The 102619-nt window shown below is 37.3% G+C and overlaps 5 protein-coding genes and 5 long non-coding RNA genes across 16 annotated transcripts; 4 read left to right on the top strand and 6 right to left on the bottom strand.

Annotated features, from left to right (window-relative positions):
• The first annotated feature begins 5295 nt into the window (after positions 1-5295).
• LOC135733770 (uncharacterized) lies at positions 5296-9539 on the top strand. Of its 2 annotated transcripts, none has more exons than XR_010527005.2 (4): positions 5296-5420; positions 8371-8493; positions 8645-8699; positions 9349-9539. It is a non-coding gene; the product is annotated as an uncharacterized lncRNA (long non-coding RNA). The 2 variants fall into 2 exon arrangements; XR_012336440.1 differs by having other exon boundaries at positions 5296-5430.
• A 24410-nt stretch (positions 9540-33949) lies between these two features.
• Positions 33950-38061, bottom strand: ndufa4a (NDUFA4 mitochondrial complex associated a). The gene is made up of 4 exons (XM_065252685.1): positions 37902-38061; positions 36573-36661; positions 36238-36298; positions 33950-34263 (listed from the first exon to the last, which is right to left on the bottom strand). Exons 1-4 carry the CDS (start codon positions 37941-37943, stop codon positions 34207-34209), a joined length of 249 nt encoding a protein of 82 aa, XP_065108757.1. The 5' UTR covers positions 37944-38061; the 3' UTR covers positions 33950-34206.
• A 1761-nt stretch (positions 38062-39822) lies between these two features.
• Positions 39823-47112, bottom strand: slc35b1 (solute carrier family 35 member B1). The gene is made up of 9 exons (XM_065252684.1): positions 46518-47112; positions 45474-45577; positions 44263-44393; positions 44158-44188; positions 43508-43668; positions 43285-43411; positions 41608-41714; positions 41295-41448; positions 39823-40687 (listed from the first exon to the last, which is right to left on the bottom strand). Exons 1-9 carry the CDS (start codon positions 46637-46639, stop codon positions 40635-40637), a joined length of 990 nt encoding a protein of 329 aa, XP_065108756.1. The 5' UTR covers positions 46640-47112; the 3' UTR covers positions 39823-40634.
• A 1702-nt stretch (positions 47113-48814) lies between these two features.
• Positions 48815-64273, bottom strand: fam117aa (family with sequence similarity 117 member Aa). Of its 2 annotated transcripts, none has more exons than XM_065252688.2 (8): positions 63451-64273; positions 61421-61569; positions 55772-55867; positions 55155-55274; positions 53008-53136; positions 52658-52784; positions 49600-49750; positions 48815-49422 (listed from the first exon to the last, which is right to left on the bottom strand). In XM_065252688.2, exons 1-8 carry the CDS (start codon positions 63566-63568, stop codon positions 49170-49172), a joined length of 1143 nt encoding a protein of 380 aa, XP_065108760.1. In that variant the 5' UTR covers positions 63569-64273; the 3' UTR covers positions 48815-49169. The 2 variants fall into 2 exon arrangements, with proteins under 2 accessions (XP_065108760.1, XP_065108761.1); XM_065252689.2 differs by having other exon boundaries at positions 53020-53136; positions 63451-64044.
• Positions 64274-66731: 2458 nt separating this feature from the next.
• Positions 66732-70575, top strand: LOC135768503 (uncharacterized). 2 transcript variants are annotated; one of them, XR_012336349.1, is made up of 3 exons: positions 66732-66814; positions 67068-67238; positions 68523-70575. It is a non-coding gene; the product is annotated as an uncharacterized lncRNA (long non-coding RNA). The 2 variants fall into 2 exon arrangements; XR_010542177.2 differs by having other exon boundaries at positions 66985-67238.
• Positions 67064-81323, bottom strand: rundc3aa (RUN domain containing 3Aa). The gene is made up of 11 exons (XM_065252686.2): positions 81161-81323; positions 71998-72113; positions 71477-71610; positions 71318-71403; positions 71133-71222; positions 70593-70673; positions 68465-68630; positions 68102-68259; positions 67895-68014; positions 67716-67816; positions 67064-67206 (listed from the first exon to the last, which is right to left on the bottom strand). The coding sequence occupies exons 1-11, from the start codon at positions 81265-81267 to the stop codon at positions 67064-67066; spliced, it is 1302 nt and encodes a 433-aa protein (XP_065108758.1). The 5' UTR covers positions 81268-81323.
• LOC135733898 (uncharacterized) lies at positions 73986-80109 on the top strand. The gene is made up of 2 exons (XR_010527050.1): positions 73986-74479; positions 78701-80109. It is a non-coding gene; the product is annotated as an uncharacterized lncRNA (long non-coding RNA).
• Positions 81324-83841: 2518 nt separating the features above from the next.
• Positions 83842-100202, bottom strand: tlcd3ba (TLC domain containing 3Ba). Of its 4 annotated transcripts, none has more exons than XM_065252690.1 (8): positions 100044-100202; positions 99176-99322; positions 97327-97486; positions 96780-96863; positions 88974-89196; positions 86554-86649; positions 86112-86221; positions 83842-85913 (listed from the first exon to the last, which is right to left on the bottom strand). In XM_065252690.1, exons 3-8 carry the CDS (start codon positions 97449-97451, stop codon positions 85673-85675), a joined length of 879 nt encoding a protein of 292 aa, XP_065108762.1. In that variant the 5' UTR covers positions 97452-97486; positions 99176-99322; positions 100044-100202; the 3' UTR covers positions 83842-85672. The 4 variants fall into 4 exon arrangements, with proteins under 4 accessions (XP_065108762.1, XP_065108764.1, XP_065108763.1 ...); XM_065252692.1 differs by having other exon boundaries at positions 97327-97482; XM_065252691.2 differs by lacking the exon at positions 100044-100202 and adding an exon at positions 99627-99912.
• Positions 91703-93142, top strand: LOC135733902 (uncharacterized). Its single transcript, XR_010527051.2, has 3 exons — positions 91703-91797; positions 92504-92640; positions 92959-93142. It is a non-coding gene; the product is annotated as an uncharacterized lncRNA (long non-coding RNA).
• LOC135733903 (uncharacterized) lies at positions 93004-95259 on the bottom strand. Its single transcript, XR_010527052.2, has 5 exons — positions 94276-95259; positions 93666-93759; positions 93438-93570; positions 93255-93355; positions 93004-93144 (listed from the first exon to the last, which is right to left on the bottom strand). It is a non-coding gene; the product is annotated as an uncharacterized lncRNA (long non-coding RNA).
• Positions 100203-102619: the final 2417 nt, after the last annotated feature.

Raw genomic sequence — 102619 nt, 5'->3', positions numbered from 1 at the left:
TAAGTAAAATACTAATTTCTTAAAAATTCTTCAATTTTATTTAGGTTTATGATATCCTTCAGTGTCCTGCTATTGTTCAAGTGGAAGGGGAGTTTACCCTAAAATCTTCACATATCAGCTTATATTTTGTACAAAATTTTTAATACTATACTATATATATATATATATATATATATATATATATATATATATATATATATATATATATATATATATATATATATATATATATATATATATATGTTTGTTTGTTTTTTTTAGTTTATTTAGTCTATGCTGGAATAAATTTAATACATTTACTGTTTGTTTAATTTTCTTGCCCTAAAAACAAATTTAAATCCAACAACTATTACATCCATTGTTAAATCGGTGAATTAAACTGACAGTTTTTGCCGCTGTCTTTTTTTAAACAATGTAATGTAAATGCTATTCATAGGCAGTGCTGGACTGGTAATCTGGCATACCGGGCAAATGCCCGGTGGGCCGACGTCCTTGGGGGCCGGTGAATATAATTTGATATTTTTTTTATTGGCCAACGACCGGCCCATAAGGCAGGGACAGCGGCCCATTGGTTCATTTTCCATACTGACACTGGGCTGGCCCAATCATCTCTTAACAAGCTCAACCCCTAGCTGTTTCTTGAGTCAGATGGACAGAGCGATGATCTGACACAAGAAACAGAGGGCGAGTATCATACAGACGTATCATACATCTGACATTTTTGTCTGACCAGCCCATAACACTCGTACATCGCGCAACGCAGCCTGTTGCTTTCTTTCTTTGTTTTAATGTAATTCATTAATGGCGCTAAAAGGCGCGGTGGCAATGTACTGCATTTTTTTTAAAAAGTTAGCGTAAGATGATTTTTTTTTCGGACAGACCGGCCCAGGAGACACCTAATCAGCAGCCCATTGGTTGTTTTTTATTTGACATTTGGCTAGCCCAATCACAACTTTTAGGGCATTTTATGAAGCATGCAGAGTTAGTGTGCGTCTGTCAAAATAAGAGACGACTGAGAACCGAGTGGACGTGTGGTAAGCAGAACTGCATCTAAAACACTGTTGTGAGATATCCTCTTGATAAAACGCAGTCAAAAACACAAGTGATAGACCAATGGCTGTTTGCAAAATGACAGTGATTACACTGCAATAAAATACAGTGTGGGCAAAATTATTAGGTAGCTACATCAAACTTTTTATCACAGTTTTTTTAAACATATTTACCAATTCCAAACCAAATTAATCCTAATAACCACCATTCATTTTGTAAATAAGGCATTTATAAGTAATACATTATTGCGAATGATGTCTGGCTGGAGAAAAAAACACCTTATATTCAAGTGTGCAGAATTATTTGGCACATTTTCTTTTACATTTCAAATGAGCTAAAAAAATGTTTAACACACACACTGGAAATTCATTATTTAATGTCCATAAGAAAGATGCCATGCATGGAAATTGCTAAATTGAAGTTTGACCATTATACAAAAAATCCTGATTCGGGCAGCAAGGGCATAAAATAGGATGAAAAGAAAAGATATAAAAAATTAATGTTGGGTACTAAAATTACTGTGTTTTGGAATTGGTAAAAGGTGTTCAGAAAAAAGTGATCAAAATATTCTGCACACACAATGGGACTCGTGGCTCAGAGAAGACTGCGACTTCATTGTAACATTTATCAGGTGCCAGTGTTATCATAAGGTGCTCAGAATGGTTAGTTTAAACATTGTGCACTACCTGACTAGTATTTTTAAAACCTGCAAAGCCTTTTACAGCGCTTACATTTTTGTAATGTCACGTGTCAGCTCTTATACTTTTCTACTTAATCATTATATGGAGTTGGTAGTCAAGGTTTCACAAAGATTTGTGATCCTATGTAGTGGGCCGGTCTGGGCCAAAATGCCAGGGCCAATTTTTGTCCCAGTCCAGCCCTGTTCATAGGTAATAAAGACAACAGGTTAAAAAACATATCACTGCTTTGTTTCTTTGCAAATTCTTTCACTTCGAACGTTCAAGTAAAAATTTACATCTGTATAAAATTCAAATAAACTGCTTATAAAAGTCTAGTCTCTTCACACTCTTTTAGGCTCTGGCATCAATCTTTCCATCAGGCTGATGCATGGAAATCAAAGGTCAAGTATCTGGACTGATGTTATCACTGTCTCTGATCTTCACAAGCAGAGAATAAATCATAGCGCTCATATGGCAGAGATTAGCATTAGCTGCTAACAGACAGAGTGTAAACCCAAAACTCCAGACTGATGAGCTCAGGCACTTGTGCACGTTGCTGTGGTAACTCTATTACAGAGAAAGTAATAGAGAGCGACGTTTGTTTGCATGCTTGGAATTTGTTTAATTATGAAACTGTGAGCAACGCTGGTTCACATTTGCATATGTAAATTTATGGCAGCTTTACACAAAAACACAGTTTTTTACTATGAATAGAGCCATTTACCTTTAAAGAGAAAAGGACTTTTCTGTTTACATCTAGTAGTAGGCTATCTATGCGTCGCTAAAACATTATTTTTCAGGTTATGTTTACTCAGTAGTTTAATTTATTGATTCAGTTACACATTAATTTAATTTGTTAATTCTGTGTAGCGCAATTAAACTCCGCTCTCTCTTTCCCTGTGAATTGTGGGTAATATCATCCGTTTGAATAACCATGGATTTGCACTTCGAATTTTCACCTAAAATAGTAGACCATTCGAAGACTTAATGGATACTCATTTCAACATACTACGATTTGGGACATATTGGGACAAAGAGAGACAGACAAATAAGACACGCCTAACCCGCCCCTGTTTGGAAGGTACCACCCGAGTTTAAGCCCCATTTTGGAGATCTCAGGTCTGCATCTATTTGCTTGCTTTGAGCCTTCAAGCCAGCCCAACACAGCAATGTTGGCTAGTCATGAGTTCAGGCTGAGACTATCTGTCTGTCCAACTAATGAAAGATGCGGGTGAGTGATAAAACAATAAAATACTGTTGGCACACTTTACCACACCAAACAAAACCAATGATGTTTATGATTTATAAACACCTTATCCACACTTTTGCTGACAGTGGGGAAAACCCCTATCCTTTATTCATTTTCTCATCTTACACATACTCTCTCTCTCTCTCTCTCTCTCTCTCTCTCTCTCTCTCTCTCTCTCTCTCTCTCTCTCTCTCTCTCTCTCTCTCTCTCTCTCTCTTTCACACTCTCTCTCTCTCTCTCTCTCTCACTCTCTCTCTCTCTCTCCCCATCTGTCTCCCTCAGTATGTGGTTTATATGGAGGATTCATCAACAGTAATTAGGCATCTTGAGAGGCTGACACTCAGCACTGTTCCTTGGGGAGATTTTTCCACACTAGGTTGAAAGGCCTGAAACATGTCACAGGTGTGAACAGATGTTCCTGTATGTGTTTTTGCATGTGTGTATTTAAATTAAGTTGAATCAGCAGCGCTACAGTATACGTCACTCAGAGGCGTACAAAGACGTCACTGACTAACAAGGACAGGTAAATTTATCATCAACGGTTTCCCGAAGACAGTAATGAGAGTGGGTTTTAGGGTGGAAGATGGAGCTTGGCTTATACCTTAGCGTTAACCACTTAATAGAAAAAAACATAACAACAAAATAAAGGTGAAATTGATTGAAATTAACTTTTTGATCTGGATTTTGAGACTTTAGCTTGGATTCCCCAGACAGGTCACATATACCAAAAGTAAACAATAATAGTCACGGATTTCCACTGGAAAATGTATTGTATCATCTAATTCTCTGACAGAATCATCTGCGTTATGCTATCCACTTTAGTTTTATAGCTCTGTACTTCTACTGTTTGTCTAATTTTATTCATTTTCAAGTCAAGTCACATCTTTAACCCTTATGTATTGTTGGGGATGTTTTCCTACACTATGGGGTGCTTTTGAGTCTTAATTTGGCCACAACTTTATCTGTTTCAGCAATTGGAATGATTTTTGGGGACAATTATTATATTGATACATATTTTGGGAAAATGCTAAGAAATGTTTCAAAAATCTAACAATACACAGTGCAAATTCATTTCCCTTTAGTGTTGTTCGGGATGAAAATCCCGAAAAAATTTATTAGATATTTTTCTTTTTACATTTGTTTTGCATAAATCTGTAAATCAACCTCAGTCCTGATCAAAACTACTCCAAGAAATTCCAGGATTTTAACTCTTTAATTGCCAAACACACAAAATGACTGATTTTCCATGTAATAATATGCTGTTACAAACACACACAATAATATATACTCCATATAACTCCATGTACAAGCCAGAAACTAAGCTTTGTATTTGCACAGGCCTATCTAAAGGGTTAATCACCAGTAAAAATGACAAATTGTACCTCTTTGCAAAAGAAAAAAACAAATCAAGAATGCATGATTATATGGTGTCATGGCTTTGCAATCAAAAAATGTTGTTATAATGGAAGTCAATGGGGCAAAAACAGCAAAGAACAGTAAATGAGGGAGAAAAAAAATAAAATCTGATCACTTTTTACATTGAAAATCTGTCATTTTGTGTGTTTTTCCCCAAATCAGTGACATCATTTATGAACTTGGCAATTAAAGTTAAAAGATAAAATCCTGAAAGTTTTGTAAACATTTAGTAGTTTTGATCAGGACTGAGCTTGATTAAAAGATTTATTTAAAAAATGTGAAAAAAAATTTTATGTGATACATTTTTACAGCAATTTAATTAGTGGATGTTTTCGAGGTGGAAGTGCTACAAACTAAGTTCTCTTCCGCCATACAATATAGTTCTCTTTTTATCCGCTTAAAAAATCGCCACATTTTATTTTGTGCCACCAAACCTACTCATGTAGCTACTCATGTAACAGCCTTTAAATATGGAAAACATGGAAGTGTTTGCTGGCTTCTAAATTCATCCCTGTTTGGATCCTAAGGAATGAATGGGGCTAGGCTAAATACTAACACATTCACAACGTGCTGTACAAAGATTGTCTGCGAATACAGACAAATCACATGACATTTACAGATCAGGTGATTGGCTCAAAATATTTAGTGGTGCCAAAAGCAAAAAATGGCATATGTGAAATCATATACTACTGACCCAGCCCCAATGAAATAAATAAGAACAAATTGAAATGCAAACAAATGGCCCTTTCCAGATGACCACCTTGCTTGCACACACATAGCAAATTGATTAATGATAATTTTTGGTCCCAGGTCTTTTTCCTCTTGTTTGTACTTTGTCCCTGTGTACCTTATTTTCACCAACAGATGCTCAGATTCATACAGTCACCTCCGAGCGTGCGCTCTCTTTGCCCATCCTTTCCCTCCGCACAGAGCACCAGCGCTGGGTTGAGACTGAAGCTACACATCACCAATTAATCTCCACAGAGGACGTGTTCAAGACCAGATGGCCATGTCTTTGGTTGAGTGTGAGTGTTTGTGAGTCTACATGTTTTATTGCATTATTAACAGCTTTGCTATGACCTTGCTGCACAACGTTATTTTTTCTCACCCCCTTCTTCTTTTCTGTCTGATAGTGACTCTCATATGTCTGTAAATCCTCTTGTGGGTTGACCTGAAATCACCAGGGTCAAAAAACCTCCTTTTACATTTTCTCTCTCTCTCTTTCTCTCTCTCTCTTGCCTTTTTCTCTATATATTTCTCACTCTCTCATTATTTTTAAGTTTTGCAGATTAATGTGGAGATTGTGTATTCAAAACAAGACTTTGGAAAGCAAAGCAATGTGACTAAAATAAAGCAATACCTTAATTTGAAACAAGAAGCTTTAGGTGTAAGTTTAAGTCAGGGTTTCCGCGGGGTTGTAAAAGGTTAGCCTGGGTGCCAGCCGATCTTAGCCCCGCCCACAACATTTTGAGGACTAGAATTGAGTATGACAACGTCAGGCTAGTAAAAGGTAGTAAATTAAATTATGCCAAATTAAGGCCAGTAAAAAGTAGTAAAAAGTAGTAAGCGTCATCTGTCGAGGTAGTAAATTTTCGATTGCTTTTTGTAACGTATGATGCCTGGAAATTAGTTCAAATCACCTGCATATCTGGGCAAATAATCAAAGATCTTTCGTCTCTGGGATGTGATCAAAGCCTGGAGTGGAGCCGAATCACGTTCCTCTCTCCGCTGTAAGCGTTCTGTAATCACTACGGACCGGATCCACTACGGGTTTTCTGACTTTATCACGTTAAGCTGAGGTAAAAGTTTATTTCAGCTAGCATGGTCAAACTTATAATGCAGGAAGGCTCCGATGTTTTGAAGATTGATAAAGGTGTAAAAGACGATTGACTTGGCTTAGCGAAATGATGAAGATTGGCAAGCCTTTCAGTTCTTGGGCTAAGAAAACCAAACAGGTAATTGCGTGTCTTTGCACAGTATGACTAACGTAAAGGGTCCTGTATTTTGGGGGTAAATGATTTCTCACGTTACTGATCATACGCGGCACGCTTTTTAATGCTATGCTTATATAGCCAGTGGCTGGTACAACGGGTTTGTTTAACTCGTGGGTAAACTTCATGTGGCGCCACAACAACCAAAAGGCAGATGACATCCAAATCCCTTGAGAGCGAATGACGAGGAATCATAAGAGGAGACTGCTTCCGAAATTATCTCGCGGGACTTTGATGTCATCCACCTGTCGGTTCTTGCAGTTGCATTTGCGTGTGGTCACAAAAACGTAACATATATTTAAGCACAGCCGTTTAAAAACAAGTGATTTTAAGCCATTCAAACACAAACAACAGTGCGTCCGCTGTTTCTGTGTCAGAGGAGCACGCTAGCCGCGCATTCGTTTCTCATTGAGCTTGTGTTGTACGTATTTTTGCCGCTTTATTGGCCTTAAATAACACATATGCCTCAAAAATCCCGTCTTTGCAAATATCCTCATATAAACACGACCATTTAGGTCTTAGAAGAAAGTAAACAGCAGAAACATTGCGCATAAACTATCACATCAGCGCTGCCTCTATTGTAACATAATAATTTGTTGATAAAGGTACAGTCATTCAATTAACAACTGTCACGATGGTTACAGACATCCTGTGCGAATTCTACACGAGTTTGACTCGAGTAACTCGTTCAGGGTTTATATTCATACATAACGTTACTGTATTAGAGCTGTGACTGTAAACTGTTGTGTGAACAGAACAGACCGTGGATTATTTGTTTATGTTTACTGAATAATATGATATGAAAAAGTTGTATTTGTTCACATTAGTAAGTGCATTATATAACATAAACAAACAATGAAAAATATAGAGTATATAATCATTAATTAATTCTTGTTTATGTCATTACAGTAATTGACGGTGGTTCACGGTGTATTCACTAATGTTAACAGTTTCAACTTTGATTAAAAAATGATTAGTAAATGCTAAAATAAATACATTTTCAATTAATAAAAAATTAATAAAAGATTCATTAAAGGTGGTGATATTCATGTTTTCTTTTAATACAGTATAGTGAGTTATTTAGCAGTTTCGCCTTAATCTGAAATGCCCTGCAAACCACAGCTACCTATATGCCACATGAGACTTCAATATGGAATTTATGGCAAAAAAATCTCCCCTTAAAATGCTATTGGTCTTGCCTACATAAAGTGTTAGGTAAAGGAATATGACTTGGCCTGAAAAATATTTCAGTCAGAAGAATTTTTTTCACTTTAATTCTTTTTTGTATGTTGTATATATCAAAATCTGTGTAAATAATAGAAAGGTCGCTGATTAACTCTTGCAATTCAGTGTCGTGATGGTTTTAAAAAATATTCTGAAGGTAGTAAAAAAGGTAGTAAAAAGTAGTAAATTTAACTTAAGGATTTCTGTATAAACCCTGTAAGTGTAACTTTGTGTAAACAAATCAGTCATCCTTTACTTACTTATGTGATTCTAATTCAAGACTGACCAATCTTGAGTCATCTACATTATATATATATATATATTTCTCACTATAATATAAAAAGGACATAAAAGTATAGAATGATACCTGCTGCTCTGGTGTAGAAGACAGCAGGATGACGGGTTGCGGAAAAGCCCTCTTAAAATCCTATCTTTCACTCCCAACTCATTTTCTGATATATGGCACAGGCTCCACAATTCCTAAAATCAATGACTCAATATGTTCAGTCACAGATAACAAATGAGCATAAGATAGGCGTAATAGTCCCCAAGCAAAGCATGAATGTCCATCACCAGAGCATGAATATTAGACGTCAGCGGGGAAGGTGAGCAGGGTGAGAAGGAATCTTGTGGGAATGTCAATTGCTGTTAAATTAACGACAAAAAGGGAGACAAATGAAGGCAATATCTGGAAACGGAATTAAACTTTGTATAAAACGTGGATATGGGAGAACCATGACATTTGTCACCATTGCACCAGATCCGTCCTGATGTGGGCGTAAAATTCCAGGAAATGGAACCGCCCGGAATAATTCCAAGCATACGTGAGGGGCACCACTTCATCCTTTACTTTTTAGACAAGCAAGATAAAAATCCAGTTCTGGTAAGTTATCTGTAGCCAATTTCAACATCAGTATTGCAGGTCACTTTGTTTTCACCAACCAGGCTATTTAACTACTGTTGCTTAACCGGCAAGACTTCCTAGAAAGGCCATGCTGGTTGACACCAATTTTTTCTTTATTATCTTTTAAAAGTGTGGCAATGACGGTCCAACAGACCAGCATACAATATGGAAATTAATAATTTAAGGTAGGCTAGTCCTATTTATTATTATTATTATAAGATCCAAAACCTGTATTATTCACAATGAAATCTCCTGTTTATCCCTGGGCCGAGATTGAATGATGAGAGTTTCCTTCCAGCCACTATAATGGCTCAAACAACACAAAATGGCTATTGATATTCAGACCACAATGTTTCAGTAGAAACCTTAAGTGGAAAGCGTTACCTGGCTAGGACCATTTCCAGTCTCTGATTGTGAGTTTAGTTCCTGTTCTCACAGGTATCTCCTGTTCCATTACAAGCTGTCGAGGTGGAAAATGAACATTTTTCCCCCAACAATACTTTTTTCTCCTGGAAGGCTTTCCTCACCTATATGGCAGGAAAAAAATCCTTACCTCAAATAATACAACAGCCTAAACCATTTTTGTCTTGATTCCATTTCTGTGTATTACACTTTAGTGAAGAAATCTTCAAGTAGCTTAAAACAAGACTAGCAAGCACTGTCCACTTATACTGAATGTAAATCTTTTCAAAACATTTTGGTCTGTTTTGTGTATTTTTATGCTTTTTAACTCTTCTAAAAGTAGATTTGTTTAGTACAGACCACACAAATTAAAACCCCCATTACATGAAATCTCAATGGGAATTTTGTTATTTCTTGAATTGTTTTTTTCAGACATTTATTTTCTCACTATACAAAAGGAGCACATGATTGTTTATATTGCGGAGGAGGACACAGACACGCAAAAGGCGCGCATCCAAACTCTGCGTTCCCCTGGCACCTACCCAGCATGCACCTGGACTCAAAGACCTGCCTTCTGTCTCGATAAATGTAATACATAAACACAGCAAATCTGTTATTCCAATAAAAATGCATGTATAATTTGCCAAGTCTAATATTTATTTTAACACGTAGGCCTATCCTTGTCTCAGTAACACGGAAAACTGAATTGATACGTATGTTTGGAGGGATTTATTTTTGCAGCATCAGAACCTAATATTTCATCTTTTCCAATCCCAAAGTTACACATAATTGTTTTTTTTAAATACATAAACGTGGACAGTCGTCTCATCCGTCTAGAGATCTTGAGTTTCCGAACCGTATGAATTACACATTGCCCCTTGATATGACCGCATGCACACCCTTGGCTGATTCAAAATGAAAGTATATATTTCTACAAAGGAATGAAGCAGTCAGGCTTATGATGACGGTTTGCAACACAGAAGCAAGATTGTAAGGCGTAATTGGCAACACAAAGAATAATCAAGTACGGGTGATTGCCTGTTTTTTAAAATTCTCTTGCAGTGTTGTATCAATTTGCAACTAAATGGAAAAGGCCTGTGCATTGGAATCGGTAATGTGTGCTCTTTCTCTCTCTCTTTCTATGGGTCAGTGGCAATCGCAAGTTCAGGGCTGGTTTCAGAGTTGGGACTGAGGGAGTGGTAGTGTATAAAAATATAAAGGCCTTGTGCTTTGATTCCTAAGAGGACCGGTCAAGAATAATAATGCATTACACCAACCCCACAACAAATGCTGAAATTGGATGTACGCCGCAAAATCCCACTGGAGGTGCTTGGAGACTTGGTGTAATGGCGCCCTCTATGGATGTTATTTTGAAGTGCAATCCAATAAGAAATGCAGGAGAATGTAAATTTACACTGTTTTCAATAAAAACATCAACAATATAATGATATATAAATGGCATATATTGATTTTAAAGAAAGGCTAGGTAAACCTGGTGGAAGAAGGTAAAAGAAGAAAGTTTGTCCACTGCATTGGCACAGGTGTTTCGATGTCACAGCAGCTGGTGAGGTGGGTCCACCTGTCTTCCACACTCCTGCATCCCTCATGCCCCCCATCCTCTCTGCTGTCTCCATAGTGACAGATGGAGTCCATAGGTTCTGATGTATTCTCAGCGCTCCTCCTTACGATCTGTGCAGCGGCCCATTTCAGCCTGCTCATTTGGAAGCAGAGGTTAACTGCTTACAGGGAGGGTCAAGATTGAATGAATGACAACAGAGATTCACACTTGGGCAATTAAGGAGCAGAAATTGATTTGTGGTCACGTCTAGAATAAGGAGCAAAAGCTTGCTAGTGTGACAGTCTTTTAAACGATTGTTTATCTGTTTAATATATCTTAATTGTTTATCCTATATACACACAGTCAAAAATTTCAAAAACTGGGCCCAGCTGCCAATGGGGTGGCACCCTTTCAAAAAGTACACCTTTACAAGTTTATATTATTACCTCAGAGGTACATTTTGCTACCAAAGGTATACATATCTGTACATAAATTGGTAGACATTAGGACCTTCCTAAAGGTGCAGTGTGTAGATTTAAGCGGCATCTAGCTGTGAGATTGTGAATTGCAACCAACAGTCCACCACTCACCAAAATGTAAAGAGAAGCTACGGTAGCTGCCACAGGAAAAACATGTTGTTGTTGTTTAAGACAAAGTACAGTTGTGACAAAACGCACTCTAAAGAGCAGTTTGTCTGTTTAGGGCTACTGTAGAAACATGGCGGCACAAAATGGCGACTTCCATGTAAAGGGACCCACGGTGTATTTAGATAAAAACGTCCCATTCTTAACAGTAAGGTCTTTGTACACCACTGATAATATAGTTATGTATATTATATTGCATTTCTGTCAAGAAATCCTTTTAAATTTTACACACTGTCAGACAAAAAAGTACAAAACTGTACCTTTTTTGCTGCTGGGGTGGTACCCCAAGGTACCGTTTTGTACCTTTACAGGTATATAAACATAATACAATGTTGTAACTTTTGGGGTACATTACTGTTCCTTAAGGATCTATTTTGTACCTTTAAAGGTACAGTTAACTGTTTTGTACCCCTAAAATTTAACTGGTACAAAATTGTTCCTTAAGGTATACAATTGGTCCTTAGAGTATAATATTGTACCCCATAAGGTACAACATTTCAATGTATTTTATACCCATAAAGGTACAAAAAGTTCTTAAAATGCTAAAAAAGTTGTGACTGCTGAGTTAGCGCTACTTGCTAATTAATGCTATATGCTAACATTTAGGCTAAAATTCTACTATGTACTTTACAGTTTTGCAGGTCCTTACTGAAAAAATCCACAAACTTATAACTCAGAAACGTATATTACAATCTTCAAACAATTAGTTGATCCTCAAAATCTGTATTTTCATCTGATACAGACTCAAACTGTTTACTAATGTGAGCTACTCGCGTGAGCCTCAGAGCAGAGCCAATCAGAGCAGAGCTCAATATGATTGTTCATGACCCTTCCAAATAGGGCAAAAATAAACCATTTCACTCAAAGGACAAATCCTACACTGTCAACAGTCAACTTAACTCAAACCATTTAAGGAAACCGGTTGCCTTAAACCATTTAAGCTTTAAAACACATACATTTAAGTACTGTGAACTTGAGTCATGTGCAATTATGCACTTATATTTACGGTAAGTAGTATGAACTGCATATGACTCAATTTGTTTAAGGTCACAGACAGTACTCAAATGTATGTGTTTTAAAACTTAAATGGTTTAATGCAACCGGTTTCCTTAAATCAGTGGTTTTCAAACCCTGGAGGGTCGCGGAAATTAAAAACTGGGTCGCCACTCGCCAGAAAGATTTCAAAAAAATGTTACTAAAATAATTTATTTAATTTTATTATAAAAACTATAATAATTACAACACACTTGAATAAAAGCACAGTAAAGTATCTTTTAAATACACTAAATAAAAAAATACTCCACCACTGTGTCACATGACCCATGTGCGTGCGCAGCTTACTGTATTAAATTCATAGACAGCAGATTAAATTGCGCATGGGGTCACAGCCATTTTTTAAATGATGCAAGGGGAAATAAAAACTCCTAAATAAAAATAAAAATGTGTTTGGTCTGATTTAACAAAATATATATTTTTAATGTATTTGATTGGTTTGTCGAAAGTGAGCGCGGAAATGTTTAGTTGTTTGCTAATAATGCCTGGCTCACACCACAGGATAATCGGGCCGAATTTACCCCGATTTTCCCCTCCCGAGAATCCGAGGGAAAATCGGGCAATGGACCTTGATCGGCTCCGAAGTTCGGCCCAGATTATCCTGTAATGTGAGACGTTTAAAAGTCTAAACTTACACCTTGCGATATGCTCTCAAGCAAATCGGGGCCGCCCCGATCTTATCAAACATGTTTGATATTTAGGATTTTAAATCCGCATAATTACGTCAGTACTTTCACAATAATCAATGAGAGACGGAGATGATTGACAGCTTTCGGGACCGCGAAACAAGCTGCAGTACGGGTAGACAGCGCAGCCGGAGAAATAGTTTGTGGAAGTTAATGTTTCATTCTACTTTCATTCCGCCACAACTGCAGCTCGTTGGGGCAGACAGGCGATTTAAAATATCGAAATGAATTCCTCGCTTGATTCACGTTGTTCACTCTTTTATAAACATTATCTAAAATATCTTAAAAACAACAGAACATGATGATGGTCAGTCACATCACGCACCTGCAGCTATTCTGTGTATAGAGGAAATTTAATAAAATAAATAGGCATACACGAAATATGTTGCACTTAAATAATTAGCATATTAACAAAACGAATTTAAATTGATATGACGATTTTCAGTTCTTTTTTGTGACGTGCTCCACAAACGCACAGAAACTGATTGCTGAAACACCGCACACTTGTGAATCTGATGCGCCTCATTTCCAGACTTACAACGTTTCACATCAAATTACATATTTGTCCAGAACCATTGGTAATGTAAATACTGAATTTAACACTAGACATTACACTGCAAGATAGAATAGATTAGAATAAAATAGAAACTTTACTGTCATAATAAAACTATAATGAAATTTGTTTAGAAGCTCTCAAAGACCAGTAGCCTCAGAAGAATAAACAAGAAAAATAGAATTTACATAGTATATAGCTAAAAATAATATCACTGCAGAGCAGTATGTATACAGTGGAATTAAATAATGCAAACAACAGTGCAAAATAGAGTTTAACCAAGCATAAGTCATTTAGCAGCAATGCTTATAAACCTACAATAATATTCCTGTTAGGAAGAAACAAGAAAACAGAGCATTGATAGAAATAGCATACATCACTTAATAGTAACTCCTAAATGTGCAAAAAAAAAAAAAAAGTGATATATAGGCTAGCCAATTATATTTAAAATATGTTTTTAAATAGATGTTTAAATTTAAGTAAATCTTGAATAAGGATTAGACCTTAGTTGGTGCTAGATTGTGCATACATCTACAGTATGCATTCAAACACTGCCTGCATAACACATCCTTAAAACATATCATGATCATTGCCATAAACAAGAGCTGAGGAGGAGAAATCGCCTAGGTTTCAAAATGAAAGCTGCTACTTTGTAAATATTTAAAAAGAAATCATAATAAATGTATCATAATCTTCATTCCTTTATATACTCTTCTCCTGAGGTGACGTGAAGTGCTTGCTCTGGCAAGATAATCCTTATAATATCCTTTAGTGTGTGATGCACTAGGATTTTAAATTCCTGTAGTGTGAGCATGTTTAAGATTTGAGAGAAGAATATCTGACAAGATTCTCCTTATGTGTGTGCTGCAACCAGATTTCATAATCTGCCAGGATTTTAAAAATCCTGTAGTGTGAGCCAGGCATAAGCAAAGCGCCACCGTTACGACACGGTTGAGTTTTGCTGTAAGACTGACACGTTATGGTTCTGCTGTTATCTTTGAAGTATTTTCGCTGCTGAAACCACAAAAACAGTCAACATTGCGTCTAAAATGTAAGTGGCGGGCTTAATATTAATTACTTGTTTAGTGAACTGTCATGAAATCTGTCACATTTTCAACCGTGATGTGATGCTGCTTAACTGTATCATGTTATTAAAAACTTCACATTTTTACCGCAGTATGTTTAACCCACTTTGTCAGTGTTAACTCACTTTGTGTTTGCTGCACTTATTTGTTCAACTTAGCGTTATTACATTATGCACTTTCGGTTGTCATTGAGACTAAAGGATGCAGAATCATTAGCGTGTTTTGGTGATTGTTATTGGCGTTTTAATCTAACGTTACTTGTCCCTTATAAGCGGACAAGCATTGATGTCGAGCCCTGCGACGTGTTTTTAGACTGCTTCAGTATAAGCTAGGTCCAATCTTCGACTCCAAGACTCCTTTGTTGTGTTGTGTCAGTTCTTCCTCGTTTTTTGCCCATTTTCATAATTAATGATATTATGAATTGCAGTGAGGTTGATCTCATTTGTGCCCCCTGAAAAAATGAAATGCCCATCCGTGAATTTGTGTCTGGCGTCGGGTCTGCTCATTAGGTAAGTTATATATACATACAGATGCGCGCGTGCACGTTTCACCAGGCTCACTCCACTATGACGGCTTTCGGCCCCGCCCTGCTTCATGCTACTGGGGGGGGGGGGTTGGGTAGAGTGTGGGTCGCATAATTTTTATTTTTTTAAATTAGGGTCGTTCCTAAAAAAGTTTGAAAACCACTGCCTTAAATGGTTTGAGTTAACTTTTAGGTTTTACAGGGTTGTAAATAGACATGTAAAAACGTTTCTGGATAATTTTTAAACTTAATAAAGTTACATACCTTCTATGTAAATATCAAAGAACAGTTTTACATTTTATTTCAGTATTACATAATTAATTTATATTCTTTGACACCTTTAATAGTTCCTGTCGACTGTGTGGTTCCTATAAAAAAAGAGGTGCTCAGATGCAAAAGCACTTAAACCCTACCTACGTTAAAACGGAAATAATGATATCGACCTTATGCTCTCGTCACATATTATACGTTCATCAAATACTATAGCTTCAAATCCGCTTAATCCCAGCATCAGACCATTGAGAAATACTGGTTTGTTGGTAGAATCCATAACAACCTGATAAAAAATGTGTGTGTGCTAACTTATCATTGTTTAAGTCACATCTCAGATGTTAATACACTGCAAAAAACTATTTTTACGACCCAAGAAAATAAGTCTAGTTTTTAGACCAAAAATATCAAATTTAAGTGATTTTGTGCATAAAACAAGCAAAAAATCTGACAATGGGGTAAGTAAATTTTTCTTGAATTTTTCTTAAATTTAGTGTTTAAGAAAAATGTTCTTACCCCATTGGCAGATTTTTTTGCTTGTTTTATGAACAAAATCACTTAAATTAGATATTTTGGGTCTAAAACTATTTTCTTGGGTCGTTTTGCTCATCTTAATTTAAGAATTTTTTGATAGTTTTACTAAAAAGGCAAAAATACTAAGACATTTTTTCTTGATTTTTTTTGCATTGTATGAACTCAAATAATTTTATTCACGTTCATTTTATATTTCAATACTAATTTTCAATTGTAGTCATTTTAACTGTATTGACTAGTGATGAATTAAAGGCAATTAAACTTTGAAGTTATTCTTCCTTTTTCTGAGTGTCAAAAGATCCAAAAGGCAAACAGCATGTAGCATTCAATATATCTAAGGTCTGTACTCTCCTGAGGCGAATCTGTGTATATGTGTGTGTCACAGCGCAGTATAGACATTACATCCTCTAAGTTCATTGAATTTATCCAGTATTGCTCATCTTGGGGGCGATCAGTCACATCCTGTAAATGACTCTAATCCATGTGTCCTACAGGATTTAATCCAGTTAATTTGATACAAACAACAAACGTACAGCATGTTAATTTTACCCCCACCATATTCGGGTCGACTAATATCTACCAGCTAGACATGTAAAGGAAAGCACTCAACAGCAGCCAGATGAGCATCGATCTCTGTTGTCTCTTTGGGGAGAAAACAAGTGCCTACACGAGGCAATAGAAACCCTCTAATAAACAAGAAAATAAATAAATAAATAAATAGGCAACCCTAAAGGGTCTGTGAGACCTACATCTGTCTCATTTTCTGTCAGTGAGTATCTCAGTTCACCCCTGTTCCAGTTTCTCTAGCACGTTTGGTAGAGTCTTCTTTACCGATACGTTTGAGTTACAACTGAGCGGCCATCTTCTGCAACGGCCACGCAACCGTTTCCTCAGCGTCCATCAACCCAAATCCCCCCGGATCTACAATGGCACATTAACCAATCCTCACCCGTCCTATAAAATAGACATACTGCAGTCCTGGTTGAAATAGTCGACACTTTTTTCATAAGCGCTCTGGGTTTGCAGGACGCCCTTAACCCCTTTACGACGATAAAACCCGATAGTCAGCCATTTTGGAATAAAGCTAGTTTCCCGAGCATCAACTGATTTAGCCGGGCCGAAGATTCCCGTTGCGTGGAATGTCAGGAGTGTGAGATTCGGATTGATCACTCGCTTCGGCGGTCGGGCCACATCACCATGACAACAGTGAGAGCCACTGCAAGGCATGATGGGAGGTCAGCATATGACTTCTTCCCAGGGGTCCATAGAGACAGTTGGAGACCAGGATTACACATACCTAAAACCTCATTGAAACATCTATTATCTAATTTTAAAATACATTTCTGTGGGTATTCTTTTTGCTACATGCTAATTTAAACACTGCTATGAACAGACACACAAACACACAACACAATTTAATAAATATTTAAAATATTTATCTAAGGAGACTACATGGTTTTATAAACCTTTCAGTAAAGGGTGTGGCTTACATTTTTACATAAAGAAATTTAAATGCTCAGATGTTGTTTTTTCATAGCTACAATAGAGTTCTTGTGTTTCCTTTTAATAGCACCTCTTTTATGGCTAAAAAACAACGTTATTTTGTGTATTTGGTATAATACAATGTGTTTACGTGGTTTATGGTTCATAAAACACATTATTTCCCACATACCGTACATTTTTGTAGCTCCAGCTTTAATCGATCAACCTCTTGACTGACAGTAGACTGTTAAAGAATGAAAATCTGACTTTTTCCATGTTTAAGTGCTATAATTGTGTCCCCAGTGCTTCTATAAACCTAGAAATGTGAAAAAGATCAACCCAGTAACTTAGTTTTGGTAAACAATTCTCTACAAGCACATAAAAAAATAGGTAGGTAGTTGAAATTTGGCTCTCCTTATGATGTCATAAGGAGATCTTTTTATAATAATACCGCCCTTTAATCTGCACTATCCAATGGCACAGCCATTTAGTGCAGAGAGAAAGAGAGAGAGAAAATAATTTCAATTGCAACAAACCACCATCATTGTGATCAGTGTTTGCACTTCATCCGCTCATTTGCATTTTAAAGGACACACCCAAAACGGCACATTTTTGCACACACATATACAAAGTGGCAATTTTAACATGCTATAATAAAATATCTATATGGTATTTTGAGCTAAAACTTCACATATGTGCTCTAGGGACACCAAAGATTTATTTGACGTCTTAAAAAAGTCTTGTAGATCAGCCCCTTTAAACACTAATTTTGGTATTAACAGCTCTATTTTCTGCCGGGATCTGGTGTCTGGGGCTGGATCCTAAATATTGTCTGTCGTTTTTGCACTTAATAAAGTCACACAGATTCTATGTAGATATCAGAGAACAATGTAACATATTGTATCAATGCATTATTTGGCACCTTTAAAGGAATAGTCCATTTTCTTAAAAAAAATCCAGATAATTTACTTCCCCCCATGTCATTCAAAACGTTGATGTCTTTCTTTGTTCAGTTGAGAAGAAATTATATATTTTTTGGAAAACATTGCAGGATTTTTCTAATTTTAATGGACTTTAATAGAGCCCAACACTTAATACTTAACTCAACACTTAACAGTTTTTTTCAACTGAGTTTCAAAGGACTATAAACGATCGCAAACGAGGCATAAGGGTTTTATCTAGAGAAACGATTGTCATTTTTGACAAGAAAAATAAAAAATATGCACTTTTAAACCACAAATTCTCGTCTAGATCCGGTCGTGATGCAACAGCGCGACTTCACGCAATACGTCATGACGTCAAGAGTTCACGGATGATGTATGCGAAACTTCGCCCCAGTGTTTTCAAGTGTGGGGAAAGAGGACCGTTCCGACGTTGTTGTATGTGGAATGATACTAATTAATGTCTTTGTGTCAGTTTATTGTTTAAAATGGTCCGCAAATGTGCGTTTCATATATGTAACACGTGACCTCTCTACGTCACTACACATTTACGTTAGGTCACGCTGGCGTATCACAGGACCGGACCTAGACGAGAACTTGTGGTTTAAAAGTGCATATTTTTTATTTTTCTTGTCAAAAATGACAATCGTTTTGCTAGATACGACCCTTATGTCTCATTTGGAATCGTTTATAGACCTTTGAAACTCTGTTGAAAAAAACTGTTGAGTTAAGTATTAAATGTTGGGCTCTATTAAAGTCCATTAAAATGAGAAAAATCCTGCAATGTTTTCCTCAAAAAACATAATTTCTTCTCGACTGAACAAAGAAAGACATCAACATTTTGGATGACATGGTGGTGAGTAAATTTTCTTTTAAGAAAATGGACTATTCCTTAAAGTACTCAGTTTTATTAAGTAATATATGAATATCAAATATTGCTTAAGAAAAAATATAATAAATTAAGAAAATTGTTAAGTGCATTAAAGGCGCAAAAGAGGATAATTTTCGCCGACCGAGAATCCAAAAACGGTTACTGAGTTTTTTAAATGAGCGCATGCGTAAGAACAGCCTCCCGCCTTCACAGCTCATTTCTAGGGAACGCCTTCCTAAACTCGTGCACGAACGAGTGTTTGTTTGCCACAGGCATATGCTGTGTCGCGTCAGTGAATTCATTGTGTGAAATGATATGATAATAAACACATAAGACGTTAAAACGTTAGATCAGTCGACGCTAACTTACTCCCATTTCAACTAGCATGTAGCAGACTGGTCACTGCCTTACAACTACAGTACAATAACAATGTCAATATACCTAAATAACAGTACAACACTAATTACATCCACAAAGAAAGAATAGTCACTGTTACCTGTTGAGAAGATTTTTTGCGAACTGCGCGTCTGTCTTGACACCTCTCTGTTCATTCATTGCTCTCCAGCGTTTAAATGTTTCTCCATTAACGACTCTGGTTACATTAAGTTACGTTCTTCTGACAATTTTCTCCTATTCCCAGCGGCTTTAAAAAAGTCTTTCTTTTGCGTCCTACTTCGGGTTTTTTCTCTTCCATGGTGCAAATTCGAGGAGGAAAGCAGGATCGCACTAAGTTACTGGAGCGCGCACGTATCTCACAAGTATCGTAATGGCAGTGACTGACAAGCCAGAGGGCCAATGATGATTGCGATGACCGCAAGAGCAATTGGCTGATGTTTTTAAGGCCTTATCTTGTGCACAGATGACGTATATTAATATTATTACTTTCAGTGAACCTAATAAATAGTCTTTTATCATTTAGTAAAAACAGTTTCAAGTAATATTGCAAAAATTTATAAAACAAACATCCTCTTTTCCACCTTTAATTATGGAGCTGTAAAATTATTTTATTTATGAAGAATAATCTGGATTAGAGTAAATTTGATGAGAAATTTGTGTTTATATTGAAATCTTTAATACTGCAGACTGAGCTCAGTTTGGCAAATTTGACATTGTTTCTACTGAAATCAAATGGAGATATTTGCCAGAAATTTTTTTTTTCGCAGGAGAAATATCTAAGAGATCGTTTACATAATAATGTTTTGAACTGAAACCGGAAACGTTTTATGCTTTTTGGATGTTTGTGAACACCATGGGTCTTCAACCGGGGGTCCGCGGCCCCCAGGGGGTCCGTAACGGAACTGCAGGGGGTCCGCCAAATGATGTTTAACGACAAGCTATTTTTTACAAACGTTACATGTCCCCTTTAAGTTGTGCACGTGTGTGGCCGCATAGGTTTGAAGGCGCGCGTTCAGTTTAGCCAGCGGACCAAAATACAATATCTAAAGATTATAAATGTCCACTCAGGAAGCAGCAGTAGCGACAGAAAAGTCATCATAAAACAGGTAAATCTTATGTGTGTCTTTCTTTCAGAATGTCATTTTAGAATCAGTGCGACATGTTGTCTCATCTATATTTCTGAACTTGGACGTACGGCGGTTCAGATTTAAAGCGCTGGCAAATGACACCACACCACGTCTGCATTTTAAACTGTGACAAAATATCGCTCGCATTTAAAAATTAATGAAACGCGCGCCGTGATGGTGCTTTGTGCAATATTCAGAGTCAGGTTGAAATCCGCCTCTCAAAAAGTTTCCCCAAAGAGATGCGCTCGGACTCATTGCATGTTGTTCTCCTGAGTCTGATATGAAGCTATACAGAAAATAAACCTGCTTTACTTAAACTCATGACAATGATGATACACGAGAAAGGCAACAGACCTCAGAATTATAAAGTAGCACAACCTCTATCCCCACCAGAATAGACAGTCTTTGTGCCATTCATTCACCATGATCAGTCTTCTTTATAAACTGAAAGCCCTTGTCCAATTCACAGTAAAATGAAAATATATTACACTGCAAATACCTTAAAATAATATTATATTATTATTATATTAATATAAAAACTAAATCTACTTTAACAAAAAAATTATGCATGTTAATAGTATGGCTGTGTGACAATATGGTTTGTTTCTATTTATAAAACAGTTCCAGTCCTTGATTCTGATTGGTCATCAGTTGTACTTTACTCCACTTTGCGTTGGACCTAATACGAAAAGGCAGCCTTTCGTACCTTACTGCTTACTTAAATATCTCTGTTTTACACATTTAGTATTAGGGGGGTCCTTGCTCCATGCCTCTCTCATCTAAGGGGTCCGCGACCCAAAAAACGTTGAAGACCCCTGGTGTACACATTTTGCGCATGTGTTCATTCAGTCTATAGGCATGCGTGAGTATAACCAAAACATCAGTGGCGACCTACAGGTGTTTGTGCTGCTCAAAACATTTATTATCGCTTCGCTAACAAAGTTAGACAAAATTATGGTGCTTTATAGACCAGGATCACTTCATAAACATACCTCATCATTCACACGAACAATACTGCTCAATTGTTCTGTGAAATAATGGAATCATACCTGTGCACAGGTGAGTAGTGTATCTTTACAAAGTAACATTGCCAACTACTGGCCTGGCATAAATAATACAGTGTTTTTAGTTATTGTCGTGGATCCGTGTAAATTCAAATCTTTTTACAATGTTGATGTGTTTGTGAAATTTTTCACATACTACAGTACATCAATACCTGTGAGACACAAGCCCCATTTGTAAAAGTTTCTTTTTGCTCTCCTTTTACTCTCACTGATGTCTAAAAATATTAAGATATTAAAAGATCTAAGAAGTGATTTTTTTCTTTGCCCAAGCAGTGTAAATAGTGAACCAAGTCAGAATTGCTATGGAATTGCCTGTCAAAATGGCAAAACGCTCCTCGGGAGCCTTTTGAAATCACAAGTCAGCGGTTCTACTGCCTTACTATTGTTTCAAGAAAACATAAAAATATACTGATGTAGAAAGAGACAATTGTGTTGTCATTATAAAGCCAGCAAAGATACCTTGTCTTTATTGCCATTTAGCTTTTTCCCTGTGCGGAAAGATTCAAGGGACTTTCCGTCATCAGCTAGTACGTAATAAATCCACAGAGACACGTTTGAACAAATAATTGAACCGTTATCGTTCACAACATAATTACACGCTCAGGGAGTCACACTGTGTACAGAGAAAAAGAGGGAGAGATAAAACTTTTCATGGTCACTAATGCATTATAAAGTAAGACACACAATAAGGCTATTTAAAGCCACACAAACACGCTTACTGGGGGACAGGAGGATCAATATCAGGTGAACTGCATGTATAATGCTCAGGTGAGCACAGGTGGGGTGGTGGGGGGCAATGATACAGCATTACGCTAATCAGCTGTTGGCGGCGTCGTGCAAACGGGGTCTGGGTCTGGCATAGCAGCATCCCAGGACTACGGAGCTCGGTTTGAAGTTTAATGATGCCAGATGCCGGCACTGCCAGCCTGGAGGCACTAACGATCCGGCGGTGCCAGCGCATAGGCACCTGGACGCTCGGCACGACGCAGCACGGATGGGGAGGCGGGGCCGGCGCGAGCCCGTGATGGGGCCGTGCGGCGCAGAGGGGCCCGGGCGCTCTTTGAAGAGTAACCCCCCCTCTCCATTTCCATATTTCATTACACGCAGCTGAGCGACAGAGCCCACGCCAGATGTTCTATTTTGGGCTATTTAAATTTTGACCTGCTTTTTCCTGCTTCTGTTTGTGATGGTAAAGAAAAAGATGGAGGCATTTCAATCAACAACAACAGCGCAGATGCCAAGTCACCTGGAAAGATGCTGGTGTAGATTACTGTGCCTGTTTTTTTATTTTAATATGGGAACAGACTGACAATATAGAAAAATTTAACCCTGTTGAACTTTACCAGTCTGTTTCCAAAAATCTGTTGACTCCATAAATGGGTGTCTCATACAAATAGCCTAAAGCTTCCTAAAAGATTTATGGTACGCTTAACATCCACAAAAAGGTTTTTGAGCAGAAAAAGTTAGCATTGCTATACATTTTTTCAACAGTTTTGTACCTTTTTTCTGACAGTGTAGGTTTTTAGCAGGCGGCTGGTGACTGCTCATCCGGGGGCGCAAATTCAAAATAAGTGTTCGGAGTGTCATTTGTGTTGCTTGCGTTTTTAAAATATGTGTTTATTGCGTCATGTGAACCATGAGCATCACGTGTTTTGTCAAAATAAGTGCCTGCTGCCCACACATCAAAACCGTTTATGATAAAAGAGACGCTCACGTTCACAAAATACACGCAAGACACTCCCTTAACAGTAAACTCTGATTACGCATGAGTATCTGGCAAACGCGAGCGTCTCTTTTATCATAAACCCTTTAGATGCGTCTGCAGCAGGCACTTATTTTCACTCGACGCGCAGAACACATATTTCATAAAATAAAGGAACCACACACATGACGGGCTACATACATGTTGTGACGAACTTCACATCGAGCCCCCTCGAAAAATAAGTCACCGGCCCGCCACTGGTTTTTAGCAATGTAATAATATTTTCTATTCTACAGTTTTACCCTTAAACCTAAGCCTTTATAAGATATCCAGAATAAAATAAAAACAAGATGTGCCAAAAGTTGCTGGAATACCTGATTTAATTTGTTCTTGGGAGAATATGAGAAATGTGAAATGTTCATACTGAACAGTTGAACTTTATATCGAAATCAAACAACTTTCTGGAAAATCTGATTGTGAGATCTCAGAAGATCGCGAAAGAGAAAACTGTGAGGATGACTAATTTTATTTCTTCGCGGTTTTAGAGAAACAACCAAGATATTAAGATCTAAGTTGTGACCTTATGGGAATATCTCACAGACACCTATCATTCACACATTAAAGTGTAACAAATACTCAGACCTCTATTCCACCGGGCTCTGTTGTAGTGCAGCTCACACAACGGTGCATTTAAACACATTTTCAAGCTAATGTATCCAGGCTAATGTACTGACTCACCCTTACAGCTATTAATATGGTTTTGGTCCTAAGATCATCCAGCATCCAATGCTGCTAAACTAAAGGGACACAGCCAACCTTTGTTGCAGCGTATACTGTCTTTAATGTAACAGAAACCCCATTCACACAGACCTCTGGTCCCAGAAAATACCCGTAAAATTGCCAGACAAGCCTCTGTGTGAACAAAAACTCGTACCGTTAATCTTCTGGGATCGTTGCCGGAAAGAGGACCTAGTAAGATACGTGGGTAACCCTCTGTGTGAACAAGAAGCCGCAAGAATGCCCTAAAGGGCGTGTCGAAGTGAGGACGCGCAACACAAGTTATGGTTCAGCTCCTTACAACGAGAGATAACATGCATATAAACATTCACCACGAAAAAAGGTTGCAAACTAGATTGAAGCAGTTATCAGGAAATTATATATGAGATGCATAAACATTGACGCACGTGCCGTAGTGAGGACGCGCGTGTCATGGCAACATGAAGTTGGTTCAACTCTTTAAAATGAGGGATTTACAACATTCACGTTGAGAAATGTCAGCAAACTGGACTGAAGCAGATATCAGCTTGTCATTTACTGCGTTGAAACGGAGATCATTCAGCAGCATAAAAGAATATCGCGTCACGTGCTCATTTGAGCTATAATAAACGAAAATACCCGCATGTCAAATATCCACTCTGAAGCTGAGATCATTCACCAGCATAGAACTGTGCGTTCACGCGCTCCTTTGTAGTCTTATTATAAACAAAAATGCACGCGAGTTGTTTCTGGAGAGAGAAATAATATATAATATGCAAACTTCAGACGTTGCGTAGAAGAGAGGGCGGGACTTTCAACAGGTCACGTGTCTTTCCGGGACCATCAGATGCCGTGTAATCTTGGCAGTGTGAACAAACAAAAACTTGAACCATTCCGGAAAAATCCAGGATGCATTTTACGTGTATTTCCCGGAATGTCTGTGTGAAAAGGGCTAGAGAAAGATGGAGATACAAGGGTACATAAAGAATGGAGAGGGTGATGTTCAATCTCACAAAATTACATCAAATAGGTCAGTACGAAACAAGTCTCATTGTTTTCTACTTTTTAAGTACTGTAAAACAAATCTACACATGATATATATATACAAAGGTAGAAAACTGTGTGCCTGAAGCAGAGATAACAGGGATAGGTGCCGTCAACACTGCAGGCCATCCATCACTGTAATCCAATCAACTTTAAGTGCTCGCTTTAATCCAATCAACCACAAGCACACTCGGTTTATAATCCAATCAAAACAAGCCATTCCCCATCGACAATCTACTCCACCTGTCAGCAGCACTGAGCATGTGCCAGGCAAGGTATCCAATTGGTCAGTGGATTACTAGCAATCTTAGATTATCCAGAGGTAGCAGGATGGGTCATGAAAGGTCAGGTGTCTTTCAAAGTAATGACTCATATAAATACAAACCACAAAATGGGAAAAATTTAAGCATGTCATCTTTTAACAAGCATGTTGCAGGCTCTGTGTAAATTAAAATAAATAACCCTTTAATTTACATATTATAAATATTAAAAACCTTTTTACAGAAACATTTTTGGATGCCGATACCACCAGACCAATGAAGATTTATTTATTAATTTTAAGGTAAAACTTTACAATAAGGTATAAGTAAATATTGCATTAACTAACATGTACAAACAATGAACAATATAGCTTTCATCATTTATTAATCTTTGTTAATGTCAGTACAGTTATTCATCACAGTTCATGGTGCATTAACTAATGTTAACCTTTTCAATGTTTGATTTTAAATACGTATTAGTAAATGCTGGAATTTTTAGATTAATAAATGCAGAAGTATTGTTCATTGTTAGTTCATGTTAGCTAATGCATTAACTACTTGTTAACAAAGGTGTTACCATTTATTAATATATTCCTATGGCCAAATTCATGGCGATAAATGATTAATTTATACACAAGTAACAAACACAAGTTGATTTCAATTATTAATTTCAATATTTTAGTCCATATTAAATCACAGAATGTTCTTCACATTATGTAGGGTGATTTTATATAAAAAAACTATAAATCTCAAAATGTGACTTTTACAGAGAGGGTCACATTAAAAAAATCTTTCCTAACTTTTTATATAACATCATACAGCATGTAGATTAGATTTATTTATTTATACATGACCCAGCATTAAAAACCTATGTTCATATTACATGCACATCTAAAACTAGATGAAAGATTACAACAACTTTTGCAACCAATTGTAGTTAATAAACATGCTTGATGCAGACGTTTCTTTAAATTGCACATATTTCAATGCTTAAAACAAAGTTATTTTGTGTATTTACAATATATAAACAATGGTTTATGGTTAAAAAAACATTATTTTCCACATACTGTACATTTTTGTAGCTCCAGATTTCACTGGAATGCACGGATTTGAAAAGCTTTGTGTCTCTGATTGGCCAGCTAATCTGTACACCGTGATTGGTCTGAATACCTCTGACGTCAGCCGGAAATGTGACGCTCCTTACCATGTTTGAAAGATTCGGTTGTTAACAGGCGTTAACTTATAGGCTGTGAGTCTAAAGTGGGAGGAATTATGATAATATCGGTCTTGTCTACATCACCAATCCCAGGAAGTAAACTGTTGTCTACAATCAGTGTGTTTGTTGTAGTCCAAGAAAAGAGATTTACATTGGAGACGATAACTCGCGTCATCATTTACATTGGGGTTTGTACCTTTTGCCTTTTGTTAACATGTACTAATACTACTTACACACCAAAGGAAATTTAACAACGTGAATCGGACAATAGGTGCTCTTTAATAAAAAGTGCCTTCTAAGCCCAAAAGCTTTTGGGTACAAAGAAAATGAAACGTGTCAGTTAATCAAAGTAAATCACTAGTTCACCTGCCCATCCAGTCTGAGCAGAAATAACGATAAGCAAATTTGTCTGAATAACTTGCTGGTGTTAATCTTATAATAACATTCTAGGACGATATAATAAGGTCTCTTTATGTAAGCTGAGAAAACAAAGAAAGCAAAGACAGTCTGTTCTTTAAGAGCTTACAGTGAGTGAACATTTATTAAACATTCAATATTTACACATCAGTTCCTTTTGTGAGCTTCCTTTCTCGTATCAAAACAATCCATGACCAAATACACAAGCACAGACTAATATAAAGTTAAGCAAGACAATTGCAATAAAACTTCTAGTGAAACTTTCCACATGGCACTCAAACAATTAGATTTGCGTTGTCTTAAAGGGGACATATCATGAAAATTTGACTTTTTCCATGATTAAGTGCTATAATTGGGTGCCCAGTGCTAACACAGTCTCACCCCATGTCGTCAATATTTGACGACACTTGACCATTCGTCATATGTTGACGCGAAGGGTATACCTTTCGCGTCATTTTTTGACGAACTGGGGACTTCAATACTATTACGTCCGTTGCATTCTCTTTCCTATTTTCTTACCATTTTCGCGTCGGTTTAGGGTTAGATTACGCAAAATTAAACAGTGTACGCGAAATTAAACAGTTGTCACCTGGCGTTGGGGTTAGAGTTAGGTTTGGGTAGGGATGTCATTATGTAAATCTTCAACCCAGTAACTTAGTTCTGGTAAACCATTCTCTGCAAGCATGTGAAAAAATAGTTCATTGAAATTTGGCTCCCCTTGTGATGTCAGAAGGGGATAATACTGCCCCTTAATCTGCACCATCCAACACTGGAGCTCATTTGCATTTAAAAGGACAAAAACAGCACATTTTTGCTCACACCTACAAAGTGGCAATGTTAACATGCTTTAATAAATTATCTATGCAGTACTTTAAAAGTCTTGTGAAATGTCCCCTTTAATAAAAATGAGCATACACACACACACACACACACTAGGGCTGTCACTTTTCGTTCGAAAATCGATTGCACAATCGATCGGACCAACCAAAAAAAGTTTCGAAAACGAAAATAGGCAATCGATTTTAACCAAATCTGTACACTATTAATTTTAAAAGAATTAAACAGTTAAAAATATAGATGTAACAAAACTCACAAACAAGCAGAAAAAATAATTCCGAAAGTGCAGTAGGTGTGCGAAAGCTAGACAGAAAATACCCAGGAATTTTACGCACCTATAGTTTCACGCTTTCAATCGCTGCATCTAGTGTTTTGCAAAGAAAATGGAGGACAACGTCAATAAACCTGTGCAACACGAGAGAGCGTCGAAATTGTGACCTTAGGAGATGATGAGTTATGACAAGGAGCCACCCTTGCGAGCTGACAGCGACCCGCTTTTGTGATGGAAGATTGGCAGTACGAAATACGCAGCTGGCAACGAAGTACCCGAGTTTCCCTGGGACATCAGTGTGGTCGGAGTGCGTCTTCTCAACAGATGGACATAAAGTGAATGAAAAGCGCTCTGCTCTTGACCCCTAAAATGTTGATCGACTTGTTTTCCTGACCAATAATTTGTAATGGCCCTATTCTTTTTGCGCATTTCATTATGCCTGCCTAGTGCCGCCTAAGTGTCGGTTACGTTTAATAAAAAAATACTCAGCATGTTCTCAACTTCAAGTAAGTCTATTTAAAGTTTCACTTTTGAACCGTTGTTTGAAATGGATCGAATCATTATTTAAAATAATGTTTGAATTGCCTAAATCATAAAAGCAGCCGGTTGAAGCCCGCAGTAATGTTTTTCATTTATGGCAGCAGTCCACTCAATGGTGCACTACTGTTGCTGTTTTTTATTCTGCACGAAACTTCATGACAATGAATAAGATTGATGACTTGTGCGTTTCAGGCGCTCTCTTTACATTTGTCTGTTATTTGGCGTTGAAAATGGAAACGTCTTTTTTAGACATGGAAAATCGATTTTACAATCGATTCAATGAACACTTATATATTAAAAATCGAAAATGATTTTTTCACAAAAGTGACAGCCCTAACACACACACACACACACACACACCTAGAACACTGGGACTGAAATAAGTATAAGAAAATAAGTGTTTGTAATTAACTGTGTTCTATATAAAATCACCCGACATACTGCAAAGAGCAGTCTGTGAAAATATAACCTTGATATCTTTAGTAGTAGTAGAAATTCCAAATGAAACAAGTGTCTCCTATTCATACAATATTTGTATAAATTATTGTGTGTCGCACATTCATATATCACATTACTTCTCCTATATAGCTTACACAGAAATGCAACTATTATTCATATCTGTCTGAGCACTAAATAATAAATGTTATAGTAACACACGACTGCTCATTGTGGATCTTCACACAAAAGTCAGAAATCATCAGCTCCAGAGATTAAAATTTACATGCACAAATGGAGATAAATCGAGATCATGAACCGTTCCAAATGCAAACTGAATGACTGTAACTGACAGTTTCTATGATGAGTTATTTCCCATCTAAGCTGCTGGAGTAGGTTTAATATATATACAAAAACTTTTTTCTGTTGTTTAAATGTCTACCATTTGCAAATATCGCTTATTGCATAAAGCTGTGTTCTTGACAGAGGCCTGCAGCAAAAAATTGAAAAACATTCAAAGAGAGGTTTTGACAGTGAGCTAATAATTCTCTCTGTGTTTGTGACCGTGTGTTTCTGTTTCACACCACGTTGATCTCTCATTTGACCTGCAGTAGATCATCGTCAACACTATGACACTTTCTTTCCTCACACACTCATTATATTCTACCTGCAGTTCGATCTGACACAAAGGCCCACATCTACAGGAAGGTCAGCGGTCAGGAAGATGGATGACAGACACATGAGACTGACCCCTAGGGTAACAGACAGCCTGAATTTACAGATAGTCTTAGTTTTATAGTATCCTTTCCTGAATAAAGCGCTCGTGTCACTTGAATATGACCAGTAATGTGTCTACATGAGATTACTGTACAGTTTCTTTCAAACAAACACATTGCCCGCACTTCTAAAGTTTTGTCTCAATTCAAAATATAATCAAAACATCACTTTATAGGTGCTAATTTAATTTCAAGTACAAATTTATCTACGACCTATTGTAGATCATGAAAATCTGTGTTCTGAAAAACATGTCTCTAGGCTCTGTAAACAATGAAAACTAGTTAGTGATGCAATCAAGTATTAATCGACAAAACCTCTGAGTACGCTTGACTTGTTTTCTTATAAATGAGAATTTTTTTATCCGGCTTTTATGTTTGGGATCAGAAATTTCACTTTCATTGCAATACAAAGGTTATTAGTCAGTATTTGAAATGCCTTTTTACCACACAAATGTCATTTCATTAGTATTTAACAAATTTAACTGCCTTTCCCTTTAAGTACACGCATGTTTGTTTATTTTCCAAATATATTTACTGAACATTTTCCAGCTATAGCAAAACACACAAAGAATAAAAAATAACAATTTGGCAGAAGAATAAACAGATTTCTCATAGCCCACTGACCACACTTGACACACATGGTAATAGTGCAGTACAGGTTTAAAACATTATGTGCACATATGTTTTTGGCAAAAACCTCTAAATACACTGCTTTGGACAAGACATTAATAAATGAGTCGCAAAACCCAAAAAATATTCAACTAAAAATGCAAAAAGAAGATTGCAAATGATGAAAGTCAGAATTCAAAATGTAGAAATGAAGAAACTTAACCATAAATTAGGGGGCGCTGTGACCCAAGTTTAAATGTGATCCACGGTCACTTTCCATTCCCATCCTATCTCTCTCCAGTCACACTGTCCTTTCTGGATAAAGGTGAAAGGTTCAAAAATTCAGTCAATATCCTAATATATTCTGTAAACCTCCTTCAATCGAGTAAAAACTATTGCCCCTTGACAATTGAAATCTGACTCATACATGCGCTTTCGTTCATTTTTTGGGATTCTGCCAACAAACCGGTATTTCGGAATGGCCTGAAACTGGGATTAATTGGATTAAAGCTAAAGTATTTGATGGAGGTATAATCTGTGCCAAAGGCTTTCGGTTATCTCATTTATTATCTCATTTATGACGCAGGTGGTGGTCAGCAGCTTTTGCATCTGAGCTCTTTAAATATTCCCTGTATCAAAAATGACGTACGGTGACAGGACGTACTGAATTAGACAAAGTACCAACTGTTTGATTAAGGAAGTACATTAAACTAACCGTGTGTCTCAATCAGCTCCCTTGTTCAGTAGTCAGGGCACTGATCAGGGAGTCGGCCATTTTAAGGGCTGTCTCAATCGCAAAATCCGTTCAGTGCACTGGAACGTTCGTTCCCTAAAAATTCCCACAATGCAACGCAAAAACCAGTGAGCATCGATGTTCCCTATGTTCCCTAACCGGAAATCACGTGACCTTTTCTGACGCTCGCCACCCGAACATCACGTGATCCAACTCAATAAACTTTATGAAATGTAACAGAACTTTTATAAAGACAAACGTTTGTTTTAGTTGTAAATATAAACACACATTGCTACACAGTAAGGGACCACAATCTACTCAATATTTAAAATAATAATATTTATTTAAAATTGTAAATATATTTATTACATTTAAAATGTAATTATATGCCTCCAATTTTATGCACAGATATGTAAGAGAATAATGACAGCATTTTCCACAATGTACTGTTTTTTAAAATTAAGTCAGAGAGATGTTGGTTTTGCCGGTTGTTGATGAGTAACAGCTGTGAATAATTACAACGCGCTTAAGCAGCCACGTGACAGAAAAATAAGTGAACATTGTCCCAATGTGAAGTGAGCTAGGGTCCTTACCAGTGCCCGAACCTGTGTACACGATATACTGATTCACGACCTCGGGAGCTAGGGAACGAATTGAGACACACGGTATGTGTGTGGGTTCACTATAAATACGTTTCTGTCATAATACATCTGCATACCATTCAATTTGCATGCTGTATTGTTAGGAAGTAAGTGATTTCTTACAGGACTGAGGCAAATATTACCATTCTTCTTAATAGTAGTTGCTGAGCATACAACCCTGAAAATGAATGACAGGAGCATCTTTGATCAGAACCATTCAGTTTCTAAAAGATTATTGATTATTGAAGCCGTAAATGTGATGTATTAGGCAAGAGACAGTTTTAATAATTTAATTTAATAATAATGATTGATTGACCCCTTACAAAAATTAACCATGTTTTTTGGGGGTTTTTTACAACTAGCAATTTTTTTTAAGAACAATGGTTTCCTATATTTACCATCATTTTTTTTTTACCTACTAAAAAGGTTCATTTTCATATAGTGACAGGGCCCACAAAATCTACTATGCGAAAGCAGTAGCCTACGTAAGTAATATGTCAGAACCCTTATTTAACAGGGAATACATATTCGTATTGTATTTATATTACACACTGACTGTACAGATACGATAAATACTGATTGTATTTTTCGACCTTGCATACAGTTGCAGCACGCGACTGTATGAGCGTCTGTCGGAAGTTAGTATAAACCATCTGAAATGGCTACGGCACCTTTAACTTTTATGATTTTCAGTCTTTGAAAGTATTAGGTAGGAACAGCTCTCATCTCAACACCCATCGTAACAATTCTTTCATTATCAGAGGGAAAAAATGTGAAATAACCTTTGCGAAGGCGGGTGAAGTTTTAAAGCTTCTGGCACGCGAAGGTCTCCTTGACATTTTGCAGCTCATCTTCTCGCGCGCTCTCTCGTGTCTGAATGAAGAGATGCGCGCGCCCCTGTGACATTTGCCAAAGTCATCAAGCACGGAAAAATGGCATTACCGGCGTAGAAGAAACAGCTAAAAGCAGACTGTTCTCTTCAGAGGACACACTGTTTTTTATTACAACACATGAGCACCTACGCCTCGTCTTAGCTTGATATCGGTTTGTTCGTAGGTTTTTATTGCCAAGTGAAGTTTTCCAGAACGCATATTTATCGAAAGACTAAACACTAAATCAAATCTAAAATGCTAAAAAACGTTCAATTTTAAATTGAACTATCACTCCAAAACCATTATGCTCTTCTACATGTGACATATCCATCTTTATGGAAATACCCCATTCTGTTGTACTATAACAACATTCATACTGACATACTGATAAAAAAACGTAGATTAGAAAATATGGATTCATTGTTTATGAGTTTGAGAAAATAATTGAAAAGTATAGACTTAAATTCCTAGCAATTAAGAAAATCAAAGTCAACAAAATCAACATATTGCTCCAATCGGTGTCGTCTCTTAAATATTCGCTAGAGGGCGCTGCCGTGCAACTGCGGTATATTGACATCAGTTAGGATATCAATGTTGTTTACTGTGGTTAAGGAAAGATTAGGAAATTTATATTAGTATAAAACTGGGTCATGTGGTAGAAATTTGTGTATTTGATATTTTGAGAGAGATAATTTGGAAAGTAATGAACAATTTATTATACAGTTATTTATTGCATTAGAAAAGTACCTCATACAGAAAACAAAATGGGTCCTTTGTAAACCAGATCGGTCACATTTTATGAATGATTTTAAATTATAAGTAACCCTTTGAAAAAAGTAAGAAAAAAGCTGAAATATTTTTAAAAGTACTAAACAAATTTCTCTCTTCTTCTTCTTCTTCTTCTTCTTCCTTCTCTAGTAACAAATATGATACCTCTTAATCATGTGACATTAAATGTAAAAATTAAAATAAAAAATAAATACAGTTTACTGAAAACTTTTTTATTTCACTTAAAAAAACGACAGTAAATCCAAAATATTGGATTGTACCCAAAATTGTACTTTCAGAAACATGTACACACTCAGCTTTTCTTTATCTGCAGACACGCACACAAAGACTCAAACATGACACATCAGCTTGTTTTTCTCTGTAAGGTTCCCTGTTTTATTATTTGTTCAACAAAGAATAGAAAGAAAACACAAGTGACATCACTGATTCAATTAAGTTAAGGAAAAATCTAGCACATTAGAGACAAAGTTGTCCTACTTAGTCTCTATGTATAAATTAACATGGGAGAAAGAATTATTGAAGAAAAATGTGGACTTGTTGCTCTTTAGTTTTTGTTTTAAAACAAGTATTTGGCCCAGCACAGCGTCTGGATTCCCTGGACACATTTAGAAGTCAGGACCGTTCTTCTTTAGTTTGTTGTAGTCCATGTTTACTGCGTAAAACTTGGGAGGAAATAGAAGAATTAGACATTCTAATTGATAAACTGAGAATCCATATTAAGCAGTTGAACAAGATAAGCATAACACGCACCCTCCTAAATCCATTAACTGCTGCCTGTTTAAGTATTGAACTTGAACTTGACTGCACATCAAATTCACATTAAGGCACAAGCTTGATTAGATTTGTGGCAACTAACAGAACAAAAAATGAGCTTGTGGAGCGCTTAATGAATTAAACTCATTAAGATCCAAGATTAGGTCTCGATACGGTCTTTCAGTCACATTTCTTAATATGTTCCCCTACAGCACTTTGGTAACAATGGCAGCATTTTACTACGTAGGCTGGTCAGTTAGCTTTTAAACTTAAAATGACTGTTGCAGTATAACATCCTGAAGCCTGCTTTATCATCACATTAAAGAAATGTTTTCGATTCAAAGAAGTTATGCTCTATTTATTTCATCAGTGCAGTGGACTCGATTAGCAGCAAAAACTGTTTTGACTCGTCACTGATTTTGTAAAGACATTCAAATGAAATCCAACTTCTAGTAATGCATTTACACCAGAGGTCTACGGGGCAAACACGTTTCGAAAAGTTTTAATGCAGAAATGCACAGCTTTTTTGTTGAAGCGCTCACACTAATCCTTTAAGTACTTAACCGTGTATTAAGCTGTAATTGAGATGTAAAGTTATCTAAATTGTGGGTTGATAAACTGCATGCATTTGAGAGGTAGTTCTTATGGTTGGATTTCTCCATAAACAGACTGTCTGCTATTGCAATCTTTGAATGTATTATCCAAAAGCATTTAAACTTAAGTTTCGAAAGATTGGGTATTACATGGCACAAACAAGCTAAGCAATATTATCAAATATATGAATTATATTTTAATTATTTTCAAGAAAACACCACATTTCTGGTAGAGGTTAACTTATATTCATCCCACAGCATTTAATATCACGTTGATTGCAAGTAAAACAAAATAAAACTGTAATCTGTAAATGCACAGAACACATTTATGCATATGTATCAAGATGTTATTACTTGTAAAAACCTAATACACTTAAAGCAGTGGCGAGGCCAGAAATTTTACATTTAGTGAACCTCTGTGAAATAGGGTGGACCTCAATGCCTACTCTTAAATTACATAATTTTACAACTTAGTGGTAAACAGATTACATTACGTTTTTGAGTCATGGATCGAATAATTTTCAGATCAGCAAAAAATAGAAATAAGGAAAATATTAAAATGCTTGAATGTTAACATCTACAAGTTTTAGAAACACATGCAAATAATAAACTTTCTACATGAAAAGTTATTTATTTCTGAATGATGCATATTTGAGTGATTATTATTAACTCTTTCACCGCCATTGACTAGATATCTTGTCAATTAAAAGAAAACGATTCCCTGCCAATGACAAGATTTTCCGTCTTTCCGCAATACCGCAACTTTTTAAACCCGGAAGTATTGCCCTATGGCAAGCGGCTGCATGTCCGTGTCTGTTTTAAAGATCGCTCTGAATGGGATCTCTATGAAAAGTCCGTCACAAAAATTTAATTATCTCTGCTTTTTGCTCAAAATGTGGTGTTTTTGCAGAAACCTACCCATATTCAAAAGCTGATTACAAAAGAACCACTGAAGGTAGGATGAAACTTTTTTTGTTGTTGTTTGAAAGCAGAGGGTCTGTTCTTTCATATGGTATATTGTATGTTTATATATTTAAAGAAGAACATTTTCTGAAAGGCATTAAACTTTGGTAAAAATCATGAAAAACGCTGGTGCTGGCTGGCAACTTTTTTTTTAAATGCTGGCGGTGAAAGAGTTAAAGAGAGTATTATTATTTATGCGGGATTTCTTCGACTTTTCCACAAAAAGTCTCTTCTGACCAGCCATCAATCTGAATTGGCCAGTGCCACCCTGGCCCTTATGTAGCCTCGCCACTGACATAAACACTGAATGTCACTGTGATCTCATACCTTGTACTGGTCAGTGGGGCCCAGTTTATTCCAGGGCTCTGGGTTGTTTTTCTTGTCCCAGCTGTGGAGAAGGAGCAAATTAGGGTGCAAATGATTTCAAGCATGCATGATAAAACTGAACACCAAGATGGCATAAACACCGGCCAGCAGCCTTCCAGACTAATCGATTGGGTCAAGGTATTAAAACATTTTTTAAGTATTAGTACAGACCAATTCAAAAATCAAAAGCCATTTCTCTTCAAGTTAGGTGCAATGAAAGGCAACAGGCCTGCGTTTAATTATCAGTGGTGAAAGGCAGATGATTAATGGACTATTTTTACTGCACAGATGCTTACCAGACATCCGGGTTACGGATGGCCAAGCGAGCCAGATATGACAGAGACATGGTGCATCCACCACCAATGAAAATAAAGAGTGGGATCAGCTATAGTGAGAAATGGAGAAAAAACAACTGTAACAACTGTTTGTCGATGTCAACAAAACATTGGAGCTTGACAAATGTAGCCATTATAAAAGTAGCAGCATGTCTAAAAAAAAAAAGTAAATGATTGTGTTCAATGGAAAAACAACAACAGGTGTATACAGGGTTGGAACAACATGAAGGTAAATCTCAATTTGTATTGGAGTGGACTTTATTTTTTCATTTCCCAGGGCGATTAGAGTAATTGTAAGTTATTTCTTATACATACTGGTATTAGGGCAATAAAATATGATCAAGCCCTGCAATAAGCACATGATAAGTGATTTTTTGATGTTTTTCGGTCTGCCAACAATCTGTGTGCTTCTAATTTCTAGTTTAAGTCACCAGTCAGTCAAAATAATCATCATTTTAGCAGTAACTATGTGCCCCAAAATTCAACTTTGCGTTTGTGTATACTTAATAATAAAGTACAAGAGATACAGTCAAAACTTTGACTACCCAAACCTTCAAGTCCCAACAAATGAAGAATAACAACTAATGAAACCGTAAATAGAGGTAATTAAAGGTTTACGCCATACTGTCCTCAGTGTAACACGCGCGTCCTTGAGTTTCAGATGTCAGCGCTGTCACGTCACGTGACAGGCGGGCCACCTGTGGCCGGAGTTTGCTTCAATCATGTATGCATATTTATTCTATTCTGAAATAAACTATTACAGATAGTCATATTAAAATCACATACAAATGTGAAATGAGTGCGATTCGTACACTGTAACGAGTGTGTGTTTTATTTATTTCGTTAAGAGTCAAAAGACTCGAGACAGATTTGACACTTCGACATGATTGCGCAGTTTCAGTTATAAACTAAGAGTGGTTTCTAGCAAATACAGCACATTAACGAGAGCCATGTCACGAAAAACAAAGCACTATGTAAAGTTTAACGTTTTAGATATAAGATTTATAAATATTCACGACTTTTATTTCTATGCAAGATGTTTAGCTTGCCCGACATGTTTAACGTTAGTTAATCGTGGCGCGATCGTGAGGACAACCGCATTTTAGCCCAAAACGATTTTCTGTTACAATATTTTAACATTTATTTTGTTGATAGGTAGGTATATGTTTCCTAGACTGACAGGATGTTTAGCATTCCATAGCAGTGACGCTAACGGTAACGGTTCTAAAACACGTTCCTCAAACATTGTTTTATTAAGGTAAACCCGTTTCACAATTATAAATCACTTACGGCAGGGTGGCTCCTGAGTTGCCGACTGACCACGTTCAGCATTGTGATAAATGAGATGAATCAAAGCTCCCAAAATGTACAGAAGAGAACTGCTTAAACGCGGCCTACGTGAGCTCTAGTACAATCCTTCCAGCACTGGGAAGGGACACATGGGACCCGTGGCACCTTACAGAGTTTGCCTGAATTAAAATAGCAGAGTTTGTATGTTGGGGATATTTTGTCATCATATTGATCGTATAAATTATTATAATTCCACAAAACACTAAAATTATGGTTGTAATATAAATATGTGTAAGGTGGGATTTTTCAGTTATTATTAAATGTTGAGGTATTTTGTAACGGCATTGCTTTGGATACCCTCAAATACAGAAGGACGTACTTCAATGTGCTGTGTAGTAAACGTTATAGTAGTGCAGGGGTTAGAGAAGGTCGGTGTAGGTCGTTTTAATAGTATTAATAAAGTGCATGTAATAGTTAGGCTATAACTTAGGCAAGTGTGCAAGTTAGTAACTAAATTTGTATAGTTAATGAGTTTAGATTTGTTCTTTTAACAACATTGTTAGCATTTTTTTTACTTTTGGGTTTAAATTTTAAGTTGGTAATGTCTGTCATGTTAAGTGTGTCAGAGATCAATATGTCATACCTAATATACAGCATATGCATTACATAATATTTTTCGATTTAGGACCATTAATATTTTTTGTATTATCTTTCTCATGAAATGTCTTTATTAAAATTAAAATATGTCGTACTTAATATAATAGATATTTTTATGAAAGATTTAGAGATTAGAGATTTTTTAATTAAAAAAATATGAATGTTTTTTTATTTTGTGGTAAAGCATATATATTTCTTCAAAATTTATTTTATCAATACTAAATATTTTCTTTATTTAGTTTTTATTTATTTTTATTGCGTTTTTTTAATTATCAGATTTCTATCAAATAAGAGTCATGAAGAATTCAACAGCAATCTTTGGCCTTGGATGGTGTATATATAGATACTCAATCGCAGCATTATTGAAAATGCATTAAATGCATATAAAACCACACTTCCATTGACTAACAAGTCAATGATTACAAAGTAATTTTATTAACATTAGGCCTGCCTGAAAAGATATCACTACTTCTGACCACAGAATTTTATGCATTGATCTGAAATACCACAGCTACCACCATCATCCTGCATTTTACATTCATGGGACGTGATGCGAAAACACCCTTGAAATTCATAAAAATGAGTTTGAGATTATAATAACAAAGCAAGAAAGAAAAAGAAGAAAAACTCTTTATCATCCATTTTAGCTGGGACACCCTCAGGGCAGCTTGTTCAAATGGCGAGTGTGAAAATATAGTTTTGCTTTGCTGCCAGTTTTCCTCTGCTAGCTCTTTTAATCAAATTGCCTTCTTGACATCCGGCCGTGTTTGTTTCCCTGCAATTTCATTTTCGGTTCTGAATTGCACATTAACCTTTACTCAAAGTTCCTGTTAAACAAACAGTCACTGCGATCGCATTTATGAGATGTGCAGTGTTGACTCTTGTCAGGTACATTTGATCCGATTTAAGTGCTCATCTTTTGCTCTTGTCCTGTCAAGAGAACCAGAGATAGGACTACACATTGTCTGCGACACTATTGTGTATCACACCACCTACGAGTACATGCACTTTAAAAGGTGTGTCTGAAAATAGGCACATTACACACAGGCACATGTTCAGGGTTGTGCGTTTAATGTCATTTAATTGTTTTCTCTTCCCAAACAGAACGAGAACATGACGCTGGCAGACATGAGAGAGGATTTGGCAGACGTTCCCCAGTGACAGCTGGTCCATTGCATTATCCAGCAACCTGATTACGTTTCCCTTTTATTTAAACACTCATAACAATTCCAAGTAGATCCCTGCTTAGATAGGCAGACTACAATTCATCTATAAAATATGATTTTTATTCTTACCCAAGGATACAATACAATGAAGATTATATCTTTTTTGTGTAAAAAAAACCTTCCTAAACATTTGCTTCTTTACTGACTTTTAACGAGACATATGAGATTACTTAGGATTTCAATATAAATATGACAATATTAGGTATGAAAATTCATGTTTTGACAAAAAATATCCAAGTGGGTCTGTCTGTGAACTTATATAAACAGCCTCCCACCATCTGTAAATTATATTTGTATATTTCATACACAATGTAAACAGCACGCACACGCAGACATACACACTTCCTGGGGAATGCACTGACAATAAAACAAGATTCACTGCCTAAATTAAGACTAAAATTAAGGCAGAACCCGCCTGTCTTATTTCTCAACTGACTGGTAGGTGTATTTAAATATGTCAAAAAAGCATGAATCCAGGTAGTTAAAAATTCAGTCGTTGTCTCGCTGGGAGTGTTCCAGGAAGTACAATCAAACCGTGCCGTGTGCACTTTTTAGACTACGATCTTTAAATAGGTTCATTATCCAACCTTTATCCGTTTTGATTCTGCTTTAAAATTTCAGCATAACAGATTATTAAGAGGCACAGATACACTGTAGTCTGCACCTTTACTGTTACCATGGATACCATTTTGAGAGATGAAAGGCAAATATATCCCATAATTAAATGTTACGAGTATAATAACAATACTTTGAGCGCTAAAACGTAATATCTGCAGTAAACCACTGATGTAAATAGTGCTGTAAAGTGTTTAGAGAATAAATTTTGTAGGAGTCCGCATACAGACAATCTTTAGTGCGTCGTCTTCTTAGGAGTCTTTCCAAATTTGGCATCGAGTCCAAGTCCTAGAAGACAGAGCAGAGTCACATGGTCAGGCTTATTATAAATATCCACCTTCTATGTTCTCTGGACTGATTATTAGCACTGCTAGATACAGAAAATCTCAACTTTAACAAGCATTGCCAGTCAAAAGTTTGGAAAGGCACCGAATCTGCGTCTCATGATCTTAATAACCTCATGATCTGAACCAGGGGTGCCCAAACTTGGTCCTTGAGGGCCGGTGTCCTGCAGAGTTTAGCGCCAACCCTAATCCAACACCTAAATCGGCTAATTAAGGTCTTACTAAACATACTAGAAACTTCCAGGCAAGTGTCCTGGGGCAAGTTGAGGACTCTGCAGGACAACGGCCTCCAGGAACGAGTTTGGGTACGCTTAAAATAGCATTGTAGACAAATATAAAAAGTTACTTTTTTCTTAGTTTTTTTCTTAAATGGATGAGTTGAACCAGGCATGAAAAAGCAAAAAAAGTCTTACAAAAGAATTTAAAATAAAATCCCAGAAAAGTTGGTTAAGAAAATGGCCGGAGTGTGTAAAGATGTAATCTAGTCAAAGGGTAACTACTTTGAAGAAACAAAAAAATATATAAGATACGTTTTTTTGCAGTTCACTCACCGAGGAAGACAAGGATTGTCCCGAACCACTGCATAGTGCTGATGACGTTTCCAAACAACAGCACAGAACCCAGGATGGTGAAGAATTTCCGAGTCGTCGTGATGATGGAACAGGTGAGAGGTCCGAAATACACCACAGTCATAAAGATGAAGGTCTAGGATAGGATCATGACGAGAGGCAAATATGTGGCAATTTTAGTAATGTTAATTATTATTTGTACGCACAATCTGGAATGTAAATCTGAATTATTATTAATAGGAGTGTGTATATAAATAATGGTAATGTTGTGTACACACACACAAACCAAACCTACCTGTCCAAGAGCGCTGGTCAAACCAAACAGGAGAATATTATTGATGATGTTAGGATAGCGTTCGGTAAATGTCAAAAAATCCCACACTTCACCTGTCCAGAGCACAGCTTTGGGGAGGAGAGAGATAAAACATTTCAAGCAAAGGTTATAAGCAGGGTTCAGGTAATCTTTTGCCACATTGGCTTCGAGAAAATATGCTGGGCATAAACATTTCTAAGAAATAAAACTTTGCATTATTTTTATAAAAATGGATTTGCCCTTAGGACAATTTGGTTAAAAGTAATGAAACATCTTTTATTTACTCGCCAAATCCAACTTGTGCCCACATGCTGCACATTTGATCATTTTTTATTCTGGTTTTGTTATATGCTATTCTGTCATATTTTGCATGGTTAGAACAGAAACTAAAGCAGAAAAACGTTATCATTTCTGACAACTTAGAGAAAAGAAAAGGTCATGGGAAGATTCCTCTGGTTTCATAATGAGATGCTTGGAAGGAAGGAAGTTTGATGCATGTGTGATGAGATTAAAGATTAAAAGTGTGGAACAGATGCCTTTCAGAGATGAAGCAGACAGACCGAACAGCTGCTGGAGATCAGCAGGGCTGCTTCTGACATCCCTGCCCCATCATAACAACACTCACATTATCCATAGAGCCAGAGCTCCCCCTACTGGATGACAAACTCACACACACTAATGAAATAGTGTTCCTGTAGCCCAAATGATTTTTGCATTGCATTAGCAGTAAACACAGATACTTAATAAAATTGTACACCATGTAATCCACTGCAAGTCGCTTTGGATAAAAGTGTCTGCCAAACGCATAAATGTAAATAATCCTGACAAACAGTTCTTAATATCTGTAGTTTGTGTAATTATTCTGGAAAGGAAATCATTTTTAACTTCTCTTTTCAGCAAAGAGCCCATAGTTGCCACATAGATTTAAAAGTAACAATTTTTATTTAAATTATTCAAAATAATTTAAATTACCCATTTTAACCCGTTAACTGGTGCTGTCCTATGAGCGGGACACCTAAGTTTACTTCACTATTTTTCAGGTAAATGTTAATCTATCAGGACAAACTATATATTGTTGGAAAGGTCTAAGAATGTAGTTTTCATATTTCAAATTCAAAACCGTTTAGCAGTAAAAATAAAGCAGTAACTGTGATTTATTCATTTGTGACAAGAGTATGCAGCAAACCTCACAAACATAATAACCTTTTATATATTAAAAATAATACTATATTGCTTTTTTATTTATTATAAATAAATGTAAACTGCTATAAAAAAATTATTTTCACCTCCAGACACTTCATAAATAACGTTAAAGTGTCTTCTTTAAAACAAGACCAAAATTAAATAAAAAATGCATTAATTTCAAGGTGTACATCACCTTTTCATTATTAATTAATTATTAAATCAGCTGAAAAACACAGTCTTTAGAAAACCTAAAGGGTAAATAAAAAGATAATTGAAACATATTCCTAAAATGTTAAAAACTATATTTTATATTTCTGTTAATATTCAATATAAAACAAGTAATTCAGACATCCAAAATATACCAAACAGAAAGGTTTCCTGGTTCAGTCAGTTACAAAATATGAATGATACAGAGAACTTTCTGGAACACTTTTGGTAAAGTTCAGATTATATAAACCCTCTATAAATACTTACATATTCCTAGGACCAGCGTGGACCAAAGGTTGACATTCAACATCATGTGATTGGCTCCCGTCTGATAACGCGCCCTCATGTGATCCTGAGAAACACCTGTCAGCCCATCCAGGGTTAGAGAGAGCAGCTACAATCAAAGAGAGACCACACATCAGGTCATTTTAAAATTGAGGACAACAGAACTTGGTCATCCTCTAGGGGAAAATGTGGAATAAAGACCAACCAGCAGCATTTCTCCAAAGCCAAATATGTGCTCATCTGATGTCGTGGAACCTTTGTTGGGTTTGTAGAGGAAGAGGGCGACCCCAGCGACGATCAGAAATACACATAGATACTTTGCCTTTGGATATTTTTTTCTTAGGATTGTGACACCCAGAATCATGACTGTGGAAACAAAAAAATATACTGAAAATAAATAGTGAATAGAAAAAAAAATACTCTGTATTAGTCACTGAACAAAAAACAAACATCTAAATGGGATGAGAGTAGGAGCTACATTGACACCCAACAGTATTTGGCCACACTTGCTATTGTGTTACACAACAAAATACCAAACCAACTGGAATTTGCAAACAACTCTATGAGGTTTACTTCACTTTTTATAACCATTTTGCCAATGTTTTTTACAAACTGGTTAACATGTTCCACTTAGTAAAAGTACGTTCGACAACCAAGAAGAATCCAAGTGCTTTCAAGTATTGTGTTGGATTAAGATGACCAACCAAACATAGATATATTGCTTGAGAGCTGCACCTTTATGTGAAAATTGTGTAATTTGAGGTGTACTACAGTCAAACCAGTACAGCATGTTTTACATTCTTGACTGAATCTGTGTTTGTGTGATTACAACAGATAAGGATGATATTATCTTACCTGGGATTGGTTTACAGGATTTTCCCAACACCTAAAAAATATCAAGAATCATAAGCAATGGTGTGAGATGTAGAGGGCGATATGCAAGTAATGAATCATACAGACCTGTGTGGGGTAGTTGACATACTGCAGTGCAGAGTTACTGGACACCATGGCGCCCAGGTAAGACAAAGAGCACACGCCATATAGCCAGCTTTTTGTGTGGTCCTGCTTCGCGCCATCAAAACACCATATTACTACAAAAACACAGAAATAAGAATAAGAAACTTCTTACAGAACGTTGCTGTATCTCAAACGGTCGACCATTGCATTAGCAATGCAAAGGTAATCACATTAAACGGACACTCCACTTGAAAATATGCTCATTTTCCAGCTCCCCTAGAGTTAAACATTGGGTTGGAATCCATTCAGCTGATCTCCAGGTCTGGCGCTACCACTTTTATATAGCTTCATACTAGCTTAGCACAATCCATTGAATCTGATTATACCATTAGCGTCGCACAAAAAAAATAACCAAAGAATTTCGGGATTGTTCCTATTAAAACTAGTTACATCGTGTACTAAGACAGACAGAAAATTTTAATTGGCGATTTTCTAGGCCGATATGAACAATACACTCATTCTGGCGTAATAATCAAGGACTTTGCTGCCATAACATGGCTGTAGGAGGCGCAATAATATTACGCAGTGCCCGAAAATAGTCCCCTGCTATTGAAAGTTACTAAGGGCCGGTTCACATTTCGCGTCTAGAACCGCAGGGAAAACGAGACCGTTGGTTGGTTCTTGTCACATGACCTCCAGTGCGCTTGCAGCGTTTTAAAAAGTTGAAATGTTTTTAACTCAATGCGGTGCGGACCCGCCTGGAAAAAACTAGCGTGTCGCACTGTGTGCATGTCCGTGTCGCTTTCGTTATGAGCGCGCATACATTTGAAATAACGAACTTGAGTGTGCAAAAGACGGGATATGTGAACCGCCCCTAAGGGGACTACTTTTGGCTGCTTATGTGCCTAGAATATCACAACTTTTAATTTTCCATCGGTTTTAGTACACGATGTAACTACAGAAGAGTCAAGTTTTAAATAGGAAAAATATCAAAACTCTTTGGTTATTTTTAGCGTGATGCTAATGGTCTAATCAGATTCAATGGATTATGCTAAGCTATGCTAAACGTGGTACCGCCAGACCCGGAGATCAGCTGAATGGATTCCAAAAAGGTAAAAATGTAATATTTAACTCTAGGGGAGCTGGAAAAAGGCCTATTTTTTAAAAAAGTGGAGTGTTCCTTTAATGCCATGCATAAATGTGCAAAGTCTTACAGATTTGGGCAAAAGCAGCATTTATGATGCACTGGATGAAGACAAGTGTGGTGGCATAGCGAAACTTCTCCTTCTTCCCACCATGACTATAGTCCCCTCGCGTGCTAAAAAAAGACACAAATGGGACACATTATGGGACTGAAGCGAACAGTAAGACTTCTTGTTGACGGTAAAAAAGCAACACTTGGAGGACATAAATATGTTGTTGTGAATGAAGTACTCTTACATTAATTCTTATTAAAAAGGATTTCCTTTATAGACAAATGATCACGGAGATGTGTATCAGAACTCAATTTAAACATGGTAGGATATTACAAGACAATAGATGTCTGGTGTACAATAACAACAGAAACCCAGTTCCCATGTGATACAAACCATTCTCATGACGCATCAAGGGAAATGCATTGTGTTGAGTTGTGTTAATTAGACCACACGCCTTCAGGGATTTTGAACACTACACATAAACTGTAAAATTATCTGGTAAATTTCAATGAAACAGTTGTCCTGTGAAATAATGACACCTGTATTATGTGACAGTCCACGCAAAAAATAGGCCACTCAGAAATGCTCATTGCCTGTCAATCCTGATGAGCTGACATTCGGATTTGTTTGCTTGTCTGTTGGGGCGGAGCTTTGAGAGAGGGTGGGCGTATAATAGTCAAAGGGTTTCCAAACGGCAAAATTTTGCAAAATAAGCCCAGGTTTTAAGAACAGATGTATAAAAATAAATGCCAAAAATCAGAACTCACTGTCTCCGAAAGGTAAAGTAACTTATGGCAAGCTGACGGCCTCTACACTATTATAGTACAGTGTAGAAAATACAAACGAGTCAACCGGCAAGGAGAAATACCTAAAGAGTCGTGTCCTTTCTTACCATTAAAACATAGCCACAGATTACCATCTTTCTGTAACAACTAAACATTTTAATGAAAATTAATATATATAAGGTTTGACGCAAATAATGTTGTACAGTAAATCAGCACACGGTCTTCCGTACATAAAGAAACATCTAGAATGCTATGCATACTCTTCCCATGCTCTTACATTGTCTCCTGCAGTATCCCATAATAAAAGTAACAGACGAACACGCCGAAGAAACAGACGATGAACCGGAGCCGTTCGTTCTGCCAAAGTGACGGTTTGCTTGTTCCCTTGCCGGTGGCCATGCTAATGTCCTGCAGTCTCGGTATGGACACGGACACCACTCCGCTCCCAGTACCCCGCGATCCTGCGTCCCGATCCACTCTACCGGCTAGCAACGGCCCGGAAATGATGACGCGACTCTCCTTCTTCTCTCTGTTGATGACGAGACTTGTCTTTCTCTGCTATTACTTGTATAGCCGTAAAGCGTCGTACAATAATGAAGATATCACACTATTGCCCTGACAACTTGATATCTTTTCTTTTACAAATCAGTGAAGCAAAAGCAGCGCAAGTGTGTCGCGCGCTAGCCGTGTCCAAACGTCCGCATCCTCGACATTTATATGTGCGATGAATGCACGGCATTTATCTTCAAATACTGTTAATTATTGCATCTGTCCGTTCTGGACATTTAGGAAATGTGAAGGAGAAATGCTGCATGGACACTCACTAATAAATGTTTTCATGAACGCGTCAAAGACGCTTGATGAAACGGACCCGTTTCAGTGAGTCTGTTCGTGCTGCCTGCCTGTTACTTTAGGGATAGAGAAATGTAGACAGATTTTAAGTAACTTATGATTAAAGCTGATTCATGTCATTATTTATCTAAACCACGACGATTTCGTAGTCGTTTGCTTCCTTTTTTTGTATAGTATGTATTTCTTCGCACGACAAAAAATGCACTCAGAGCAGGACTGCAAGTCTTGCTATTTTAGTAGTGTTTGTACATTTTTAACAACTTTTTTTATGAATCCACACTTTTCTATTCTTATTAGAATAAGAGCCGAGCGCCTTGTGTGTTTAATTTTTCTTCTAAATGATTAACAGTAAGCATTAAATGGTCGATTTAATAAAGGCAATAGACCCGGACTCCTATAAACATATCTAAAGGGTCTTTCTTTAAAGCAAGCGGTAGTTTTTTTACGTCTCGGTATGTGGATTATTTTGATTGGTCCAAATAAGCACAAGCTGACGACATGCTGCAAATGACAGTACTGGATTCTGTAAGAGGGCGGGGCATGCGCGCATATATATATATATATATATATATATATATATATATATATATATATATATATATATATATATATATATATATATATATATATATATATATATACCCATTAACCATTTAAAACTTCAATTGTATACATAAATAGTATACTTCATAGTATACATAAAGGATGCACAATGTTTAACATATTTAGGTTATACAGAGAAATCTAGCAACACATACAACACATTTTTTCAGAGCTTGTTTATCATTTATGGCAATCAAAACTGATAACAAATGTACAATTTAAACATATGACTGGATATTACAGGGCAATAGAAGTCTGGTGTACAATTACAAAACTCGGCAAGATAACAAAAGAAAAACATCTGAGAACAATGCCATTAAAACAGCGCTTACACAACAAAGCAATGGTGAACTTTTAGTGGTAACTTAAAAAAAAAACACTGGATGATGTCTGGAATAAATCACAATATTGTGGTCTACCCCATTCGTCCACGAAAATGTATATGATTATAACAATGCTTTAAATATCGAGTGATGTTTTGTCTCTCATTCTTTATCATGTATGCATTGAACCTTAATGCAGCAGATAAGCTTGTGTCCTGTGTAAAGAGTCTGTAAAATATGACCACTATATGTAAGCAGTAAACAAAGATAATGCCATTTTCTGAAGAAAAGAAAGGTTGTCATGTGTGTAGCAAAATAAACCCTTTCAATAGGGTCTCGTTGGTATTTTACACTGAATTTAAATGTGTGAGATGCCCACAATAAAGTCAAAGTCATCAAACTTTGCGTAGGTTTGCCATTCTCTGTATTATCTCCGAGATATCTAGACAATTTCTAACATCGGAAAAGTGTGACACTGTTAATGGAGCCTTTTCATTGAACATGACCTACAGTATTGTTCAGAGCTTGTATTAATGATGTTGATAAGTGCATAAAATATATGCAAAACAAACCCAGTCATTGAAAACACTAAAGGACCAGTTCTCATAATGAAATGCCCCTATCAGACATAAACAGCACTTTAGAGCCCAAATACTCTCAGTGCCTCTTTCGTGTTGGTAAAAATAAAGTTTCTGTGAATACTGAATTAGGAGTTGTGTGTATAAAATGATCATCATTACCGATGGTTGATATTATCTTCTGACAAAGCTAAAAATATTACACAACTTTAGACAGCTGATGAATAGTCATCAATATTGTATTATAGCAATAAAGTGAATTATAGCAACCGACTATAAAATGAGAAAAAAATAATCCAAGTGCCAACTGGAATGCCCTGAGGTCAAAAGATAGCCGGCACATCATTGCTGAAAGTCCATCAAAGTTTTTAGAAGTTCTCCATTCGTACATTCATCGTTCATTTTTTTTTCTCTGTGCCATTCAATACAAATCATGGATTTTGGATATGGATGGCATGAGCACTAGAGTTCAGTCACGTAAAAAGTTCAATTCTTTTCCACGAGACAACAAATGATGAGATGGGTCAACGACACAAATCTTATGTCTCTTTTCTCATCATGGATGTCCTCGATTTACAGGGAAGTTGTGGTAGAGTCTGGGAAAGGTCCGCTCAAGTAACCACCTACGGCATGTGGGCCAGGGCCTTGAGGCGAACAGCCGGTCACGGGTGAAACAGACAGGCCACGAAACAACAGGTCCATAGAAGGCAGAAGAGGCTTGAGGAGACTGACTGGGCAAAAGGCTGAGCCACCATGAGGTGTAAAATTCACCTTGTTAGGGTCAGGACAGGAGGGCTGACGGGGGACATTACCATAACAAGGAAGTCTGAAAAGAACAGATATTCAGGAATAGTTAATGTTACCAAGTTTAGATAGAATTAAAAGTTCTTTCATTACTTTCTGACCCCCCCCCCAGAATAATTAATGACAAAATGTTCATTCTGGGGTAAACTAGCCCCTTATTCCCTATCTATTAAATTCAAGACAGTTGTGTGTAACTTACATGGCCTCTTCAGATACTCGAACCCTCTCACAGCCTTCTGGAGGTTCTCTCTGAAACACGTATGTTTTGTTGGGACGAGGGGAGGAGGACGGCGGCTCAGACACACATTGATTAGGAGAAGCAGGACAGACCGATCCACAGACAACAATATCTAAACCCAACACATACACAGATAAAGAGAATCATCAGTCAAACAATTAAAAACTTCTTGTCATGTAATATAATTTGCTATTTATGTCACAAAAATGAATTAACATCAAAAGAGAGAATAAGAAAGATTTTGTATCTCGGGCAGATTTTTGTGCATTTTGATTATTTTGACTTCTTGATAAATTGGCAGAGTACATGGGAGATAAAATAGCATGTAGCATGTTAACGTTTTTGTTGATGTGAACTAGGGATGCACAAAAAATGAAAATTCTTGGCCAAAGCCAAACAAAATGAAACACTCAGCCGAAGACCGAATACCAAACTATTTTTCATTTTCCTAATTTTTTTCTTACCATTGCACAAGTTACATTTTCAGAATGTCCTTTATACTATATTTATTTCACATTATTTAAAGGGGACAGAGAATGAAAAACCATTTTTACCTTGTCTTTGTTGAATAATGGTAGTCTACCCACATTCACAAACACACAAAAAGTGCTAAACATGCTAAACATCTCAGTCTCATAGAAATTCCTCTTTTAGAAATGTCAGCCAGAAAACGGCCCAATCTGAAAAACTGATGCTTATGACATGACAGGCATCCAACTGCCCCTCCACTTTAAAATAATTGGCTACATTTTTAGAGTGGCAGCAAAGTCAGCCAATCAGTAATGAGATTGCAAGTTAAGCCAGTAAGGGGAGCCAAATAGGTGCAAAACCACTTGTTTAAAATCCCCCACCCTAATAGAGCTATCTGAGAGAGGGTTTTAGGAAGCTCCTAAGGCATTACAGACCCAAACAAAAAAAAATTTGTCTACATGCCACATCACAGAACAAGGATAAATACTCCGTTCAATCATTTTATGTCACCTTTAACAATAAAGTTTTTTAACATTTCAGCCGTCATTATATGGTCTTTTTACAATTGGTCACTTCTCTAATCAAATAGCTATCTGAAAACCGTTTTATTTACATTTGACCACATTAATGAGTCTTGGCTAAACAGATATTAATCCAATCTTCTATTCTTATACAAAATGCAAATATCCCATTTATTACTTTGCCTTAAAAAACTTGCAACAACGTTTTTATGCAGCACTGTACTATGTGTTAAGCAGCGGACGCACGCCTGCAAAGAGAGAGAAACCGCGGCAAGTTTGAGCATGACAGAGAAAAAAAAGCACTTAAAGCGGGTCTTACAAAAAGCTTATTGTTATTAAACGTTTTATTTCTTGTTTAATATAAGCAGGTTTGTAATTGTAGGACTTTACTGGTTGTAGGAAGTTTTTATTACATACTGCTGACGCTCTTCGTCGTTTTATGATATGAGATGAAGAGCTAAAGTCTCTCGTTCTCTGTGCATTCAGCAGACAAATATCCAGGATTGCAGTCAAGTCTTTCTCATACGCTGCATGGTGTTCAGGATGTCATGATTTTAAATTATAAAGGAAACTTGTAGTGCTGTATGTTTTTGGGTCTTTCTCTGACACTTTAAATTGCTTAGCAACATATTTGCTGCATTTGCACGTCTCTCACTCTGCGCTGGTTGCTATTTGATCACATTCTCAATGACCTCATCGTTCGGTAAATTTTTTTCGGTCTTTTTATTTGTTCCGCCGAACACAGAAAATTATCAGATGAATAATTATGGTTGCCAAAAAATTCAGTATATCCCTAATGTGAACCACATTCATTTTAAAATTCGTACAAAATTCACACTAAGAATCAAAGCTACTGAACACATCAGTCATTGAAACCATAGATATACATAATAAAGGCTAGATGTCTTATGGCTAGAGTCTCTAATGTCATCACCGGCGGCCATCTTGTCACAGGCAAGCTTTCAGGCATGCTCTGTGGTACCTGATGTAAGATAATCTGCACTAGAGGTCTTCACAGGTCCACTTAGATCCGAAAACCCAAGGTCCGACCCAAGACCTGATCGGGTTTTGGGTCTAAAAGTTTCAAATGCGCCTTGGACACGGGTCGGGTACAATAATAGCGGCATCGAGTCGCGGGTAATTTAAAATGAATGTGATTTTGCTGAACGGACCCGAGAAGACCCAAAGTCTCTCGCGTGTGTGCGTCAATCTCCTTTTCACACCTCTCCTCTGTTTGCCTAGAGCACTTGCGACATTGCGTGGCTGGCGGTAGGTTAATTTTCGTTGAGAGACAGACATGTCAGTCAATTTTAAATGTACATTTTAGCGGTTACATTGGTGTCGTCGTCAGATAACAAAGTAAAACAAATGGAGCAGCTCGCCAAATTGGTTGCGAGGCCACTGGAGTTCCTTTCTGTCTGACAGCTGCGTGTGGGTCTGCAGAACGCACACACATCAGTGCCGTTTACGGTCAGGTCAAAAAAATTGCCACTAGTCTGGGTCGGACTTGGGTCTAATTTTTTGGGGTTTGTCCGGGTCGGGTCTTTCTTTAAAAAAAAATTATTTATGCACGTCGGGTTCGGGTATTAAGTGATTCTGGTCATTTCGGGTCGGGAACATTTCTTTGGACCCAAGAAGACCTCTAATCAACACAAATACTCTTAACTCGCTGAAATCTTTACGTATTTACAAATGGTTTGGTTTCTTACAAACATTATTAATGTGGCTATAATTCTGCATGCTTGAACATATTTCAAGAACATTATTCATAAGTATGCAGTGCCAAAAGTACATCTCTGACATTTATAACAAACCAAACAGTTTGAAAATCGGTATAAAATTTAGCAAGTTCTGGCTATTTAAAAAGTACATGCACCAATAAAACAATGTTACGAGTGAGCGAGCTTCCTGTGACAAGATAGCTGCCAGGTGCGGACGTCGACTTCCATTGGCCCGCAGCACGGACGAGACATCCAGCCTTTATTATGTATATCTATGATTTGAAACAACCAATGAGTGCGACTGACCAGAGTCTGTGACGGTGCAGGGTGACTGTGAGGGGGACAGCTGGGCCGGAGAAGGGTCGCTCTGTGAAGTGCTGCTATACCTCTGAGCTGGGATGGGCGCTCTGTGACCATCTGGTATATCGAGAATCTAAACACACACAAGTAAGAATCGTTACCAGTATTATAACAATTTAGCTTTACTAACTCTGTACAGTATGAGCATTCCTGATCCATGATATACTATGGGAATATAGGATCTAAACATGTACATCATTTTCTGTTTTGTAATGAAATGTTTTAGCTAATTAGTTAAGACTATCCTTAAATCAAACCCTAACCACAAAATAATGCATTCATGAGAAGAGAAAGACCTTTTTACTGACTTTGTGAAGTTCCTTTGCTGTTTCAGACACAAAGACACCCTCCAGCTCCAGGTTCAATCCTTCCACACTGCGTCTCAGTCTGGGAGCCAATCGGCTCAGTGGAATAAGAGGCATCGTCTGAACAAACACAAACAAACTATGAGAGAGACCTAAAACCAAAGTATTTACATGGAAAAGTAAATATAATCATTCTCATTCAAGGTTGCATGCTTTTTTAGTTGAACACCAACTAATTATTTTATATTCATCTTATAATAGCCAGCATGGCAAAGTGAAACAATACATTTGTGAGAGAAAACTAATATTTGGAGCTTATTTTCCGATCGATAGAAACATACAGATTAGCATGAAAAATTTAAATACGGCAGCATGTCAAATTTTTCTTGGTTCTTGCATGTCTCGTGACGAAACTTTAAAGGGGAGGTTTAATGCTATTTCATGCATTCTGACTTATTAACACAGTTTAAGAGTTGTAGTCCTCATGCTAAACATAAGCAAAGTGTCAAAAAAGCAGTTGAGCTTGTAAAAGAGTCTCACGCCTCCTTTTTCCTACAAGTTTCGTAAAGTTTTTTTCAAATGGGGGTATCCGTTACGACTGATTGACCCTATATTCCTTTTATGGGCCTTTACCCCCAGAAAAGCACGCCTGCCCTGCACGTCAAGTGAGAGCGCGAACGTGCATTAGCATTGCTCCGTCGAGTAGAAGTCACCGGTATCACTGCACAGCACGTGACAACTTTGTTTTAGCAAGATAGTTCAACAAAAGAAGTGTGTTTTTGGATGTAAGGAGAAGAAAACCTTATTTAGCGTTCCCTGTCGTAAGACAACAGTGGATGCAGTTCGTTTTTCTCGGACAGAAACAAAATTGCGAATGAGTTTGTTCCCTGGCTGCATTTCGGAGAGGACTGCTTTACAAACAAGGCTCAGTTTGACGGCGGATTTTCCACTTTTTTTTTTTTTTTGGGCCATTTTTTGCCTTTTTATTGATAGACAGTAGTTGTAGGAGACGACAGGAAAGTATAGGGTGGAGAGAGGGGTATGGGGTCGGCAAAGGACCTCGAGCCGGGATTTGAACTCGGGTCGCCGGAAGTGCGTTTGCACCATATGTCAGAGCGCTGCCCACTACGCCATCGGCTCCGACGGATTTTCCACTTTTTTACAACTATTGGAGTAGTCAAAACTTTAAAAAGACCCCGTTTAGGAGTCACAACCACAGGCGTAAGTAATTCAAAATCTCACGTGTTTTGTTTGCAATCGCGCATACGTGCATGTAATGTGAACAACACCAACAACAGCACTTTGTACTGCATTTACAACATTTACACCTTTTAAAACTGGCAAATGCAGTTAAAAACTGGATTATGTTGCTTTTTTATAAAAATATCGGATAAACAAGCAAGGATTAATTACCTGATAGAGACGTCCTGGTGTAATCGTTGCTGCTATTGTTCCTGTTCGTCCATTACTGACTAAGTATCCGATTCTGGATCATATTTATAATATAAGGCTGTTTTTTTTCAAAGTATTTTTAAAGTTTGATTTCCATCTATGTCGGCTGTAAATCCAAAAGTAGTATCCGAAGCTGTGCGTACTCTTAACTCTTCAGCTCCGCCTACCGCACACCTTCAAGTGTTCGACCTTTTATGCCAAAAATCGGAAAGGCTGTTTTGTCTTTTATAAATCTGACTAAACGAAAGACTCTTTGGACATAAGAATGATGAAATACTACTCTCTATATAAGCAAGATTAACATTAGATTGGCAAAAACGTCTTGTTTTATGTTAGCTTTAACAGATTATTAGTCCACTGTCTATCTATTTATATCAACAACTGTAAAAACAGAAGTCAGCTCTATGTATGTGAGTATATCTTCTAGCCATATTGATGGCAGTATCTGGCTGACATCATTTCCTAAGTAAAGCTGTTCTGTTTTTAAATCTCTGTTGCTAGTGGGAAGTGGGATCATTTAACAGGCTTATAATCGCAGCTCATAAACGGGCACAAAGTCTATTTATGTCACGCTCTGCCAGCCATTGTTTTTATCCTCTGAGCGCAACTACTGTTAACCAGCCAGCTGTGGATGAATACTAAAACTGTAAGGAGGTGGTGTGGTTTGTGTGTGCACGTGTATGTACCTGTGTACTTTCAGGTGTGTGGGTTTGGCTGGTGTGCATGTGTTGGTGTGTGTGGTCACAGTCCATGACAGGAGGTCCATGTCTGGAGCGTTTCTGTAAGGACTTTCGTAGTTTAGCAACCTGAATGGGAACAATGGAAGAGTTACAGTATATGTAGGTTTTAAACACACATATGTAGTAGTAGTATGGAAACAGGCACAAAAAGTAGCTGAACTACTAAAGCAGAAGTACAATAAACATTAAGAATAGCAACAGCACAAAGCTGTTTAAAAAATGGCCTAGATGTTCTCTACAAATGTTGTCTCTGTACAGTATGATGGTCAAAATAGTATTTGAAGAGCTGAGAAGCAATAGCTGCTAAATGCCCCCTCGGTCACAAATGAGATAATATTATTGACAGAATGCTATCGGCACATATTATACATTTATCAAATACTTGAATGCACAGTGGCGCATGTAATGTCAAGGTACAAGTTTTTTTTACCCAATTAATGGGCAGAATACGGGCAGGTGCGCCAAAATGTATCATGTCCAGTTAATGACCCTATAAATAATTGTCACAGCTATGTGTCATTATGCATCTATGAAAGATTTTCCACCCATCATCAGGTACTGACTTCTCTGAGGTGCTCAGCGCTGCCCCACGATGCCGAACGCTTGTGACCGCCGCCCCCTCTTCGGCCCCGTGTCTCTCCTATCCAGGAACTAGGAGTCTAAAATGAAACAAGAGAACATTTATGTGACTTTATTTATTGATTTTCAAAGGCTCACAACCACAAAGGTTTCTCCGTGAGAGATATTGCTGATTCAGGGTATTCAAAAGTAAACCTCCCTTTCTCAAACCCTGATATTCTGAACATGCTTTACATAAAGTAATCCAGACCCCTTCAGCGAACAAAAACAGTTAACGACACGCCCCTGAACTGTTGACAGTTTTCCGGTTGCGAGACAAACACAATGCAAAGCGACGCATTCTTTCATGCACCAGTTCAGGTTAAAGCACCTGTTGTATTGAGAGCCGAGAGCACTGCTCCGAGTTCACGGTGCTGAAAGTCTTGACCTGTTTTTTTTTTCTGCATTACAACAAATAGAACTGAAAGCTGCTTCCGTGCCTCACTGACTACATTTGAATACGAGACACAAGATGTGACACACCTGCTAGACACACCTGGAACACAGAGACATGTCCAAACACAAACAGCTGCGTGGAGACTTACATGATAAAACCACAGACTCTGGTGCACTACATAAGCAAGACGTAGACGAAAAACTAGCACTTGTCCTCATATGCACGTACCGTCATGACGCCCCTGTGTATCCTTTCTGCGGCCCCCTCCCACCAAACCGACTCTGGGTGGGGAAGTTGGAGGTCGGTGGCCTTGGTTAAGATCACAGAGCTGAACTTGCACGCTCTACTAACTGAGAGCTACGTGGTTTTTGCAAATGTGTGACTGATCAGAGCACAGCCATGAGAACACGTTTCATGAGGGGAGTGCTGTACCTAAAGCTCGAGTGGTTGGGTGGGTGACAAACGGGGGTGCAAAACGTTTATACAAAAGTCCAACATCTTACTTTTTAATCTTATACAAGATATCACAATTGGCGACTATATGTAATGCGGAGAAATCATTATAAACCAAGTTAAATTACCGGTATAACAAGAGCGGGCTTACTACTTTTATTTTATATACAAATAAATGCATGGTTTGAGATTTTATTTATGCATTACAATACATATATGAATAAAATTACTATTAATTTATGTGAGCTCACTAAACCGTGTAAATACATTTGCATATGCTAGTGTGTGCATTTGAGGGAGTTGTTCATATGCACTACATATTTACGTATGTATGTGAGTCTCATGAATGCATTATGCAAACTGCATTGACTAAGATAAAATCTGCATAAGCAAGCTGATACAGCTGACAGTTGCAAAACACGGTCAACCTGAAACAGCTCACGTTTACGGCAATAATAATATACCATAATTATCTGACGATCACCCCTTGAGGCTGAAACCCTAGAATTGACTGCATACAGTATGCAAATTGACATGCATGTGTATGAAGTTTGCAAGAAACTAAGCCAAATACTTAGCAAAAAAGTCATGTAAGACAAAAAAGGGGAATGAAGTAACTTAACTCCTTTTAGGTGTTTTTGTTTACCAGATTGTTCGACAAATATAGTTAAAATGACATTGTCAGATTTGTTTTAGGTACTGTTCTTATAAAGTGTATAAAGTGTATACAGTTTTTACATTTATTTTATTATAATTTAAATTTTACATTATTACAAACGTTAAGCATTATTGTATCGCATTTTTGCGTTATTTAGCAAGTTATCGCTAGGGCTGGGCAAAAAAAATAGATTTTTCGATTAATAGGTTTTCACCTGGTTGATTCAAAATCTATTTCCACAAATCAATTTTTTCCCCAAATTTATTTTCCGCAAACATTGAAGGCAAGATTAACGTTAATCTAATTACTAGTGTTCTCCACTAGATGTCACCCTCATTTTTGTCTTGCGCGATGTTACCAAGGATCGAGAGGTGAGCCTGTCATTTATTCATTCATTCAGTCTATAATATAATATAATATAATATAATATAATATAATATATATTCATTGAGTTGAATCGAGAATCAAGTATAACAATCGAACCGAGAATCTGAAACAAAAACCGTATCGAGAATCGAAATCGAATAAATCCGGAACATGGGAAACCCTACCGCCTTAACTAGGTTGTCAAAAAAAAATTCAGTTTGTGTTTATTAACCCTTTAGTTTTACTTCATCATGCAGCTATTGCCATTTAATTTATTAATAATCTAGTATGTGTTCATTTTCTGTCATAGTTTCTTCAAAATTAAAGGATAAATCCGGTATTTAACACTTTGAGTCTCATTTCTGGTTTGTTTTGGATGAACTACAGTGATGAACACTGAAATTTTGACAGTGGGTCGTGTCTTGACTTTTTTTACTCATTTAGACTGCTTCAGAATGGAAGTCAAGGGCCATGCACAAACATGTCATTAAAACAACACTTAACGTTTATTTTCAAAACTGTGCTACTCACCGAGTGGTTCGTGGTGTTCGTTGATGATTAAAAACAAATATATCGGCGCAATGTATGATTTCAATCCGTGTTATTTGCTATAGTGGAACTATTTTTTCAGATACCTCACAACCGCGTATATACCTCTGTTCTATATTTGAGTCTGAAGCGTTAACACACTCCCGACCACTTGATGTCATTTGGCGACAACCACTTTGCCATACAAGGACGCTGAACGGAACTCGGTGTTTAGCGTATAGACAGTCACAATCAAGCTCAAATTCAAATCTACGGCTGGTCACTGAGCCATCAAATATGGGAAAATTTTCTTCCGAGAGAAACCAGGCGAAAAAACTACAACCACATGTAAACAGACCACCTTTTCCTTTCCCAGCCGCAGAGTGATATATCAGCGAGCAATGAGTCTTCCAAGAGAAGTCAATGGAATTTTACAAAATGCCAAATAAACACGACAGAAACTGTATTTCGCTACAAAACTTGTTTTTAATCATCTACTAAAACCACGAACCACTCGGTGAGTAGCACAGTTTTGAAAATGAATGTTAAGTGTTGTTTTAATGACATGTTTGTGCATGGCCCTTGACTTCCATTCTGAAGCAGTCAGGAGACGCTTCTTAACGAGTCAAAAAGTCAAGACACGACCCATTGTCAAAATTTCAGTGTCCATCACTGTAGTTCATCCAAAACAAACCAGAAATAAGACTCAAAGTGTTAAAGGCACACAAGGCAAGTCTGAGTATAATTTCTCTACTAGCTCCCCCTAGTGTCTGGGAGTAATTGCTTTCTATATCTGAGACTTTACAGACTGAAGGACACCGGGTCGGATACAGCGAACTTGCAAGTGGGGTATTCTTCCTACAGACGGTAGGGGCGGGCGAGAGAGTCTTCATTCGTCATGTAATGAGTCATTTAACCATATACCGACTTACGAAGATGATTTATTAACATAAAAATGCTGCCTTGTGTCCCTTTAAATACCAGAATTATCCTTTAAGTTTTATTTGTGTGTTTAAATAAAAATATTTTAATTTTCATCATGTTGGTACGCCCCCTCCTTTTGATTGACACGCCCCGACCCCAACCACCCGCCCAACCCTACCACCTTAACTAACACATTTTCTGCGGGAAACCCTGCAGCCCTAGTTATAGCATCATAATTTTCTTCAATATTGTGGTGGCCTAGTTTTGACACACTGCACAGTCCAGAAAACCACACAAAGGCACATCCAAGCACCAAGCAAATACTTTTCAATGTCTTCGAAAGTCGCCTTATACACGAATTTTAAAACTGGGATTTGGCTCCCCCTATGACCGATTATTAACTTTAGGAAACTATTAGGAAAAATATATTGCCTTAATAACTATAAGCAATATTAGTATGAAAATATACTGCTAGCTTTATATTGTAAAATCAACGTGAAGAAAGACATGGCATTGAATCTCACTTTAGCTCGGTCGCTATGTCATCAACCAATCACAGCATTCCGTCTCAGATCTCCCGTCACCCAGAGGTCATGTATATTTTGTACGGTTGAATGCTAATGTAACAACATGCACTCGTAGTGAGCCATATAAAACTGTGCCATCGCCTCCCTTCCAACCCCCAGTGTGCAAAATCGGGACTCACTGTGTCTGCTTAGTGACTGGAGGTTTCACATGGCCGGGTGGGGGCAGGGGTGTGAATAGACTGAAATTTAAATTCGTCCCTTATGCCTTTCTGCCCAGACACTCGCCCACATTGGCCTGTCATGGGATTAGACCTATAAACGGACATTTAGCTCGTGGGACTGTATGCACAGCATGTTAGACGCTGGATAAAGTTTCCAAAGTTCCCCAACTGGACAGGAAGGGCGATCAGATGGGGGTGGGGAAAACCATTCGGAGCGAGAGTCTTGAGACTGTACAACTGTTAACTGTTGAAGGTCCACTACGATAGGGCATTGATAGAAATTGAGTTTTTTTTATTAATGAAAATGGATTACATAAACTGTGGAGACAGTATATAAGGACATTAATTAATGTTCTGCTTATGAAATGTGTATGGGGGTAAGACAAGGGTTGGGGGACGGTCACTATGAAGGTCATGACGAAACAAAACCTTTTTTGGGGGGTGACTGGTTACAAGTGCAAGCATAGCAGATCACCTGCTGAGAGACAGTCAGCTTCGGTTGAAGCATCTATACAGATACCACAACCTTCAAAACAGATACAAACCACAGCTCAGATAAATGCAGCAAATGACAAAGACAAGTGTTACATTACAGTTTACAACTTATGAAAAAGAAAATCTCACATCAGTCAACATGCACCATTAAAAGCACTAATTATACCAATTTAGTGTGATTTATAGGAACTAACTAACAATGCTAACCTAACTCTGAGACTCTAAATCAAAACATGAATCCAGAAGCGCATGAACAGCAACAGCAGGAAGACTTTCACCTTTTGTATATGACTGAATATGGTCAACCCCAGCAGGCATGTCAGAGCAGTGATCCAGGAACCCATATGGAACCCATTTGGAAAAAACAATATGGCTGCCATTCCCAACTGAGGTCTCCTAAACTCCCTCCATTACCAGCCAAAATCTTTCCCAAAGCCAAGATCTCTCATTAACAACCGCTTGACTTCAGCTGCATAAAACAAACAGGCTGTCCTCTTGGTCAAGAAATATCCTTTATGAAACAAAACAAGCATTGAACAACTATAAACACAACCTAGATCAAACCAAGGGTTTGTTTTACTTCTCAATCAGTAGTAAAGTCTTTCAATCCACAGGGTTAAACAGGACCCTTGTGGTAGCCTAATTCACCCAATGTTGAAATTTCATTCATATATATTTTCAAACGTGCATAACCAAGATGTTATTTACCATACATTGAATGTGTATAAGGATTGAAGAGGTCAAGCTCAAAATACAGCATAAAAGTCTTGTACACAAGTTTTCTGATCCCTAATAGTCTTCTCATCGACCATATCTCTCACATTTCATTTTCAAATTTGAAAAAAAAAAGGTATTGCATAAGACACATAAGATAAACAATGATTTTCATTTCGGTTTCAATTTCAGTGTGGTCAATTCCTTTCACAAAGCTACCACAGACACCATGGTTCTGTGTCATTTATTGAAATAAAACATGTATGATGCACTATTTCATTAAATCCATAACTTTACGTGAAGGTTCTCACCTGTGTGGCCTTGTCATTGACACAGGTAACAGGTTGACACTCTTGTTCTTTAGGCCAGTGGCCCTGCAGGTACGGCCCCACTAAAGTATCCAGAGACAACGTCCGCCGCAAGGTTGGCTTTGGTGGGCGGCCCTTCGCCTTACACTCGGCTACAGAAACAGGAAAGAAGATGCAACATGAAGAAGCTGGGATGTTTATTTTTGTTAATGATCTGTACATGATACAGGCAAGACTCAAACCTGCATCCCTTAGCACATGCACAAACTACGCTGCATGACATGAAATGCATTTTTGAAGCTGTTTGTCTGTGCATGATCATTTGCTCAGGTTGGCAACTTCAACCTCTCACATAAATCACACCGAGACGCATTCCATGCATGAAAGACTCTTTATAAATAAACACTGTTGTCGTAACGGATGCTGAACATCCTGGTGCTTCATCAACATACCGTGGACAAGTTAGACTTCAGGCCATTGCCCAAAATACTTCACAGGATCAAATTCGCACTCGTACAAGATCATTTTCTTTCTTCTGTCCATTGATCATGTCACAGAAACTAATAATGGTACATATGATCTTTAACCTTGTCAGATTCTTCCTGGATCAATTCACCCCCTCCCAGCCCTTGGGGTCTTTGCAGTGGGATTGGGAGACTTTTTATGGTGAAAGGTGCTAGAAAGGCAGTGCTTGCCTGTTATTAACAGTGTGTTTGAGGGTGTGGTATCAAGCAGGTTGGGTGACTACAGTATGTGTGACATGGTGACATTAAGTGTTATGCGCATGTATGTTTATTTAGGAATCTGACATGGTGAGTGAACCTTATGAAAACGTCCGAGGTACACTTCACCTCAATACTGAAAAAAATGCATGAAATTAAGCCTGCTTTTAGGATGATTGAAATGTTTTGTAACTATTTGACATTGTAGAAAATTGGTGGCTTATTCATATGAATTCCTACAACGTTTTTCGTACTGCTTTCGCCTCAGTAAGATTTGTGTTTAGGGTTGGACCTTCGTGCTTGCTTTTTCCAATCATTGTTGCACACTGATGTACAAACAAGATTGGTGGCCGTTTATGCATTTTGCAAACGCTTCAATCTAAACGACTTGCAATGCATTCAAGGTATGCATCTTTATCACTATGCGTATTCCCTGGAAAGCAAACCCACAACTTTTGTGCCGCTAATACAATGCTTTACCAGTTGAGTTACATTGTATGAATCCATACGAAATTGCCACCAGATTGGAAAGTCTGGTTACACAAAATCAAGGGCCCTTTGTGATTCACTCGTTCTCCTGAAAAGCAAAGACAAGAGTTTTAAGCTATTCTCACCTTGTTGAAGGAATCTGATGTAAAATACCCGAGAAAGTTTGACACCTACAAGAAACGTCGCACTTAGACCAAAGTTGACCAAAAAAAGTTGACCTATTCTTTCATAACAAGACTATAGCTGCAATTACAAGTGATTGCAGCAAAACAATGCAAGACCAGAAATTTTACCCGTTGGTGTGAAACAGCAATTTTTTGAAATGTGACCAATGGGATGTGTTTTACCTGATCCAGATACTTAAGGTGTGCTTGTGGCCACACAAATCAACACCACAATTTCTATGCCAAAACAATGACAATGGTTTATTAAATGTTGCAGATGAGCATAAAGCACCAAAATGGAGATCAAAAGCGTCTTGAAACCTCAGGCCTGATGTGTTAGTCAATCCTTTGCCATGTTTTGTGACAATATTGACCACAAAACACATTGTGGTCGAGGTGGGGGTCGTTCAATGCACGCAGAAACTTCTTGAACACTGTTGCACTGAAGCCAAGAGAGCAGATGCCACGAGCGAGCAGCTAAACCACAGGACTGCGCAAATGACCCACTCACATTACTAAACTTATATTTTAATCACTCTACGTTATCGTGTATAACAAACAAGCATACAAGCACAGTGAAGTTGCATTAGGGCAAGTCACCAAGCTGAGTAGCATGCGTTACTGACATGCTTTTGTGTATTTGTTGTTGTTTATTTACCTGTTTTGGCGTCTTTGCAGCGCGGTGCGGCTCGGTTTTGCAGCTGGAACGGGACCGTGGCTCGGAGGGGCTGCAGTCCGGGATTACCCACCCGTGCCACTCCACTCCGACACGACATTCCCACCGTTGCTTTTTGTGCTTTAAAGTCTCTAAAAGTTCCCCAAACTCCTGGGTTTACTCAAAGCTAACACTTCAGTTAGCCTACCGTGTAACTCGGTCGTCAAAAATAAAGTTTGCTTTCTGTTAACTTTGTTTTTGTTAATAACAAAGCTAGTGCAGTCGCTAGCTACTCAGCTAGTTTCTTTTGTGATGATAGGTACGTTTTTCTAAACTAATGACTTAAACAAAACACGATATTTTTCTCTGTGTGGAAAATCACGGAATATAACTTCCCATTCATCGTCCTCAACGGTTTATCATACCTGACCAACTAAACTAATAGTTGGAGAACTAGTTGAAGAGCCCAATCACATTGTATGGGCTGCTGCCAATTCTTCTGTCCACAATCTGACAACAGCAGCCAAACTACACACTCGTGTCGGATTCACGCCACAGCGCAGCGTCTAAACACATGTTACTAATCCGATTGGCTGTTGAAAAATACTACTTACAGACCATTGGTCGGTGGCAGCATCGATCTAGTAGGGGTGGGTCTCCGACGTCGGTTTCCACGCCCACTTCGTTAAAATTCATGCATTCAACAGAGTCCTACCACCAGCAGCGAGCAGCACAATGCATGAGAGGTTGGCTGAACTTCGCACTGGGTTTGTTGAGGCAAAACTCAGCTAGACTACATGTAGTTAGCACATTGTGCTAGTTATTTGAAAAACAAGTCATGTTTTATAGATATAATATGGAAAAATAGCAGAATTCATAGAAATTAATATAAAACACCAAACCACACAAAACCCTTAAAATTAACCATGAAAAGTTTAAAAAAAGAGAGAGAAAAAATGGTTACTAAAGGTAAATAACGGTTACCTCAAATGAACATTGGTTTTGCTAGAGTTCCTACTAGGCATGGGCCGATTACCGGTTTCAAGGTATACCGAGGTTTAAAACAGTCAAGGTTTCAAAACCACTAAAATGTTCTGTGATACCGTCTCCAAGGTATGAGCTGTGCTTATACAAAATTCATTAAATCATGAAGTCATGTGATTGATTTGATGTTTACATTTAATATACATTACGAAAATATTATATGTGTTGAAAGCATATTATAATTTAAAGGCTTTATTGTACCTGGCTTTTGAAAATAACACATTTTAGTGTTGCAATGGCAAAACCGCAACACCGTGAAACCGTGGTATTTTTGCTAAAGGTTATCATACCGCCAGAATCTTATACCGGCCCATGCCTAGTTCCTACTGTTTTGGTAGTAGGCCTAAGATAATGGTTTTAAAAAGTGTAATTAATACACAAAAAACATGTCATATTAAAACAATGGTTAATATTCCTAATGGAAAGAAAACACACTGGTTTTGCTAGAGAACCACAAATGACTGGAAAACTAATTTGTTCTTGAAAAGGTTATTTGGATTTAAATATACTGTTTAAATTATACTGCTTTAGCATTTGGTATATCATTTTTTTATGGAAATAACAAGAAGCGAAGGGTTTCTTGCATATTTTTATGCTATCTTGGCTATTGCTTTCCATGCATCTGTATTTTGAGCAAGCACTTACTCAAGCACTTACTTATCATGCCTGAGTATGTGTAAACATGTGTGTGGCATGAGCTTATGGACAAACAGGCAGATGCTATTTTGGCCCTCTACTATATCGGTCCCATCTAGACTTCATCAGACATTACAGAATAAGTTTAGACAACACTCTGTACTGTATACCACTCCTACAGTGTATACAGACACAATATATTATGCAACAATTCAAGTGGAGATATCCACACAAGACACAGTGGTGCAGCTTGCTTTCCTGATGTTGTTCATATTTATTTAGCTAATTAAAAATTAATTTTACTCCGTATTATATCTTACAAAACGTTGCTTATTCAGTAATGTCTGGGTTAAATCATTTATTTATATTGCAATAAAGTATGTGTGCAGGGTTTATTAAAGGAACAATATGTTAAAAACATCAATGGCATAGCTTTTGGCAAAACAGTACAGCTTTTAAATCACTGTTGCGATTTAATTGTACATGCCGATGGTCTGCGCAGTGCCACATGAAGTCAAACAAACATGTGGTTTCTATGGCATCACCTGTGCAAGACTCTACTGAACAATCCTATAAACAGGGACAGAGCTCTGGGTAAAACTGTGAATTCTTTGAATTTAAATATTGTTGAAAATTTTTTGGATAATATAAGTACACATGTGATAAAAATCGATATTATAATAATAAAATAATACTGTTTATCTTGATAAACTGTTACATCAAATCTCCACTAGATGTCAGTTTCTCCCTGAAAGTGATGCTTTTGTTTTGACTGCACAGTTTTTATATCATTCTGAGATTAAAATGTGAGATTTGTTTTGAAATATTCCTCATATACACTCAAGTCTTTATTGAGATAACAAAAAATATTTTATTATAATTCAAAACAGCAAAGCACTGCCACAGCATAACAAAATAGACAATTATGTATCCCTAAAGAAATAAAATAAAAAAAACACAAAAAACAAAGCGACATCCAAAAGATAAATTAGATAAAGGTTTGAGTTAAGCTGACAACAGTTGATATACTTGCATTCACATCATATAACCATCAGAGAGGTAAGAAGATGTAGTCTGTGAAGGCATTTACAACCTCAATAAAGCACTTTCACATGCAAATACAGATTGTAGTTACCGTCTCCTGATGTCTATCCGTTTCTTTTTTCAGATCCTTTGTTAAGAAGCATATAAAAGCAGTTTCTCAGTAATTTCTTTCCTCGTGGTTATGTTTAACATATAGAAATGAACAGATATCTTTTAAAAGATGTTTACATGAGATGAAGACTCCAGTTTATAGCGAGCGGATCAGTGTTGAAATTAAAGCTGTTTTATTTTATATTGAGTGGGTTGCGTCATGGGGGCAGACATTTTGAATTCACATGGCCAGCTGGATGCTTTGGATACTTTTGCACAGCGAATAGATTGCATTTTTGGAATGGCACCAGTAACTATACCGTAAATTCAGCAGCAAGCAAATATTTTTAAAGTCCAAGGTGACCAAACGTGCGATTAAAAACTTGTATGTAGAATGTTGAGAATCTGTATATGTGTAATAACTAACAAGCCGTGTGTTTTGTTTACTCTGTTGTGTCTTTTTGATGCAGGGAATTCATGCCTGTGGGCTTTAATACCCGGTCCAAGGAATGTTGAAAACAGACAACATGCTGATGAAGACCAAATTGAAAAGGTGGAAGAAGACATAAATATAACATGGAAAAATAAGTGTATATTTTGAAAAACATTTTTCATGGTGTGATATTCAGATAAAACACCTTGTGGCGAAGAAACGTGCCTCAAATGATACTTTATATGTATATATTTTATATTTTTAAGTGTAATAATGTAATACTGTCACAGGGGATATCAGATCAATGCATGGTTTCCAGGATAGAAGTGCAGCATGGGAATGAGTTTGTTTTTTTGATTCTGGCGCCCCCTAGCTGGGGGAGAGGGCAGGACTTGGCTCTGTGCTGATGTTGACCAAATACTCATTGGATTTGAGACTTGCCAGAGACTTACAGCTGGGCAGAGAGGCCAAAGAACCACACAGTCCCAACATAGAGGGTGTGTTGTCTTTAGCTGGGGGAAAACAAGAAAAAACTACAGTAAAGGTACTTTGCATTGAAAGACATATTTTTTTTCACACACTAAAGATAATAAAAATGCTTTATGCCTGTCAATTGTTTTGCATAGGGACGCAGAAATCAGTATCACAAACAAAAGCATTTTCCCCTTTATTAGACATAGGCGGATACAAATAATAGCATCTGAAAAACACATTAAAACTCATTGTATGATTATTTTGAATTAGATAACAACGAGGTGCGGGTTGTATGCTTCGTAATTCTATGATTTTATGACCATCCTGATCATGAGTCAGTATTGAACGGTATTGGTAGACCTTAAGTCTAATTATTTGAATATTGGTATTGGCAGATTGTTAAAAAGATGGGGTAGTCTGATTCAGTATCTAGGCCTAGCAGAAACTGAACTTGCTGAACCTAATTAATGATTCATGCAACTAAACTGGCCAAACATTTCCAGAGAAAACCATACTGTTTCCCCGTATATGTGCTTTGTGTCTTTACCTGCTGACCAGGCTGTGTCTCCATTCTGATTGCCATCTTCCTTTTGAGAATCAGAGTTCAAACTTACATCAGCCGAGAAGTCCAAACTGTGAAAGCTTCTCCTGAACAGACACACATTCACAATACAAAACATGACCGTGTATTTATATTTAAAGATACCAAAGATAAACTACGCTTACCGGCGGAACAGCTTTACGTTTCCTCGGTTGTTGGGAGCTTGTGAAATTCTACATTGGTTGATGAGTGGAATAGAAAGGCCTTTAACCAAATGAGACGATTCACAAGGAATGATGCCAGTGCTACACAACATACCAGAATAAAGCCATTAGGGTTTGGACAACTATAGCATTGTCTGTGCATTACGTAGTGTGCGTGTGCGAGCGTACAGTTGTGCTTGCAGCTCCAGTATGATGTCCTCGAGTTCCTTCTTCTCTTGTTGGCTCTGGTTTTGCAATTCCTCTAGTTTAGCATCAAGCCTCTTGTTCTCAGTTTCAACATTTTTCAGCTGGGACTCCCTTAAGCGCACCAGTTCCTCTAAATAACCCTGAAAACAATGACATATACATTAAACTACTTTAAAATTAAAATATGTAATCTATGAGCCATAAAAATCTGCTAGTGCAAATGATTACATATTTTAAATTTAAAATGACAGATTATCTTAAACCAGCATGAATGTTCATGAACCATTGTTTTATGCCAATTAATGCAGTAGGTCTATCTGGAGGTCAAAAGCTGCTAATCTGAACCTTTTGGGCATAGACGATCTTGAATCTCTGCTCCATCTTTCTGCATTTGTTACTCCAGGTCTCTTCATCTGTTACCAGGGGAATGTAAGGATGCTCGGCCACGCTCTCATCACTGGCACTGCTGTCCACACTGCGGCGGTCCTCTTCATCGCTCATGTAGTCATAACTGAAGGAGAAACATCAACAGTGCTTTAATGATCAAAAACGTATATATTTGGTTTGTACATTACTGTCTCCCTAGGACAAATTATTGTTTCCTTGTTGTAAGTTGCTTTGGATAAAAGCATGTGCTAAATGCCTAAATTTAAATGTAAGTTATGAGGCTGCCACACACTACAAGATTATTGGGCCGATTTTCACAATTATTATTGTAATTTCTTGTTGCCTGTAGTCCATCATGCTAGTTTCCTCACATTTAAGTCCAATTTGACTTTGAGATATTTTGCAAGATTCACAGTCGGGGCTCTGGGTGCACTCTCAGAAATAAAGGTACAAAAGTTGTCACTGGGACAGTAGCCTTTCGAAAAGGTACACCTTTGTACCCGAAAAGTGCATGTTAGTACTGTAAAGGTACATACTGGCAGTTCAAAAATATATATTTGTACCTAAATGCAGGGCCGGCGCTAGCTATAGGCAGAGTAGGCAAATGCCTACGGCCTCAAACTTGGAAGGGGGGCCTCCATAACTGCTAAGTCCATGTGCGCTGGTCCGACAATCACTACTGACAGCATTAAATAAAGTTTTAAGGTAAGTTCAACTTTATGCGGTGCCCCCACTGCAAGAATTAAGTTTGTATTTAAAAAAGTTTGTATTTAAAGTCGAACAGCAAACAAAACTGGCATTACCTAAAGTAAACTGTCTGTATATCTTGTAAGTCCTCTACACTTTATTTTAGTTTTCAAATCATGAAAGTAGTTTGTCTGTTTAACTTCCAGTGGCAGCTGATTTGTATGGATATTTAAGGTAGTTTATAAAAAGGTATTGCAATAGTCTGATAGATAACTTTATACTGTATATTGGTTAAGTAAGAGAGAAATTCTTCTTTATACCAAGTTAAAATAAAAAAACAATAAAAGTTTTCTAGGAGGTGTTCACCTGTAATTTTTTTACGGTTAGGGTTTTTGCAATGTACTGTTGTCTTTTTAATTTTACACTTTGGAGAAAGCAAAACTGTTATCCTGTGTTATCCCAAAAAGGTGGTGTTTTTAATAAATGTGACTGCCTTCAAATTTTCAACACATGTGGTTTTGCATAATTTCTAATTACATTTTAACATAAAGTTAATCAATTTGTTGAAAAAACTTAATAAAAAGTAAAAGTAATGGGGAAAAACATGTTTATTACTAGTGCTCATCTGATTTCTTACGCAGTAGAAAAACACGTTCTCACATTATTCTAAAAATTAGAGGGGTGTGAGGGGCCTCCAACACACATTTTGCCTAGGGCCTCCAAATATCTAGAACCGGCCCTGCCTAAATGGTACATATTAGGACCTTTTTTTGAAGGGTTCTGCCCCAGTGACAGCTTTGTACCTTTATTTTTGACTTTGTGTTTGTGAATCGTATCTGTATAGTATGTGTGGTATGATGTCTCCACACAGTATAGGAACAAAACTTTTAATGATTTTTCATAATTACCATTATGAATTTTCCATCTTCTATGATTTTTTATTGTCACGTCTGTGTTCTCTCACATTATACAAATCTTTTAGTGTGGCCCATCTACAGATGCTAAAGTAACATAATATGTGACCCTGGACCGCATAAACCAGCATTGAAAAAAGATAGGTATGTATTAATTAGTCTAAATTGAGGTAAGAACATAGGGAAATATTGAAAAACTGTGTCGTTTTCCTTTTCAAGCGGATACTCGGGCTACTTATGACTGGTTTTGTGGTCCAGGGTCACACATGATACATAACATTCACCCTTAAACAGAATAAATTGCATTGAAATGCATACACCTTTAAATATTTTAAATGATACTGTAATGAATAGTTTTGTTATCATGTACTCACTCTTATATTATTATATTTTTCTATAAATAAAATGTGGGTGAGTAACTTTGTCAAGTTGTCAAGTTTGAATATATACATGAAAATTCTCTGCTTAATATTGTGACCTCTTACTTCTGGGTGAACTTTAGGTAAGGTGTGTAGTCGATCACTGCAGGTGTTTTTCCATCTAAAATCTCTCCTTTTAGACAAAAACTAATGGTTGATAAACAAACAAGGGATGTAGGTTAGTTAACAGATCATAAAAGGCTTTAAAATAGTTTCAAAGACATTCCTGGCGCCGGTTGCATAAAACTTTAAGGCTAGTCTTAAAAGTTAGTCATGAATTTTTTTCTTCAAGACTGATCATAACTGTTTTAAGTATGTTACATAGAAAGGTAGATTGGTCTTATTTAAATACAAATAATAAGACTGATTAGCCCTAGCTAGTTAGTCAGAATCATTCTTAAGACGCAGTCTTAATGTCACGGCTATGTTTATGCAACCGGCCACTGGCTAAACCCCTATTATAGCAACTAACATACAGTATCAAAATAACATATCATAAGGTGCAAGTTTATTATTTAAATAAAAAATAGAAAAATATTTTCTGTAACTGTCATTTAGTATTAAATAAACATAATGTGTACGTTATCATAACTACAGTGTTTTTACCTGAAGTCAATAGCACTAAGACCAATAAGCATCCCAGTCAGAACAGTCGCCTCCTCTCTTAGCATTACAGCACCATCATCATAAAATCTCCTGCAAAAACATCATTTACAAATCCATTAAATTACATTTCAATGATAAAGGCAACAGTAAAAAAATGTATGTGTAAAATGTTAAAAATGTCTGACCTAGTGGTTCGAGTGTCTCTTAAAGCTGTGGCGACATATTCAGACAAACGCTTTTCCATCAAAGCCACACGAATCCAGGCTCGTCCCTGTAGAAGAACAATGAGAAAAATAAATAATGACAGATAAAACAGAAAGGGATTCAAAGTAAAAAAGTCTTGCCTTCGCTCGTGATGTGCTTATGTTCTCTATGTTCTCAATGCTACTGATGCAATTGTTGTGAACTTTAATGCAGGCCAGACGAATATAGTCCCAAAAGCTCCTCTGGCCATCTGAACTGAACCAACCACCTGGACCTGATCAAAGAAAACACATTCAATCACATAATGCAAGGTCACAGACGCAGAACCTTGGAAACGTGTTACGCTTTGAAATTCAATGCAATGGTTTGTGTATGTGAGGATGTATGTGTGTTTTAGAAATTCATTTGTGACCCTACCTGTGAAATCCAGTTATTATTAATCTAATTAGGAGAATCGGAGCATCAAAGTTTGATTTCAATCATTAATTTTACTTTCGTTTCAATCTTTGACTTCAATCAATCTTACTCTGACAATATTATATTTTCCTAAAATGTTCTTTATTATTTAGGATGATTTAAAGCAGTAAATCACAAAAATGACTTTAGCTGGGATTTTACAGACTGGCTCACATTTACATACAAAATGAAAACTGTGTTCTACCTTTGAAACGGTGGCTGAGGATGTGCTCCAAAATTGCAGCAAAGTTAATAAACTCCTCCGAGGAGTCATCAATGGGCTCGGCAGTGTACTTCTCCAACAAAGTTTTCACTGAAAACCTGAGGAGGAAAGAAAAATTGATTGGTTCAATGGGTTTTCGTTTTCATTTATGTATAAAATTAGACTCGGATGTTTCTCCTAATATGACCCAACTGAGAAAATTATGGCACAAGTACAGACCTAAAGCTTAAAGGGACATTCCACTTTTTTAAAAAATATGCTCATTTTCGAGCTCCCCTAAAGTTAAACATTCGATTTTTACCGTTTTGGAATCCATTCAGCCGATCTCCTGGTCTGGTGGTACAACTTTTAGCATAGCTTAGCATAATCCATTGAAACTGGTGTAATAATCAAGGACTTTGCTGCCGTAACATGGCTGCAGCAGGCGTAGTGATATTACGCACTGCGCTGATATTGAAATTCACCAAGGGGACTATTTTCGGGCTGAATGGATTCCAAAACGGTAAAAATCGGATGTTTAACTTTAGGGGAGCTCAAAAATAAGCATACTGTATTTAAAAAAAAAAAAGTGGAGTGTCCCTTTAATTTGGTGAGCATTGGGTTAGCAGCACAAAATGGTTCAAGGGAAAACACATACTAATAAAATGTATACCTAAGTCACTTTGGATAAAAGCATCTGCCAAATGCATAAATGTAAAAAAATAATGTGTAGTCATTCCCCGCCATTGACGAGTTAACTCGTCAAATAAGAGAAAACGCTTCCTTGCCAAATGACAAGTTTTTCCGGCAATCCGTATTTCCGCTATTATCCACCAACTTATAAAACCCGGAAGCAAACCGTTAGGGCAATCCATGTAGGTTTTGATCATCACTCTGAATCTGAACCTCTATCAAAAGTCCTCCACAAAAATGCAACTATCAAAATTTGTTATTTTTGAAGAAACCTACCAATATTTGAAAGGTGATAAAAGAAAGAAAGAGTTTTTGTTTGTTTGTTTGAAAGCAGAGGGTCTGTTCTTTCATTTGATATATTGTATATTTATATTTTTAAAGAAGAACATTTTCTGGAAGGTAGTAAACTTGCTGGTGCTGGCTGGCAACTTTTTTTTTTAAATGCTGGCAGGGAAAGAGTTAAACATCCTCTTTCTATTTGTCTTTTTAATAACTCAAAACCATGCAGAAAAAAACACTACGTTGCAAACAATATGATCAGCACTGGGACATAAACGTAGGCACATCTCAACGCTGACATTCTAACTGATGGAGAGACAGGCGTTTTTGGGACCGAAGCCACAACGGACTGTTGAGGTCAATCCCAATTGTCCTGTGTGCAACACAATGGCCTTTTGATGGCATGTTCACGTTACCATTCCCACTATCACAATTGCAGGCCTTGTGCCCCCTACCAACAGTACAACGCTACAGCCACCTTTGTCTTCTCGCCCGGGTTCCATTACAACCTCAGTGCCTTTTGTTTTTTTTCTTTTAAGATCAACACTATAGTGAGCGAATCTCTACCATATAGCTCACACGCTCACTTTCCCCACCCACCCATTTACTCATTTGGTGGTGTGATCTATTTAGGGCTGTCCTCAATCTCTATACAGTTTCAATGACCGGCTATCTCTTACCACGGTCAAACCTGCAAAGCTCCGGCATGCCAAGACTTTAACCCACACACAGGCAAACAAAAAAGAAAGCCTGGCACCCTACATGCCTTCATGGGGAACACTAGTTTTACGGAAGGAAAGACTGCCCTGTCTGTGGGTGGCTCTTCAATAGCCCGGGGCAAGACTTCTATAACCATGGGCAAGTCCTCCATCACCCGTGGGGTCACCACAACCTCTATGGGTGATTCTACCATAACCAGAGGCAAGACCACCATCTCATTGGGCACGGCCAGCTTCAGCCGAGGCAAAACTTCAACCTCTTTCCGCAAGGCCCTCATGCCCAAACGCAGGACCAAGTAGATGGAGCGGAGAACCACAAATCCTGATACCGGGGGTAAGACTTTGAAAACAAGAACGACAGAGATAACCGATAAACAACAAGAGAGGCCGGAGGAGAGTTCAAAAGAATCAAAGGGAAAGGGATCCCTTTTACTGCGAAACACCTGCTTTACAAAAGGGAAAATCAAACTGATGAAAAGCAAAAAAGCCATTTCATGGGGGGCGACGGCTGTTTCCAGGACCAAAACTAAACTGAGGAAGGGAGAGACTGCATTTGTGGTGGGTACAACTACAATCACTCACGGGGAGACCACTAGTTCTTTGAGCAAGGCCACTTTGAGTCAAGGAGAGAAATCTGTGACTGTGGTTAAAACGTCTGTCAAAAGAGGAAAGGACACTCAATGGAATCTCTACTGGGATTTTCACCTGTGAAAAACGAAACCATAAACAGTAAATGTACTGTATACTGTATGTACGTGCACAGAGATTGACCTTGTTGTAGATCGTTCAAGCAGGTTTGTAGTCTTGTGAGATGCAAGTGTTGGCCGGTTTGCTTTGAGATTGTAAACAATGCATTAAGTTTGAATCCGGGTATGACGTCTTTCACCCAGAAATGGAATACGATCGAACCGTTGTTTTTAAGATATGTTTAAAAGAAGATGTACAGAGATCAGCCACTGTATAATATGGGTTTCAATGTAGATTATATGCATGCGTGTGCGAGAGGGTGTGCCGCTTGCACAAGGCTGTGTGATATAAATGATCGTATGTTGGCACAGCTGGAACAGCCGGTGGGTCGCTCACATGCACAATGCTGTCAGATGGAAATGGATCTGGAATGCGAGACTGTGGGAGGAGAATAAAAATAATTGGTTGCGTAAAATCTACTAACCAATTCAGAAGAAGAACTTAACATACCATAACATAATTAAAATGAAAAACATAACTGTTCATTAATTTTATATATATATATATATATATATATATATATATATATATATATATATATATATATATATATATATATATATATATTAATGTAGCATAAATGCTCAAATATAGCAAAATAATCCAATTTAATTGTCAATAAATAGCCTGCAAAACGCTTTGTGTGATCATTGCTCTTTAAATATTTCAAAAGGTTTAAAACAAAACAAAACAAAAAACGAATTAAATTGTCAATAAATAGCTTGCAAATGTTCAAAACATTCTCTGTGTTCTCATTGATATTTAAAACATTTGAAAAGTTTTAATTTGATGTTTAAACACATAAACAACATTTTTTACAAAACAATGCAATAATAATCCCGAAAAAAGACTAAACAAATGCATGGAATGCGTCTGGGTGTCCTCCAGAACACAAAGTTTGGAGATATCTGATATGATTACAAACTAGATGTTGAACAATGAAGAAAATAAATTAGGTAATTTTATATTTTGGGCTGAATCAAAATTTGTGTACAGTAGCTATAACTCTAAGACACTAGAGAGCGGTTCAAGTGAGGCACAACGCTACAGAAATAAAAGTGATGTCATTAGCGATTGTATCGTTCAACAATGTGTTCTTCAGTGTGTTCCACTGCCTCGCTTTTAGAGATGGCACAATAACATCTACTGTCCCCACAACCCCCAGAGAAAACGAAGGCCTCCTACGGCAGCCTCTTGTTCATTCACGGCACACAGGGGAGATATGTGGCCTGGTGGAGCCCACGTTACACTGTTCAACAAGGGCTTTATGCTGTTACATGAGGGTTGCTCTCGCCACGCTTAACATTCTGGTCCCATCCCGACACTAGTGGCTTGGACCGCCACACCCAACCAGATGCTGTCTGTGTGCGCTGGGATGTGTTGCTGCCAGGACATGCGATGAGCCAACGTTACTTCATCCTGTAGAACCAGGAAAACAAAAACTTCCCAAGGGAGAGCAGAGAAAGTTTAACCCTGAACGTGCTCCAGGTCGTCTAGGCTGGCCGCTGGAGGAGACCTCCAGGATCTTCTTTTCCTCCACCATGGGTAACACCAGCATTACGGAGGGCAAGACGGCCCTCAACCTGGGGAACACATCTATCAGAAGAGAGAAGTCCAAGATAATGTTGGGAAATTCCTCGATCTCTCGTGGGAAGAGCACAACATCCCTGGGCTCTTCAACTATGACCAGTGGCAAGACCAAGATCTCCATGGGTGCCGCTTCGTTCAGCCGGGGCACCAAGAGTACATCCTTCCGAAAGGCGTTTTTGCCCAAGAGGAAGACTCTTTAACAGGGAGTAAGGCCAAATTTTTGGGGACAGGGTGCTGGGAGTGGGGTGGGGGGAAGGTTTCAAAAACACAAGCAAATATTACAAGGAGCCTAGGAAACACTTCTGTGGGGATTATTTATTGCATCGTCCCATTATAACATTTTTATGATTTTTGCCATCCAAAAAACACAAACAAAACCCTTATATTTTGGATCAAGCTTCTTTTTAAGTTTTATGACTTTGGAATTTACCCTAAATACAGGTTAGTATCTGTATCTGTTGAGTCCAGTTAATGTGACTACAAAGGATGATGGTTAACATGTTGTCTAGTCTTGCACCTGACTATGTACAATAACAGATTCACCTATACGGCAGTCTGTTTATCTTACTAATTAACATTGATTTGTTAGTATGGTTTACTCCCATGTAATTTGTTGGTCTTGGTTGTACTGTATCATCTTTAAGAGTTGTTCTTCTGTATGATGGCTGTATGTAGCATATTTTCATTAGCTTAAACTCGGACAGTGTCTTTCAGATTTTAAGCAAGCAAAGATTTTGTCCCAGGTGGAATTTTTAATATTAGGCTTGATTTTATGAAAAATCAAAGCCATTAGTGGATTGGATTATTCCTAAACCAAGAAGTGTTTCCACAATAGCAATTCCATGCATCAAAAGCAATGCTAATCGGAACTAAATCCACAAATCAATCTTTTGTAATAAATCAACCAAATTATTTTACTGTACTACCGGTCACAGAAGTCCTGAATGACAAAAGAATTACAATATTAAACAACCAAAAAGTGTACGATTTTGTGAAAACCTGATCATTGCAAGCTAAAATAAACCTCTTAGCTCAGCAAGGCTAAAATGCTAATGCAGAAATGTGTCAGTATTACACTCTTGGTACGATTTGACACTGATAAACAAATGTGCTGCCCCTTGACAAATGGCTTTTGTGTTCGTGGTCCTGCCCACTTTGGCGACATGCTAAAAACATCTATAAAATATTACTAACTAGTTTACGCTTAAAACTTTCTATAACTTGTAAGTCAATCCATCATGGTTTAATCTACAAATTAGGACAGGAAAACTCCACTATTTATTATCTGACCAATTATAATTTCGCAACATCCCAATCTTATTGTTCTTTAAAACGTTCTAATATCCTATTATGTCCCTATATTCACCCATCTTGTAGGATCAACAGGATCTTTTGATCTTGGATTAGCTTTTCAACCAATCAGATTGACTAGATTGCCTTGTGTGACTTTATGATGGCACATATTACAGTTTACTATACTAGAACTAAATATCTTGTTTCTCTTTTCTTCACAATATACAAATAACTCACATCCATACAGTCGAAATATCTGAGACTACATTAAAAGTTTGGGAACTGAAATGCTATTTTAACCTCCGAATAAACTAAAAGTTGTTCTAAAATGTAAAAATGTTAGAAAAACTAAAAAATTATGACATAAAATGAATTTAAGATTATTTAAGATTATGCCTTATGGGTTACTAATCAAATATGCAAATTTGTTTATATATGCAAATATGTTTATATATTTTTCAAATATGCAAGGCTGTGAGGTTTTACACAAACTTGCAGTCCGTGTCAGCAATTATGGTCTTATTAAATTACAATGTAAAAAGTGAAAGTTGGATCTACTAAGAAAATGTAGCTTTTTCCATATAAATTTTTCAAAGTTGAAAGAAATTAAATGTTTCAGGTTACCAATTGAAGAACTTTTATAAGTTAATCCAACTTTCACTGTTTACAGTGTAAAAGGGATGCAAAACACAAAAAAACAGTCTTTTGTATTTTTGTAGATGTATTTTTTCATAAAGAAAGTCATCTCACTAGCATTTAAATGTTTGTAATATGAAAAAGTATATATAAGTTACAGATAAAGTTGTTAAATGGGTTAAGTATGTGTTGACAAGGAGTTAAGTAAGTGATAAGCAGGACTAGTGCAAGTTCATTCCAGCCTGATCTCACTGGAATGTTTTATGAGTTGGCTAATTGGTATGCATTAGTTCAAAGTAAATCATACATAAACACACTATTATTGTAAAAAAAAAATGAAACTCCAATATAACAGAGGCGAAAGCAAATCGTAAAAAAAACGTACGAATGTGGTCATACAAATTAAAACAAATTAGCCACCTTGTAAAACAAGTGCAAATTGTGTTGTTCATTCAGCTCTGACTTCTCAGATGTAGAGTAGAAGTTAAAGTTGATTTAACTTCCAATCAGAAGCATGTTTGGTAAAATAACAGTGACGTTGACGTGTTCCTAAAAAATGAAAGGGTAAAAGAAATGCTCTTAAGAATGAATTGAAAATTTGAAATATGTTTCTTTACCTTAATCTCCCAATAAAATATCTCCAGGTTTAAAATGCTGCTGCTAACAACCTCCAAAGAAAATTATGTTGTTATTTTAACGACATCGACATTTATTTTTTTACTAACTCAATGGTCTGTGTATCATTTCAGATCCAAATACCATACACAAAGCAAAAGCTGTTGGTCCTACTAATACGAAGACTGAGTCAAAAGCTCATCCCTGAATTACCGAATCATTGGACATCACACCATTACATTGTCTGAAGGACTTTCTAAAAGAAATGGGAAAAGCCAAGAATAGGGGACATCAACAAGAGCCTTTTTTGACCGCTGGAACTCTTTACACTTCATTATTTGCCAAACCCTTTACACCTGCCATCTGCAAGATTATGTTATAGATCAACATTACTGTATCTCTTTGTTTGATGTACTGTACTCTTTACCTGAAGATGAAAAACAATGTTATTCTTACACATTTGGTAGACACATTTCAGTATGTTTAACCCATGACCTTGGCAATACAACCATCACTCTTTACTAGTTGATCTACAGTGTTGAAAGCATTCATAGTTTCAAAAAAACCAAAAGACTAAGTAATATATGCATATGCCCTTATAATGAAACTGACATTTGTTTAGTCTGGGTTTATTTGTGTAAACTGTGTGACTGTCTAGTTTTATTATGTTTGTCAGTTATCCAGATCATATGTGTGTAACTATTGTAAAAGAGGAAACATAGCGATATCATTAATGCTTTCTATCGTAGTACAGAATGAATTCATCTTTAAGAGATGTGGGTGGGGGTTATTGGTTGTGTGCTTACATTGTGAAACTAACTATGTTTCTGTTGGTCAAAACCCTTCTCCGCAATGTCAACAGCTCTCGCTTTTATTGATAATATATGTTGAAAACTCAAGGGAATTGTGGGCTGCATGCGCTATGAAGATTACACTTTCTTATAGTCACTATAAGTGAAAATTTATTCGATCACTAAAGGCAAACCGCAACAGCAGCATTCCCAATGTAATAGGACATGTCAACTGGGAAAGTGGAACAATGTGAGCCGAGAGATATGACAATGAGGATGAGGGTTTGGTGATTGAGAGTGAAGGAAATATAATATAACGGTCTCCTGATCTCAACATAACAGTGAACTATAGCTGATAGAGACACTGAATTTTAGATGATCCAATTTAATGACATATTGTTTGGAATTTCTTTGCTAGCATCCATTATGTAACATTCTTTATTTTATCTTGTCAAGTGTCCTGTGTATCTTGTCTTTAAATGTTTCACAGCTCTGTCAGGGCTGAACGGGGGATGTGGGTAGAAGATAAAAGCCTTTGCCCCTTTGCGACAAAAGTGTCTTTGTGTCTATAATAATCTGTAAGGCTAAAGTCAATTTTTGTCATTCTTTCACGTTTTTTCCACAGTGCATTAGCATAGTATGTGTTGCATGCATTTAACAATTTCTGCATTATGCCATAGATGGTAGAACTTTGGAAAGTTTGGTTCTGGCCATGGTGCTGTACGCCTAATAAATATGTGCTGACATTAAAAGTGTTCTGTTTTCGTTTTACTTTCCATTCAGAAATCAAAATATTGAACTATCTTTTAAGTACATTTATTATGAGCCTATGTTCTTACGTGCCCACATTCTTATTTGTTTAAGGCAAAGAGATGGGAGTGATGATGTCACAGTAGTTGCCATCTCACAATCATCTCTTTGATTGCATTTCTATTATGACAAAACAATGGTGCTGCTGTCCCAACAACTGTGTTCTCTGTCCATTCAGCAACTGTACATGACCCATGGCTGGGGCGCCCCCAAACACCATGAATTATTCAACACCTACTTTATCTGCTGTACCAAACAAGTGCTTAAGTGCAGCTGTAAACCATCCCACACATCACTGAAGATCAGAAAGCAGTGATGGGATTCAGTGTATATGATTTGTATATATCGCACTGGGACAAGATGTTTACATTCAAACATTGCTAGCACATAATGAAGGGCTTGACACACTTTAAGCTCACATTACATTTTTAACTGTAGGTTAAGCCAAGAAAAAATTACTTGCACTTCTTATTTGGCATCCTGAACGAATTTGAAAGAACCCTGAAGAGCATTAACACACTCAAAAAAAGTGCTCGGATGGATGCAGTGACGTCATGGATGCTGGCCTCTTGCACTTCCTGTGAGGGACCAGCATCCTTAAAGGGCTCCTCATTCAACAATGAGCATGCATTTAAACAATAAAAGATCAATCTTATGATTTACCCCTTATGGCCTATCCCCTAGTTAAACATAACAAAAAAATACAAAATTACACAAATTAAACACTAAACATGCACAGAACCAGAAGCTTTTATCAAAATTGCATATCAAATCTTTATGTGATTCATGTATAGCTATGCAAGCCAATTTCTTTTAACGTATAGAACTGCATGATTAGTATTATAGACCTGGGTAACACGATAAGCTGTCATAGCTGTTTTTGCCAAGGTAACGCCGTATTATAAGCGCTGACTTTCAAGACACGACAATAACAAACGCTGCGTCTCCTGCGCATGCAAGGCAGTTTACACGCGCGTGATTTAATAACACTACCTGCAAACGGTGATGAGATTTTTGCGCTCGACGGCGATGTTTCTAGAAGAGGATTTTTTCGACGTAAGACCCATAGCCATTGCGGTCTCCAGACAACCTGACTTCATTCAGCGGACGCCGCACCGAGACTGTAGGTGTGTTCGACTTCATGCGGTGCGGCGTTGCGCAGACCGATCGGTGTATGACATCACACTGTCGCGAGAGACCCAGGGGAACCGGTTGTGGCTAGAAGGGATATAGCTCCGGCTTTCTCGTGAAATATCGCCGAATGAGCGTTGTTTTCATCCTAATCCTACACACAAACCGAACCCTACACCCAACATATCGCGAGATTTGGCGGTAGCTGTTTCTCATCTAGCCAGAACCGACTAGTCCTAGACTAAAATAAATTTAAGAACGGTCCAAACTGAAAACAACTTGCACTGACATCTTAAAATATATCAGTGCCCTTTGTTTTGCCTCAAAATGCACACAAGTAATGTTTTATATTTATTAAACTAGATATATTTCTTAATTAAACTGAGGCCTAGTCCTGGCATAAATTAGTCTCGGTCTGGGAAACCGCCCATTTAAATGTTTAGTTACATTAAAAGAGCGCCGTTCCAGACATTATTTCCGAGTTGAAGAAGAAAATATCCTAAATCCGAGTTGTCTGGAACTTGGCATAATGTTAATTACTATACTATGTAGTATGAACAGAACTGATAAACTGTAGTAAATACTGTTGTATATATATAAGTATTTACTATAGTTAACTTTAGTAAAAGTTGAAAAACGTATAACAAACTTGCACAAATAATTAGTATTATTTGTAAGGTCAACATTGCCATACCCAATAAATAAGAGATATGAAGCAGATATATAAAATGACCACCAGGGAGCGCTGTTTCACTGAATGTATTCTTTATTATTTACTATAGTAAACTGTAGTTATATTGTTATATTGTGTTACATTTACCAAAGTAAATATTTAAGCACACTACAATATTCACTAGTTTTCTAATTACTTTATTTAAAAAGAGCTTCATATTTCAGGACTATTTATAATTCAGATAAGCCTTTAAAGGCGGGGTGCATGATTAAAAAAAAAACGTCTTTGGAAAAGGGAGTCGGGTCGAGTACCAAAACACACTTGTAGCCAATCAGCAGTAAGGGGCATGTCTACTAAGCGACATTGTTGCCTGGGTTGCGTATGTGTGGGGCGGGTCTATCAAAAGAAGGTCCAGATTCTATTGGGGTATAAGCGTGTTTGTTTAAGGAATATTCAATTTTCTTAAAAGAAAAATCAAGATAATTTACTCACCACCACGTCATCCAAAATGTTTATGTCTTTCTTTGTTCAGTCGAGAAGAAATTATGTTTTTTGAGGAAAACATTGCAGGATTTTTCTCATTTTAATGGCCTTTAATAGACACCAACAATTAACACTTAAATCAACACGTAACAGTTTTTTTCAATGGAGTTTCAAAGGACTATAAATGATCCCAAATGAGGCATAAGGGTCTTATCTAGCGAAACGATTGTCATTTTTGACAAGAAAAATAACAAATATACACTTTTAAACCACAACTTCTCGTCTAGATCCGGTCCAGCGCAACCTAACGTAAATGCGTAGTGACGTAGGGAGGTCACGTGTTACATATATAAAACGCACATTTGCGGACCATTGTAAACAATAAACTGACACAAAGACATTCATTAGTATCAGTTGACATACAACAACATAGGAACGGTCCTCTTCCAACACACTTGTAAACACTGGGGCGGAGTTTCGCGTTCATCCTCTGTGACCTCTTGACGTATTGCGTGGGGTCACGCTGGTGCATCACTACTGGATCTGCACGATAAGTTGTGGTTTGAAAGTGTATATTTGTTATTTTTATTGTAAAAAATGATAATCGTTTTGCTAGATAAGACCCTTATGCCTCGTTTGGGATCGTTTATAGTCCTTTGAAACTCCGTTGAAAAAAACTGTTATGTGTTGATTTACGTTAAGTGTTAATTGTTGGTGTCTATTAAAGTCCATTAAAATGAGAAAAATCCTGCAATGTTTTCCTAAAAACATTATTTCTTCTCGACTGAACAAAGAAAGACATCAACATTTTGGATGACATGGTGGTGAGTAAATTATCTGGATTTTTCTTTTAAGAAAATGGAATATTCCTTTAAGGTGAATTCAAATATCAACATTGGCTTTCAGAGATCATGCACCCCCCCCCCCCTTTAAGCCATATATATATATATATATATATATATATATATATATATAGTTGAAGTTCAATAAAAAACACCCAATTTAATATTTTTTCAGTCTTATGAGCATGCTAATGCAGCCAATTGTAATCTTAATGGCTCTTTGACTGTTCACTTATCTAAAAAACAAATGAATCAATAATATTGTAGAATTAAAATGCACATTTTAAGCTATGTGGACACATATTATAAATAATTTAGAAATGACAGAAAACTATAAAAATGATACTGTAAACCTGTAATTTCAAAATATCATTGAGATGAATGGTGCCTCCTTTAGGCATATTAGACTATTCTGGCTTTTTGCCAAATAAGATAAAGGGACAGTTTTAATTTTTTTAAAGAAAACTCTATGGTTATGTTTTGTGCGTGCACGCACACGCGCACGCGCACGCACACGCACACGCACACACAAAAAGGGTCATACACAGCATCACAGCAGAGTATATTTGAGCTGAGAGAATTACAGAACAGTCTTCAGGCAACTACAGGAAAATGAGCCCACTCAGAAGAACATTTACATGTGTATTCATATGTACATTCAGGCCAAATAAATACATAAATTATCAGAATAAATAATAAACAATAAGAAATAAGTTTGAAGATAGTCATTCCTAGCACGATTACATTTTTACCAGTCCCCAAACTACTGTATTTTGCTATAGTTGAAGATACTGGCCATATTAATACCCAACAACGGGCTGTTATCCCTTTAGTGTTGCATTGCCCCAGTGTAAAAACAATCCGGCAGTACTTTAAGTACAGAGTACATTGAAAGCATCATCTCTAAGGCTACATCGATGCCTTTGGGCATAGGCAAAATGAAAACAGTTCTAATGAAGAAGAAAACATGACTAATCTATTCTAAGACTTTAAATGGTGTGATCAAGCCTAACTAAACCCAAGACTCAGATCTGAGATCTGGCTACTCAGTGCTTAAAGTCTCAAACTATCTCACAGACGTGCATGTTTATTTAGCACACCTTCTTATGAGAATTCAGTGCAAGTTTCCTCACGTTACCCCTAAAGAAACCAATAATACTGTTTAACATCATGCTGCCAGCCCCATTTATGTATATAGCAAAACAGGCAGCCAGGCAATAAATGCCTAAGGGAGGTGTTGCTAACCAACACTTTTGCCTTAACCGTGAGAACTGATTGATGTCACTGCACGTCCTTGGTGTACCTCCGATCTTAATGTCCAGGAAGTATTTGAACATTAAAATCGATCTTGTCAGGGTTGAGAACTAAAGTGGTTCTGCTCCCTATACAATGTGCAGATTACAATCACTTCAGACTCGATTTTGTGGTGTGGATCTACATGGAGGTCAAATCTCTAAAAAGGGCTGGCCATCTGCTGTACACTCCTCGTATAAACCGTACAAACCAATAGGCTTGGGTCTGTCTTGGCAACTTCAGCTCGGTTTTCAAGTGCAGCATTTTTTCAACGGACGACTCAGTCCAAGGATCTTAAAAGGATTGGAGTAATGCAGTGCCGATATGCTAATGCATTACCTCAGCGCCGTCCAAATCCTTCAAATCACCCCCTTCTTCTTATAACTGCTGATTCATTATTAAACCATACACAGCCACTTCCATTTTGTTTTTAACTGTGTATTGAGGAAAACAGAAGAAGAGATGGAGAATTTGGAAATGTGGCACCTGGCCATTTTACCACACCAAGGATCTCAGTGGTTGATTTGAGTCTGAAAACGTCTTTCCCCATCCCGTAGCATGTGCAGCTTGCATTTAAACGAATCTACCCGTTATGAGGAATTTAAAAAAATAAAAGTAGATTAACAGATTCTACAGATGTTTAAAATCAATTATGAACTATTCGAAATTCAACATAAATATCAAGAAAATGTATGTACAGATTGACCGAGAAATTGCTGTTCCCTTTTCTGCAACTATAAAGACAAACGAAGAGAGGCAGAATGACTCAAGAGAGGAAATGAGGAGCAATGTATCCACCCTTCCGTCCATCACTTAAACACTGTTTCACCGTATCCATATCCTTTTTTTTGAAGCTTGTATGATAATGGTCATCTACAAATGAAGCACCCTGCAATGCAGCGGATCAGATTTCCTTTAACACCGGAGTTCTGCATGATAAGGAGAAAACAATCTGCTTGGTCTTCTTCTGAAGGAAAAAGTAAAGTTAAATAGTGGCTGTGCACATCTTCACAGTTTATTTGCTGTTATTGGTTAATTATCTGTTATGAGTTAATCTGCATTCGGTTTCCTATCACCATCTCCTCAGTGCGAGTCGCTCTCTCTGGGGCTGTATCCGTTGGCAGGGGACAGGAACGAGGTTTTGGACTCAGAGTCCTTGCTGCTGGGGACCCTTTTGTAGCGCGAAGCTCTGGTAAAGAGGCGGAAGGCGCCCCTGCAGATGAGGCAAAACCAGTAGACCTGCGGGGCCGCGAGGAGTGCTGCACCTGCGTTACATTGCCAGGGCACCGACAGCGGCACCATGTAGAAGGGGATGTTGGCGTACCTGGGATGGGATTGCAAAGACATTCAAAGACACAAATTTTACACAAGTGCACCGACTAATTTTGTTTTTTGACTAGAAAGCTGTCTGGTCATATTAGAGACACTGAGCCAGGTCAGAAAGAAAAAGTGAATAAATCAGTCACAGAAATAAGAGACGTTAACAGACTAAAGGATCGAGTGTGTTAGACAGTGATCATACCTGCCGTAGGCGTAGTAGAGGTAGGGGAAGAGAAGGACTCTGAAGATGAAGAAAGTGACCAGCATAAGAGCTCCATTGACTTTATGAAGGAGAGTGTGTTGCTGCTTGTACTGAGTCAAAAATAAAAAAAGAAGAGAGGAAGACGTAGAGAAAGAACGAGTGTTTAGGCAGAAAAATATTAATAAGCAGATCAGTGCACCCTGATGATTCAACCTCTCCCATGACTAATTTAGCACCTAGTGAAACGGAGTTATACAAGAGATAGAGTTGTTGTAAGTAAACTGGAGAATGAAATGAAAGATAATTTGTAATCATATCAATCATATTAGGATTAATAAGCCTGACAGAGATCACATATACAACTAGAAGAAGAGAGAAACTGATGACCTGTTTATCAAAGAGAGTTTTTAAAAAATAAGAAAAAAGGACATGTGTGCGGTACCTGAATGAGTATTTTTCCCAAGCAAACAGATGGAGTGCTGAGTTCTGCCATGAACATCACACCCTGGAAATAATCTCCTTTACCCTGTCTCCAGAACTACAGAACCAGAAAGAAAAAAAAGAAAAAAGATTTTAAAAAAGAACAAAAAGAGAAGAGAAACAAAAGCGAACAAAAGAAAAAAGAGCAAATGAAAAAAATGAAGAGAAGAGTGAAGAAAGCGAAAAAAAAGCAAGAGAAAGAGAAAAAAAATAGGACAGAAAGAAAAAACAAAAAAACAAAAAAAAAATCAAACAAAAGAAAGAAGATGGGAAAAGATAAAATGAAAGAGTGGGCAAAAGACAGAAAAATAGTAAAGGCAGCAAACCAAAGGTGATAGGAAACAAAATAAAGAGAGCAAACAAAATAAAGAGAGCAAAAAAGAGCAAACGAAAGAAGAAGAGCAAACAAAAGAGAACAAACCCAGAAAGAGCAAAAGAGAGCAAGTGAAAGAAAGAGAGCAAACAAAAGAAAGAGAGCAGATGAGAGCAAACGAAAGAAAGAGAGCAAAAGAGAGCAAACGAAAGAAAGAGAGCAAACAAAAGAAAGAGAGCAAGCAAAGGAAAAGAGAGCAAACGAATGAAAGAGAGCAAGAGAGAGCAAATGAACGAGAGCAAAAGAGAGCAAACAAAAGAAAGAGAACAAACAAAAGAAAGAGAGCAAAAGAAGGAAAGAGTGCAAAAGAGAGCAAACAAAAAAAGAGCAAAAGAGAGCAAACAAAAGAAAGAGAGCAAAAGAGAGCAAACAAAAGAAAGAGAGCAAGCAAAGGAAAGAGAACAAACAAAAGAAAGAGAACAAACAAAAGAAAGAGAGCAAAAGAAGGAAAGAGTGCAAAAGAGAGCAAACAAAAAAAGAGCAAAAGAGAGCAAACAAAAGAAAGAGAGCAAAAGAGAGCAAACAAAAGAAAGAGAGCAAATGTAAGCAAACAAAATAAAACAGCGCAAACAACAGAGAGCGAGCAAAAGAAAGAGAGCAAAAGAGAGCAAATGAAAGAAAAAGAGCAAAAGAGAGCAGACGAAAGAAAGAGCGCAAAAGAGAGCAGACAAAAGAAAGAGAGCAAGCAAAAGAGAGCAAACAAAAGAAAGAGATCAAAAAAGAGCAAACGAAAGAAAGCGATCAAAAAAGAGCAAATGAAAGAAGAAGAGCAAACGAAAGAAAGAGAGCAATCAAAAGAGAGCAAACCAAAGAAAGAGAGCAAAAGACAGCAAACAAAAGAAAGAGATCAAAAAATAGCAAACGAAAGAAAGAGATCAAAAAAGAGCAAATGAAAGAAGAAGAGCAAAAGAGAGCAAACGAAAGAAAGAGAGCAAACAAAAGAAAGAGAGCAAGCAAAGGAAAAGAGAGCAAACGAATGAAAGAGAGCAAGAGAGAGCAAATGAACGAGAGCAAAAGAAGGAAAGAGTGCAAAAGAGAGCAAACAAAAAAAGAGCAAAAGAGAGCAAACGAAAGAAAGAGAGCAAAAGAGAGCAAACAAAAGAAAGAGAGCAAATGTAAGCAAACAAAATAAAAGAGCGCAAACAACAGAGAGCGAGCAAAAGAAAGAGAGCAAAAGAGAGCAAATGAAAGAAAAAGAGCAAAAGAGAGCAGACGAAAGAAAGAGCGCAAAAGAGAGCAGTCGAAAGAAAGAGAGCAAGCAAAAGAGAGCAAGCAAAAGAGAGCAAACAAAAGAAAGAGATCAAAAAAGAGCAAACGAAAGAAAGAGATCAAAAAAGAGCAAATGAAAGAAGAAGAGCAAACGAAAGAAAGAGAGCAATCAAAAGAGAGCAAACGGAAGAAAGAGAGAAAACAAAAGAGCGCAAACCAAAGAAAGAGAGCAAAAGACAGCAAACAAAAGAAAGAGATCAAAAAATAGCAAACGAAAGAAAGAGATCAAAAAAGAGCAAATGAAAGAAGAAGAGCAAAAGAGAGCAAACGAAAGAAAGAGAGCAAACAGGAGCGCAAACGAAAGAAAGAGAGCAAAGAGAGCAAACGAAAGAAAGAGGGCAAACGAGATCAAATGAAAAAAGAAAGCAAACAAAAGAAAAAAAGAAAGAGTTGTATAAGATTAGGTCAGTAATATCAGAGCAGAAGTGTTGCAGAGGTTCTCAGGTCTTATCAGTCCAGAACACTCAATGCCATTACAGTGTGGCTAATGCCAGCTTGCTGCACTGCTGCTGACACAGCAACAGTTACCATGACTACAGATGGAGAGTGATGGAGAGCATAATGACCGGGTGAAACACACAGGCCCGTTCAAGACAAGTTTGACTCAGCCATACTTTAAGCCACCCACGGATCATGATCCCATCAAATCACTTTAAACAGTCATTAAGCCAAAAGAACTGGCACTACACTCAAAACCACCACATATATATGTGTATCCATACAGCCCTCATCCGACTCACCACAGAGACAGGGAAACAGACGGTAACCATGACGACGTGGTGCAGGACCATAAGGAACTCTCTGCGCAGGTAGCCACCGATGGCTGATCTCATTGGTTTGGTCTCACTCTCCTCCTCGTGATCTTTGACCTGAAGCTTGTACCAGTGGCACATGAACATGGCGTAGATGTCATAGATGAAGTATGGGACTGCAAAGAGGATATAGCTGCTGGTGAGCCAATGCCTGGACAGAGAAAGAGACAGCAATATGAGCATGAAAGAATGCCAAAAAGAAACTTCCAAACCTGGTGCAATATGTTAAAATCAAAATGTGGACACAAATTAGATTTGAAAATTTTGGCTGCCGCTCATTTTTGGCAAATGACAGATTCTGACTTAGTTTACTTAATGTGTCCAATCCTGCTCCTGGAGGGCCGGTGTCTCTGCAGAGTTTTATTCCAACCCTAACCAAACACACCTGATCCAGCTTATAGAGGTCTTACTAGGCAGACTAGATACTTTGAGGCAGGTGTGTTGAGGGAAGTTTTAGCTAAACTCTGCAGGCCCTCCAGGACCGACTTTGGACACCCCTGACTAAAACTGTAGTGAAAAGTTTTTTAAAGATTTGATTTATTGTCTTTTACTAGTCAGAGAAGTAATACAGGTGTAGGACAACATGATCACCAAATTTTCATTTTTGGGTGAACTAGTCCTTACATAATTTGACTTGCAAAACAAGCCTGTCCCCAGCTCGAGCCCTGGCTAGGTCAGGTGGCCTTTTCTTTGTGAAGTTTGCATGTTCTCTCTGTGTCAGCGTGGGTTTACACCGGGTACTCCTGTTTCCTCCCACAGGCCAAAAACATGCAGGGTAGGTGAATTAGAGAGGTGTATGGATTAACCAGTTTTCGCCATGAATATAGCCATAAATGCTAAAATGGCATTTGAGGGGACACTTCAGACTTTTTTAAGATGTCAAATAAATCTTTGGTGTCTCCAGAGTGTGTATGTGAAGTTTTAGCTCAACATATCATATAGATAATTAATTATAGCATGTTAAAATTGCCACTTTGAAGGTTTGAGGAAAAATGTGCTGTTTTGGGTGTGTCCCTTAAAATGCAAATGAGCTGATCTCTGCACTAAATGGCAGTGTCGTGGTCGGATAAGTGCAGATTAAGAGGAGATAATTTACCCTCCAGACTTATAAGTAGTTCTGGTCATATGGATTGCATGTAGTTATACTATAGTACAACAAATATCACATAAGATTGTCACGTTAACTACTTGGTTAAGTGAAGCCTTATACCTGAGCAAATCACATACATGCAAATAAGTCACATGAATATGCAAATCATAAATGTAGTGGTATTAAAGGTGCAATTTGTAAGATATTTGCAGTAAAATGTCCAAAAACCACTAGGCCAGTGTTATATATTTTGTCCAGCTGATTACTATCAATATCTGTAATGTTTTCAACTACTTGTAAATCATGAGAAAATTTCCATTCAAAACATTGACACGGGGCAGTGCAGTCTCCTGTCAATGACGTTAATATCCATGTGACCCTTTGTCACCGCCATTAATGACGTAAACCACATGACAACAGTGGTCGAGCTCGAAAAAATAAAATGGCGGCCAAGGAAGCAGCTGGAGCACAAATTTAGTGAAAATAAACGTATATTTTCACTTTTTAAGCATTTTAATTGCATTTCTAGCGAGAAATTAGTATTGTAGTTTTCAAATATGTGATTAGTTATCACAAAGGCGCTCTCTGTTTATATTTCAAACACGCTGCCTTTGAAGTGCTTCGGAAAGCCTTTCTCTGAGCGGCCTTCAGGCCTCCGAGGCTGAAGTCATTAACTCAAGAGGCAGCGAGGCAACAAGTCCTCACTGCCTTGAGTTTTCGAACGCAGCGAGCCAGTGTTGTGGACAAATGCGGAACTATGCGATAGCGCCTGTCGGACTACGCGCTTACTTATGAACTTATGGATATCTCTGTACCGTCTGCCGCTGGTTGTGTCAGCTCCTGTAAGCGTACGGGCCAACCAAATGACCCAAGAAGAGTTTGGAACAAAACGAGGGAGGATCAATTTGTTGTTGCATTATCTGGATGGAGAGAGCTTCACAACAACATTTAACTAGACCGAGATTCTGATCCTGCTTGTGTTTTACGCGATGGGTGATTTGTTTTGATTCGTAACCCTTCAAAAAACGTATGCTATTATATTGATCACAACATTAGTGTGTAGATTGTAATCAGCGCGTCTTCCCGCGGACGAAATGCACATCAAAGGTATTGTACAGCAATATAAATGGTCATTTTAAAGAGCACCAATTATGCTAATAAATTAGCACGTTAGCACGTTATTGCAATATCCCATAGTACATACATGTTATTAAAACTTGAACTAATGCATTGTGAGTCTTATAAATTGCTTACATACCTCACCGATTTCTGCATGTCTGGAAAACGCTCGGTTTAGTTCCTGTCTCCGCCTCCCAAAATGTCTAGTGTAATCGGATTGGTCAGATGACTACTCAACTGTTATTGGTCAGCTGGGTTCGGCTTGTGTTTGAAAGGTTACGCCCCTGACTACGCGTGGGTTGACACAGATTCTGACTGAGAGTCACAGCCTCAGAGGCATCGTAAACAAGCGTTATATTTCTCTATAAACGATGGTGTCTGTACTGCCTTACCACTTCGAGCTCGATCCAGAGAGTTCAGACGGCCGTTACGATATAAACGATCTCCGTCAATGAACGCGATTGGATTTAACTTTTTTAGGTGTCCTTAGCTCTGCCAGAATGCTAAACGAAGACGAAAATGTGTTGCAAAGACATCCAAAAGGTAATTATAACGTACTACATAACTATATGGAAACACCAAATGTAGCACATAGAAAGTATTTTTTGAAATGATTATAAAACGATTTCACTTGGTAATTTCTACATTATTTTACTCTAGTAAAATTTATTATAAGACTGCTTACATACTGTATTACTGTGCAAACTATATGGAAACACCAAATGTAGCACATATAAAGTATTTGTTGAAATGATTATAAAACGATTTCACTTGGTAATTTCTACATTATTTTACTATAGTAAACTTAATTATAAAATACTGCTTACATACTATTTTACTGTGCAAACTATATGGAAACACCAAATGTAGCACATAGAAAGTATTTGTTGAAATGATTATAAAACGATTTCACTTGGTAATTTCTACATTATTTTACTCTAGTAAAATTTATTATAAGACTGCTTACATACTGTATTACTGTGCAAACTATATGGAAACACCAAATGTAGCACATATAAAGTATTTGTTGAAATGATTATAAAACGATTTCACTTGGTAATTTCTACATTATTTTACTATAGTAAACTTAATTATAAAATACTGCTTACATACTATTTTACTGTGCAAACTATATGGAAACACCAAATGTAGCACAAAAAAAGTATTAATTGAAATGAATGTTAGTTCTACATTATTTTACCATGGTAAACTTTATTATGAAAGACTGTGCTATGTTTTTACTTACTAGGTTTTAAGGAGAATGCAACAGGTTCCAGGGCCTCTTACCTGCGTGATTCATCATCCAGGTTTTGCACAAATTGTCTAAATCCCTACACACAGAACATTTATTGTACCGACTATAAGCCTTTGAGGCGCAGGACTAGAGTAAGTTTTATTACATTTTTAAACCAATAACACTAAAGTATCATTATAGTAACAAAGTACCCAAAAGAACAAAAGATGTAACTTTAAAGAAAATATAAAAGTCAGTCAAAAGTTTATTTATTACAAATATATATTTAAATGTTAAACAATATACAAATAAACATACTTTAGTAACCATATTGTGCTCTTCTTTCAAAAATTGTTCAATTCACTTCTTACAGCTATCTATTCAGATAAATGGCATATCAAAGCTTTGTCAGCTGATGCTATCTAAGATGACACTTTAGGGTTATCATCCTGTCGTGTGTTGTTCTCCAGATACGCTTGGAGCTTCCTGATCGGAATGTTGGCTTCCGACGACCCCTGCACTGAAGATGGCATGCAATCACGTCCTCCTTTGAAGGTCTCTCAAACTGTGATGCCAGGTCCATTGGAATCGGGGTTTCCTTCAGCTTATCTTCAAATACCTCATCAAACACAAGCCTGATCACATCATCCACATAACTGTACAAATATTGCGGTCAATAAATCTTTTGTTTTGATCATTTATTTCCCTGCTTCATACATTAAGTTTTTAATTATGAATGTATTTGAAATAAAACATTACTGCTTACGGTATGTCATTTGTGTGTTTTGGGAACATAGCCTTGTACTTTCCCTCCCCTGCTTTTGTTACGGCTTGGTGACATTGTAATGGATGGCTGCAAGGTACAACCTGTAAAAATATAAGCAAGCATAAATTTATTGTAAAAGTAAATACTACTTTATTTAACACAGTTACTAAAATACTTAAATACCTGCATAGCATTCCAATAAATGAGAAAATCAAATTTTTTTGCTGCAAATCTGAAATCTCAGGCTACGGACGGCAAAGGCATCCACTGATGATGGTGATGGAAACATTGTGAAACGATGCTACTGCCTGGGTTCCTATTATTATGCAGAGAAAAATAACTTTATCATCATCAGTTATACATTTAAGACTGGTAGTGGTTTCACTAGCTAAATACATATGTGTTACACACCTTTGCTCCTCATATGCCAGTCTGACTCCTTGTACTGTGTGTAATGATGTTGCATGTTTGCATACAGTGTAGAAGGATGTGTCCAGCTGCGAATCTAAGATATAGACAAATAAAACAAACATGTATTCAGTCAAAAAGACATATTATAACAATAGAGTACAACGACTATAACTCGTTAGACTATTCATTAAAACGTAAATGTATTACATGTTACATGGCCCAACATTAGCAACACACATTACGTGTTTACTTCGTTTCAAAATCTAAGAAAGCTTCAAGTAAAAACAAAAGTAAAATACATATAACTTTAAACAAATCATCTGTACTTAGAGTTTCTTGAGTTTGATCATGAGAACAAATTTTACCGGTAACAGTTTAGCTGGTAACTTAGCAAGTTTGTAAACATGTCTTAACCAACATCGATAAAAAAACGATAGTCTGCATAATTCAACATACACGTGTGTAAATATGGTACGTTGTTTATGAAATACAGTATTACAACACAAAACAGTTCGCTTGCAAGCTTAGCTCTACACGCACATTATGTAAATCTCCGGTTACCGGTTACGTAATGTACAGTAAAAGGCAAATAATAAACGTGAATACTTACAGCCTGTGATCCAGAAGTGCACAGTAATCCAACTTTCAGAAGGAGACGTCCAGGTTCGGTTCATGAGAAGCAGTTATTGTGAAAACTCCGTGAACAACTTCTGACTGGATTTTTCCGGAACCGTATTAAACATGATGTCCTCTGTGGAAGTCCATAAAGTGCTATTTTGCCCTCGCATCTAAAGAGACAGCGTCTACTCGAGAGATGTAATCGCTTAAACAATGAAACAAGAGTTTGCAAACAGAGTCAAAGCAGGGACTCACAACCTCCGCCATTTTAGCTCTCTTCTGACTCGGCGCTCCCCACCCCACCCTCGTCTTTGAGGGCGTACCCAAGCAAAGCAGAGAGGGCTGAACTATGATAATGTTGGTCTTATCTACGTCACTAATCCCAGGAAGTAAACTGTTGCCTACAATCCGAGTGTTTTTTGTAGTCCTCGAACGTTAGAGACGATAACTCGCGTCATCGTTTTCTTTGAGGTATGTACTTTTTGAATATCGTTAGCATGTACTAATGCACACTTACACACAAAAGGATGTTTAAAAACGTGTATCCCATAATAGGTGCTCTTTAAGACACTTCACAATAAGATTTGTACTGTCAATACATTATGTCAAAAATCATTGTAGATTGTAAGTTGAAAACTTAATTCTGTGCTGTGTTTACCATCGAATTTCGGACTAATACTGTAATATCAATATGACTAACAATTTCGTTTTGAACATCCCATATAAACTTACATAATGAAATAAACGATGTCATCAAACGCAACATTTATAAGACTTGATTACCTTACGTGATTTCTCGTTCGCGTCTGATTGATGGCCATCAGTGGTTGAGTTAAAGACTACAAATCCCATAATTCCACGTTGCTTCAGAGCGTCAGTAAACAACATCATTGTTATTGTTTGATCTGGCGCCATCTAGCGGCGAAAATAATACAAACTGCATCTTTAAACTATTTAAAAAAGCATTGCAACAAATAAGGTTTCTTTACCTACTTAAAAAAAAAATCAACCCAGACAGATAATTTAGACAAAAATACAGAAATACATAATTAAATTATTTTACAGATTTATTATCACAGCTGTACCAAAATACTTAATTTTAAAAAGTTTAAAACCTATTTTGACTGATACCCATCACAAAGGCAAATTCTTTTGCTTTGACTCAACTCATATCTACAGTTCATAGGTTTCCCATCATTCGCCATCTGCTGCATCGACAAGACAGAACCCAAGTAATTGAGTTTACTTGGTTAAAATCATTAACCAAACCCAATTTCTTTGACCCATTTCAGCTGCCGTTCTTCATTAACTTGAGTGTCTTCGGGGCGTGACACAAAACAAACACGACACACAGCTAAACACAAGATAAATGATTTACATCATTAAGTGACAAATTCAATTAATTTCAAGCCAATCGCTTTCCACAAACCATCTGTGCAAACACATCAAGTGAGTTTTATTTTAAAGAGTGTCATTTATGCAGAAACCCATTCAGAAACTCCATAGATTCCTTTGGAAAAATGTACCACTATTATAACATTAAAACAAAAGCATGCAAACCAGCTTAAGGGGCGGTTCACATTTCATGTCTTTTGCATGCGCAAATACGTTATTTTGAATGAAGTTCGGGAGGAGCATGGTCATGTAATCCAACCAATCAGCGCAAAGAGATGTCTATATATGGTCATCCCTCACCTCTGTCCCGTGACAGAATTCCTCCTCCACCCCATCCGCCTCGCTCTCAGCTAGTACATTTATCCCAGTTAAAGAGGGAGGAGTACTCTGGGTTCGGGCTAAAATTCCAAGCTCAGAGCCCTCCTCTCGGGACAGCACATCAAATATGCAAATATGCTAGGGTAATATCTCACTACCGTATTGATTACATGTTAACGCCTGAAACTCGTGAAATGTAGACATGCAAGTGTGCTCAAATAGAGAGCGACAACCTCTTTTATCCAGATGCATCAGGCTACAGCGAGTTGAAAATTCTTTAACTTTTCAGAATGCCGCATCGAAAGTGCGTTTAATAGAAAAATGAAATTGAAGACTGTTCACGGAGACTTGAATTATAAACCACTGACTAGATCAGTCACTAGTATCAAGATGTTAAGAGCATCTTGCAAATCCCTCTATTTCCCCAAGCGACTGTGCCACATAGGATTTACAGACAGAAACTAATTAGGTTGAGAGCCTAATTAGATTACACTGAAACAAGGTGTGCATCCGAGAAATGTGTGCATTCTTAGAAACTCAAGAGTGTAGGGAATACTTCCCACTCCCACACATCTGGGAATAATACCATACAAATCCGAGAAATCTCTGTTGTATACATCAGACTCACCAATGCAAAGACGCAAGACAGAAACATGCACAGGGGAATACAAATGCTGTGTTACACATACTGGAAACCTACATTAACATCAACATATATTTTTGAAAGCACACATTAAACCAAGTTTTATTTAATCTCTTAAACAATCATAAAATATTACTTACTGGTCCTCGATAATGTCTTTGCAAGAGCAGGCAATGATAAACCCAGCAGAGGATGCCATAATGGCTTGAACAGAGGACACCAGTCTAAAAGAGATAGACATCAGCATCAACGTAGGGGTTTAAAAGGAAATAGGAGGTATTGTAAAACATATAGTCATTTGAACAAAATATAGACACATTACCTCTCCTTGCTAAGCAAAAAGCTCATCAATACATCAAAGAGTAGAGAGCATTTGAACTAAAAGCCTCCATAAAGCTCAATTGTAAAGAGACAGGGTTAAATAACCCTGTAAATGACTTTACTGGAGACTATAAACATGCCATATTGACTGGTAGCTGCTGAATTTGCAACTTTTAAGATTAAAAATTCATATATAAAGAAAGATGACTTGAACTTTCACATTGCTTATAACAGAAGCCAGAAAAACATATTCAAAGTTCTCTTATTAAATAAGATGTTATGATCTTCATTAGCGCACTAGCTAAAAAAGTAAATAAAAACGAGGTATCTCTCAACATGCCTCAAATTCCTTAGCCATTTTTTTACCTGGATGAGACGATGACAGCATCCTTCTCGCTCCACCTGAGCCGCGGAGCATGTTTTAGGATTCGCTTGGACAGGAGAAAAAGGCCTGGGAAAAATATGGAGCCAGCTGCAAGGATGCTCAGCATAATCCCGGGAAATGTTGCTCAACTTTACTATCTGTCTAAAGAGAATAATTAATATGTGTCAGATAAAATCTTAGACTCAACAAACCATATTAGATCTAAATATTCCCTATATATTTTTGGAAAAGGACAATACACTATATAAAGACCACAGGTACTCCATCCCTTCAGTGGCCTTGCTATTACATTGTAAAGAATCCTTCATTTGTTCCGGATGACCGAGGTTTAAATGACATATGTCCAATCCATATTTATATTCAAGCAGAAGCAACTAGATTGTGTCAGGGGTGGGGGGGGGGGGTTGTACTAAAATAGACATGGGAAGGATTAGCAAGCATGAGATTTACAAAGATTACCACAGGGAGAGAGGGAGGGGAGGGAATGAGGGACACCAAGAAGAGAAAGAAAGAGTTAAAGGGTGGAGGCGTTTATTTTGTGGTACAGCAGAGGGTAACCTTATATGAGAAGGAGGGGTAAGCTAATGTATTATTCCTGTTAATGCTACAATGGGATGTAATTAACTGAATCTGTAAATAAATAAATAGATATGTAATCTGTGAAAATCTGAATATGGAATCAATAACGCACTGAATCTGGAATCTGTGAATAACAGAATCTGTAAATTACTAGATCTGAATAATGTGAATATCTGAATAAGGAATCTGTGAATAACTAAATCTGGAATTCCCAGCAAAAGATTCAAACAAGACTTATGGCACATGCCATTTTCACCATGCTACATAGTAGCCTATGTGATGCACAGACATTACTAAACCAAGTGATGCGTTGCAGCCACGAGAAATAACATGACAGGACTTTATATCACAGACATGCACTATATTGTTCTTTGTTATTCAATATCCAGGGGTTTGTTTGAATGGATCAGGATGCAACTGAATAAACTGCGGAAAAGAAGTCGAGTTTTACACAGCGACATATTTCGTAATGAAAACACAGCACAAACACAACCCATGCTGTTTTTAATCTCCAACAAACTCGCGTCTAATTAAAAGTCGCTTTTGTCTTAACAATTTAACTGTTACGAAACCCTCCGACGGTCGCTAACGTTACGTCATGTCAGGTCACACAGCGCGCCTCTGATTATTCTCCGTGATGCAAGCGAGCGTGTGCAATAACCGAAAACGTTTTAATAGATGCTGATCAAGCAAAAAAAGTGTCAAAATTGCTACCTTTAGCGCTAGCAGGCTAGCGACATCCATCCTATTGTCTCCTCGCCAGCGGTCCAGCAGCACGTGAGCCAGAGGAAAGCTCGTGTGGACCTCTAGCTAACAGGTTGTAGGCGATAGGCCCAGGCGATGTGTGCTGGTTTACCACAGCCAGTAATAAATCGCTTTACCTCCCCACATGATTTGTGGGGGAAACTAATTGCTAGCGGGGAGGCGCACCGACGACCCCCAACGCGGACGAGCACGATATCGTGCACAAACCGCGATCTTGGACTATGCAAACATTTGCCCTTTAAAAACAGCGCCAGCGTGTTGCTTTAAGACACTGATAACAATAAGCATTTACATTGTATACATTGTTTTCAAGCTTTACGTTTTCTTCATCAATTTGTGTGCTCCCGAAATTGAGCCCATTATCTTTTGCGCAGCTGCAGGAATCCTGTAAGCATGACGGGAAGGGGATTTTACATAAAGCTGGGACAGGTGGGGTGGATGATAGGAGAGGGGGAGATGCAAGCCAAAAATAAAGGCAAACATTACATTGGGGTTGAGCAGCGTCGGATCCAAGGCAGGACGATCCTGTCACAGTCTTGCTGAATTTAGATCACACGGATCGGGCCGCACCTGTGAGACGGTCCTCATGATGTTGTTGATCCCAGAGTGGTTCACAGTGTGGTATGACTGCGCCTGTCAGGAAAATACACAAAATAACTAGAGACGCGTTTTAAAGGACATCTGTTTACTGAATCAAAGTAGTAATGCTAAGTTCGTCTGCCGAGCCGTCCATCCTCATCCACCCGTTTGCCTGCACTGTGACCGCGTTTTGCATCCCCACATGCAGAAGAGCTGATCTGAGTCCACCTGGACTGTGCAAAGCTATTAACTAAAGCTGCAGCAGGTCAAAAACTGCGGTGGTTAGATATCACCACACTAATATTAGCCTTGCAAATTACTTATGTAAATAAAAAAATCTAGTCCGGAGAGCGGATACCTGTGCCAGATGGATGGGGAGAGAAGCAGGTATCTAGGCAACCACTTTGGTCCCCGGTTCTGCATCTCTGAACACCTCAATAGGATTAGACAAAACAAGCGGAAACCGCAGAAAGCTGGGTGTGTGGAATGACTCGTATTTGACTACAAAACATGTGCAAATGCTGAACCAAATTCCGAAAGTTATCTAAATAATGGCGTTATTCTAATTCGCCAGTATGCAAACTGTGGCCCCGTGCGCCCGGAGAAAGGATCGCGCTAGCTTTCATGCTAGTGCTGTGCTAACGTGACTCAGAGCATCGCTGATTGGACAAACACAGCCGTTTAATTCGTGTCTTTCCATATTATTGTTAATTCGCATACGATGGATAAGTCTGAAAATATTAAATAGACAGGTAAAACAGTCAATTTAACTTACTGTACATCACTCTTGGTCCAGATATTGCGTCTTTTTGGACTAGCCTCGGTCCCAAATGTGTTGACAAGAGATTAATTTTACTTTTAAATCTGCACCGCGACTCTTAGTAACTTTCCTGCGATTGGTTGTTTGTGGGGGACGCGACGGAATTACCCTCCGTTGATTGGGTTAGGGTTTGACTGACAGTTAATTTGACCAATGGAGAGGGAAAACAAAGTGACCTGATAGTGCTAGTCCGCAATAACTATTGGGTCATTTGATGTGACATGCATATTTTTGTGCCCGGAGGCTTTATAAATGTATTAATAACTTGATATATTTATGACATGTGTCATTTTATTTCATAAAATCTATTTAGTTTAAATTCATTTTCAGTATTCTTTAATAATAATATACATAAAAAATGTGTTTCTCTAACTTGTAAAATGGCAGGCTACTGTCCATACAAATTAGAAGTTAAAAAATTTGTGTTGAAATGATTAAAAATGACAAAATATAATAATTTAGCATTTGAATTTTTTTTTACATACTTCCCTATACATTTTTTTTCACAAATATCAGTGTTTGTTGGGATGTTATGATAATTTAAAGTGCACCTATTTCATTGCTTAAAAACAAAGTTATTTTGTATACTTGTATATAATAAGTATATTTGGTATAATACAATGTGTTTGCGTGGTTTATGGTTAAAAAACACATTATTTTCCACATGCAGTTCATTTTTGTAATTTCCTGATTTCACACTCTTCCTGAAACGCACTGATTTTTTTTACAAAACTCATTGATTTGAAAAGCGCTGTGTCCCTGATTGGGCAGCTAATCCATACGTTGTGATTGGCCTGAATACCTCTGCCGTCAGCCTGAAATGTGACGCTCCTTACCATGTTTAAAAGATTCACTCACAATGCAATGCTGACAGAAGTTAACTTACAGGCTGTGAGTCTGAAGCGGGAGGAATAATGATAATGCCGGTATTTACTACATCACCAATCCCAGGAAGTAAACTGTTGCCTGCAATCCGTGTGTTTGTTGTAGTCCAAGAAGAAAGATTTACGTTGGAGACGATAACTCGCATCTTTTGCATATCGTTAACATGTACTAATACACACTTACACACCATAGGAAATGTAAAATCGTGAATCAGTTAATTGGTGCTCTTTAACAACTTTTGTCCAACAATTTGGATGTTCTCAAATGTCAAGGTACAACCGCAATCATGGGTCTTTTATTATGAAGTTAACAAGGGTAAACAGTAAACATGATCACATCATCCAGTTAACCCCTTGTGGTGCAACCAGGAAGTCAAACGGTGCAACTGCTGTGAATGCCCCCAAGAAATAAAAAACATTTAGCTAAATCATTTTTAAAAGGTAATATTTTAGTTTTAATAAATGCAAGTTGAGGATGTCTATAATTGTTATTATATATATTTTTAAATGATTGTATGGTTCCCAAATGTAAGTTTTATCCTAAAGTTGTTTTTACATCTTTAAACTATTTTCAGTATTATGATGATAAATGGCACTAACAAACAAATAATTAGCATAACACAGGGAGCGCATTAAAACTTATCTGGCAAATAGACAATGATTAGTTGCACTGACTTTATATTTGAATGAGTTTATCAAAAATATTGTAAAAAATCATTAAAGTTTAATAAAATGTATCTATTAAACATATTGTTCCAGACTCAAAAATACATTTTTATGGTACATTTTTATTGTCATCATTGTTGTTTCAGAAGTCGATGGTATAAATTCATATAATTTTTTGTTTGCATAATTTATTTTCATATTACACGTAGTAAGTGTAGTTATCACACATTTTTGATAATTGAGATATACTACTTTTGTAATTTACTAACACCATCTTTAGCAGGTGCATGTTATTTACAATAAACATGTGTGCCCTTAAAATAAATCAATCATATTTTAGTAAATTGAGTTGAGAAATCTCTGGCAACAACATGGCAAATTGACTTAATTAAGGCATGAACTAAACCTTTCACACAATTTTTTTTAATTATAATGAGATGCAGAGTCAAAGTTTCCAGTGTCTGTTTCTTTAATATTTCTTTTACCCTAATCCACTTTTCTTTTTTTCTTAAAAACTTCAAGTATTTGTTGTGAACACAAAAGTCCAAAAACTTTTTTCTTCTAAAATGCAAAGACAGAAAAGAAAATCTAATAAAACAGTTAACAGATAATAATAATAACCATCTTAAAACAACCGGTCAATCATATTTTCAAAGCCATAATAGTCATTAACACGAATATCAAGTTTTCAGCATCTTAAAAATGGCTAACATCTATCTTACGACTAAAGAAATTCACCATTTACTTAAAATTTTCACTTTCTGCATCTCGTCAGTCGGCAAGACGAAAATGACTACACCAACCCATTGATATTCTTTGTTTTGTCTCTACTCTGCTAGATTTCTACCAACACAATAGCAAAAGTGGTCATAAAACAATTAAAACAAAATGAAAAAAAAAAAACTAAAATTGGTCACAATACATGAAAGCAAAACCTAAAAGAACCAAATATGTTCCTACAATAAAATTAATAGCAACAGC

This window comes from Paramisgurnus dabryanus, chromosome 3 (assembly GCF_030506205.2).
Source record: "Paramisgurnus dabryanus chromosome 3, PD_genome_1.1, whole genome shotgun sequence".
NCBI classification, from domain to species: Eukaryota; Metazoa; Chordata; class Actinopteri; order Cypriniformes; family Cobitidae; genus Paramisgurnus; species Paramisgurnus dabryanus.
Note: the sequence above shows the minus strand (reverse complement) of the source record. Positions and strands in the feature narration are given on the sequence as shown.

What these genes read in the sequence shown, in the direction of transcription:
- slc35b1 (XM_065252684.1), bottom strand. Translation starts at nt 46,639, where the DNA reads ATGGCCACCGGCAAGGGAACAAGCAAACCGTCACTTTGGCAGAACGAA. An exon ending in ATGTCAACTACCCCACACAG is followed by an intron (nt 44,189 to 44,262) that starts GTCTGTATGATT and finishes GATATTTTTTAG; the next exon opens with GTGTTGGGAAAATCCTGTAA. An exon ending in TGACCAGCGCTCTTGGACAG is followed by an intron (nt 41,449 to 41,607) that starts GTAGGTTTGGTT and finishes ATCCTATCCTAG; the next exon opens with ACCTTCATCTTTATGACTGT.
- rundc3aa (XM_065252686.2), bottom strand. Translation starts at nt 81,267, where the DNA reads ATGAAGTCAGGTTGTCTGGAGACCGCAATGGCTATGGGTCTTACGTCG. An exon ending in TAAGCACATCACGAGCGAAG is followed by an intron (nt 71,404 to 71,476) that starts GCAAGACTTTTT and finishes GTTCTTCTACAG; the next exon opens with GGACGAGCCTGGATTCGTGT. An exon ending in CTTAGTGCTATTGACTTCAG is followed by an intron (nt 70,674 to 71,132) that starts GTAAAAACACTG and finishes ATCAACCATTAG; the next exon opens with TTTTTGTCTAAAAGGAGAGA.
- fam117aa (XM_065252688.2), bottom strand. Translation starts at nt 63,568, where the DNA reads ATGTCGTGTCGGAGTGGAGTGGCACGGGTGGGTAATCCCGGACTGCAG. An exon ending in GCGCTGAGCACCTCAGAGAA is followed by an intron (nt 55,275 to 55,771) that starts GTCAGTACCTGA and finishes GTTCCCATTCAG; the next exon opens with GTTGCTAAACTACGAAAGTC. An exon ending in CGAGTATCTGAAGAGGCCAT is followed by an intron (nt 49,423 to 49,599) that starts GTAAGTTACACA and finishes TGTTCTTTTCAG; the next exon opens with ACTTCCTTGTTATGGTAATG.
- tlcd3ba (XM_065252690.1), bottom strand. Translation starts at nt 97,451, where the DNA reads ATGCTGAGCATCCTTGCAGCTGGCTCCATATTTTTCCCAGGCCTTTTT. An exon ending in TCTGTTTCCCTGTCTCTGTG is followed by an intron (nt 86,650 to 88,973) that starts GTGAGTCGGATG and finishes CTGGTTCTGTAG; the next exon opens with TTCTGGAGACAGGGTAAAGG. An exon ending in CTCTACTACGCCTACGGCAG is followed by an intron (nt 85,914 to 86,111) that starts GTATGATCACTG and finishes ATCCCATCCCAG; the next exon opens with GTACGCCAACATCCCCTTCT.
- ndufa4a (XM_065252685.1), bottom strand. Translation starts at nt 37,943, where the DNA reads ATGCTGAACGTGGTCAGTCGGCAACTCAGGAGCCACCCTGCC. An exon ending in AACTCAGGAGCCACCCTGCC is followed by an intron (nt 36,662 to 37,901) that starts GTAAGTGATTTA and finishes TTCTCACTATAG; the next exon opens with CTGATCCCACTCTTTATTTT. An exon ending in GCCCCACTGACCAGTACAAG is followed by an intron (nt 34,264 to 36,237) that starts GTATGAGATCAC and finishes TTTCCTCCCAAG; the next exon opens with TTTTACGCAGTAAACATGGA.